The sequence below is a fragment of the Lathyrus oleraceus genome, chromosome 6 (genome assembly GCF_024323335.1).
Source record: "Lathyrus oleraceus cultivar Zhongwan6 chromosome 6, CAAS_Psat_ZW6_1.0, whole genome shotgun sequence".
NCBI classification, from domain to species: Eukaryota; Viridiplantae; Streptophyta; class Magnoliopsida; order Fabales; family Fabaceae; genus Lathyrus; species Lathyrus oleraceus.
The window spans coordinates 56,112,469-56,256,647 of record NC_066584.1 but is presented as its reverse complement, the minus strand read 5'-3'; the positions used below and the strand labels follow the sequence as shown (position 1 = coordinate 56,256,647).

General features: G+C 37.2%; 5 protein-coding genes, 1 long non-coding RNA gene, 1 other non-coding gene and 1 pseudogene across 12 annotated transcripts; 3 read left to right on the top strand and 5 right to left on the bottom strand.

Moving 5' to 3' along the window:
* Window positions 1-24,382: 24,382 nt before the first annotated feature.
* LOC127093987 (uncharacterized) lies at window positions 24,383-25,726 on the bottom strand. Its single transcript, XM_051032870.1, has 2 exons — window positions 24,852-25,726; window positions 24,383-24,719 (listed from the first exon to the last, which is right to left on the bottom strand). The coding sequence occupies exons 1-2, from the start codon at window positions 25,724-25,726 to the stop codon at window positions 24,383-24,385; spliced, it is 1,212 nt and encodes a 403-aa protein (XP_050888827.1).
* A 10,566-nt stretch (window positions 25,727-36,292) lies between these two features.
* LOC127093251 (extensin-2-like) lies at window positions 36,293-40,876 on the top strand (annotated as a pseudogene).
* Window positions 37,829-43,006, bottom strand: LOC127093255 (uncharacterized). Of its 6 annotated transcripts, none has more exons than XR_007792498.1 (4): window positions 42,914-43,006; window positions 42,260-42,448; window positions 41,056-41,127; window positions 37,829-37,973 (listed from the first exon to the last, which is right to left on the bottom strand). It is a non-coding gene; the product is annotated as an uncharacterized LOC127093255 (long non-coding RNA). The 6 variants fall into 6 exon arrangements; XR_007792497.1 differs by lacking the exon at window positions 42,914-43,006 and adding an exon at window positions 42,774-42,902; XR_007792499.1 differs by lacking the exon at window positions 42,914-43,006 and adding an exon at window positions 42,644-42,750.
* Window positions 43,007-69,594: 26,588 nt separating this feature from the next.
* On the top strand, window positions 69,595-70,122 carry LOC127091519 (CST complex subunit STN1). Its single transcript, XM_051030185.1, has one exon. The coding sequence runs from the start codon at window positions 69,595-69,597 to the stop codon at window positions 70,120-70,122; it is 528 nt and encodes a 175-aa protein (XP_050886142.1).
* Window positions 70,123-86,646: 16,524 nt separating this feature from the next.
* LOC127093297 (GTP-binding protein ERG) lies at window positions 86,647-91,735 on the bottom strand. Its single transcript, XM_051032207.1, has 8 exons — window positions 91,134-91,735; window positions 89,741-89,830; window positions 89,396-89,541; window positions 88,108-88,266; window positions 87,915-87,985; window positions 87,498-87,601; window positions 87,251-87,390; window positions 86,647-87,132 (listed from the first exon to the last, which is right to left on the bottom strand). The coding sequence occupies exons 1-8, from the start codon at window positions 91,608-91,610 to the stop codon at window positions 87,048-87,050; spliced, it is 1,272 nt and encodes a 423-aa protein (XP_050888164.1). The 5' UTR covers window positions 91,611-91,735; the 3' UTR covers window positions 86,647-87,047.
* Window positions 91,736-94,106: 2,371 nt separating this feature from the next.
* Window positions 94,107-99,967, bottom strand: LOC127093091 (imidazoleglycerol-phosphate dehydratase, chloroplastic). Its single transcript, NM_001426957.1, has 8 exons — window positions 99,613-99,967; window positions 99,402-99,526; window positions 98,946-99,050; window positions 98,709-98,801; window positions 98,530-98,604; window positions 94,961-95,023; window positions 94,650-94,759; window positions 94,107-94,535 (listed from the first exon to the last, which is right to left on the bottom strand). The coding sequence occupies exons 1-8, from the start codon at window positions 99,857-99,859 to the stop codon at window positions 94,508-94,510; spliced, it is 846 nt and encodes a 281-aa protein (NP_001413886.1). The 5' UTR covers window positions 99,860-99,967; the 3' UTR covers window positions 94,107-94,507.
* Window positions 99,968-100,971: 1,004 nt separating this feature from the next.
* On the bottom strand, window positions 100,972-101,394 carry LOC127093986 (uncharacterized). Its single transcript, XM_051032869.1, has one exon. It carries the CDS (start codon window positions 101,392-101,394, stop codon window positions 100,972-100,974), a length of 423 nt encoding a protein of 140 aa, XP_050888826.1.
* Window positions 101,395-124,159: 22,765 nt separating this feature from the next.
* On the top strand, window positions 124,160-124,266 carry LOC127098891 (small nucleolar RNA R71). The gene has a single exon (XR_007793575.1). It is a non-coding gene; the product is annotated as a small nucleolar RNA R71 (small nucleolar RNA).
* Window positions 124,267-144,179: the final 19,913 nt, after the last annotated feature.

Here is a 144,179-nt window from a genome sequence, read left to right as displayed (position 1 = left end):
TGAGTCCTTCGTTGTTTATTGTGATGCTTCTTTGATGGGTCTTGGTGGTGTTTTGATGCAGAATGGTAAAGTTGTAGCTTATGCTTCTAGACAGTTGAGGGTTCATGAGAGGAATTATCCTACGCATGATCTAGAACTTGCAGTTGTTGTATTTGTGCTGAAAATGTGGAGGCATTATCTGTATGGTTCCAGATTCGAAGTGTTCAGTGATCACAAGAGTCTGAAGTATCTGTTTGATCAGAAAGAGTTAAATATGAGGCAGAGAAGGTGGTTAGAATTACTGAAGGATTTTGACTTTGAATTGAGTTATCATCCCGGTAAGGCTAATGTAGTTGCAGATGCGCTGAGTAGAAAGTCTCTACATATGTCTATGATGATGGTTCGGGAGCTAGAGTTAATTGAACAGTTCCGTGATATGAGTTTGGGTTGTGAAGTTTCCGCTGATAGTGTAAAGTTGGGTATGCTGAAGTTGACTAGTGGAATTCTGGAAGATATTCGGAATAGTCAGCAAGTTGATGTCGCTCTAGTTGATCATAGTACTATGGTTAACCAGGGTAATGGTGGTAATTTTGAGATTGATGAGAATGGCATCCTGCGATTTAAAGGTAGAGTTTGTGTTCCTGAGGTGTCTGAATTGAGAAAGAGTATTCTTGAAGAGGGCCATAGGAGTGGATTGAGTATCCATCCAGGTGCAACTAAAATGTATCAAGATTTGAAGAAGTTGTTTTGGTGGGCTGGTATGAAAAGAGATGTTGCTAAGTTTGTGTATGCCTGTTTGACCTGTCAGAAGTCAAAGATCGAACATCAGAAACCGGCAGGTATGATGCAACCTTTGAAGATTCCTGAATGGAAGTGGGATAGCATTTCCATGGATTTTGTGACGGGATTGCCGAGGACGGTGAAAGGTAATGATTCTATTTGGGTGATTGTGGATCGATTGACTAAGTCGGCGCATTTCTTGCCGATGAAGATTAATCATTCTTTAGAGAAGTTGGCAGAGTTGTATATTGAGGAGATAGTGAGGCTGCACGGTATTCCATCCAGTATTGTGTCTGATAGAGATCCCAGATTTACTTCTAGATTTTGGGAAAGTTTGCAGAAAGCGTTGGGGACTAAGTTGAGGTGGAGTTCAGCTTATCATCCTCAGACTGATGGTCAGACTGAAAGAACTATCCAATCCTTAGAGGATTTATTGAGGGCTTGTGTGTTGGAGCAGGGTGGTTCTTGGGATAGTTATTTGCCGTTGGTGGAGTTTACTTATAATAATAGTTTTCATGCTAGTATCGGTATGGCTCCATATGAAGCATTGTATGGTAGGAGGTGTAGAACTCCATTGTGTTGGTATGAATCAGGTGAGAGTGTTGTACTCGGACCTGAGATTGTGCAGCAGACGACTGAAAAGGTTAAGATGATTCAGGAGAAAATGAAGATTTCTCAGAGTCGTCAGAAGAGTTATCATGACAAGAGGAGAAAAGCACTTGAGTTCCAAGAGGGAGATCATGTGTTCTTGAGAGTTACTCCGACGACAGGTGTGGGTAGAGCTTTAAAGTCTAAGAAGCTTACTCCGAGGTTTGTGGGTCCGTATCAGATTTTGAAGAGGGTTGGGGAAGTGGCGTATCGGATAGCTTTACCGCCGTCGCTTTCTAATCTGCATGATGTGTTTCATGTATCTCAGTTAAGGAAGTATATTGCGGATCCTTCACATGTGGTTCAGTTGGATGATATCCAGGTGAGGGATAATTTGACCGTTGAGGTGTTGCCAATTCGGATAGATGACCGAGAAGAGAAGACCCTGAGAGGTAAGAAGATTGCTCTAGTGCGAGTTGTTTGGGGAGGTCCAGCTGGTGAGAGCTTGACTTGGGAGCGTGAAGATCAGATGAAGGAGTCGTATCCGGCTCTATTTGCTTGAGGTATGTTTTCGAGGACGAAAACTTCTAAAGTGGGGGAGAGTTGTAACACCCCGATTAAAATAAGAGAATTATTTAATTGAGTTAATAGTATTTTATTAATTTAATTAAATAAAATTGAATTATTGGATTATTATTATTATTATTATTATAGATATTATTTATTTTAATAATAATTAAATAAATAATATAATTGGAATATGAAGAGTGGAAGGGTAAAAGTGGAATTGGGTAAAAGAGGCCAAAGGAGATAACTGAAGGTTTTCATTTTTCACGTATTTTGCCTCAGAGTCAGAAAAGGGAGAAGCGCTGAAGAGAAAGAGAAGGAAGAGGAAAAGGCCAAAGATTGCTCAGGGCTTCCTTCAATCCAAAGAGGTAAGGGGTCTGAACCTTATTAAACAATAATATGCTGAAAATGATGGAATATTGTATGAACGAAATTGGGATTTTAACCGAAGGAAATTCGTGGGAATTAGATGCAATAGTGTTAGAAATTGTGAGATAAAATAGGGTATGATTCGTGTTAGGTGATATGAGTGATTTTGTGTGAAATTGGGACTGTGAACGGTTGAATTGGACAGGTTCGTAGCAGAGAAAACCCATAGCAGATCTGGAAAACTGGATTCTGGTCATACGCGTATGGCACTAGGCAATACGCGTATGGGAGGGCTTAGGAAAGGGAGTTTTGGCGCTGGTACGCGCCATACGCGTGTGATACGCGTATCCCTGGATGTGGTACGCGTATGGGGTATGTCATACGCGTATGAGTGGAAGAGATGAGGTTTTGAACGTGAAATTGGTCTCTGTTGGTACGCGTATGGGTATGTGATACGCGTAACATACGCGTATGAGATGGGCATTACGCGTATGGATTTGGGCAATACGCGTATGGGTATAGGCCATACGCGTATGGGCAGACTTGTGGTTTTCCTGGGCTGTTGTTGTGCAGTTGTTAGTTGTTTCGGCTGAGCAAGGTGACTTAGCTGATGCATGACATACGAGGGATCGATTCCCGTTGTTTTGAGTAGTATAGATATTAGTAGAGTGTGCTAATACTGTGTTTGATTATGTGGCATGATGTGATATGCTCCTGTGATAAAAATGTATTAATGATGATGATGACATGACTATATGATGCTGTTGTTGCTATGTTGATTATGATGCATGTTTGATGTGCATGCATTCATGAAAGGCCGATGCCTAGTGATGAACGGACTGAGTTCCAATGATGTGGTTGACTCCGGGCTTGTTGAGAGGCTTAGTTCCTTGCGGGGAACTCGGATTCTATGGTGATGAATCTGGGAGTGGTGATCCTGTGTTGGTCACAAAATGGGTATACCGAGTCGTGTTGAGTCATGCATGGGTGTGTGCATTGCATTTGATGTGTTGTGTTGTTGATGTTCATGAGTTTATGGATTATGATGATTATGATGAATTGTGTTGGCATATGTGAAATATATTTATGTTTATATTTCTGTCGTTATACTATTATTTAATAATGTAATTCTCACCCCTTCTGCATGTGTTTATGTTCATCTATGATGAGCAATGTGCAGATAAAGTGGAGTAGCTATTGTTGAGGTTCGAAGAATAAGTGTAGAGTTATTCTACAGAGTCGAGTCAAATGCTCTGGTCATGTGACACCGGGGATTATGGGATTCGATAGCTAAATTATTATTATTTACGTTGTTTATGATGACTAATTTGTTGAGATAATGTTGAAACATTTTTATAATATTTATGTTGTTGTCCGCTGCGAAGTTTTAATAAAATAAATAATATGATTTATGTTGTGATGCGATAAGTGTTATGTTTTAAGAAATGTAAACTCTTCTACATGTTGTACTCTGATAATCTAATTAAATATGTCGTTTGGGGTAGAAGGGTGTTACACTCTTCATACCCGTACTACGAAGGCACGAGGAACTCTGATGTGTTGCATACCTCTATTATTTAGGTGGTTTATTTCTCACCTTCCTCAATCAGTGATGAAGAATGAACAAGGGTTCAGGTGGTCCTAGAGGATTATGTCACTTTCTCATTCAGATATTCGTTGGTGCTCTAGATCTATGGAGAATGTTACCATCATTGACCGTTGTGGGGAGTTCCCTAATGTGCCACTCCTTGGCATAAGAGGGGGCATTACCTACAACCCTTCTTTAGCTCTACGTCAGTTTGGTTACGCTCGGACTGATGGTCCTCATGACATGCTTATTCAGGGTATTGTGTTCGACTACAACAACGATCTTCAAGGTTACCGTCAAAGGTTCATACGAGCATGGGGTAAAGTGAACAAGGTTGACAGCAAGACTCTGGAACCCAAGTACACTATTCCTATGGAACCATATCTCAGATGGGTACGATCTCGTGCTTAGACTCTTATGATGCCATATCCTGCTATCCTGCCAGTTACCATGGAGCCTGTTGCTGAAGGAGATACTTCTTACATCATTCTTCATCCAGACATGCCCACTGACATGGAAGAGTTACAGAGGTCCTAGATCCAGTTGAAGGAGAAAAGAGATACTTTTGAGACTCATTACAAGGCAAGTCAGGAAAGAATCCTGGAGCTAACAAAACAACTTCACGAGGAGCGGAATCTCAACTCATACCTCAACACAAAGAGGAAACGTCCATGGGAGACTTAAAACCCCATTTTTTGTATTCATTTCATTTTTATTGTAAGCCCAAGGGGCAAACAAGTTTATTACTAATAAAAGCTTACTTTTTGGTGGTTTAAACAAATTTAAATCCTACGGTCCTTGAAAACATTGCATAAGCATCTACATACCATATTATTGCATCACAGGTTTCTTATGAACATGTATCTTATCTTCTCGCTGTTTATTTCAGCAGAAATGGCTCTTGAACAGACTGTCAAGATCACTTCCAAGGGTCCTATCAAAATTACTGCTGAAGGCCTGGTGAAGACTGTTGCTGAAGTTAGAGTGCCTCCCATGATTATTACCACTCCTGGCCCTATTTCTTATACTTCTGATAAAGCTATACCCTGGAATTACGGTTCTGATGTTTATATCCATGGTGTTAAGCAGGAACCTTTGACTGATACACCTGTTACTGATGATAACCTTGATGTTGATAATATTGCTGGATCTAGTAAGATCACCAGAAGTGGAAGAATTTTCTCTCCTCCAGCTACCTCAAAAAATACAGTTCTTCCAACTACTACCTCCACTTCTGAGCCAAGTACTGATGCTCGAGGCAAATGTCCTATGGTTGAACCTGTGCAAGCTGAAGCACCGACTGCTGAAAATCTCTCTAAACAGATGGAAGAAGTGCTGAAGATCATTCGTAAGAGTGATTATGATATTGTTGACCAGTTGGGGCATACTCCCTCCAAAATTTCCATGTTGTCTTTGTTGCTGTGTTCTGAGGCTCATACTAAAGCCTTGATCAAATTCTTAAGGACTGCTCATGCACCAAATGAAATTTCCGTGGATCAATTTGAAAATTGTGTTGCACATCTGACTTATGATAATGGGTTAGGTTTTTCTGATGCTGACTTGACTCCTGCCAAAAGAAACCATAACAGAGCTTTACATATCTCCATTGAATGTAGGGGCACTACCTTGTCTCATGTGTTGATAGACAATGGCTCTTCATTGAATGTACTTCCCAAAGAGGTTATGAACAAGCTCAGTCCTGAAGATGCTGTGTTAAGATCAAGTAATATAGTGGTGAGAGCCTTTGATGGTTCAAGAAGAGTGGTGCATGGAGAAATAGATCTCCCGATCAAAGTAGGCTCTCAAGTCTTCGATTCTACCTTCTATGTAATGGATATTCGTCCTGCGTACTCTTGTTTGCTTGGGCGCCCCTGGATCCACGGGGCAGGTGCTGTGACCTCCACTCTACATCAGAAGTTGAGATATCCAGTGAAGGGAAAGATCGTAACTGTTTATGGAGAGGAAGAATATATGGTCAGTCATGTGAATACATTTAAGTATGTTGAAGTGGAAGGTAAATATGTTGAGACTCCTTGCCAGACATTTGAAGTAGTTCCTTGGGTCGTTCCCGCTACTGAAGCTCCTCCTGTGGTTAAAAGAGTTTCTGTGGTTACCAGAGTACCTCCTACAATGGCTTCCCTCAAAGATGCTAGAGCTGTGGTTGAAGAAGGTGGTTGTACTATTTGGGGTCAGCTTCCCGACATTCCTTACAAGTCTGACAAGTTTGGTCTGGGTTTCACTGCAGAGTCCCAGAAGGCTGTTCGTCATGCTCGTGCTGTTCGTATCACCAATCCAGGGAACATGAAAGATCAAATCAATGTTGTGGGTGACTATAATGAAGACTACAATCTGGATAACTGGATTTTTCCTACTGTGGGTGATGGGCTCAACAATTGGAAGATTGAAGACGTTATTCCTATCTCCTTTAGTCAGGAGTAAATACTATTACTGTGTTATTATTTTTAAGTTTGTAATTAAACTTTTAAGCCTTGTGCCTTACCTGGGGCACAATGGTATGCTTGTTTCGGGATGTCATTTCATTTGCATACTTCATTCAATAAAAATCAATGGACGTTTCGTTTTCGTAAATATTGGGCTCTTTGTTTTTCTTTTATTTTATTTTCATCAGCTATGTGTTCTTACACACATCCACATCACTAAAATGCAGATCCTCATCCACTCTGGATCCTGTTGATAACAGTTCTACTATTGCCAATTATAATTTCGAGAATCCGATCTATCAAGCTGAAGATGGAAATGATGAAGATTGTGAAGTACCTGTAGAGCTTGCTAGGTTATTACAACAAGAAGAGAAAGTTACAGAGCCGCATGAGGAATCAATTGAGGTTGTAAATCTGGGTACTGAAGTAGACAAGAAAGAAGTCAAAATAGGAGCAGGCTTGGAAAACAGTGTCAAAGAAAGATTGAGTCGGATGTTACATGACTATGTAGAGGTTTTCGCTGGAAAAATCAAGAGATGATATGGAATGATGAATGTCAAGAAGCTTTTGACAAAATCAAGAAGTATCTCCAAGAACCTATAAATATGATGCCACCAGTTGAAGGAAGACCTCTAATCATGTATTTGACCGTGTTAGAAAATTCAATAGGGTGTGTGTTGGGGCAACATGACGAGTCTGGTCGAAAAGAGCATGCAATATACTACCTTAGCAAAAGGTACCGACTGTGAAACAAGATACTCCCAGCTCGAGAAAGCTTGCTATGCTTTGGCTTAGGCTGCTCGCCGACTAAGACAATATATGTTGAATCATACCACTTTATTGATTTCTAAGATGGATCTTATCAAATATACATCTGAGAAACCTGCTCTCTCCGGAAGAACAACAAGATGATTGTTGAACTCTGCACGCAGTTCAAAATAAAACACCATAACTCTTCTCCGTACCGGCCAAAGATGAATGGCACCGTGGAGGCTGCTAATAAGAATATTAAGAAGATCATACAAAAGATGACAGTAACATACAAAGACTGGCATGAGATGTTACCCTTTGCTCTTCATGGTTATCGCACTTCAGTGCGCACTTTGACAGGGGCAACTCCTTTCTCTTTGGTCTACGGAATGGAAGCCGTGTTACCAGTGGAAGCTCAGATTCCCTCTCTAAGAATCATGAAAGAGGCAGGTTTAGACGAGGATGAATGGATTCAGACTCGACTCGACCAGATAAATTTGATTGATGAGAAGAGGTTGGCAGCTGTTTGTCATGGTCAGATGTACCAGAAACGGATGATCAAAGCTTTCAATAAGAAGGTTAAGCCAAAGGTATATCAGGCTGGTGACTTGGTAATCAAGCGTATCATACTACCAAAGGGTGATCCTAGGGGCAAGTGGACTCCTACATATGAAGGACCATTTGTGGTCAAAAGAGTATTCTCAGGAGGTGCCATGATGCTTACTACTATGGATGGTGAAGACTTTCCACAGCCTGTAAACGCAGACATAGTTAAAAAATACTACGCATAAAAAGAGACCCGCTAGGTTGACTGGCCTAGGCTAAAATAAGGGCATCCCGGCAAACCAAAAGGGTTCGGGCAAAAATTTGGGATATATATAAAAAAAAATGTACACCCGGCAAGTCGAAAACCTGAAAAGGCGGCTTGGGCAAAAAAGGGTATCCCAGTGGATTGAAAACCTGAAAGGGCAATCCAGGCAAAAGTTAGGGATTAAAGCGTATGACTATGTCTCGTTTGGATCACTCATGTAACTTCAACTGATGGTGCTACCTAAATCAAGTTCAAACAGATAAAGATCAATCCAATCGTTTCTGTCTCAACAGCAGAAGACGAGATATTTGAAGATAATGGCAATAGTAGAATTGAAACTCAATAGGATCATTTTTCACATAGCTGTTTTCTTTGTTTTATAAAAAATTTACGACGAATTCCTCTTACTAGGATTTCTGTCTCCTTGTACAAACTTGCCTATGTATAGGTCACTTTGTGATATAAATAAAATTTCATATTTGAATCCAGATTTACTTTTACTCTATTTACATAAGCGAAAACGTCCATTGGTTGTGTTTGAATGTATGTATGCTTTTGAATACGATTGATGTCTACCAGAAATGCATAAAATGCAGTAATAGTATTTACTAAGGACGAACGAGGGTAGTAGTTCAACGAAGCTTCGCCGGTTCATCCCCACTACAAATCCCCAGTAGAGCAAATCTATCTTTATAAATACTTTGAATTACGTCTCCCCTTGAATTTATGTCCATCTCTTTTATCCTCAGTCGGGATACTCAGGAACTTATTCCTTCAATAGAAGTACGACGAACGAATACGGGAAGTGACAAATACTATACTATCAAACAAGACGGGAACGAGTTCCTCATACTCTTCAGCAACGAATCGGGATTTATTTTCCCTAGCCAGCAGTTGTTATACAAAGATATCCGGACGCTTCAGGCCGCATGATTCATACATACATCATTTACATTATACCATGGCATATCCATAAGTGCATAATACATTTACTTAGATGCACCATGCCATGCATGCATACATATTGCATAAACTAACCTTTTCCTTGCAGGATGGTTATATACAGATAAAATACTATCAACAATTCACAACAGATCAGAAACGATCTATACGAAGATCTAGTGCTGATACTTAATCATTACTCAAGGTGTCCTTGGATAGTAGGCAAACGGTCTATACGAAGATCTATTCCCTAGTCCAGGATATTTTCAGGAGATTTCATCCTGACACTCTTTTGTTCTTGGATATTAGGCAAACGGTCTATACGAAGATCTATTCCCTAATCCAGGATATTTCCAGAAGGGATAATCATCACGAAGATTTATTTCTACTGGTCTATTCAATAATTCAAAACAGTTCAGAGACGATCTATACGAAGGTCTAGTGCTGATACTTAATTCAGAAAGAAATCGCCACGAAGATTTGGTTCTGACACTTAAATTAAAAGTATGTTCTTAGATACGATTCAGAGACGGCCTATACTAAGACCTAGTACTGATATCCAGTATCAACATCAAGATATTATCACCTCCTGATATTATGGATGGCATCTATAAGCCCATCTCCAGTTCTTCCAAGTGGCATCTTCAAGCCCACATAAGCATATACAACCAGTCATCAGTGTTACTTTACGCACCGGCGAGTGCAAATTTTTGGGCTTTTGTGTTCAATCCCCTTCAACCTTCCAAGTCACGAATGGCACACAGGTCAATCTAACTCCTCAGGTTTCAGAAAATTGAACAGGGGCAGCTGTTGCACCCAAAAATTTGCCCTCTATTTTTAACTCTAACCAATTTTTTGTTTCACATTCATTTGCATCATCTTCATAGCATAACATTTTTTTCTGTCTTAATATTAGCCGGAATAATTTCTCGGAATTTACAAACAGACTGGTCAAATTAACTTTTTAACTGTGCCTAAAATTAGTCAACGAAAAAATGTCAAGTTTAAGTTTGCAAATGTCGGTAACATTAATCTGCGGTTCACGTGGTTTAATTTGACATGCTAAAAATATTTTTACGACTATTTTTGGTCATATGTTGATCAGTCTGAGCAGTTTAAACAGTCATAATTTTTATTTCAAAATCCGACCAAACGCGGTATTTTTCCGAGTCATTTATTTCGCGCTGATTATTTTGACGTGTTCATTTTATTTTTTCGAGCATTTTGGTGCCCGACTTTTATTTTTTTTGAGTCTATTTATTTTTATATTGGGTCTAGAATAAATAAATAGGTTAATTAGTTTTTATTTTAATTTTAACTATTTTAATTATTTAACTTTATTCAGTTTTTAATTTAATATTGGGTTTCAAAATAAACTTAGGCCCATTATCATTAACCTAATTTGTTCCTATATATATTTACTAGCATGACTGATAGAGAGAGGCCAAAAAGACAGAACAAACAAGAGAAACTGAGAGTGGCTGATCTATACTATCGTACACACAGTTTGGTAATAGTTTATATATGATATATACTTTATCTATTTTGTTGATATATTTGTTACTGTATTTCAAATACATGTTCATATATGTAACTAGTGTGTTAAATATATATATATATTTCTATTTTATGTTATAATTTGATTATGTTTTCGGATCGGATCGTGTCAATACGCCGTTTTCACATATACGTGTATGAGGCGTGACATTTGTGTTATCCGATCCAGTTGCGATGATCGCAATTTTGCGCTAGCAACGCCGTTGTTTTTTTAATTCATTTTTTTTATATACATATATTTAGATCTGCACATTTTTTTTCATAACTAACCACCCTGATTTTTCCTAAACCCGGACAATTTCGCCACAAACTCTAAATTTCAAACCTAAAACTTTAACCGTGTTGTTTCCTATAAACCATAAACTTTTTCTTAAACCTTAACAAACCTTATTATTATTTCCTATTTTCGCTCATATTTATGTTATTCATACACTGTAACTGCTTCGCCCTTGTAATATTTTAAGTTTTAACTTGTAATATTTTCAGTTTTACTTTTCGCCATCTTTATTATATAACTGCACCAAAGCGTTGTAATAATTAGGGTTTTATTTTCTGCCATTGATTTTCTGCCATTTTATTTTTCTGCCATTTATTTTTCTGCCATTTAAATTTCTGCCATTGATCCTATATTAACTGCGTGGTTTAGTAATGTAGGGCGTGAAAACCTACTAAATTAATTATTTAATATTTTTCTATAACCTTTATTATTTTTTGTAAATAAATAATAAATACTAACTATTTTAATAACTTTTTTTTATTACTTACTTATAATAATAAATCCTTATATATTTTGTAAATAAAATCTAATTGACCATTTTTCTAATTGAATAATAATAATAAACCTATTAATCTAATAATTTGATATTTTCTATAATCTTTATTTATTTTGTAAATAACTAACTTAATATTTTTCATATAACTCTTTTATTTTATAATTTATACATTAATATATTTTAAATTCTTTTATTATTACTAATTTATTTTAAACTCATATTTTTCTAATAACTTCTAAAAAAAATCTAACTTGTTTAACTTAAAATAATTTCTTTTAAAATTCTAACCTTTTTATTATCACTTTATTATTATTGTTATTTTATTATTGCTTTATTACCATTGTTTATTTATTATTTTATTATTATTTGCTTTTATCTATTCTATTTTTGCTTCATTATTTTCCTTATTTTAATTTTGTTTTATTTATAATATTAGGAACAAATGTATAGGTTGTAGATTTACTCTTTCTCGCCTGATTATTATGTATCTGTCCCATAGCCATGTAATAGTTTAGGAATTTATTTTTCTTGCTTTTATTTTTGTAAATATTTATTGCGTGGTTAGTAATTTAGGGAGTGCAAAAAACTAACTGTAAATAATTGAACTTAGAAAATTAAATTCAAGACAAATATCTGAAAAATAACACTCACACACGTAAGTCGATCTTTGATCGCCATCTGTGCTTCCTAGGGTATTCCTCTTGGTTGCATTCTTTAAATGGTCAAGTCCTTCGAAAATAGGGGTGTCTTAAGCAAAGTCCCTTCAAACAGAAAAATCATCAAGTCCCTATAAACTTAAAAGATCAAGTCCCTACGAGGTTGCCTACGATATAATGATCTTGTCCCTTCGGTAAATATGATGATAGTCCCTACGAGTTGCTAAAGACACCCCTTATGTTGCCTTCATTGACCATACGATGACCCTACGCCCGTCCCTTAAACACATCCAAGGTAATGACTACCTATTCCTTAATAATAGGGACAGTCTTACCATTGAAAGAATATACGAGAACACGAAAGACTTAATCTAGGGTAGGTATCTCATAGTTACTTGCTCACACTTTTCAAAATTACTTTTACACCTCACAATTTCTAAACTAGGCTTTGTATACACCCATACGAGGGTCATTACAAAGTACTTAAAGAATTTTTTCAAATCACACACTACACTCTTGCAAACAAACAAAGTGAGCTAAGTAACTAAGAGCCCATGGATAACCATGGATATAAAGGGTGCTAATACCTTCCCTTTGTATAACCTACCCCCCGAACTCAAAATCTTTTTAAGGTCTTTCCTGTTCTTTTATGTCCTTTCCTTTTGGATAAAATAAAAGTCGGTGGCGACTCTTGCTATCCGCAACATTTAACTAAGATGGGAGAGAAAATAAGTTTTAAGTTAGTGTGCTCGCCAAGGATTTGGGCCCTCGTGCCTACGTATCCCCATACGTGCAATAGGGAAGTCAGAGCTTCGTAGTTCGGATCAAAAATGGTGTATTTGTTTGGTTATTTTTATTGAACAGTATTGACGTTCGCGTGTTACTATTCACTTGCTTGTATACTCTGTCATGGGAGCGGAAAGTATTTGCTTATTTGCGGTAAAATGGATACGCTTGGTTCTCATTCTAGCAGTTAAACATTACTTGCTCGCACATGGAGGCTTAAGCTCCGTTCACGGTAGAACGGAAGTAACACGTTCTTATCGAAAGGTTTTGAGTAAAAAGCCCTAAGGCAAAAGATGATTTGATTTGTTGGGGTCGATTTTATGCATGGAGACAAGCATTAGACCCCTAGCTAGATACAATCAACGGTCCAATAACTCGGGAGTTGAGAGGACAAGTTATCCTAACCACTCTTTTTCGTCCAAAAGAGATTTGAATTATGAAAGGAATTTGGCAAGTTTAATCGTTGGAACTTAGAGGGAGACAAGTCTCTAACCCTTGACCAAGTACGGTCAACGATCAAAGTACTTGGGAATCGAGAGAACAATGAAGTCCTAACTATTCTTTTTCATCCTCATAGCACTTAGATCTAACTTGTTTGAATCATTAGGTGTTTTAAGGGTGAAAGTCAAGTGTCGGGTCCTCAGGCTAGGTACGGCCGACAACCCAATTACTCGAATGTTGTGTATAAACACGTACACCCCATTTACGTTCCAATTTGTTATGAAAATGGTTTTGAAAAAGGAACTTGACGTTGAATCAAGTGTTTGAATTTATTATGGAAATAGTGAGTGAAGAGTGGAGGAGAGAGATGGAATAAGGTTGATAAGAGAATGAAGAAGATGTGAATAAAGGATCATGAGGTGGATGGAGAATGCTTGACGTTGGATCAAGCATTCACGTTGCAATGGTGTGAGTTTTATTCAGAAAACAACTTGACGTTGAATCAAGTACCTTTTGTTTCTTTTGAAATGCTTTGTTTATCGTTTTGTATTCTATCTTGGTTATTAACATGTATAGTAAACTAGCTAGAAAACAATAAATCTAAGTTATTACATGACTAAGGGGAGGGTGAACATTTAACCCACAATGGGGGGATGGATCCACACAATACAGTGGAAAGGGAATGAAAGGAAAATACAAGTTATAAACTACTAAACTACAGACCATGCCTAAGGCATACAAGTGACATGGTACTTCAAACAATACAAAGTTATTGAATGAAAATGGAATGGTTAGGAGCATGGATAACTAAGAGTGAGCTTGTATCTCGAAGTCAACTTGTGGACACAAAACATTAAACGGGTTAACATGAATGAGAATGATGCAACAATATGTAAGAATGCTCAATGGTTAAAATTGATTCAAAAGGTAATGGATTAGTCAATGAAAAGTAATCAAGATCTATCCTATGATCATGGCAAATGAACTTGGACATACAATATATTCATCACCTAAAGTAAAATGGGATTTTCAATTTACAATACGATCATAAACCAACAAATCGATTAAATGAACAATTAAAGTGAATATTAATTCTACGAATTAAAATCTACCTAAACACGGGTTAGGATCACAATTAATCAAATGTAACATTCACAATCCAAAATCAAGAATTAAATCTAATGACTATGATCACACAAATTGAATTGAGTGGAAATTAACCTAAGTTCTAATCATAGAAAAATCACACGCTAACCATATTAATCGCAACATAAATCCACAAATGAAATAGCCAAAATCTAATGACTAAAGCCCAATCATGTCATGCTAAACTAATGTTGAATTAATTCTGAAAAAATCCTAAAACTAAATCTAATCTAAAAATGATTAAACCTAATTTCTAACTCTAATCTAGATCCTAATTTCCGATCAATCTAATTAGTCAAGAACTATGCTAATCTAATTACCAACAAAAATATGTTAATCCCTATTGCATAACAAGAAAAAAAAATCAAAATCTAACTAGCAAGAATTAAGTGAGATTAATATTAATTAAAATAAATTAAAGAGGATTAAGGATGTGTTAAGAATATAGGCTATGTGGTATGAACATTAGAAGTATGTAGCCTGAACTTAATTGGGCCTGAGGTGAAATAGATTGAGGGGTGTAAAACAAAAATGAAGCATGGGCCAAATATTTTTGGGCAAACAGAAGCCCAATCTTCAATCCAACATCGGGTTCCATCAAGAACAACCCATGTTCCAAGAACTACGAACACACCTTCTCTCCCTTACACCAAATACTAACGTATCGGCGCGACCAAAAAGCGGTTCCGTCACCACCATCACGGACATATCCTCCGAAAGCGAATCAGTACGAACAACGGGAATGCAACGCCAATTTGAATTGCCACCGGAATTTGGAGATAGAACACGCACACGGATGGACGAAAGCGAATGGAGAGAGCTTACCAGACGGCGTTTTTTGAAGGTTAATGAAGATGGTTATTGAATAAATTTGAAGATCGAGAACGTTTGATGGAGTGAAGTTGAAGAAGTGAAGGTGAAGGTTATGGAGTTGAAGAGTGGAGAGGGTGAAGGTTCTATTATGTGATAGAGAAGAGGATTCTTGATTCAGGTTTTATCAGTTGGGTGGAAGTTAGGGATTCAAGAGTCTATTGAAGGTTTTGTGAGGGATTGTTTTATATCATTAGCAGGGTGATTATGTTATGGAGTTATAAGTTTGTTATGTTGAAGTTGTTGGAAACTCGGTTAGGGGTTCGGTTATTTAGTTGGTTATTCGGTTGAAGGATGTGTTGGTGTAAGCCCTAGATGCCAATACTTTTGGTAATTGTATCGAATTATTTATTAATAATAAAGGCTTTTTCTTTATTATGTTTGTTTAATAAAGTCCCTAGAATAGCTAGTCCGTTTAATGTATCAAGTATGACTTAATCATGAGATCACATTAGACATAAGGACACTATTCTTAAAGTATCCGTAGTCAAGCTTTATTGTGAAGTGGGATAACATTAAAGCATGAAGACTATTATGTTTAGAGACTGATGATCACATCTCATGGATCATGGATAAAGAGTTATCAAGTCTTAAACATAGGTATGAATATTAAGAGTAATATTTATACTGGATTGACCCGCTATGAGAATACTATATAGAATGTTATGCAAAGTGTCATAAGTTATTCTCATGGTGATAATGGTGTATACCACCCTTCGACCTGAAACCACTATGGACTCTAGGTGTATAGTCGAGTGCCTTATTGTTGATCAAACGTTGTCCGTAATTGGATGACCATAAAGACAGTTGATGGGTACTCCACGAAGCATGCTAAGGGACATGAGTGACCTAGATGGAATTTGCCCATCCTGCGTAACAAGATAAATGTCTATGGGCCCAATATTGAACTGGACAAGGATGACACAGTCTATGCCTTGTGTTCAATATAGACATAAGGGCAAAAGGGTAATTATACACATAATTATTATCACAGAAGGATTTATCAGATCACATGACATTTTCGTGTCTTGGGTAGCAGTGATGTGTTGCTAGATACCGCTCATTGTTTATTATGTTAAATACGTGATTTAATATAATTGCCAATGCCGCGAAAACCTATAGGGTCGCACACAAAGGACGGATTGATGAGAGATAGAGTAATTAAGGAATACCTTAATGTACGGTGCCCTTAAGTGAATTATAGAACATCGTAAGGTACGGTGTACTTAAGTAGAATACGAAATATGGTAAGGTACCACACGCTTAAGTGATTTTGGCATATTATAAGATATGGGCCATATACACTTGAGTGGGCTTTTTAGCTTGTAGCCCACACAAGTGGTTCTATAAATAAAACCCTTGTGTAGAAGCATTGTCACACTTGCAATTTCGTTTCTCTCTCTCTCTCTCTCTCTCTCTCTCACTCAAAGCCTTCATTCGTAGCAGTTATCACTGAGATTGAAGGAATCCGTTCGTGTGGACTGAGTAGAGGCGTTGTCATCGTTCAACGTTCGTGATCGCCACAAGAGGTAACAATTCTATCACTGATCATGCCTATTCGTAAGGATCATTAAAGGAGAAATTTTAAATTCCGCTGCGTTTTGGATCGCCATTCTCCTTGAGGATGGTTGGTTAAGAAGCAGTTAGAATTCTTGAGGGGGACTCTTGAAGCAGTGGTTTTGAGAGGTTGTTATTGGTTGTGAAAGAAAATCTCCTGAAGGTTCTGTGAAAATCGAAATTATGCAGGGTGGTAGATTAAATGTGAATGGTAACTCCCCTTCTTCTACCAGCTTCCGCCCACGCAACACTCAAAAGCCTTTTCGGAATTCCATTTCTTGGATTGCTTGAAACAATTTGAGCAGCTTGTTCATTTGACATGAAATCCCGAAGTTCATCCGAAGCAAATATAAGAAACTTATCACTATCTCTTAAAGGCCTCAAACGCGTCTCAGGTTTTGCTGATAGCACACATCTACCAGGAAGTTTAGGCCCATTCGGACCTTTGGGAAACAAATAGCGAAAAGTAAAATCAGGCCTCTTCAAATATGCATTGCCAATAGTTCTAGTAACCGTAATGATGCCTTTAACACGCCACGCCCCATTCCTCATCATCACAATTTCGGATTCATGTGGATACTCTAACTTGAGTTCTTCTCTAATAACTTCATCACTACAATTGTGATCTCTTGAGCCTTTATTTTGTTTTAACTTGAAAATTGAACCCGGATCAAGGATTATGGATTATGTTAAATTGGATATTGTTATAAAAATGGGTTATTGGTTTATGGATTTGGATATGGATTGGTTGAATGGATAATGAAAATGAAAATAAATGGACATTGGATAGGAATATGGACAAGGGTTAAACCAAGTGGATATGGGTAATTGGATTTAAATGGATTTGCTAATAAAAATAAAGAAAATTTTAATAACAAAGGAAATGTCAAAATTAATTTGGTAGTAAAAAACAATATTATTTCTAATATAATCGGCTAAAAAGGAAATGATGAGATATTTTCCTCAAAATCAAACTAAATCTCCGAAGTCGATTTGAATCTCAAAAATCAAACCTTGAATTAAATCAAATTTAAACTTTTAAAATCCATTCAAAACTTCTAGAATTAATTCGAAATCGATGGAATGATTATGGATCACAAGATTAAAAAATTAGGAGATTGATAGTTGACTTTGGTCAACTGGTTGACCAAAAAGTCAACAGCTGATCAAAAATACGTATTTTCTCCTGGACAGACGAATATGGATCACAACATCCTGAACCAAACGACTTAAGCCAATGCCATGAATCAAAGAATACCAACCAAGCAACAAGTCATGAACACGTACCACTTGGGATAAATCTTAATCAGTGAATCAGGATCCTGAATTTTAAGCAAACAACTGAAACCTTTATAACGAACCAAACGAATCAGATACAACCTCCTCTAATTAGGGTTTCCACTATGCTTCTTGGAGAACACCCTTAAACCCATGATTTTATATTTTTTTTTCAAATACAAGTGGAATGTTATGATACAATGGATATGTAGATGGGATGAATGCTTATCAGGGGATGCAAATGCTTAGGGTTATTGACCTAGATGAACTTTGTGAAAGGTAGGGTGAATTTTGGGGTATGACAAGCTAGAATTTGAAAAAGGCATGTGTCTGGTTGTGCTTGGCCAGGTTTGAATGTTTGGCACAAAAATGTGTGCATCAACTTCATCTTCAACCTTTAGTTAATTTTGCAAGCTTCATGAACTCATATTTTTAGCAACACCCAAGCATGGAGTTAGCTTCACAACACATCATTGTACATGTCTCCTTGCATCAGAGACATTGATCGGATATGATCAGGGAGAATTTTCTCAAGAACACGAAGAATCTTAAGTGTTTAAGTAAAATTAAATGATGAATATGAAAGATAAACCAAAGGTAGGATAGGGATATTGATCAGTGGAACAAGGTGAAGAGTGTGGTAACTTATTTGCTCAAAGATTTAACTCGTAACTACCTTTCCAAAGTTGGAGCTTAGAAGGTCAACAATGGTAGATTTGGAAGTCTAGTTTCAAGGAGTTCCAAGCCAAAGCAATGCTCAAATCAGCTTCATAAGGTTCTGACGAGTGATTCTGGGTGAAAATTCGAAGTTAAAAGAGCTTGAATCGAAGAAATGGTTAACTGGTTTTTGAGGTATCGGGTTCAAATGGTTTCAGAGTTTATTTGGCTATCAAAGCTTACAAATGAAGGCAAAAGCTTCCTCTATTTATAGGAAAAGTGTTGTTGAGCTCACACATGTGAAATGCATATGAATTCGGGTGAATGGAGTTGGAATTTCGTTATTTGCAATCCGTGTGAGAGCAAGGGTGAAAAGTGTGACTTGGGCATGAAACTTGGTCGTTTTACACTCCACTCTACACTTTTTGCAAGTACAAATAAGTTTGCACACATATTGGTGGCCCCAAGTGAAGATTTGGATGATTCCAAGTTACAGGTCATTCGTGAAATACATAGTTAATGAGATTCCCTCGTGTGTTTTGTGATTTTATTCATGCCAAATGTTCATATCATTGCAATGAATTGAATGCAAAACGAACCAACTCAAAAGGAGGCTTGAGGTGAAAATGGCAAGTGATGAAAGTTGGTGTCGCGACATGCTTTATAGGCCAGACATTTGGTCAAGCAGTCTTGACACATTTTGGGCATCTTGGAGTCCCAAGTTCATGAGACCATGATTTTTTATTCCCTCGTGCATTTTGAGCCAAAGTTGGGTCAAATGATATTTGGCATAAGCTTAATAAGATGCAAAAGGAATGAGATCAAAATGATACTAAAGTTGAAAATGGCATGGCTGCCAAGTGGGGGCCATGACAAGGTTTTGACCTAGTTTGGAAACTTATCCCTTTCCGAAATTGAGGTCCTTAGGGGTTTAATTGATGATTGAGTCTTGAAGAAAAGTTGTAGAGGAACTCATTAAGAACATTTGGCTCAAAGAAGCTTGTCAATTGGTTGAAAATTTAAGAAGTTATGGGATTTGGACTAAAAATGGGTCATACTTGCAAATTAGGTCAACCAAACTTGTGTCAACTTGAAGTTTCTTTGCATCCTAAGCTAAAATGATGATAGAATGATCGAAGGCCAAACAAAAGAATAAAGAAAAGATCGAAGGCCATGATTGAGATATTGCTTCTTGGAGGAAGCAAATAGAAGAACTTCAGGTGAAGATTTCTGATGCAAAGAGAAGCAAAAATCAACTCTTAGAGTTTTATGATGCTCCAATGGCTAAAGAGATAGCAATTGGCATATGGAGTTTGTCGAACAGGCTCGACAACTTGAGTCTGACCTCAAACTCCTCCGATCAAAGTGGTATTCTTGCGAGAAACGCTTGGAGCTTCTTAAAGCCAAGTACCTTCAGATCAAAGTCAACCTTCTATTCTAGTTTTTTTCTCCTTTCCATTTTGTCTAATTTTGATGTAATGAGAAGTTTTCTTTGTAATGAATATTGGCCCTTTGGGCCTTCGAATTTAATATAACCATTTTGGCATTTTTTACCATGTTGGCTTTGCTTTATTTATATATAACTATTTGTCCCTTATTTTTATCTCTAGGAGAACTGGTCTATATTTTTTCAAATATTTCCCACTCACTCTTAGAATCCTTTTATCTTCATTAAGCTCCTCAATTTCATAGGCACCGTTAGGAAAAACTTGCAAAATTTGAAAAGGGCCTTCCCACTTTGGGGATCACTTTCCTAAGGCTTTATCCTTTCGATCCATTGGAAGGATCACTTTCCAGACCAAGTCTTCACGCGAAAAACTTTTGACTTTTGCCCTCTTGTTATAAGAGATTTCTATTCTCTTCTTTTGCCATTTTAATAATTCCAAGGCATTTAACCTTTCTTCATCTAAGTCAACCAATTCATCCAGCATCATGCTCCAATATGACTCTGTTGGAAGTTCATGGTGCCTTTGAATCCTTATAGATTGTAGGTTAATTTCTACTGGTAAAACAACATTGTGGCCAAAAGTTAGCCGAAAAGGGGTCGATTTAGTGGCCTCTTTAGGAGAGGTATGACATGCCCATAAAATATGATATAGAGTTTTGTGCCAATTTCTAGGCTTCTTTCCCCACATGCTCTTTAATCAAACCAATGATCACTTTATTGGCAACTTCGACTTGTCCATTAGCCTGAGCATAATAAGGCGTCGAAGTTAATAGTTTGAAACCCATTTCTTTGGTAAATTCTTGCATTTTACGACCAGTGAATACTGATCCTTGATCTTTTGTAACAATCTCTAGGATTCCAAATCTATAAATAATGTGCTTCTGGATAAACTCGGTCACATCCTCTTGATTCACATTTGGTAAGGGTATAACTTTAATCCATTTAGTAAAATAATCAACGCCCACCAATATATATCTTTGACTTGTAGATGATGGGGGTCGAATTTCCCCAATTAAATCTGAAGCCCAACCCCTGGATGGCCAAGGCTTGATGATAGAGTGTAACTCACTTGCAGGAATATGTTGTATGCCTGCATGTATTTGACATTCTTGGCACCCCTTTGCAAATTCAATGCAATCTTTCAACATAGTAGGCCAATACATCCCTTAGCGCAATAAAATCCATTTCATCTTATGACCAACTTGGTGTGCCCTACACGCTCTACTATGGACAGTCGAAAGGGCTAAGTACGCCTCTGACTCACTGAGGCACTTAAACAGAATTCCCTTAGGAGACTTTTTAAACAACTCTATACCCAAAAGGACATAACTCAATGCTCGATACTTGGTTTTTCGACCAATAGACACCGTTGGATTCTGCAGATACACCACTATTGGTTTCCTCCAATCTTCATCTGTCAAATTGTCTATTGCCAATATTTTAAAGTTCCCTTCGTCAACATATCCCAACTTTGTCTTTTCTAAGTCTAGAGGTGTTAATCTGGTTGCCACGACCTTTCCTTTGACTTTAATGACTTTTTGCAAATTTTCTTTTCAAATTTTATACCCGGATGCAATCTGAGCTAAATCGTTAGCCACTTGATTTTCTAGTCGAGGTATGTGTCGAACAGTAACCATTTCAAATCTTTTTAGCAGTCGATTGGCTATTATGAAGTACATAACTAAATTCTCCTTAATACATCTATATTACTTTGTGATCTTCTTTATGACTAACTCTGAGTCACCCATTATTTCGACTCGAGTTGCCCCAAATTCCAATAATATTTCAAGTCCTGCTATGAGGGCTTCATATTCAGCCTCATTGTTTGAGCAGATACCCTCTACTCTGTACTTGGATCTTGTTGGAATTTTATTAGGAGAAATAATTACAACCCCTATGCCTGTACCATCCTTGTGACTAGACCCATCAAAGTACAACTTCCAAGGTTCCAATTCGAGATAGTCCAGTGCATTTGCATCTATGGAGTGGTCGACTACAAAATCTGCTACCACTTATCCTTTCACAGCCCTTAATGGCATGCATGTTAAAGAAAATTCAGTTAATGCTAACGCCCATTTCCCAATTCGACTATGCAAAATTGGTTTGGATAACATATGTTTTATGACGTCGAAATGAGATGAAACATAAACATCAACAGGTTTTATATAGTGCTTCAATTTTGTACAAGAGAAATACAAGCATAAACACAAAATTCAACTATGTTATACCTAGTTTCTGCATCATTTAAGACTCTACTGAGGTAATAGATGACTCTTTCGACACTATGATCATCCTCTTAAGCCAACATTCTCCCTAAAGTCTTGTTAGATGTAAATATATACAATATCATACTTTTATTTCTACAAGGGGGTGTCAGGATTGGTGGATGACTCAAGTATGCTTTAATCTTATCAAATGCTTCTTGTTGAGCCTGCCCCCATTCGAACCCCTCCTTGTTGAGTCGAAGCAATGGTGAAAAAGCTTGTGTCTTCCCACTAAGGTTTGAGATGAATCTCCTCAGGAAATTAATCTCGCCTAGTAGTGACTGCAAACCTTTCTTTGTTGATGGTGCTTTCGCTTCCATTATGGCCTTGGTCTTATTCTGGTTTATTTCGATCCCCTTTTTGTGGACCACAAAGCCTAAGAAATCCTCAGCCTGCACACAAAAAGCGCATTTTAAAGGGTTCATTTTTAGGCCATGCTTTCTCATCCTCTCAAAAGATACAAAGAGGGTCTATGTGACTCTTCCCTGAAACAGACTTAATGACAATATCATATATATATATATTTACATAAAAGTCTCTATAAAATCATGGAAGATCGAATTCATCGCTCTTTGGTAGGTTGCCCCAGCATTTTTCAAACCAAAAGGCATCACCACCCATTCGTAGGTGCCTAAGGCTCCAGGGCATTGAAATGCTGTTTTCGGGACATCCTCTTTAGCAATAAATATTTGATTATACCCAGAATACCCGTCAAGCATTATTATCCTTTGATGCATTGAGGACGGGACAACTCCGACCCCATGTATTCACTCCCTTCCAAGCAACAAATTGTAGTTAGCCTTTGTTTCCACAATCATAAACATTGTGGATCTTGTGACTGTCCCTACTGTTAACTCGACTTGGATGACTCCCAAAGTGGAACCCATTTTACCTTCATAACTGGTAAGCACCATATTATGAGGTTTGGCATCAGTATAATACTTTCCAATTTTTCTCAGCATGCGGTGAGACATTAAATTCACAATCGCTCTGCAATCCACCAATATTTTATTAACGGGGACGTCTTCGACTTTTCCAATGATAAAGAGAGGTTTAAGGTGGCTCCTTATCGCCTCACTGGGCCTCTCAAAGAAGGAATTTTGCTCTTCAACACATCCGCTATTCATCATATAGTAACACACTGGCTTATGAGCAGCCATTTCTCTCTCTGTGATGTTGTCAATGTCTTTGACTTTAGTAATCTAATCGAATTCCCTTGGCATCACGGATACCACCCCGACTAGGATATCTAGGAAGGCTTCCGACCCTGAGTCAAAGTTGTTAGTCAGCATTTCATCTTCAGCGACCACTTGATTGTGTCTTTCTTTGGCCGTTTCAGCTGGATTATTGAGCTTTCTTTTGATGAAGCTTGAGTCTTCCCTTTTCTTCACAGTCACATTGGTACTTGACTCAGCTTGGTCTCTCTTACCAGCCTCTCTCTGGGCTTTTCTTCTTCTCTGTTCTCTCCTCCATTGAGATCTTGTCATAGGGTTTTTCCCTTATAGTTCTCAAACACATGGGAGGTTCTTTTGTCAGCCCGAAACTCCTTGCGGTAAGCCAATGACGAACCCCTTTCGACCTCGAAGTTCTGCCATTTTCCATGACCGCGTTTCCCGCCATCAGTTGGCTTGACCCACTTTTCATTTGACCATTCAACACTAGGTTTGAAGGAAATGGGTTTAATATCCGGCCCTGCTTGCTTGGCTTCACCAAGTCTCACCATTGGCCATCTTGGATCAGGATATCTCCTGGGGTCGAAAGCCCTTCTTGGCTTAACAGCCTGGTGATTTTGAACGGCTTTGCGACCATCTCGGTGATTCACTCTCCTAACCCATTCAAGATTTTGACCCGCCTTTTTGTTGAATACAACACTGCACCGAGGGCACAACATGACTTTCAACTTCTTTTTTTGACACCTTATGAGGAAGTCGGACAACGTTTCTTCCTCTTGAGGGAAGGCGATTTTGTTATACTCATCATGTCGACATTCATCGTCGACTTCCATAGAGGTCTTCTGGGATACTTCGACCATATTGACCTCCATGTGGATATCTTCAGTGATATCCAACCTTTGGAATTGTTTTTGAAGGCCCTCAGTGGCCTTGTCCATCTGCGCAAAACCATCATCAGGTTCTTTAGTGATCATCATTAGCTTTGAACATTTCAGCGTCCTCAGCATCGAAGGCATCAACATTTTTGTTGGTGATATCTCCCACAGCCTTTTGAGCGAAATCATTAAGAGGCTTCTGCTCGAAGTATTCAGAAACCTTCACCATAACAGGTCCATTGACGAAGTCCTCAATGACTTCAGTCATGTTGAAATCTTGAACGACTTTAATAAGGTTCACTTCTTCAGGTTCAGTGTAATGGGCCTTAGCTACTTGTAGAGGATCGTAGTCGATCTTCATCTGGCTCCGTGTTTTGTCTCTGAATTTGAGTCTTCCTTCCTGGATGGCTTTTTGCACAAGATCCCTGAAAAGAAAACATTGAGACGTTTTATGACCTAGAAAACCATGATATTTGCAAAATCCTATTTTCTATCTTTGCTCTAAAGGAGGTACTTTAGCACCCAGAGGTACTATCATTTGACCATCCTTGACTAACAAGTCGAAAAATTTGTCACATTTTGTAACGTCGAAAGTATAAGTTTTCTTGGGAAATTTGTCACTCTTTTCTGGTTTGACAGGATTTTTCCCATTCGAAGGTGCTAAAATTTTACACGCATATGGTGGTCGTTGCGTCAATTCAGCAAGGTCGATCTCATTATCGTCGAAGTCTGAAAGTCCATGACAGGAACCTTCATCATCATTTCTGAAATCGACATAGGCTACCCTTTTACCTTTATTTGTCATGGCCTTTTCTTCCTTCAAACATTCCAACTGTCGAACCCTATCAGCCAATTGGGCCATATCTCTCAGGTATTGAGTATCTAATTTCTTCCTAATCGAATAGTCGAGGCCCCCAACGGCCATTTCAACCAGTTCATGCTCTGGTATTTGTGTAAAACACCTATATTTGAGCAATCGAAACCTATTTAGATAGTCATCAATTGGCTCAGTGAACTTTCGCTTGATACTAGCCAATTCCTTCAAACTTATCTTCGTTTGTCCCATGTAAAACTGCTCATGGAACATTCTTTCCAGTTGGTTCCAAGTGTGGATCGAACTTTGGGGCAAGGTGGTGAACCATGTGAAAGCATTCTTTGTGATAAAACTTGGAATTTTTTTTATCCTAAGGCTCTCATTGTTTGACATATCTCCTGCCTCAATTAAATATCTAGCCACATGCTCGACGATAGATTCAGTGGTATCCCCATAAAACTTAGTGAATTTGGGGATTTTGGTTCTAGGGGGCGCTTCTGCCTGCAAGATATACTCTGACAGAGGTGACGTATAATTTGGCCTTCGAAGGCCGAAATTTACCCCATTTCGAACCATAATTCTCTCGACCATGGCTTCTAGATTATTATCTGCTGCCATATCGTCATGTCGAACTTATCGTATGATATCATCGGCATTTTGGTTTCTATTCACCATTAATACCATTGGTTCCCTGGGTATTTATGGTTCGATCCTAGGGGATATTTCTCCTCCCCCTTGGTTTTGTGGGATCTGGTTGATAGTGAGGTCTGCTTCAAAGGTGGCCTCCTGATTTTCTCTTACCCAATCCCTAAGAGGGTGTTGTTGGTGCTGCGGTATACCAAGGAATTCAGACATTTGCGCCACCTGCGTTGTCATCTGTTGATTCGAATGAGTCGTATTTTGAATCAGAGGATTCAATACGATGGTCAAGGTTTGGGTCAACATCTGAACCATTTCATGGTTACTTTCGTCCATCTGTTGCCTCCATGTTGCCGCTGAGTTATTTGTAAGAGTAGATAGTTGTGTCGGGTGCCTCAAACTTGAAGATTGGTTAGTTCGACCCATGTTAACTCCAAACCCTTGTACTAGAGAATTTATGTTAACCACTAGTTCCGAAAAAGTAGAACCAGCGTTGTGTAAATTGGCCATCACTGAAGTTGGCATTCCATACGACTGTTCTCGACTACCAAATGGTATTGAGAAACTAGGGGGTACCAACGGCCTGTTTGGAATATCTCTAATTGGTGGGGGAGTATGAGGAGGTCCCTTGGGCCCAATGTAGGTTAAAATTTGTTCAGTATGGGAGATCGAATGCGTAGGCGTCGAACTCACCATAGACGGAACTACTTCGGACACATGCATTGTGGCCGTGTTTGCCCCTATCGAAGAAGAAGAAGAGGGCGTTATGTTACTGGTTGATGGATTTTGAGAGTTTTGAGTATCTGGCGCATTCACATTTTCCATCCTCGTATGGGATTCTCTCCCTGGTCGTTGTTCGTTGTTTATGGCTACTTTACCACTTCTTAATAACATACAACGAATCCTCCCCCCCCCCCCCCAAAAAAAAACTTAACAACCAGAACTACACACAATTCGTAACGTTAGCATTGGTCCCATTGCGCGTGCCAATTTTTTTATCTTGAAAATTGGTAAACAACCGCTGATCTTCCAAATTTCTAAATTTGGTTACTTGCAGGATCGATCAGATTGATCCTAGGACATGTGCTAATTATTTTGAAAATGAGTTTTGGTAATAACAAACGCTCCGATAGTACGCGTAAAATTAGAGTTTAAAAACTAATAAAAAGGCTAATATGAATTAGAGAAATTATAAAGGACTTATGGCAATAACCAACTGACAAAAGTAAATGTTGAAAGCAAGGAAATCTTAAGACTGTAAATGACGAAGTAAAAGAAGAGTGTTTGGACTGAAGAAGTAAAGAAGTGTACTTCTAGAAGAAAAAAATAAAGAAAAATTTGTATTGCTTCAAAGTAACTAACAATAGTGTAGACAAACATACATTCTGTGATTTACGATTCTTCTTCACACGAATACTTTATAAATTTATAGATTTTTGTACACACTTTGACACACACTTTTCTAACACTAAGACCCTATATTTATACTGGATCGAGATAACCGTTTCTGATGATCCTTCAATCACGTCGAGACATGGCGCCTTGCATGGATGTAACTACCCATTATGCTCCACGTGTACTCTCAACGCTTTCAGATAAGGGCGAAGTTCCCTCCCTTATTTGAATTTTGAATCTTTAATCGAAAACTGTCTTCAACCGTTTTTAAGAGATATTTCTGAAGTCCCAACTGCATACTGACCCTTATCTAGTTGAATCTCCCCCATCTGGTCGAATATCACCTCCTCTTCGAAAAACAACTACACATATGATATCCTTTTGTGGTAATTCTTAATGGGCGTCGAAAATATGAGCTAACAACCACGTCTCTCTCTCTCTCTCTCTCTCTCTCTCTCTCTCTGTCAATCACCATGTCTTCCTCTTCCGGTGAAGAAACTGAGCATATTTCTGCCAAGGTCGACAACCCCATCAAGTCGCCTTTCTCTTCCAAAATACAGGAGTTTCACCCAACCCTTATTATAACTAATATTAAAAACAACATTCCCTTTGTTCTAGAAATGGAGAAAGATAAATGCACCATGTGGGCTAAATTGTTTGAAGTTCACGCTCGTGCTCACAAAGTGTTCCATCACATCATTCCGCAACCATGAAAAGAAACACCTGCCTCCACTTATGTTGATTTTGAAATATGGACAACCCTTAAATCCACAGTGCTTCAATGTGTTTATTCCACTATCTCTCTTGATCTCCTTACCACTATTTTGGAAAAGGGATCCACCATCTCGGTTGCTTGGCAACGTTTAGCTGATATTTTCTAGAATAATCAAAACTCACGTGTCTTTGCTCTTGAGCAGGACTTCTCATCCCCCCGTGTGGAGGATTTTCCTAATGTATCTGACTATTTCCAACGTCTCAAGTAGCTTTCTAATCAGTTGAAGAGCGTTGGAGCACCTATTAGTAATCATTGTTTAGTCTTTCAACTGGTGTCTGATCTTTATGAGCCGTATCACGGGGTTGCTACCATAGTCTGCCAAAGCAATCCACTGTCATCATTCTTTCAAACTCTCTCCATGCTCACCTTGGAGGAATCCGGTCTAGAAAAAATGCACAACACTAGTTTTCATACTACCTTGCATATTGCTGCTTAACGTAACTCTGATGACTACTTTCAACAGAACTCCAATTGTCGACAGAATAACTGTTATGGATTCGGCCGCAACCACAATAATTAAAATCTCAACGAATGGTGTGGACTGCATGGTCATTCACGCTCGGATTGGTCCCCCAACATCAGCTCCCTCTTAGCCCTCTCAGCCATGGCAGCAATATCCACCCTGGTCTCCTTGGGGATGGAACCCACATCCTTAGGGTGTAGATCCTTTCCCTTACCCTACATCTTAGTGGACTCGCCCCACCAGACCTTCGAAACAACCAGGCATCCTAGGTCAACGCCCTCAACCTCACACTGCCACAACTTCCCCAACTCCTGTTGATATTGTTGTTGTTATGCACACCATGTCCCTCAATACTCCAAACAACACGTGGTACATGGACACATGAACTTTGTCCCATACAACAATATTACAAGGTAATCTCTCGTTTTATTCTAATTTGAGTAATTTAAATCAGAAACCGATTCTTAGAAGTGGACAAGGTATTCCTATTCAAGGGTCTAGTCACATAACTTTACCTTAATCTCACAAACATAAACCCTTAAACCTTAACCATGTTTTACACACACAATAAATTATAAAAAAATGATTTATGTGCAACAACTCACTATAGACAATAATGTTTTTGTTTTCTTTGATCCAATTGGTTTTTCGATATTTGACTTTCAGACGAGGATTTCTCTCATGAGATGTAATAGCATTAACGATCTCTATCCAGTCACCTCTCTCTCCCCCTCTCTCTTTGCTGGTCTTGCTTCTAGTCTTTGGAACAGTCGTCCTTACCATCCTAGTCCTTCCATGTTGCAGTCTTTTCATAAAAATAAGTTCATTAGTAGTGAACATTTGATTACTAAGAAAAATTATAATTCTTGTGTGTTTGGCAAACATGTTAAGTTGCCTTTTAATTCATCCAAAAATGTTACTTTATTGCCTTTTGATATTTTACATAATGATTTATGTACATCACTGATTTTAGGCTCCTCTGGTCATCGGTTTTATGTTTTATTCATGGATGATTATTCTGTTTTTTATGAACATTTCCTCTAAGAAACAAGTCTTAAGTTTTTGGAAAGTTCTCATCACTTTCTAGTCAAATTCGCACACAACTTTCTCAAACTGTTAAAAGTTTTCAATGTGATAATTACAGTGAATATAATGATTTAGTATTTCATAAATATTGTGTTGATAATGGTATTACTTTTCGTTTCTCTTTCCCTTAAACTTCATCACAAAATGGTAGAGGAGAACGTAAAATATGCACTATTAACAACATGATTCACACTTTTCTCCCTCATTCATTTGTCCCTTCCTCGTTTTGGCACCACACACTTCAAGTGGCAACCAATATCCTTAATATCCTTCCCAAAAAAATTTCTCCAATTACTCCCCTATCCAACTTTGATACCATCGTGATCCCTCCTACACACACCTTAGAGTTTTTGGTTGTCTTTATTATCCATTATTTTCATCAACTAAACAAACTACAACCATGCTTGACCTCATGAGTCTTTTTAGGGTATCCCACTAATCACAAAGGTTACATATGTTTTGATTTATCGCACAGAAAGATCATCATTTCATGACATGTCATCTTTGACGAGACACGGTTTCCCTTTGCCTACCTCTCACCGCATATGATTGTTTCACTGATGACTTGCACCCATCTATTATCCATCAATGGACCAATCCCACCTTGCAACATCTTACCAATGACCATTCTATACATGACCATTAATCTATTTCACCCACCAGACCACATCATTCCTCTCATGCCAACTCCACCACCACGACATCCTCCTCCGCCTCCACGTCTACACCAGATACCTCCCCATCACCTACATCATTGGCCTAACCTGCATCACCAACTAGGACTATGGTCACCAGTAGCATGTGGGGTATCTACAAACTCATAAAACTCTTTAACCCTTATGTTACCATTGATGATCTGACCAACTCATCATTTCTAGGGGTGTACATGGGTGTTAACCAACAAAACCCAGTCAAACCCATCCAAAAAATCCAAAAAGTGGCTTGGGTCGGGTAATTGAGTGAATATGAGTTTAAAAACTAAAATACACATTAAAAAAATTGGGCTTCGAGTAAAACCCGACCCAAACCCAATAAACCCATTGATCCACTGATAAAATATTTATTATTATACTTTTAATGATTTTGATGAATATTATCTTAGTTGTTGCAATTTTAGTCTCTTAAGATTTACTACTTTCGTGAATCATGACTTTAACTAATTTTGAATGTTTCACTCTTTAATTATTTTGATACTAATACAATTTTATGTTATGCAACTTAATTTGTTGTTAGTATTTTCTGATGATTTTATTAGTTGATGATATAATTTATTATTTTATGATGCTAAAAGATTATAAAAATATATTATCTAACTTTTAAAAGAAAATATAAATGTTCAGTAATTTTTATGAAAAAATATGATGACTCATTATTTAATATTAATAAAAAAATAAAAATTATTTGGGCAACCCACAACCCAACTCCATCAAATCCGAAAATTAGTGAATTTGTCCAAATCGACCCATTGGTGTAACATGTGGTTATTTTACCTAACACAAATCGAAGTATCCTATATGGATTGGGTATTGGGCTTTTCCAAACCCAACCCAAACCGGCTCACGTACACCCCTAATCATTTCATTTCACACCAATTTCCAAAATAAAAGAGGTTTCTCATCATTTCATTTCTCACCAGTTTTCAAAATAAAAATATTTCTACTATTCTTTCTACTCTCTTTCATTATAAAAATATTTTTCATTAGAGTTGCCTTAGTGGCAAAAGGGTGAAAAATTCCTAAGAGTTGGATTGTATTCATGTTGTCTTAAAATTGGTTTTATTCATGAGTGTGATTCTCTCGAGTAATATTTTTGTAAAAATATTTGAAGTTGGCAAGCTAAAGCTAAAAAAAAAATCTTGGGTGAATGTTCTTGACTAAGCCTATGTAAGATCTCTAGTTATTGTTAGAATGTTTGTCGGTTGATCATATGTAAAAGGTCAAATTGTAGTTGAAGGTTGTTTATGTTGATCTTGTAAAAGCTCAAAATTGATTTAGTAGAAATTTCAAGGAAAAACTTTTTGGGAGTGGAGTAAGTCAAGTGACTTAAGTTGAACCAAGATAAAATCTCAAGTACAATTTTTCTATCCCTTATCTCCTTTACTTTCAAAATTTTATTTTTCTTTCCGCTACATGTCTTTATTTTTTCCATTATTTCGTTGTTATTCCTTTGTTTGTTTGTTATACTAACATAAAAAATTTCAAAGCTAAAACTTTTTATAAATTGTTTTTGAATTTTGAATATCACAATTCACCTCTATTGTGTTTGGAGTCACTTGATCAAGAAGTGGCATCAGAGTCTAACTCATATTATAAGACTAATCGTCTCAGAAGGTAGAATAATGATTTCGATAAAAATTAACAAGAGGCTTTTTATAAGTACACCTCCATCGTTTAATAGTGAAATATTTATCATATGAAAAGAAAGAATGAAATATTTTATTGAATCTATTGATATTGATTTGTGGGAGTATGTTTTAGAATGTCCATTTGTTCCTACTCATTTATTAACAATGAAGTAGTAAGCAAACCGAGCAATTTGTAGACCATAAAAGAAAAGAGAAAATTTTAACAAGGATTTAAAGCTAAATATTATATGATAAGTGCTTTAAGCACTAGAGAGTACAACTATGTTAATAATTATTGCACTTCCAAAGAAGTGTATGACACTTTTGAAATGATCTATGAAGGATCTATAGAGATCAAGAGAGAAAAGATGAACACAATTGTTCAAGAAGTTGAGACACCAAGTGATAATGAAGAAAAATTTCAAAGATAGTTCTCAAATATCAAAACTTTTGGAAATAATTTCAAAAATATTGTACCTAACCAATATCTAAGATTCAAGAACTGGTATTCAAAATCTAATTCACCATTTGACTTTGAAGATACAAAAGATGTTGATGATCTACAAGATAAATAAAATAAGAAGAAGATCATCAAAAATCTTAAAGAATTAATCAAATTTCTCAAAGAAGAAAGTTCAAATGCACCTGAAGAATCATCTAAAGAATATTTTAAAGAATTATCATATGAAAAATCTTTATCAAAATTCAAAGAATCCCTTAAAGACTTATCATCAGAAATATCATATGGAGAATTCGTAGCAACATATGAAAATTTGGTGGCTACATATAAAGAATTTCACCGTCTATATTATCCAAAGAATTCTCTATAGGATTAAAACCATCATTTGAAGGATCGTCTGAAATATCACCTAAAGATTCACATGAAGTATCTTCTAAAGAATTAACAAAGGAAACAAATGAAGAGAAATGCTTTGCAACATCAGTAAATCACTATCATATCTAAAAAAGTTGTACAAAACATATATTCAAAGTCTTCTGAAAGAAGTGTGATCTAATTTACAAAGATTTTTTCAAAAGTGGCTCCATGGATAAAGAAGTCTTTTGAAGGGACCTCTTTAAGGAATAAATGAATTCTAAGATTTTCTATCGTATCAAGTGATTCAAACAGATGCAAAATAAAGAGAATTAAGTTCAATTCTGAATGGAACAAAAAGGAAGAAAATTCTACTCAAGTTTATTTGTGGGGTAAGGTAATTCACTTAATAAAGAATAAACTTAGAAAACTCAGGTTATTCTTCTAACAAGCGCTAGAATATTTCACCTTCATTTTAATTTATTTTTATACTAATCATTTGATGAAAATGAAGTTTTTGAGCAAAATCAGGTTAGAATCTTAAAGGGTACGTACTGAAAGAAAATGTGCAACCCAAAGGCATTTCAAGCCCAAACAGTCCAAGGAAGCTAAAAATTCACATTTTAACTGATTAAACCTATTGTTTAATCAATTAAGGCATTATGAATTTCAAATCTTGTGCATCTTAATCGATAAATCAACAATTTTTTAATTGATTAAAACCTAAAAAATTGTCACTATCTCGAGTAAGCTATCAGAAATTGATTAGCATTTATGGCATATTCGATTAAAATATTTTTTGAATTAGTTAAGAAGACTCTATAAATAAATGTTTCCTCTTTCATCATTATTCATCCTTCTCGTAATCTTATTAACACATTCTTGTCTTCTTCGTGCTTCTTGAGTAGTCTCCCCATCGCCATAACTAAGAATGACACCAAAAAGAGTCTGTATTTTCAGTAGTTCATTTGCTTCAACCTATGTTTTTTTGATTATTTCTCATCACAAGAGCAAGAGATTAATTTCATCAAACACTTCGACGACTTTCAACTCATCCCCGTTCACTATGTGGATTAGAGTTACTTTGAGATGTTTGAGTTCTTCAAACTCCTTTGATCAAGCTAGGTTGAGAAACTTTATTTGCAACAAGCCTGGGAAATTGTTTCCAAATCAAGTAAAGATGTTATATGCTCATCTCCGCTACAAGGACGCGATAATCACTATTGAGGTATGTAAGACTAAAATTTCTCTTTTCTTTGAGAAGTTTATGCTCTTTGTGATTTACCCAGCTTCGGCTCCCTCGACATCTCTGAGACTCATAGTTCCATAGAAGATTTTGACTTTTTCTTTTTCTCTATCACTTCTTATTGACTCATTAGAAGGTCACAATTTCTCTCTTAGAGTAGGATTTGTGACTTTGAATGTTTGTCTCATTCATTATGTGATTACGAAAATTATATTGCATGCTTGATTTGATTTAAATTTGGAAGACTCGTTGAAAGTTGCACTAGAGTTGGGCAACACACCCTAATCCAGATGCACATCAAGGATGATAAGAGAGTTTTAGTGCACAATGGTCTCAAGGCAAGGAAGAAAGCTCCCCAACATTAACATTGGGCTCCCAACATGCATGAACTTTGAAGTTGGAGTACTTTGACTATGATATTCCTCAAGCTCCTTCTACTTAAGCTCTTTTCAACACCATCATTAACAACCAACATACTCACACCAGGACCATGAACTAAATAGCTGCCCAAGTTGACATCCTGAGACACAAGCAAGCTAACTCCGAAATAGCTTTTTCTCTTGGTCTTTTTAGTGATGATGATGAAGACACTCAGTAAATTTGGTTTGTTTTCTTCTTGTTGTTGTTATTTTTTTTCTTTGTTCCATGTTATGTTCATGTTTTCTCTATGTAATTATACTTGTTTAATATACAAAGGATGTCTCTTCATGGGTCCAATGAGGATGATATTTCAAATTGGTTTGTTGATGATATCATTAGGAAAGTTGGGTCGGCCACCCAATCTTCCTTTTGGAAGGATCCTTGGTTAGAGACCATACCCTTAAAAACTAAGTTCCCAGGTTTGCTATCTAATCTTGTTCAGTCTGATGGGTTGGTGAGAGGGATTTGTTTGGTGTTTAATGAGTTTTGGTTTGGGATCTTAGGTGACGAAAATCATTTTTTCTTAGAGTTCCCTATTTTTAAGGAACTTCTCTCTACTTCGAGACGTTACCCTTTTTCGGGATAGAGATAAATGGATTTGAAAAATATAAATAAAGTACTTTCTTAGTGACCTCTGTTTATCAAGTTCATAAGGTTAGCTTTATCTCTTCTATAATTTCCGTTTCGGTAGAGTCTAACACCCCCCTTATTTGGAAAAGTTGGACTCCTTATAAGATCTTGATCTTCTCTTGACAACTTTTATAAGATAGACTTCCGTCTAGAGAGAACTTGTCTAAAAAAGAGGTAATTTTTTTTATCCTAGTAGGATCTCTTGTCCCTTGTGTGGAGATTTGGTTGACTCGATGTTCCACCTTTTTGTTACTAATAAGATAGCATTATCTATGTGGTATAGTATCTTCCCGTGGTGGAGGTGGTGGTTAGTTATTCCTAATGATCCTAGGATTCTTTGAGTTTAGAAGTGGTTATCTTATGACTTGACACACTATAGTCTGATTCATTTGAAAAGTCCATAATGATATCATTGTTAAGGGAGTCACAAAAATATTGAAAGATATTGAGGATACGAGTTTTTTTGTTGCCTAGAAGTGATTTTTAGGTAAATCAAAAGTGAATTATTGCACCTTCTATATATGACTTCAAAACCCTATCTTTGCCTGCATTAATAGCGGTTGCACCTTCTATGGATGACTTCAGAACCCTATCTCTACCTGCATTTGTTAGATGGTGGATCTAGTGGTTTGATATCTATCATGTTTCTAGCGAAGTTGATTATCTAGTGGTTTGACATCTATCATGTTTCTAGCAAAGTTGATTTTTAATTGCTCGGGCATTTATCTGCAGAGTCCCTTAGTCCATCGTGTTAGTTGATTTGTTTTGTTGTTTATCATTCTTTAGTTGTATCTTATCGTTCTATGTGACTATCTTCTTTGTATTTTGATGACTTTTTATTATTAATATACTATTTTATCATTAAAAAAAATCAATAAAATTATATTTCATTTTAATATTTAAATATGAAAAAATGTAGACTAATATATTTAAATTACTGAAAATGTAAGTAGAAATATAATTTAATTCAAATGGAGAAATCCACTTTTAGAGTACAGATAATTTTGATCTGTAAAACTGATTGACTTTTCAACAAAATAAACTAGATTTGTTCGGAACATCATGGAGGAATCTTGATGATTTCTTTCAAAGTTTGTAATATGCAATTATGCATTCATCCGGGAAATGGCGATATCACATGTTGATCTTATAATTTAGAGAGTGAAAGAAAAAACCAAAAAAAGAATAAGTTATACAATGTGAACTAGAGTAGTGATGAACCCGTATCTAATCACAGCAATATATAATTATGGATATCATATTCTTAATGTTCAAAAAGCACATGAAATAATGCAAAGTCAAATGTATATACTTCACAATCAAAGGTTGCAACAACTACCACATGGATTATTAATGCAAAACACACAAGATTTATTTTACATTCCCTTAAAAATATTAGGAAAAAAATAAATAAGAAGAGAAAATTATATAAAAACCTTTAGTAGTTAGCATTTTGTCAAGATAAACAAAGCAGGGCTGCTAGGAGGAAATTACAGAAGAACAGAACATGTTGCCTTAACTTCTCTAATCATTTCATTTTGTCAACATGCTGAATGTATATTCTATTTCTAATTAATAGTTGGAGATTGAAATGGTGTCGGGTTCTAGCTATCAAAAATTAACCTAATGGAAAAGAAGTGGCCAACTGGAGGAATAATTTAAACCATTTGAACCAAAATGAAACCAATTGAATATTTGAATTGGTCCTTCATGATGGCTACACCTTAACGATTCAAACATGTTATAAATACTTGGTCTTTCATTCAGCTTTTCACAGTAATCACTAACACCGAAACATCTTCTTTCTTTCTATCTTTTCCTTTTCTTCTTCTAAGAATATTTGTGGGGATATCTAAAAACATAAGAATTGGAGTTAGCAAGTTTTTTCTTTCTACTCATGACTGCTATGGCCAGTAGCCCCAAAAGGGGTCATAACTGGCCTCCAATGGCAATGGCATTGGCCATTGTTTTGATTTCCACTACTGTAGTTTCTGCTGCTGCAGATAGTTATATTTACTCTTCACCTCCACCACCTTATGAGTACAAGTCACCTCCACCACCCTCACCTTCACCACCACCACCATATGTGTACAAGTCACCCCCTCCTCCACCATATGAACACAAGGCTCCATCTTATGTGTACAAATCCCCACCGCCTCCATCTCCTTCACCACCACCTCCTTATGTATACAAGTCACCACCTCCACCATCCCCATCACCACCACCTCCTTATGTATACAAGTCACCACCTCCACCATCCTCATCACCTCCTCCTCCATACATTTACAAGTCTCCACCACCACCACCATATGAACACAAGGCTCCATCATATGTGTACAAGTCACCACCTCCCCCATCTCCATCACCACCACCTCCTTATGTGTACAAGTCACCACCTCCACCACCATATGTGTACAAGTCACCACCTCCTCCATCTCCATCACCCCCACCACCATACTATTACAAGAGTCCTCCACCACCCTCTCCCTCGCCTCCACCTCCTTACTACTACAAATCTCCTCCACCACCCTCACCTTCACCTCCACCTCCTTACTACTACAAATCTCCTCCACCACCCTCACCTTCACCTCCCCCACCATACTATTACAAGTCTCCACCACCACCTTCTCCCTCACCACCACCTCCATATTACTACAAATCTCCACCACCACCCTCACCCTCCCCTCCCCCACCGTACTACTACAACTCTCCCCCACCACCATATATACACAAGGATCCACCATACTATTACAAGTCCCCGCCACCACCTTCACCATCTCCACCACCACCGTACTACTACAAATCTCCTCCCACTCCATCTCCTATTCCCCATACCCCATACTACTACAAATCTCCTCCCCCTCCATCTCCTATTCCCCATACCCCATACTACTACAAGTCTCCCCCACCACCCAAGGTCCTTCCACCACCATACTATTATAACTCTCCTCCTCCACCTGTTGTGTATCCTCACCCACATCCCTACCACCACTCATTGATTGTGAAGGTAATCGGTAAAGTCTACAGCTTCAGGTGTTATGACTGGGAGTATCCTGAAAAATCTCATGACAAGAAACATCTCAAAGGTACATTACATTACTAAGGATTAGACTTCTTTAGAGTAATGAGTTTAGAGTATATTCTTAACTAATTGTCTGTTAAATTATTTATTTATTTTTTAAATTTAATTTTAATTAATATAACATTGGCATAGTTTTAATCATTAATGTTTTTGAAGAAAATAAAATACTATCAGTTTTGTTTTAGGATATATATCCATAGATAATCAAATATAAAATGTAACTTAATTTCTATACATAATACAAAACATGAGTTCCTAAGAACCGGCCTCATAAAATTAATTTTGACAAGTATTGTTTAACATTCTGCTATTTTAATAATATTGTCCAATATAATAAGTGTCTTCAAATTTTACTTAAACTAATTTTGTTTTGGGGCAGGTGCTGTTGTTGAGGTGACATGCAAAGCTGGGAGCAAAATCATTAAGGCTTATGGTAAAACTAAGATCAACGGAAAGTACAGCATTACAGTTGAGGACTTTGACTATGTCAAATATGGTGCCACAGTGTGCAAGGCCGCCCTTTATGCTCCACCTAAAGGCTCCCCCTTTAACATACCTACTAAGCTAAACGAAGGAACTAAATTGTACTTGTATTCCAAAGACAAGTATGAGGTTGTGCTTAAGGCTAAGCCATTTGCTTATGCTTCAAAGAAACATTTTAAAGAATGTGAGAAGCCCAAGCCTTCACCAACTCCATACTACTACAAATCACCTCCACCTCCCACACCAGTTTACAAGCACAAATCGCCACCTCCACCGGTCCATTATTATTCACCTCCATATTACTACAAGTCACCTCCTCCTCCTGTGAAATCGCCACCAACTCCTTACTACTACAAATCACCTCCACCTCCCTCACCGATTTACAAGTACAACTCACCACCTCCACCGGTTTACAAGTACAAGTCGCCTCCTCCCCCGGTCCATTATCCCTCACCAGTTTACAAGTACAACTCACCACCTCCCCCAGTCCATTATTACACTCCTCCATATTCCTACAAATCACCTCCACCTCCCTCTCCGGTTTACAAATACAACTCACCACCTCCACCGGTCCATCATGATTCTCCCCCATACTACTACAAGTCACCTCCACCCCCCTCACCAGTTTACAAGTACAACTCTCCACCTCCACCAGTTTACAAGTATAAGTCGCCTCCTCCCCCGTCCACTATCCATCACCGGTTTACAAGTACAACTCACCACCTCCACCGTTTTATAAGTACAACTCACCACCTCCTCCAGTCCATTATTATTCTCCTCCATATTACTACAAGTCACCTCCACCTCCTTCTCCGATTTACAAATACAACTCACCACCTCCACCAGTCCATCATGATTCTCCCCCATATTACTACAAGTCACCTCCACCCCCCTCACCGGTTTACAAGTACAACTCACCACCTCCACCGGTTTATAAGTACAACTCACCACCTCCACCGGTTCATTATTATTCTCCTCCATATTACTACAAGTCACCTCCACCTCCATCTCCGGTTTACAAATACAACTCACCACCTCCACCGGTCCATCATGATTCTCCCCCATATTACTACAAGTCACCTCCACCCCCCTCACCGGTTTACAAGTACAACTCACCACCTCCACCAGTATACAAGTACAAGTCACCTCCACCCCCCTCACCGGTTTACAAGTATAACTCACCACCTCCACCAGTATACAAGTACAAGTCACCTCCTCCCCCAGTCCATTATCCCTCACCGGTTTATAAGTACAACTCACCACCACCTCCATATTATTACAAGTCCCCACCTCCACCATCCCCGTCCCCTCCTCCACCATACTATTATAAGTCCCCACCACCACCCTCGCCATCTCCACCGCCACCTTACTATTATAAGTCACCTCCTCCACCTAAGGAGATTTCAAACCCACCATACTACTATAAGTCACCACCCCCACCATCACCTTCCCCTCCTCCACCATACTATTATAAGTCCCCACCTCCACCATCACCATCCCCACCCCCTCCATACTATTACAAATCTCCTCCACCACCATCACCATCACCACCACCTCCCTACTATTACAAATCACCTCCACCACCATCACCATCTCCTCCCCCTCCATACTATTACAAATCTCCACCACCTCCATCACCATCTCCACCCCCTCCCTACTATTACAAATCACCTCCACCACCCTCACCATCGCCACCACCTCCTTACTATTACAAATCTCCCCCACCTCCATCTCCATCATCACCACCTCCTTATCACTATCAAAGTCCTCCTCCACCATCTCCCATTTCTCATCCTCCCTACTACTACAAATCCCCTCCACCACCGTCACCATCTCCTCCACCTCCTTACCACTATGTGAGTCCTCCCCCACCTGTAAAGTCATCTCCACCGGCAGCTTATGTCTATGCTTCACCACCACCGCCTATCTACAATTAGTCTCGGAACACCAAAGCACTAAACACAATAAATCATGTAAGTTTACCATTGTTTCAATCATAACATTTGCATCTTCACACACCCACACACGTAAATATACATGTTTAAATCTTATGTGAATTAGCCAATTTTTTCAGGTTCTAGTTTTCATGAAGGAATAAAGGCAAGCTCCATTCGGAGAAAAGTGAAACATCTAGCTTCCTATACAAATTATTTGAATAAAAGTATGAATATACCATCTTTGAGCTACGGTATTCGTGATCTAGATGAGAGTATATTTATTTGATGGCCATCTTGCACTTCCTAATCTTAATGTATTCAAGTGACTGACAAATCAAAAAAAGGAAGCTGAGATTAATTTTTTTGATCAATTTTATTGTTATTGATTATTTTTTATATTATACCTTGTTGTTTTCTGAAAAAATAAGTCTTATTAATGAAGAATTACATTCAATCTCTTTCCACCTAATTAGTTTTTGTTTCTTTTGTACAACTATCAATCATGTTAGCAAGACAAAGCACAGCACCGTATCACCATAATATTCATTATTATTCATTGCATACGAGATAGAAAATAAGAAAACTATATCTAACTATTAAATGGGGGAAAAAACTACAAGTGACAAAATGTACCTTAGAGTTTTGATATATGTGTTAGAATTAGAAACCCAAGCTTTTAATAGCTCTCTCCAAGATTCTCTGTTTCTACAAATGAAGTTTCTATATTAATCAATTATATATGAGAGACTTGTGTTGCAGACCAAGAATGCAACTGACTTAAAAAAAAGTTTTTCTAAAATGTGAAATAAACTATACACATGTAAGCATATCATAGAAGTGTAAAGGGTCATAAATATAGGCTTCGCCATTATTCGTGTGTATTAGTCCATAACATTTAGCTTAAATGAGGATACTATACTGGTTTCTTCCTATTGTATCATAGATTTAACTACTAATACTTATGTATTAGATCAGATGGCAATTTGTTTTTTTTCTCAATAAAATTGAAAAAATGGTGCAACTTAATCCTAGAATTATTTTATGTCATACAACAGCATAACGGTTTCAGCTTATTTTCATAAGCTCTCTAAAATAGTTTACAAAATCAGCTTATACATGAGCATTTATATGACAAGTGTTTATACTACAAGTGTTCTTAATTAAGTTGTATAATCAAATATGGGTATAATATTGCAAACATAAGATGCAAATAGTGTAAAATTGATGAAAGTTCACTCACAGGAGTTCATGAGGGAAGAGAAAAGATGTACTCCACTTGTCAATTACCTAATGACTAAGAAGATGGAAAATTAATTAGGCTATGTTTGGTATGTTTGGATTGATGGAGTAGAATAGAGTGGAGCGGAATGGAACATGATGAAATGGAACGAAGCACAGCGGAATGGAATCAGCGTTTCCATTCCATTGTATACACCTCAAATTGGAGAAATGAAAATCGAAGGACCGGATGGAATGAACTCCATCATGTTCCATTCCGCTTCATCCATTATTTACAAATTAAAACAATAGAATCCGATTATATACAACTTAATTTCATTCCATCACATTCCACAAATCCAAACATTCATTCAGAGGTAGTTAGCTATATTTGATTAAACAGAAACCATGAAAATCAACAATCAAAATTGAAAAATAAAATAATGAATGGGAGAAAAAAGATTCACACAAAAAATAGTTTCTCGAAACTCTTGTCTCCTTTCAATCCAGTACACTTCTACTTTCATCTTCAGTCAACTAAACAAAAAAAGTTTCTCGAAATTCAAATACCCAAAAAACCTAAAATGAAAAAATGGTTGAATCAAAGCGCAAATGGAACCTGGCACTGCGTTGGAGAAACACGTGAAAGATAGGGCGTTCAACTTGACGGTGACGTAGCGGAAGAATGTGTGGATTTCACCGGAGAATGAGCTGTGCGATGCGAGTTCTGCTGCAATTGGTTAACTCGGTTATGGCTTGCTCCATTTCAGAGCAGTGAGTTGCGATCAAAGCTTATTTTTGGGGACTTCTGCAATTTGCAAAAAAATGTTATGAACATCAAATTTTAGACACTTTTTTTAAAGAAAATATAATAATAAATTTAGATGTATTTCGTCAAAATATTTTGTGTATTAATTTTATAAATATAAATAAATATGCTTCTTTTTTTTTTCATGTGCGAAAAGGAAAAAAATGATTATATTCTAATGAAAGACACTTCAACCTATTAAGTCAATTCAAATATTCAAATGATAATTGTGCAAAGAGAGCTATTTTGTGAGATAGCCAGTTCGAATATATAACTTGAGAACAAAATTTTAGTTAAATAAGTTTAGTGTATATGTTAATCTCACTTTAAAAAAACAAGAAAATTGTTGTTAATACATCTTCATTACAAGATATCTCATTTGATTACCACCTAATTTCATAAGGATATATGCAAAAGAGTTTTTCTTTTAAGAATGCAGTGGATGGAGATTTCAAAATCACTAACCACATAGTTTCAAATTAACTCAAAAATGATATGCATCACGATGAAATCTTAGTGTTAGGAGGTTTGAAAAGCACATGATTTGCTTGAAGTTGACATACCAACGGATGGTAGTTCAAGTTAGCATAATTTGAAACTATGCATGTAAAATGCATGTAAAATATTTGACATGTCCATATCACCATAATAATTAAATTGAAATTGATCATTTAAGTTGCGCTCAAAATCACCATAACCTATTTGTCTCAAATTTGTTAATGTGCTACCATCAGCATCTAGAAACATGTATTATTGTCCATATCAACATCTAGCACACAAAAACACACACACACACACAGAGAGAGAGAGAGAGAGAGAGAGAGAGAGAGAGAGAGAGAGAGAGAGAGAGAGAGAGAGAGAGAGAGAGAGAGAGAGAGAGAGAGAGAGGAAGAGAGAGAGAGAGAGAGAGAGAGAGAGAGAGAGAGAGAGAGAGAGAGAGAGAGAGAGAGAGAGGAGAGAGAGAGAGAGAGAGAGAGAGGAGAGAAGAGAGAGAGAGAGAGAGAGAGAGAGAGAGAGAGAGAGAGGAGAGAGAGAGAGAGAGAGAGAGAGAGAGAGAGAGAGAGAGATTTCATATGTGATCCCTGCATGGGAGTTAGAAAACTTCACGAAAAGAATAACATCATATGCAAAAAAAATAAATGTGATTGAGGGGGTCCATTACGAGATAACATGACAGGTTTCCAATGACCTTTTTGATTTCCCTCATGATTGTCTGCGACGAGAATTCCATACAAATAACGAAGAGATATGGTGAAACAGGGTCACCTTTCCAGAATCTTCTAGTCATAATAAAATTTGATAGTCGTATCTCATTCCAAAGAATAGACATAGAGGAGCTAGTTACACAGTGCATGATCAACTTTATAGTTATGGGAGGAAACTTGTTTCGCTTCAAAAAAAAAATCCAAGAAATCGTAATTAACTTTATTATAGGACTTTCAAGATCTATTTTGAACACTATGTCATCTTTTTTATTTTTAGATTTACGCATAGAATGAATTACTTCTTGAAGGATAATGACATTGTTATTTGTTCCTTTACCAGGAAAGAAACTACTTTGGAAGGGCCCAACTGTCTGATTTAGATAAGGACATAGTCAATTGACCATAATCTTCGTAATAAGCTTGTAAATAGTGTTACACAAGCTAATGGTCCTGAACTCCTTAAAATTTTGGGGGACTTCTACCTTAGGAATTAATGTGATAAGAGTCTCAGAAAGATAGGAGTGAAAGCTACATTTCACAAAAGAATCTGATATAAGTTGGACAACATCATATTTAACTATATGCCAAAACTATTTAAAGAAAATACCCTGGAATCCATCAGGATCAGGCGCCTTCAAAGGGTGCATTTGATTCAACGGCACAATGCATAAGTAACTTATTGCCTCGTCACAGGTGAGTCAAAGAGTGTTGGGCTTCTTCAATAAGGATCAGAGTCATAGTTTAGTCACCCATACTAGCGGGGAGTATATGAGATGTGGGAAGAAAAAGATCTTTAAATAAAGTTAATGCTTCTTCTCTGAGAATAGTGTCATCATTGCACCAAACATTATTGTAAAGATGAAGGTCATGGACTTTATTTCTCTTCTGTCTGATTATCGTCTTGGTATGAAAAAATTTGGTGTTACGATCTCCCAATTTAATATAATCATCTCTAGTCTTTTGATACCAATGAATCTTCCCTTGCGCAAAGATATCATCATACTCCTATTAAAGCTCTTGTTGAAGATAAACTAGTATTGTTGAATCTATCATCTCCAAATAGCATTGGATATCATTGAGTCTCTTCTCAATGTTGGACTTCTGTTTGTTGATATTGCCAAAAGTTTCCTTATTAAAAAGGATAGAATTGTGTTGCACATTTCTGATACAAGTTGCAATGCCATATGAGTATTTCCTTCAAACAGGCTGGACTATATTTGAGTATTCCAGGTGAGTGATACAAGATGCCTCAAACCTAAAAGGACGCATCATGTGGTCTTGGAGGGGGGGCTACACCTAAGGAGAATGGGTTTGTGATCATAATGAAATTTACACAACAACTCAACATATGCATCAAAGAAGTCCATGCTCCAAGTAACGCCAATCATGGCCCTATCCAACTTGCAATAGACCATTCGATTACCAGTACAAGGCCTATTCCATGTGGATTTCCCACCAATCATGTCTACTTCAACTAAATTACATTTATCAATGACATTCAACAAAGCAACTTCCCTATAATGATTAAAATTACCTCCTTTTTGTTCACTCAGATGAATGATATAGTTAAAGTTTCCAATCAACATCCAGGATCATCAACAGGGTTCCTCATGTCAATGAGGTGGAGCCACGAGTCAAGACGAGAAGTGTACACAGTGAAGGAGAAGAGTGATCCAAAACACATCGGAATTTAAAAAAATTCTCCTTTAGTGATCCTTACGAATGGGCATGATCAGTGATAGAATCGTTACCTCTTGAGGCGATTCAAACCTTTGATGCAAATCTACGGAGCGATCACGAACGTTGAACGATGACAACGCCTCTACTCAGTCCACACGAACAGATTTCCTTCAATCTCAGTGCTAGCTGCTACGAATGAAGGTTTTGAGTGTGTGTGTGTGTGTGTGTGTGTGTGTGTGTGTGTGTGCGTGTGTGTGTGTGTGTGTGAGAGAGAGAGAGAGAAACGAAATTGAAACTACACAAATGCTTCTGCACAAGGGTTCTATTTATAGAACCACTTGTGTGGGTTGCAAGCTAAAAAAAGCCCACTTAAGTGTATGTGGCCCATATCTTATAATATGCCAAAATCACTTAAGCGTGTGGTACCTTACCATATTTCGTATTCTACTTAAGTACATCGTACCTTACGATGTTCTACAATTCACTTAAGTGCACCGTACCTTACGGTGTTCCTTAGTTACTCTATCTCTCATCAATCCGTCCTTTTGTGTGTGACCCTGTAGGTTTTTGCGGCATTGGCAATTATATTAAATCATGTATTTAACATAATAAACAGTGAGCGATATCTAGCAACACATCACTGCTACCTAAGACACGAAAATGTCATGTGATCTGACAAATCCTTTTGTGATAATACTTATGTGTATAATTACTCGTTTGCCCTTATGTCTATATTGAACACAATGCATAGACCGTGTCATCCTTGTCCAGTTCAATATTGGTCCCATAGACATTTATCCTGTTACGCAGAATGGGCAAATTCCATCTAGGTCACTCATGTCCCTTAGCATGCTTCGTGGAGTACCCATCAACTGTCTTTATGGTCATCCAGTTACGGACAATGTTTGATCAGCAATAAGGCATTCGACTCTACATCTAGGGTCACTAGTGGTTTCAGGTCGAAGGGTGGTATACACCATTATCACCATGAGAATAACTTATGACACTTTGCATAATATTATATATAGTATTCTCATAGCGGGTCAATCCAGTATAAATATTACTCTTAATATTCATACCTATGTTTAAGACTTGTAACTCCTTATCCATGATCCATGAGATGTGATCATCAGTCTATATACATAATAGTCTTAATGCTTTAATGTTATCCCACTTCACAATAAAGCTCGACTATGGATACTTTAAGAATAATGTCCTTATGTTTAATGTGATCTCATGATTAAGTCACACTTGATACATTAAATGGACTAGCTATTCTAGGAACTTTATTAAACAAACATAATAAAGAAAAAGCCTTTTATTATTAATAAATAATTTGATACAAGTACCAAAAGTATTGGCGTCTAGGGCTTACACCAATAATCTCCCACTAGCACCATAGCCAATCAGGCATACCCCTAATGCCCATAGATCTAGTATGGCCATCATGCTTCTGCTGCGCAAGATGAAGGAGAATTGCGGTCCAAAACGCAGCGGAAATTAAAATTTCTCCTTTAGAGATCCTTACGAATGGTCATGATCAGTGATAGAATATTTACCTCTTGTGACGGTTGAAACCTTTGGTGCAGATCTCTTGTGACGATCAAAACCTTTGATGCAAATCCACGAAGCGATCACGAACGTTGAACGATGACAACGTCTCTACTCAGTCCACACGAACGGGTTCCTTCAATCTCAGTGCTAGCTGGTACGAGTGAAGGCTTTGAGTGAGAGAGAGAGAGTGTGATAGAAAACGAAAATAATGCAACCGCAAATTTTTGCTTCTGCACAAGGGTTCTATTTATAGAACCACTTGTGTGGGCTTCAAGCTAAAAGCCCACTTAAGTGTATTTTGGCCCATATCTTATAATATGCCCAAAATCACTTAAGCTCATGGTACCTTACCATATTTCGTATTCTATTCAAGTACATCGTACCTTACGATGCTCTATAACTCACTTAAGGGCACCGTACCTTACGGTATTCCTTAGTTACTCTATCTCTCATCAATCCGTCCTTTGTGTGTGACCCTGTAGGTTTTCGTGACGTTGGCAATTATATTAAATCACACATTTAACATAATAAACAGTGAGCGGTATCTAGCAACACATCACTGCTACCCAAGACACGAAAATGTCATGTGATCTGACAATTCCTTCTGTGATAATACTTATGTGTATAATTACCCTTTTGCCCTTATGTCTATATTGAACACAAGGCATAGACCGTGTCATCCTTGTCCAATTCAATATTGGGCCCATAGACATTTATCCTGTTATGCAGGATGGGCAAATTCCATCTAGGTCACTCATGTCCCTCAGCATGCTTTGTGGAGTACCCATCAACTGTCTTTATGGTTATCCAGTTACGGACAACGTTGGATCAGCAATAAAGCACTCGACTCTACATCTAGGGTCCATAGTGGTTTCAGGTCGAAGAGTGGAATACACTATTATCACCATGAGAATAACTTATGACACCTTGCATAACTTTCTATATAGTATTCTCATAGCGGGTCAATCCGGTATAAATATTACTCCTAATATCCATACCTATGTTTAAGACTTGATAACTCTTTATCCATGATCCATGAGATGTGATCATCAGTCTACAAACATAATAGTCTTAATGCTTTAATGTTATCCCACTTCACACTAAAGCTCGACTACGGATACTTTAGGAATAGTGTCCTTGTGTTTAATGTGTTCTCATGATTAAGTCACACTTAATACATTAAACGGACTATCTATTCCAGGGACTTTATTAATCAACCATAATAAAGAGAATGCCTTTTATTATTCGATACAAGTACCAAAATGTATTGGCCTCTAGGGCTTACACCAACACAAGAGGCTTTGTCAGTGGGTCAGCAATATTGTCAAGTGTAGGTACCCTTCATATTTTCACATCTCCTCTATCTATTATCTCTCGAATGAGGTGATAACGCCTAAGTATGTGTTTGGAATATTGGTGAGATCTATGCTCCTTAGCTTGTGCGATAGCACCATTGTTATCACAATAGAGACCAATGGGATCCACAATGCTAGGAACTATGCCAAGTTCACTAATGAACTTTTTGATCCAAACAACTTCCTTTGCTGCAATTGAGGCAGCAATATACTCGGCCTCGGTTGTAGAATCAGCAACTGTATCTTGCTTTGAACTTTTCCAGCTCACAGCGCCACCGTTTAAGCAAAACACATAACCAGATTGCGATTTAATGTCATCCTTATCTGTCTGGAAGCTAGGATCGGTGTATCCAATTACAACAAGCTCTTCCTGACCTCCATATATCAAGAATGAGTCCTTAGTCCTTCTTAAATACTTAAGGATATTCTTGACAGCTACCCAATGAGCATCACCGGGATCAGATTGGTACCTACTCGTTGCACTTAAAGCATACGAGACATCTGGTCGAGTACATAACATAACATACATGATAGATCCTATTGCAAAATGCATATGGAATCTTATTCATGTGATCCCTTTCTTCCTTAGTTTAAGGGGATTGTGTATTTGATAGACACAGGCCATGTTGCATAGGTATGAATCCTTTCTTGGAATCATGCATATTAAAGCGTCTCAGCACTTTGTCTATGTATGTACTCTAACTTAGGCCAAGCAGTTTTTGTGATCTATCTCTATAGATTCGTATTCCTAATATATAGGCTGCTTCACCTAGGTCCTTCATAGAAAAGCATTTCCCCAACCAAGACTTTACTTGTTGCAGGGTAAGGACATCGTTTCCAATGAGTAATATGTCATATACATATAATACCAGGAAAACAATCATGCTCCCACTAACCTTCTTGTAGACACAAGGCTCATCTTCGTTCTTGATGAATCCATATTGTTCTACTGTTTCATCAAAACAAAGATTCCAGCTTCTGGAAGCTTGCTTCAATCCATAGATTGATCTTTGTAACTTACATATCTTTTGGGATTCTTCTAGCATGTCAAATCCTTCAGGCTGTGTCATGTACACATCCTCAAGAAGATTCCCATTAAGGAAAGCAGTTTTGACATCCATCTGCCATATTTCATAATCATGATATGCAGCGATAACAAGTAAAATCCGAATAGATTTAAGCATTGCAACTGGTGAAAAGGTTTCATCATAGTCAACCCCATGAATTTGTTTATATCCTTCTGCAACCAGTCTTGCCTTATAGGTATGTACCTTACCATCCATGTCAGTCTTCTTTTTGAAGACCCACTTGCATCCTATAGGGTTAACTCCTACAGGAGGTTCTACCAAGGTCCAAACTTGGTTTGTGTACATGGAATCCATTTCAGATTTCATGGCTTCTAGCCACTTCTCAGACTCGGGACCAGTTATGGCCTCTTGGTAGGTCACATGCTCATCTTGATCCATGAGTAATACATCACCTTGATCAGTTATGAGATATCCATATCTCTCAGGTAGGTGACGTATCCTGCTTGACCTACGCTGGTCTTGTTCTACTTGAGCAGGTTGCTCTTCCACAACTACTTGTGTTTCCTACTCTAATTCCTCCATAGGTGTATCAATGCTTTGTGATTCTTGAATTTCTTCAAGCTCTACTTTCCTCCCACTGATTCCTTTGGAAATAAAATCCTTTTCTAGGAAAACTTTAGTTCGAGTGACAAACACTTTGCCCTCAGAAGGATTGTAGAAGTAATACCCTCTTGTTTCTTTAGGATACCCCACAAATAAGCATTTGTCAGATTTAGGCTCAAGCTAGGTTGAAATTTTTCGTTTCACATAAACTTCGCAAACCCAAATCTTCATGTAAGACATATGTGGTTTCTTACCACTCCATATCTCATATGGTATCTTCTCAACATTTTTGGATGGAACACGGTTAAGTGTGTAAGTTGATGTCAATAGTGCATGTCCCCAAAAGGAGTTTGGAAGATCGGTGTGACTCATCATGGATTGGACCATGTCTAACAGGGTTCGATTTCTTCTCTCAGATACACCGTTCCATTGGGGTGTTCCAGGAGGAGTACGTTGGGATAGGATCCCACACTCTTTCAGATGGTCATCAAACTCTGGGCTTAAATACTCACCACCTCGATCTGATCGAAGAGTTTTAATATTCTTACCTAGTTGGTTTTGTACTTCATTCTTGAATTCCTTGAACTTTTCAAAGGACTCTGATTTGTGTTTCATTAAATACATACAACCATATCTACTTATATCATCAGTAAATGTGATGAAGTACTGAAAACCTCCTTTGGCTGGTATGCTCAATGGTCCACATACATCAGTATGTATGAGGGCCAAAAGATCATTAGCTCTTTCACCTTTTCCTGTGAATGGAGACTTTGCCATCTTTCCAATTAAACAAGATTTGCATGTCTCATATGATTCATAATCAAAAGAGTCCAAGAGTCCATCTTTATGGAGTTTGGAAATGCGTTTCTCATTTATGTGGCCTAATCGACAATGCCAAAGGTAAGTTGGATTTAACTCATTAGGTTTCATCCTTTTAGTATTAATGTTATAAATAGGCATTTCAAGATCAAGGACATATAGTCCATTGTTCATTTATGCAGTAGCATAGAATATATCATTCAAATAAATTGAGCAACAATTGTTCTTTATTATAAATAAAAAACCAAACTTGTCCAAACAAGAAACGGAAATAATATTCCTGTTAATTGCAGGTACATAATAACAGTTCTCTAACTGAATTATTAAATCACTAGGTAAAGTCAATACATAAGTTCCTACGGCTAAAGCAGCAACCTTTGCTCCATTGCCAACTCGTAGGTTAACTTCACCTTTTGCCAAATCTCTACTCCTTTTTAGCCCCTGCACATTGGTACAAATGTGAGAACCGCATCCAGTATCTAATACCCATGATGCAGAAGTAGATAAATTAATTTTTCAATAACAAAAATACCTGAAGTTGAAGTCTCTACTCCATTCTTCTTATCTTCTAAGTACTTTGGGCAGTTTCTCTTCCAGTGTCCGGCCTTACCGCAATGGAAGCAGGTGCCTTCCTTTGCTATGCCTCCACTAGGCTTCAAAGCAACAACGGTGGGTTTGGGTTTGGCAACTTCCTTGTCTTTCCCTTTATCACCCTTTTTGGTGGGTCTTTTGTTCTGTCTCTTTCCATTTCCGATCATCAAAATGGACTTCCCTTTTGACTTCAGATTCTGCTCAGCAGTTCTTAACATGGCTAGCAGTTCAGGAAGAGATTTGTCCATGTCATTCATATTGAAATTAAGGACAAATTGACTGAATCTATCTAGAAACGATTGCAAGATCAAATCAGTCGCAAGTTCCTTTCCGAGGGGAAAACTCAACCTCTCAAGGTTTTCCATATACCCAATCATCTTGAGCACATGGGGACCTACAGGGGCTCGCTCAGCTAACTTGCCTTGAAAAGGGGCTTTTGAAACTTCAAACCTTTCATGCCTTGCTTGCTCTTGATAGAGCATCTTCAGGTGTTCGATCATATCGAACGTTGCCATATTCTCATGTTGCTTTTGCAACTCTGAGTTCATGGTAGCTAGCATGAGGCAAGCAATTTCATTGGCATCATCGACATGCTTCTTATAAGCATCTCTTTTTGCCTTAGGTGCAGAACTAGGAGGTTCCTCTTTAGGAATAGGTTTCTCCAAGACATACAGCTTTCTATCATGTTTGAGGATAATCCTCAGATTTCGGTGTCAATCCAGAAAATTTGTCCCAGATAATTTTTCCCTGTCAAGGATTGATCGCAAAATATTGTTAGAGGTGTTTGTTGTCATGGTAATCTACATGAAAACATAAGTATCAATAACATATTTAATTAGGCCTTTAATTAAATATGCTCCCACTATTTTACTCAAAACAAATGACTCTCACCATTTGATTCGGAAAATCCCGTTGGAAGATTTTCTAGTGGGTCGAGATCCACATTTCACTTTGTTTTAAGTTCGCGTAGGCGGATTATACAAAACTAGGTTATTTAGGTAGGAACTCCTTCCGATTGTATCTAATACAACTCTCAAATGTTTTAGTTGGGTGAATAACTCCTTATTCCAATCCATCACATGGATCATTTCCGACTCTTGCTTCTAAACACATATAATCTTATTATAATTTGTTTAGTTAAGTTTGACCCATTGTTTTAGAAATTGGATATTACAATTATCCCACCGCACCTTACTAATATAAAACATGCACCTCGCATAGGCGAAACCTACATTATTCGATACTAGTCTTGATGAGTGCTAAAACTTGGAAAACATAAACTTAATATTTAATTTGAGGGAATTTGCAATTATTCTGATCTCACCGGCTTATTTATCATATAAATCGTCTCTCACATGCATCAACATACATTCACATGCATCAACATACATAATGAAACAGTTATGGCCCCTAGCGCAATTGTTCTCCCAAGTCAATGAGAGAACCTAAGCTAACCTAATAACGATCTAAGCTTCTCCAAGCAAGACCTTCAAGGTTGTCCCCCTTTGATATTGAATTCTTCTCTTTCTTCATAATATTACATTACATAAAAGAAACTCGTTTTACATACGAGGGAGTGAGATGAGAAAAGAAGTTACATTAAGAGATTAAAAGAGAGGCACGACACGCAGGTCGTATTTTAAAATCCCAAAACAAAATAAAGGAAAACTAAGGCCATAACCGATCACCACAAGACAATAATAATAAACACATTATTATTATTAATTTAAATTATGTTAATTAATTAAAACGAAATTAAATTTCGACGACCGATCACACTACGCAGAGTTAGCCAGGGGTTCCGCTGCCCGATCATTAACCCTAATGCGCCAATTTTAATGAACAATTCATTTGAAATCGACGTCGTTTTTCACACCAACACTTGACACTTTAAAGCACAACTCTTGCGCAGTCACAACCCTAATCGCATAACTCTTTGACAGCACAACCCTTGTGCCGTCATTAACCGTAATGCACCAATTTCAGACCGTCAAACACACCTCGATTGTTAATTCAGTATGATTGATCAACACGTCATTGCTTCACCATACTAATGTCGGATCAAGAAGAAAATGACCATTGATCGCTCAAAGGAAAACAACCATTAAGTGTATGAATGAACGAAACAGAAACAGTATATCATATATAACGTATTTTGCATTAGGATTACTTATATCATATATATAACTTGATCGATCTCAATTGCGTAACCTATGGACGATCGATGTATCGCTGCTTCACCATACTAACGTCGGATTCCGAAGCATAGTCAACATCAATCATCCAAATCGTACACACATGATGCCAAATTTAATTACTCGTTTATTCTTTGATTCATTCTGTCTTTTAATCGTATTAATACAGAAAATACAGAAAATAAACAGCTATCAGATACATGGTTTTGTAAGTGGCTCTGGTACAACTGAAGGAGAAGAGCAATCCAAAATGCAGAGGAATTTAAAAAATTTCTCATTTAGTGATCCTTACTGTCGCAACCTGAAAAATACAGTGTGCGAAAAAACAACCGGCAAAAGAAATGACAGAAGAGTCGTCACCGTGTGTTATTTATCCCAAAGGAGGGAAAGGAAACGCTCGAAGTAAACCTGAAAAGAGGAAAGGAAAAGACAAAGTCTCGCAACCAAATCTTGGATTCGGTAGTCAGTTATGCGAAGGGAAGGTATTAGCACCCCTACGCATCCGTAGTACTCTACGGGATCCACTTTTGTAGTTCTTGTCTAAAGGGTGTGAGTTTATCTTGTGCTGTTTACTAAAAAAGAGGGTTAAATGAAAATGACTCGCGCGGATGTCGCATCCACTGCATATGTATCTCATCTGAATATGAGAATCAGAGTCTTCGTAGCTCGGCTGACCTATGGGTTGGGGGGATGTGTGCTCGCTAATACATCACGTCTTATGCCTACGTATCTCATCTGGAATGAGAATTAGAGTAAGTCGTAGTTCGGCTAACTACAGGGTTAAGGATTATGTTTTAGGGGCGGACGACGTTACTACGCAATCTACCGGATGCTCGACCTTTGGAGACTTACTCACCTGTAGTAGAAGGAGTAAACGTGTGTTTAGGAGAAGAAAAATCAATGAAGGGTTAGGGTTTGGGATGCTCATGCAAAAAGGCAGTCATTGACGAAGGAACCGCGCTACCTGCGGGGATACGAACACATACAAAACAAACATGTATAAAGTAAATGTGCCAACAAGGCAATCATAATAAATCTCCCAAATGGTATCCCACAAGCAAAGTGGAATATCCAGCGAGCTATCCCTGCAAAAGTCATGTGAGCCTTCACAAAAACTCAACAAAAGGGTTAGTGAAACAAGATAAGGATTAGGAGAAAACATGCTATGACAAACGTAAGTCAGATTAGAGCAAAACAATATGGTTTTTCATGGATAACAGTATGGTTTCAGAAACCTCAAACCCTGTGGCATACATTTAAGAAATTAAACGATTAAGCATTCAAGGTATTATTTATACATTCATACATAATTATGAACCTGTGGGCAAAGACCTAATGAATATCATCCATCATACCTCAAACATTCAGAGTATTCAACCTCAAAGCACAAAGGTAATGGGAATAAGGGAAAACCTGATTAGAGAGATCGGTTAAAATCAAATGGCACGGCTGGATTTGAAAACCAATGTTAGGGTTTGCTTGAGCTGAAAGTGTGTGAGTCAGAATGAACCTTTCAGAATTTCCTGGAGGTTGCTCTGAACTCTGTTAGCTCTTCTCTCACTATCTTTTTCCCCAGGGTTCTTCTCTCACTATCTTTTTCCCAGGCAGGGTAATAGGAATAGAATGGCCTTTTGTTTCACTGAAACTCTGAATTTATAACCTGATTTTTGTGGACCTGTGGGCTCAAATGAGAGAGTTCCAAGTCCAAGATTTTTTTTTCAAAACACGTGGGCTTCGCCTAGCGAGCATGACAGCTCATGAACAAACCTTTGCTCCTTCAAGATTAACGTTTTGACTGACGAATAGACTTCTGTTGGAAGTAACTCAAGTCTTTCCCTTGTGTTGACTGATCATCTAAATAGAGCCCACAAAGTGTCTTGGATGATGTTCAAGCTTCTTGGATCCGATTCCGATTGCCATGATGAAATGCAAATGCTAAATAACCTAAAAATGAATGCATGCATGAGGTGTAAAGCGTATGCTTCTAGGAAAAATGAAGGGTAAATTTGGGGGTATTACAACTGCCCCTATTCAATCAACTGGAGACCTGGAAAGAAGATAGCAGCGACTTTCGTGCTTTCGAGGTATCAAGGGATTGAATACAATAAAAGCCCGAAAATTTGCACTGAAGTGAAGTGAAGTAACAATGCCTGTCAGAATCGGCAAAGAGGTGGTCTTGAAAGAAGAATCCGTCTGGTACGGTGAGAGTCAGTCTGAATACCGAAAAAGAATGTTAACCTGGATACCAAAATAAATGGTAACACAGAAATAACCATGGCCTGAATGCCGCTCATCAGTCTGAATACCGGAAATGACTTCGATCTGAACATCGGGAGATATGAGATTATTAATATCGGTCTGAACACCGAGAGGCTGGCCTGAATACCACAAGTTGCGTCGACCTAAACGTCGGAAACTTCTTCGATCTGAACATCGGAAAATTGGCCTGAATGCCACAAGTTTCATCGACCTGAACGTCGGAAACTTCTTCGATCTGAACGTCGGAAAATTGGCCTGAATGCCACAAGTTGCATTGACCTGAATGTCAGAAACTTCTTCGATCTGAATGTTGGAAAACTGGCCTGAACGCCATAAGTTGCATCGACCTGAACGTCGGAAACTTCTTCGATCTGAACATCGGAAAACTGGCCTGAACGCCACAAGTTGCATCGACCTGAACGTCGGAAACTTCTTCGATCTGAACATCGGAAAACTGGCCTGAACGCCACAAGTTGCATCGACCTGAACGTCAGAAACTTCTTCGATCTGAACATCGGAAAACTGGCCTGAACGCCACTTCGGTCTGAATACCGGAAACTTCATGCCTGTCAGCATCGGCAGAAATAGGGAACGATAATAGAGGCGGCGCATGGGCCAATGACACTTGCAGGGGATAACAAAGGTAAGTCATGAACAATCTTCAGTCTGAGTACTGGAAACAACTTCTGGCTTATCACTTGGGATACCAAGAATGTTTTATACTTACATGCGTATGTTTGAATTTTTCATTGCCGTAATGCTCCATGAAAATGGAAATGCTACGCGATTTGAGAGGATGCAATGCAATATGATTCTACATGCAGGGATGCGAAATGCTGGGTAGAATGCCAAGCTGAGGCAAGGGGATCTGCTGGGGAAATGATCACCATCTTCTGGACCCTGGCAAGGCTGCTGGAGATGCACAACACAAAGAATCCTGTGGGGAAATGACCCACCACACGGTGTTTAGCAATGACGAAATACCGAGATTCTGACTGGGGAGAGAACGACACTGAAAACCTGCTGTTGGGGAAAGCGATAGTGGTTCTGGCAACCACGATCTGCGAGAGATGACTCAGCAGGGGAAGCAAACACAGATACGGTACCGAGGTTCTTCTTCAAGGAAAGAAACCATGGATCTGGCATTGGGATTATCGATTTGGCCTCGAACTCTGAGGAGCAGCCGCTTCTGCTGGGAAGATACAGTCTGGCACTGTCAACTCTGCTGGGGGTATATAGTCTGACAAAGTCAACTCTACTGGGGAGTGTATAATCTGAAACCACCGCTTGGAGGGGAGGTACAGTGGTGAGAACCTGCTGGGGATTGAAGAATCCAACGCTCTGATCAGCTCTGCAGGGATAAGATACCGAATTCGTCTGTTGGGGAAAAACATATGTGATCATCTGCAGGGGATTTTAAGGAAATGCCCCGAGGGTACCTGTTATGAATAGACGATCCAAAGCACTTAAAATTTACAGCAATTTTAAATGTTTATTAAGCATGTACCTGTAAAGCTCTTATGTGTCATGATGCAATGTTTATCAAAAATTCGGACGTCATTTTTGCAAACAAAACAGAAAAATAAAAATGAAAACAGAGATATACTGAGTAACATGATTTTATTGATTGAACGGCCTCTGAATAGGCATTTACATCAGGAAGCAATCCCGGGAAAGAGGTAATCGCACAACAGATAAAAACAGACATTAATCTAATGGCAATGTGAAATGGATTTCTATTGGGTTCCCATTCTGCTATGACTTGCTCGTCTTCAAGATCCTCCAGATGATCAGCTTTCTGAAAGAGTGATTGAACTGTTTCTTATCCTTCAAAAGTTTCCAGTCATTGACACGAGATGAGATTCAGAACTACTCAGAATGCAGTCATTCGCTTAATCCCTAACTTTTGCCTGGATTGCCCTTTTCGGGTTTTCAATCCACCGGGATACCCATTTTTGCCTAAGTTGCCTTTTCAGGTTTTCAACTTACCGGGTGTACAATCTTTTCACTTTTAATCCCTAATTTTTGCCCGAACCTTTTTCATTTTCTTGGTTCGCCGGGATGCCCATTTTTGCCTGGACTACTCTTTTTATTGTCCAGCGGGTCTATTTCATGCGAAGTATTTTTTAACTGCGTCTGAGTTCACCGGGGAAGTGAAGTTTTCACCATCCATCGTTGCAAGCATTAAGGCCTCACCATCAAAAACCTTGGTGACAATATACGGTCCATCATAGTTAGGAGTCCACTTGCCCCTGTGATCTGTCTGAGGAGGAAGGATCCTTTTCAACACCAAATCTCCGACCTGGAAGCATCGAGGATGCACTTTCTGATCAAAGGCTCTCTTCATCCGACTTTGATACAACTGCCCATGACAAATGGCTGCCATTCGCTTCTCTTCGATAAGACTCAACTCATTGAACCTTGTCCGAATCCATTCAGCTTCGTCTAACTTGACATCCAACAGGACTCTTAGAGAAGGAATCTCCACTTCAACAGGTAGGACTGCTTCCATACCATACACAAGGGAGTAAGGGGTTGCCCCGGTCGATGTACGTACTGAAGTACGGTACCCATGCAAGGCGAAGGGTAACATCTCATGCCAATCTCTGTACGTAACAACCATCTTCTGCATAATCTTCTTTATGTTCTTATTTGCCGCCTCAACCGCACCGTTCATCTTAGGGCGGTAAGGGGAAGAATAGTGATGCTGAATGTTGAAGTTCTGGCACAACTCCTTCATCGTTTTTTTGTTGAGATTAGAACCATTATCAGTAATGATTCTTTCGGGAATCCCATAGCGACAAATGATTTCTTTCTTGATGAATCGGGCAACCACATGTCTGGTGACATTCGCGAACGATGCTGCTTCGACCCACTTGGTGAAATAGTCGATGGCAACAAGGATGAAGCGGTGCCAATTGGAGGCAGTCGGCTCAATCTTTCCAATCATATCAATGCCCCACATAGCAAAAGGCCACGGCGAAGACATCACATTCAAAGGATTTGGCGGCACATGTACCTTATCAGCATAAATCTGGCATTTATGGCACTTCCGAGCATATTTGAAACAATCAGATTCCATGGTCATCCAGTAATATCCCGCTCTCAACAATTTCTTAGCCATTGCATGTCCGCCGACATGAGTACCAAAGGAGCCTTCATGAACTTCTTGCATTAACATGTCTGCTTCGTGTCTATCCAAGCATCTAAGCAGAACCATGTCGAAGTTCCTCTTATACAGCACATCGTTTTTGTTCAAGAAGAAACTGCCTGTCAATCTTCTCAAAGTCTTTCTATCATTGTTGGATGCCCCTGCAGGGTACTCTTGATTCTTCAGAAAGCACTTGATGACGTGATACCAGGGCTTGTCATCAACTACCAGTTCAGCAGCAAACACATACGCGGCCCTTTCAAGGCGCATCACGTCGATCTTGGAAGCATGGTTCCAACGGATCACCGTGATCATGGAGGATAGAGTAGCAAGAGCATCTGCCATCTGGTTCTCATCACGAGGTATATGGTACAGCTTTACTGTTGTGAAGAAAGTCAACAGTCTTCTCGTGTAATCTATGTAGGGGACCAGAGTAGGCTGGAGAGTGTTCTAATCACCATTCACTTGATTGATTACCAGAGCTGAATCTCCGAAGATGTCCAAAGTCTTAATTCTCAAATCAATGGCTTGCTTAATACCCAAGATACAGGCTTCATACTCAGCTTCGTTATTGGTGCACTCGAAAGTCAGACGAGCGGTGAAAGGCATGTGGACACCTTTCGGAGTTGTAATGACAGCACCAATTCCACTTCCTCTGGCGTTGACGGCCCCATCAAACATTAAAGTCCACTTTTCGTCTGGATCAGGTCCCTCTTCAACAACTGGCTCTTCACAGTCTTTCATCTTGAGGTACATGATGTCTTCATCTGGAAAATCAAACTTCATCGGCTCATAATCTTCAACCGGCTGTTGAGCAAGATAGTCTGACAGAATACTCCCCTTGATGGCTTTCTGGGAAGTATATTGGATGTCGTACTCTGTCAGTACCATTTGCCAACGAGCAACTCTTTCGGTGAGAGCTGGCTTCTCAAATATATACTTGACTAGATCCATTTTGGAGATCAGTAAGGTTGTGTGAGACAGCATGTATTGTCTCAATCGCTTCGCAGCCCATGCAAGTGCACAACATGTTTTTTCAAGCATTAAGTATCTCGACTCGCAAACTGTGAATTTCTTACTCAGGTAGTAGATGGCATGCTCTTTCCTACTTGTCTCGTCGTGTTGACCGAGAACACAACCCATGGAATTGTCTAGTACTGTCAAATACATAATCAACGGTCTCCCTGGGACCGGAGGCACAAGGATAGGAGGATTCTGCAAATACTCTTTTATGTTCTCGAACGCCCTTTGACAATCATCATTCCACCTGATAGCCTGATATTTTCTCAACAATTTGAATATTGGCTCACACGTGGCTGTTAGGTGAGAGATGAACCTTGCAATATAGTTCAACCTCTCTAAGAAACCACGGACTTGTTTCTCTGTTCTTGGCTCAGGCATTTCCTGTATCGCTTTCACTTTGGCCGGATCCACCTCAATCCCTTTTCTGCTAACAACAAAACCCAGTAGTTTTCCAGATCTCACCCCAAAAGTACACTTGTTCGGATTAAGCCTCAGCTTGAATTTCCTCAAACGCTCAAACAATTTCTGCAAATTCACCAAATGTTCTTCTTCTGTCATAGATTTGGCAATCATATCATCAACATAAACCTCGATTTCATGATGAATCATATCATGGAACAAAGTCACCATCGCTCGCTGATATGTTGCTCCGACATTTTTCAGACCAAACGACATCACCTTGTAGCAGAAGGTGCCCCATGGGGTTATGAATGTTGTCTTCTCCATGTCTTCTGGTGCCATCTTAATTTGATTATAGCCAGAAAAGCCATCCATGAAGGAGAATACCGAGAACTGAGCCGTGTTATCCACCAAAACGTCAATGTGAGGTAAGGGGAAATCATCTTTAGGACTAGCCTTGTTCAGATCCCGGTAGTCAACACACATCCGTACCTTTCCATCCTTCTTAGGTACCGGAACGATATTTGCAACCCATGGCGGATAATTTTTGACTGCTAGAAACCCTGCATCCAATTGTTTTTGCACTTCTTCCTTTATCTTGACAGCCATCTCTGGTCTTGTTCTTCTGAGCTTCTGCTTGACCGGAGGACAACCTTCTTTGAGCGGCAAGCGATGTACCACGATGTCTGTGTCAAGCCCTGGCATGTCCTGATAAGACCAAGCGAAGATGTCAACATACTCTTACAGCAATTCAATCAACCCCTTCTTCACATTGTCTTTTAAAGCAGCCCCTATCTTGATTTCTCTCTTGGCGTCCTCGATGTCGAGATGAATCACTTCAACAGACTCTTGATGCGACTAAATGACCCTTTCCTCTTGTTTTAATAACCTGGTAAGTTCTTCAGGGAGTTCACAATCTTCAACATCCTCTTCTTCAGCTTGAAAGATTGGATTTTCAAAGTCGAAGCGAGCCATAACAGAACCGTTATCAATAGGATCCGGTGACGTGCATCTGCATGAGTGATGGTATGTGCTTATGAGTGTGAACAAGGAATGAAAACTAAACAAAACATTTCCAAATACATTTTTTGATTTTGAAAACTATAAAAAATAGAAAGACAGGGAACGAAATATTTGAATGCAAAAAGACGTCCTTTATTTATGATAAAAAATGCAAGTGTCACATAGATGAGCCCTACAATGAGTCATTACGCCCTGGCAGAACGTAAGACTTGGATATGCATGAATAAACAAAGAAAATTACTCTTCCAGACAAGTGGCTTGGACAATCTCCTCAGAAGACCAATTGTTGAGAACTTCACCCGGGATCCTCGGACGCACCCAGTTATCGATGTCGCAATCACTATCCCTATCTTCATTGTTGACCGCAGAGACTAATTTGACTTCTCCTTCAACCATGTTAACGTTGGCTCCACCATGCTGGGGCATGGGATTGTTGACGACATTAGGAGCTGGTGCAAAGTTAACGGCCTTTGAATCAATGAGGTCCTGAACTACGTCCTTAAAAGCTTTGCAGTTCTCAATATTGTGGCCAGGTGCCCCAGAGTGGAAGCTACACCTAGCGTTGGCGTCATAACCCACCGGAAGCCTACCAACGGGAGGAGCCATAGTGCGCAACTGCACAAGTTGTAGTTGTTGAAGACTAGAAAGCAACTGAGCGTACGACATTGGAAGAGTGTCGAAACGCCGGTCCATCGTCCTTGGCCTTGGTTGATAGGCGGGTCTGTTACCCGGTTGTTGTGGTTGGTACTGAGCTGGTTGATGATGTGGTTGTTGTTGTAGTGGTGCTGCAGCTGGAATGGTCACAGCCGCAACATACGGTTGCTGATGATAGTTCTGAAAGTTATTCCTCCGGTTATCCCTGTTCTGATAAGAAGATATGGCACTTGCATCCCCTTCTCTCCTCTTCTGTCCCTGAATGAACGACTTCTTCACCCCTGATGAGGATCCATCTCCATTATGGGTCTCGTATGTCCTCAGGTAATTCTCCACCCTCTCTCCGGTAGAGACTACATCAGCAAGGCATTGCAACCCACCAGGCGCTCCAAATAAGGTCCTGGCAGAGTGTTCATGAACATGTTAGCCATTTCCTTCTCCAACATAGGAGGTTGAACACAGGAAGCTGTTTCTCTCTAGCGTTGAGCGTATTCTCTGAAGCACTCATTGCTTTTAAGAGACATATTTTGAAGTTGAGTTCTGTCCGGAGCCATGTCTGCATTATACTGATACTGCTTCACGAAAGCCTCAGCCAAATCCCTCCAGCAACAGATGTGAGCTCTATCCAGCCTCATATACCATTCCAGGGATGCCCCAACTAGGCTGTCCTGGAAAAAGTACATAAGCAACTTTTCGTCATCGGAGTATGGAACCATTTTACGGAAATAGGCTTGCACATGGGTCTTCGGGCAAGAGTTGCCATTGTATTTGTCAAATATCGGGGCCTTGAATTTCGGTGGCACTCTCACACCTGGGACCAACCCCAAGTCAGCAACATCTACTCCCAGAGGATTTTGTCCTTCCACTGCCTTCAACCTCTCTTCCAATCTTCTAAACATGGGGTCCACACCATGACCCATACCAAAGTCTTCCTGCAGTAGGGGGAACTGATCGCCTGATCATCATGAACAGGCTGTTGACCGGAGGTGACATGTAGGATTGGGATAGGCCCCGGCCCATTGGGTCCATTAGCCTCTCCAGCTGGAGGATCAGTCACCGTCTCTGGTTGAGCAGGGGGATTCCTCTATATCATCTGCCTGAGCTCTTGCTGTCCCTGAGCCACCCCCTGAACCACATCCATGAATTGATTCATGCAGATTTTCATCTCGGCGAACTCTGCCTGTAGGCTTTCCATTACTCTCTGTTGGTTTCTGCGGGTACCGTACCGGTGAATGCCTGGGTCAGCTATCCTGTCGATGGAACACCAAACAAACTGAGAACACTGTGGTTGTACCTGTTATGCAAGACATGCTAATGAATATGTAAATGCAATGACATGTTTATCAATTCCAAAGGTATTCTACCCCCTTGATTCCAGTCTCTCAATAGATAAACGATGTAAAAAAAAGACTAAGCCGTTGATGAGAACCAAGAAAATTCCGACTAGAATCAAGTAGAAGATATAAACCCCACAGAAATGGATAAACATGTGTGAATGATTATGAATGCAAAATGATGTGATGCAAAATGATGTGAATGCAGTGCAGTGGCATGGGAATCAGGATCGCCGTATCTGCTTGAACATCTGTCAGGTTGCACTGTCTGGAGAGAAATTAAGAGCACACCAAACAAAGGTCATGGGATGGATCATGTTATCCTTAATATCAACCACCCATTTTGGTGGATTATGGTTTACACCTTATCAACACCCAAGTTTCATTGATATTAAGGATACCTGATCGGATCAACCATGAATCAAGGGTTTGTTGCAAGTCACGAGCATGGAGTTTAGGTTAAGAACCACCCAAAAGGAGTGTACTAAGGTTTAAACCTGCCAAACATGTTCTACAAAAGGTTCCCATAGTCATAATCCCATCTTTCGGATATTATCGGAGGAACGACTACTCGTATTCCAAAAGTATTCTCAAGAGAGACTCTTATGAGTGTAGTATCGCGTAACAATCGTATCAAATCTTACACTTGAACGACTTTCGCACTACGTCCTACGAATAGGCCAAGATGGGTTTGGTAAACTAAGGTCCTCGGCTTCTAAGATCTATATTGGAAAAAGTAATGTCTAACCACAACCTACTTGTGTGACATTATTGATCTCAACATGACCTCCACCAAGTGAATGGGCTTGCAAGTCAACTTGCTAAGGAATAACTCCACACAAGTCGACAAGACTATGCCATTCTCCTATCCTAAGTGCACTCGAGTTCGGGTATAAAACTCATCTCACAAAGATCACCAAGCAGCCATAGCCAGCCAACAGATACAGCAATGATATGTACACAATGCAATAAGGTAAAGCAGGTAAATAAATAACTGTACAAAAGCATGAACACCCAATAAACAAACAAACTACAAAAGCTAGGAGGGACTCGCTTAGGGAAACCGGGTCCCCAGCAGAGTCGCCAGTTGTCGCAACCTGAAAAATACAGTGTGCGAAAAAACAACTGGTAAAAGAAATGACAGAAGAGTCGCCACCGTGCGTTATTTATCCCAAAGGAGGGAAAGGAAACGCTCGAAGTAAACCTGAAAAGAGGAAAGGAAAAGACAAGGTCTCGCAACCAAATCTTGGGTTCGGGAGTCGGTTATGCGAAGGGAAGGTATTAACACCCCTACGCATCCGTAGTACTCTACGGGATCCACTTTTGTAGTTCTTGTCTAAAGGGTGTGAGTTTATCTTGTGTTGTTTACTAAAAAAGGGGGTTAAATGAAAATGACTCGCGTAGATGTCGCATCCACTGCATACGTATCTCATCTGAATATGAGAATCAGAGTCTTTGTAGCTCGGCTGACCTATGGGTTGGGGGGATGTGTGCTCGCTAAGACATCGCGTCTTATGCCTACGTATCTCATCTGGAATGAGAATCAGAGCAAGCCGTAGTTCGGCTAACTACAGGGTTAAGGATTATGTTTTGGGGCGGACGACGTTACTACGCAATCTACCGGATGCTCGGCCTTTGGAGACTTACTCACCTATAGTAGAAGGAGTAAACGTGTGTTTAGGAGAAGAAAAATCAATGAAGGGTTAGGGTTTGGGATGCTCATGCAAAAAGGCAGTCCTTGACGAAGGAACCGCGCTACCTGCGGGGATACGAACACATACAAAACAAACATGTATAAAGTAAATGTGCCAACAAGGCAATCAGAATAAATCTCCCAAATGGTATCCCACAAGCAAAGTGGAATATCTAGCGAGCTATCCCTGCAAAAGTCATGTGAGCCTTCACAAAAACTCAACAAAAGGGTTAGTGAAACAAGATAAGGATTAGGAGAAAACATGCTATGACAAACGTAAGTCAGATTAGAGCAAAACAGTATGGTTTTTCATGGATAACAGTATGGTTTCAGAAACTTCAAACCCTGTGGCATACACTTCAGAAATTAAACGATTAAGCATTCAAGGCATTATTTATACATTCATACATAATTATGAACCCGTGGGCAAAGACCTAATGAAATTCATCCATCATACCTCAAACATTCCGAGTATTCAACCTCAAAGCACAAAGGTAATGGGAATAAGAGCAAACCTGATTGGAGAGATCGGTTGAAATCAAATGGCGCGGCTGGATTTGCAAACCAATGTTAGGGGTTGCTTGAGCTGAAAGTGTGTGAGTCAGAATGAACCTTTCAGAGTTGCCTGGAGGTTGCTCTGAACTCTGTTAGCTCTTCTCTCACTATCTTTTTCCCCAGGGTTCTTCTCTCACTATCTTTTTCCCAGACAGGGTAATAGGAATAGAATGGCCTTTTGTTTCACTGAAACTCTGAATTTATAACTTGATTTTTGTGGACCTGTGGGCTCAAATGAGAGAGGTCCAAGTACAAGATTTTTATTTTTTTTTCAAAACATGTGGGCTTCGCCTAGCGAGCATGACAGCTCATGAACAAACCTTTGCTCCTTTAAGATTAACGTTTTGACTGACGAATAGACCCCTGTTGGAAGTAACTCAAGTCTTTCCCTTGTGTTGACTGATCATCTAAATAGAGCCCACAAAGTGTCCTGAATGATGTTCAAGCTTCTTGGATCCGATTCCGATTGCCATGATGAAATGCAAATGCTAAATGACCTAAAAATAAATGCATGCATGAGGTGTAAAGCGTATGCTTCCATGAAAAATGAAGGGTAAATTTTGGGGTATTACACTTACGAATGGGCATGATCAGTGATAGAATCGTTACCTCTTGTGGTGATTAAAACCTTTGATGCAGATCTACGGAGCGATCACGAACGTTGAACGATAACAACACCTCTACTCAGTCCACACGAACGGATTCCTTCAATCTCAGTGCTAGCTGCTACGAATGAAGGCTTTGAGTGAGAGAAAGAGAGAAACGAAATTGCAACTACATAAATGTTTCTGCACAAGGGTTCTATTTATAGAACCACTTGTGTGGGCTGCAAGCTAAAAAAACCCACTTAAGTGTATGTGGCCCATATCTTATAATATGCCAAAATCAGTTAAGCGCGTGGTACCTTACCATATTTCGTATTCTACTTAATTACACTGTACCTTACGATGTTCTACAATTCACATAAGTGCACCGTACCTTACGGTGTTCCTTAGTTACTTTATCTCTCATCAATCCGTCCTTTTGTGTGTGACCCTGTAGGTTTTCGCGGCATTGGCAATTATATTAAATCATGTATTTAACATAATAAATAGTGAGCGGTATCTAGCAACACATCACTGCTACCCAAGACACGAAAATGTCATGTGATCTGACAAATCCTTTTGTGGTAATACTTATATGTACAATTACCCGTTTGCCCTTATGTCTATATTGAACACAAGGCATAGACCGTGTCATCCTTGTCCACTTCAATATTGGGCCCATAGACATTTATCTTATTAAGCAGGATGGGCAAATTCCATCTAGGTCACTCATGTCCCTTAGCATGCTTCGTGGAGTACCCATCAACTGTCTTTATGGTCATCCAGTTACGAACAACGTTTGATCAGCAATAAGGCACTCGACTCTACATCTAGGGTCCATAGTGGTTTCAGGTCGAAGGGTGGTATACATCCTTATCACCATGAGAATAACTTATGACACTTTGCATAACATTATATATAGTATTCTCATAGCGGGTCAATCCAGTATAAATATTACTCTTAATATTCATACCTATGTTTAAGACTTGATAACTCCTTATCCATGATCCATGAGATGTGATCATCAGTCTATATACATAATAGTCTTAATGCTTTAATGTTATCCCACTTCACAATAAAGCTCGACTACAGATACTTTAAGAATAGTGTCCTTATGTTTAATGTGATCTCATGATTAAGTCACACTTGATACATTAAACAGGCTAGCTATTCTAGGGACTTTATTAAACAAACATAATAAAGAAAAAGCCTTTTATTATTAATAAATAATTCGATACAAGTACCAAAAGTATTGGCCTCTAGGGCTTACACCAACAACTTAACATATGCATCAAAGAAGTCCATGCTCCAAGTAACGTCAATCATGGCCCTATCCAACTTGCAATAGACCATTCGATTACCAATACAAGGCCTATTCCATGTGGATTTCCCACCAATCATGTCTACTTCAACTAAATTATATTTATAAATGACATTCAATAAAGCAACTTCCCTATAATGATTAAAATTACCTCCTTTTTATTCACTCAGATGAATGATGTAGTTAAAGTCTCCAATCAACATCCAGGACCATCAACAGGGTTCCTCATGTCAATGAGGTGGAGCCACGAGTCAAGACGAGAAGTGTACACAGTACTAGCATAAATTCCAGTTACATACCATGAGGCAGTTCCTAGTGATAGTTTGATAGTAATTATATCCATAAAGACATCATGCACAACAGTTACAAAGTTGCTATCATTCTGCTTTAACACACAAATTCCCCCAGATTTACCACGTGCATTTGCGTAATGTACATTCACATATCCAATTATATCTTAGAAGGATTTGGTCTTATGACAACCAATGTGTGTTTCCATAACTATTAAAAAATTTGGAGAGTGTTTTCTAATCACATACATCATGTGTCTTTTTAGCCTTATTATTAGAGGCTCCTTATATATTCTAGGAGAGCACGGTGACTTTCTTGAAACTTAACATAACTAGTCTAGTGGATGGAGTTGACAAAGCAAGTCCTGAACACGTCACAATTTACGTAGTCGACTCCCATTCAATGGGGTTTTTATGAACAACTTCCTCTTATTGAGTAGCACCGTCATCCATAACGCATTGGTTATTTACATCTGCCTGACTTGATGTCGATTCAGAATTTGGAATATTATATCGTGTGATGGTCTTCAAACCCAAATTTACTATGGGAACGATGAAGGTGTATTTAGCAGTGTTAGGCATACCCTTTTGTGTTGGTAAAAAGTTAAAAGTTGGTCGAGTTTTGTGCAAAGGTCCGCTAATAGCAAGATGCGATCCCAAAATGGTAGACATGGCCTTGGAGCATGGGTCCCCTCTTCATGTCGTTTGACGTGCGTTTGGGGTGGGGACACTCTTATCAAATCATTGTTTCTTGGAAACTGCGTCAAGTTGATTGGGTCCAACAGATTTGCTATCAGAACTTATTCCTTTTAAGGAAACAACAATCCCCTTGATTTTAGAACTCTCCAAATCTCTAGGCACAATGTAGGATAAAGATTTCTCTTAACCATAAATGACTCTTTTGTTGCATTTTTTCGTTTGCACCATCGGCCAATCACCATGAACTGCATTTGTTTCTCCATATTCTTTTGCTACAATCTCACTGATATCATCGCTCACTTCCTGATGTCGTTTTGTTAGCCTTTGCTCATGGGCAACACCATTTTCTAGCAGACCTCTTAGTTGCGCCACTATTGGAAATGTCGGCTATGTCAGGTTAATTGATGTATTCTTGCAATCACGGATGTGGTGTCCATAACAACCACAACTTCAACAAATAATGTGAAGACCCTCATACTGCACGTTGTACATGTGGCCATTAACATTGACCTTTTTGACAACATGCAAGGTCAGATCAATCTCCATGTAGATTCTCGCAAACCTTCCCCTCTCTACATTCAGGGTGTTAATATTTACCTTAATAGAAGTACCCAAAACATATGTCAAACCAAGAAGGACACTTTAATCATAATACAATAAGTTAAGTCCTAGAAATTGAATTCAAACGAGAGTCTTCTCCACCTTTTTGAGAGGAGGTAGAAAGTCTAGAGTCCATCGAACCACTTCCAAATAATGGTCAAACAACATCCACGAACCTTTTAACATAATTTTCTCCATATTTGCGAGCAGTTCACAATTGACCATAAATAAATCATTGTCAATATCCACGATCTCAAAACCTCCCGAAAGCACAATCTAATATGACATTTTATGAGACGAATGAAATAAAAAATAAGTTAATAATATAAAGTTTAATTATTTAATAAAATTAATGATTAAACTAAATATGAATCTAAAATGACATATACAAACATTTAAATCAATATTAAAAAATAATTACGATAATAACTACTAGACTATAACCCATAATCACTATCACGGTCACAGAACAAACACAACCCAAAACCAGTTGAACAGATAAAAAAACAGAGCTATTTCAGAAACCCCAAAATGCAGCAAAACAACAATAAGAACAACAAAAACCCATCAATCTCACTACACAACACTCACGTTAAGCTACTAGCCTTCGACCTCCTAACCCTAACCCCACCATCCTCCCCAGACCAACCCTTCACCCGCAAATCAATCCCCATCACACGCCTCGAAGCCCTAGGAACCATCACCCTCCGCGATCAGAAACCCTCTAAATTCCTTTGTTTCGCTGTGGACGATGGAACCGGTTGTATCCCCTGTATCCTCTGGCTTAACCATTTGACTTCCCCTCACATGGCTCGCCGTCGGAGTCCGCAGGATCTTTGCCTTCTGGCCGACGCCGACGCGAGATCTGCGGAAGTAGTGAAGGTTGGGGCTGTTGCTAGGGTTAGGGGGAGAGTTATGGCGTTTAAGGGGAGTGTTCAGATTACTGTGACAGATGTTGTTGGTGAAAGGGATCCTAATGTGGAGATTTTGCATTGGGTTGATTGTGTTAAGTCGGCTCGTAACTGTTATAATCTTATTACTTTTTCTTCTTCTTCTTAAGATTCTCTACCACCTTAAACAACGTTGTTGTTGAAAGGAATCGTTGTTAGGCTTTTAGTTTGTGTTTTAAGAAAAAAGTTACATTACGAATGGTGTTATGTTGACTTGTTGTAAGAGGGAACAAAATGTTTGTGAGTATGAACAAAGATTTTGGAGATATAAGTCACACGATAATTCACTCTCCATGTAAAAATTATTGTTATTCATTTTTAAGGGGGCAAATACGTTTTTATGATAAAAAAAATATTTTCTTTCTAATTTATTCATATTTATTTACATGTTGGTTTAATTGATAAGATATAAATTTATTTTTTAAGGGGGTGAGAAAATGTTTAGAAGTTATTTGAAATACAATTATGAAAGCTCTTGATTTTAAATTAGGGATGGAAACTCATCTTTTTTATTTTTAAATTGGTTTGGGGTTAAAAATATTAGTCAAATATATTCTTTAAGTGGATATCCACGATTTAAAAACGCTCATGAATGATGTTTACTTGAATGAAAATTATAATTTTAATTCATTATCCACGACTTGAAAATGATGGTGAATGATATTTATTGAGAATTAGAACTTTAATTTATTATATATAATATTTATTTTATTCTTTGTGATTGTCTTTAAGCATTTCACATTTGTTTGAATTCTCTAGTACTTGATCAATTAACATGGAAGGGCAATTTAAATGGTATATATACTGTTATGGATGATTATAACTACCTCAACATATTTGAATTTGTTCAAAATACAACATGCAATAACTCTTGGAAGTTAGTGTGACATATTCCTGCTCTTGTGAAGGTAAAATTCTTTTTTTGGACGATTAAATAAGTCATTTTCTACGAGATCAATATTTTATCATCGTGGTATACTCTCGACGAATCTCTGTCCTAAATGCAATCAAGAGGCTGAGACGACTCTACACTGCCTGAGAGACTATAAATTTACTACTCATTTTTGAAAATCTATTGGCTTCTTGGACCCTCACTATTCTTCTAAGGGGAAGTTTATATGATTGGATTAGACATGGGATCGATGATGACTCTATCTTTTTTTGTTGGGGAGTCTGGGAGAGTCGTGAGCACCAATGTGACCTATGTTATAAGACCATAAGAGAGAGAGAGAGAGAGAGAGAGAGAGAGAGAGACCACATCTCAACTCATGACCTTAAGGTGGTAGGTGAGTGGATCATCTCTCTTATAAATCAACATTTCAGTCATTCATAGACGATGCAAGACTTTAACCACTCACACTTGCACTAACATTCTCCCCCACAAGTGTGAGTCTCTCACATCCTATAACAGGATTCACCACCGGATCTAGCTTCCTCTCCCCCACCAAGTCGAACCACGACTCTGATACCATTGTTGGGGAATCCGGGAGAGTTAGATAGTTTCAGTGTCTAGGGTTTTGGTTGATTGATTTGAAATGTTAATGGTGCTTGGATTCATGACTTTGCAGGTAATATTAGTTATTCCAACATCCTTCATACTAAATTGATGGCATTATATCATGGATCACAGATGATCTAAGAACTTGACATAAAAAATCTAATGTGTTATTCTGACTCCAACTCTATTATCTAACTTATCTCAGAATCTGTTAATGTATGACATTACTATGTCGCATTTCTTCATAATATCTCAGAGTCTGTCAAAAATTGAATGTTTATACTAATTATCTAATAAAATATAAAACTGATAATGATGTTATAAACTTATCTTTTTGCATAATCTCATATTGGATAATATATAATGATTATGCAAACTAGAGGACATTTTATAATTTATGTACGTGATTGTTCATTACACATTCTATATGTTTTTCTATTAGATATTATAAAAATTTGAAATTACTCTTTTCAAAAGGGTATCTACTAAGAGCCTCGTATTTTTTTAAATGATTTTGTTTAAAATATAATCATTAGACTTATTCTTTTAATTTTTATTGAGTGAAAGTAAAGAAAAAGTAAAGCATAAATATATTCGAAAGATAGCTTTTCAATCAGGCCGGCTTTAAGGAAAGACAAAGAAATAGGGTCGAGACCTCATTTTTATTATAAAAATTAAATTTATATTTAAAATTATATTAAAAAATTTAAAAATGGAAAATTATCTTGTAATGATCACTAGTTGAGTTGTAGTAACTAGCAAGGTCTTAATAAAATGTTTATTAAAGAGTACTGTGTTTGATCCATAATGTGTCATTTTTTATTATTTAAATTGTATTTTTTAATGAGAATTTTTTATGGCATTTTAGATGTTTTTAATGCATCATGTGAATTTTTACAAATGTTCATGATTTCGAAGATACATCTTCGAACGTATCCTAACACACACTCAACAAAGGTCATTCTGAGTTATGCATTTTTTATTTACTTTATTCTGGAGATGCATCTCCAGAATGTTTCCGTAGTTACATCTCCAGAGACACACCAGTAATAGAATCAACATAAAAGTAATTTTTCAAAATGAAATTGACACCCATAACATAAAATAAGCATTACAATTATTAGATTTAATTATTAGATTTAATTCATATTTAAGTTTGTTAGATATTAGATTTAAATATTAGATTTGATTCATATTTAAGTTTGTTAGATATTAGATTTAAATATTAGATTTGATTCATATTTAAGTTTGTTAGAGGCTTATAAATAGGGTGTCAATCATTGTAACTTTTAATCATGTTTTGTAGCCGTCATTCTTAATAGAATATTCATCTTTTATTCTACCTTTGCACCAACAATTGGTATCTAGAGCTCCGGTTCGGATTCATTGGGAAACACGGGAAACACGAGTGAACGTGAGGTCTTGTGTGTTTGGTTTTGATTCTTAGATTCGTGTTGAATCTTGAACAAAATCTGATCAGAATTTTAATTCTGTGGGTTGGGAAACACTGTGTGAGAAATCTGAGTGTACTGTGCAAGGTAGAAAGATGAACGGAAACGGCAACATGAACACCAAACTTCCAGTATTTGACGGTAAAAACTGGAATCGTTGGATGATCCAAATGCGTGTACTGTTCGGTGCTCAAGATGTTCTAGATCTTGTCACTGATGGTTATGTTCCGGTAGCAGCAGATGCGACGGATGAACAGAAAAACGCGCAGAAGAAAGTAAGGAAGAAGGATCAGAAAGCATTGTTCTTCATTCATCAATGTGTTGATGTAAATGTGTTTGAGAAGATTGCAGATTCAACGACAGCAAAGGCTACGTGGGACACACTGGTTAGATGTTATGGTGGTGACGCATCAGTGAAGAAGGTGAAGCTTCAGTCCTTGAGAAAGCAATATGAGAATCTCAACATGAAGAATAATGAGAAAGTTTCTGAATACATCTCCAGAGTGATTCTGATCACTAATGAGATGAAAGCGTGTGGAGAAACTCTTTCTGAAGAAACAATCATGGAGAAGGTATTGAGATCCCTTACCTGTCAATTTGATTACATTGTGGTAGCAATAGAACATTCCAAAGATCTGAGCACCATGAGAATTGAAGAGCTGCAGAGCAGTCTAGAAGCGCAAGAGTTGCGTTTGACTGAGAGAACTTCTGAAAGGGAAGTAGAGCAGCAGGCTCTGAAAGCAACTTCTGATAGGAGGTATCAGAAGCAGTCAGAAGCCAGGAGAAGATCTGATGGTGGTCAGAAGTCAGAAAGCTCAACCTCTGATAGACAAAAGAATGCTCAGAAGGGAAAAGAGAAGTATGACAAGAAGAAGATCCAATGTTACTGTTGTAAGAAGTTTGGTCACTTTGCTAGAGACTGTTGGTCAAACAAGGAGAGAAAATCAGAAGAAGCAAATATAGCCAGAAGTTCTGATGACGAATCTGTGCTATTGATGGCCTTTGAATCTGATGATATGGATCTGATAGACTGGTGGTATATGGACACTGGCTGTTCAAATCATCTTACTGGAAACAAGAAATGGCTGGTTGACTTTGACTCTGAAAAGAGGACAAAGATCAGATGTGCTGATGACAAATATCTTAATGCAGAAGGTATGGGAAATGTCAGAGTGATTCTGAACAATGGGAAAACAGCATTGATTCAGAACGTGTGGTATGTACCTGGCATCAGAAGCAATCTGATGAGTGTGGGACAATTAATTGAGAAAGGTTTTTCAGTTACCATGAAAGACAATCTTCTAAAGTTGTATGACTGCAATCAGAAGTTGATTATGGAGTCAGAACAGGGAAGGAATAGAACATTCAAGGTGAATGTCAGAACTGCAGACTCAGAATGTCTTAGTGCAACAAGTGCTGAGAAGGAGAGTGAGCTGTGGCACAGAAGATTTGGTCATTTGAATTTCAGAAGCTTAAAACATCTGAATTCAAAGAAGTTGGTACATGGAATTCCTGCAATTAAGAAGCCTGAAAAGTCATGCAAAGTTTGCATGGAAGGAAAACAACCACGATTGCCATTTGCGTCAGAAACTGCTCCAAGAGCAAAACATGCCTTGGGAGTTGTACATTCTGATGTGTGTGGTCCATTTCCAGTAGCATCGATGGGAGGGAATAAATACTTTGTGTTATTTGTTGATGAATTCACAAGAATGACATGGGTATCCCTTATTAAGTTCAAACACGAGGTGTTTGATGAATTCAAGAAGTTCAGAATGAAGGCTGAGAATCAGAGTGGTCAAAAGCTGAAGATTCTTAGAACTGACGGTGGAGGTGAGTATAACTCCAAAGAGTTCCAGAAGTTCTGTGAGGAGAATGGAATTGAGCATGAGGTTACTGCTCCTTATACCCCTCAACACAATGGTCTTGCTGAAAGAAGAAACCGAACTTTGCTTGATATGGTGAGAAGCATGCTAAAGGAGAAGAAGCTTCCTCAGAAGCTCTGGGGAGAAGCTGTTGCCACCGCAACGTATGTACTCAACCGATGTCCTACGAAGAAGTTGAAGGAAATAGTTCCAATACAGAAGTGGACTGGAGATAAGCAAAGTGTTAGTCATCTGAAGGTGTTTGGTTCTGTTTGCTATAAACATGTTCCAGAAGCCAGAAGACAGAAGCTGGATGATAGAAGCAAAGTGATGATTCTGATAGGGTACCACAGTACAGGTGCATACAAGCTCTATTGTCCAGAAACCAATAAAATTGAATTCAGCAGAGATGTGATTGTGAAGGAATCAGAAGTTTGGAATTGGGATAAGTCTCAATCTGACTCTGATGTTAGAACCTCTGAAGAAAGGTCAGAGTTCAGAATTTCTGAGGCTGGAGTAAACTCTGATATTGATTCTGATTCTGATAGTGATTCTGACTCTGGAGAAGACTCAGAAGATGAAGGTGACTTTGATGATCCAGACTCTGATGACCCAGACTCTGATGGTAATCCAGATTCTGGTGGCAATTCAGACTCTGGAAATATGCCAGACCCTGAAGATGGTCAAAGCTCTGGAGGAAGTCAACCATCTGAAGCTAGAAACTCTGAAGCTCAAGACTCTGAACAAGTTCAGAGACCACAAAGAATCAGAAACATCCCCAGAAGATATGCAGAATTTGACATGCTGAAAGACACTGAAGTAGACTCTGAAGGAGAAGTTATTCAGTGTGCCATGTTAGTAGACTCTGAACCCATAAGTACAGAAGAGGCTCTTAAGCAGAAGCTCTGGCTGAAGGCCATGAAAGAAGAACTTGATGCTATAGAGAGAAACAAGACTGGAAGTTCTGAACAAGAGATAGCCAAGTTCAAGAAAGTTCTGATGAATGAATTCGAAATGACTGATCTAGGCAAAATGACATACTTTCTAGGGATGGAGTTCAGATACTCTGAGAAAGGTATTATTTTGCATCAGCTCAAGTATGAATTAGAACTTCTGAAGAGATTTGATCTGAAGAATTGTAAGATTACTGTTACTGCATGCCAAGCTGTGTGGATTCTGAATCTATTGCAGGATCTGAAGATTAAAGTAAACAAACCTCTGAAGCTGATGATTGACAACAAGTCTGCAAACAATCTTGCCAGAAACCCAGTGTTGCATGGGAGAAGCAAGCACATTGAGACCAAGTATCATTTTCTGAGACATCAAGTTCAGAGGGGAGTGTTAGAAGTTGTACACTGCAGCACTCAGAAGCAGTTGGCAGATGTTCTGACGAAAGCTATCAAGACTGATCAATTTCTCAGATTAAGGGATGGAATTGGTGTTACAAGTTTTGATGGAATATGAATTAAGGGATGGTATTAGATTTAATTATTAGATTTAATTCATATTTAAGTTTGTTAGATATTAGATTTAAATATTAGATTTGATTCATATTTAAGTTTGTTAGATATTAGATTTAAATATTAGATTTGATTCATATTTAAGTTTGTTAGAGGCTTATAAATAGGGTGTCAATCATTGTAACTTTTAATCATGTTTTGTAGCCGTCATTCTTAATAGAATATTCATCTTTTATTCTACCTTTGCACCAACAACAATGATGATTTCAACATAAACTACAATATTACATTTCAATATCCCGGTGGACGTTTGCACATCTTCAGAATATCTTCGACCGATTTTTGTAGCGTCGGTTCCAACTCGAGCGGAACTTTTGTTTCGAAACGGAAATATATATTTCACATATCTCTAACATCCGCTTGCGTCTTGAGCTCAAATTTGATGAACGGTACCCGAGCTTCACAATCCTTCGTTTGTCTTCGTAAGGTAAGAGATAGTGGATTTCGTCTTTGATATCTTCGAGGGAGGTAAAATCGGTGAGCTTAAACCTTCGCCCAGATGTAGTGCCCGAGAAGGAGACATTTGTGACATACTAATGAATGTTTATTGGTAACATTTGAGATATTTTCAGTTTGTGTAAAATATAACATAATAGCACCTAAATTTATATAAGGCAAAGAACAATATGGATTACTCATTAACTAGCATATTGATTCCAGAGAAATATCTCTGGAACCGCACCTTATTATCTTGTTCTGGATATGCATCTCTGAAACTTGTCATGAACCAGTTTCAAAACAAAACCTATTTTTTCATTGACAAAAACACAAATGTTGTCATATTGATTACTCATTAACTAGCATATTGATTCCAGAGAAATATCTCTGGAACCGCACCTTGTTATCTTGTTCCGGATATGCATCTCTGAAACTTGTCCTGAACCAGTTTCAAAACAAAACCTATTTTTTCATTGACAAAAACACAAATGTTGTCATGGGGAAGATAAAAAAATGCATAAAGATAAAATATGAACAAAAAGTAAACATATAACACGTCATTTATATTGAGACACAATTACATACAATTCTTTGTCCGGTTAAACAAGAAATTAAAATGAATTGAAACATATGTCATCAGCTAAATCTATAGGTGGTACTGCTCATAATTCCGGAGATGCATCTTCAGAATATCTACTGAACTGTTAAATAATTAAGGTATTTTTTAAAATATTCCGGAGATGCATCTCCGGAATAAAAACTATCCAATATATAGGGCACCTCTCAGAATGACCTTACTTGTGCAATAGATGTGTTCGGAGATGCATCTCCGAAAATAAAGGATATTTGTAGAAATTCACGTGGTGCAGTAGAAAGATCTAGGGTGCTTTAAAAAAAATTAATTTTAATTTTTTTATAAGAATACTACCTCGAAACTACATTCAAAAATTATCTTTTGTAATTCATGTAAACTCTAAAGAGTGAAATTAATTAAATAATAAAGATTAATGGATGTTCTTTCCTATAGGAGCAACGGTTTTATGAAAAATTAATTTTGGGTAATGAGATTCCGCATAGTTCAACTTATGTGACTTATTAAAAAAACTAACAATTTGTAAATTCAATTAGTGTGAAATTTCAAATAAATAAAAAAATTCTATTGCATATTTAATGGTGCTCTCAATTTCGGTGAAAAATCAATAATGTCTCTAAAATTTGGAAATACACTTTTGGATGCACCAAAATGCACATACCTCAATGAAATCTCAGAAACAGTCAAAACGAAGTTGAACAAATTCAAAAATTTAGTTTCGTAGTTGTTACAAAATCATATCTCCAAAATATTCTATGTTTCCTCAAATAAATAAATAAAAATTAGAAATAGGAACAACATAAACTAACATTAATAATTGTTATGACATACATAAAATATATAATATTACATAGACAACTGTTAACGTAAATCTAACATTACATTTCTGGTTGAGGATATTTCAAGATCTTTAGAACATCTTCAGTCGATCTTGCAATCGTCACATCCACCTAGATCAAACTTTTTGTTCGTAACAGTGAAATGTACTCCACATAACAGTTAAGTTTTCATTTGTTTTCAGTCCAAACTTGTTGAATTGTATCTTTTCATCGTTATAAATCGAGGGTGAATGATAGAGCTTCAAAACTCTTCAATTGTCTGGGTATCGCAATCGTTTCTCTAGTGTGAAATTCATATTGACAAGACAAGTAATCTTTGTGAACCTAAATTTAAGATGGGGACTCTCGCAGTTGAAGTAGACAAATGCGAGTTGTGAATATTGAGACATTCTTTGGTGGTTTGCTAACAGTGTGATGGGCGCTCATATTTATACAAGTTTTAGATCAATATGGATCATGAAAACCCAATCATGTCTTACACGATATTTCGGAGATGTATTTCCAAATTAACCCTATTTCGTTTAGTAAATCATGTAAAAAAGGGTTTTCTACGAAAATGCAGTTCAAAATTGTCCCCTGTTAGTATTTTTTTTTAATAAAATGGGATGAGTCAGAAAGTACAATTTTGCATTAACCCCTCACAACTACTGTTCATGCATAATTTATTATGGAGACCATGTTTTAAATTGAAACAGAGAAATTTAGAAAAATAGAACAACCTATATATATATATATATATATATATATATATATATATATATATATATATATATATATATATATATATATATATATATATATATAATGTATCAAGTTTACATCGTTGAAAATATCAATCCAACATTACATACAAAAAACAATTCATCACCTAAATATATTATTAGATACAAATTAAAATGCATCAAAAAATGTGTCACCACCTAAATTTATATGTATGGATGATTTCGCCTTTGAATTTTGCTTATATGATTATCTTTCAATCTTGATCAACATGGTGAATTCTTCCATCCTATTCAAAAGGTTGTCCGACCAAGTTTCAGGTTCTTTTATGGAATGAGTTGTCCACTCTGGTCATATCTGTGGAATATGACATCTCAGTTTCAAATACACTTAAGCAAAATATAGTGATTTTGAAAGTCACCTAATATATATAATGCGTCGGGTCATATTTTGAGGTGGGTCACTCCGAAATGGAAAAAAAAATCGAGAAGCCATATCTTGTCAGATCATACACACATTATCTCGTTATGATGATTTTGTACCATTTGGTTTACGGAGTCCAAATCTCTTAATAATCACCTTTACTATTTCCCAACCAATTCTTCAATGTACCATGAGAAGATTTAACTATATCAGTTTTTGTATTTCCGAAGTTTTTAACCAGATCGTTCCAAGCACAAACAATCTTCTCCTTCATCTGGTCTAGGATTGTACTTTCAACATATTTCTAGAAATCCAAATATTTCGAACACACCCTTCTGAAATGTATTACAGAATCGTCATATAACTCTTACGTTGAAGAATTTATTATAATATTACAGGAATCCATTATGTTTTCCAATATCACACTATATTTGACCATTTACCCATGTTCACCCTTGATTTATTTGGTCCCTACCACAATCTCAAATCTACTTCTCACATTTTATGTTATGTGATACCTACAAAATAATCCATATGATATAGAAAACACATTTGCAACCGAATTCATCAGTGTTGTATCACGATTGGTGACAATGACCTTTGGCATGTTTTCTTGGTCCTTCAACATAGTCTGAAACACTTCAAAAGCCCAAGTAACACTATTCTGTTTTTCACTTTCCAAAAATGCAAACCCAGCTGAAAAAATCATTTATGTAGAAGTAACACTAACAATTTCTAAAAGTGGAAGCCTGTACTTGTTGATCTTATATGTTGAATCAATAATGACCATGACGGAATATGTGTTGAACAACTTGATAGAGTCAGGATGAGTCCAAAATATATCTCGAACAATTTCTCCACCCCCGCACACTTTGTTCCTGGATGCATAATGATTATCATAAAAAAAAGCTTCAACAATTGTTTCATTTCAGTTCTTGGACCTCTTATCGCCTTTTTGTTTCAATCACGAACATTGTATATTTTTTTGATATTTGAGACATTCTGAGGTCTTTTCCATTTTAGAGTTGCAAGTATGTTTTTGAGCTACACCATGTTCACTGTCATGCCAGAAACAAGATCTTTCTCTTCAGGATTAAGATAATATGCAATGGGATGATCAACTAACTTATAACCCAAGTCATGATTATGTATACCATAAACCACATTAAATGTCCATGTATTATTCTTCATAAAGTACTCTTGCAACTTAAAAGAACACTCACGTTTCCTCGAACCAACGACATCCCATTTCAACTTCCAGATAGGTTTTATGTACTTGTCACTTCTTTCACATCTCATTGTCACAAATTCCTATCTTCTATCAGAACCATAATCTGATCTCTCGATTACAAAGTCAAACCCCAATTTAGGAGCCTACTTTCGGATCCGTTGGAGCATATGCTCTCAAATAAACAAAATCCTATTTATTTGTAAATTATTTATCAACATCTACCTCAGTATCAACCGGTTTAACATTCATACACACAATAGGTTTTAGGACAGTGTCAGGGTGCACCATATCTAAGGGAAACCATAACAGAACAAAATTTAAAAAATCACAAAATTCAACATTACAATAATCTGAAAATACACTTATGTATTACAGTCAACAATAATTCAGACTTACACTTTCGAACGCAACATTCATTTTTTCAAAGCAAAAACCAGATTCTAGCAAGTAATGAGGAAGTAAATACATGTACATTACGTTAAACTTCAAAGCTTCTTTTGCTCCTTTTGATGTGAACAAATAAAGGAAAGTTATTTTGAAGTAGAAAACTTAATTTAGTATGGAAAAAGGTTAAAAATTATGGTATGATCATGAGTGAAGAATACGTCAAGGTACAAGGTGGTGCTTTATTCAATTTCCCGCTTGAAAAATCCGGAACTGGACTTTCGAATTATTCATTGAGTTGTGAAATAAATGTAGATAGGTCTCTCACTTACGTGTTTTGGTGTTTTTATGTTTGATTAATCCTTTGCTCCCCTATTTTTTTTATTTAATCAAATAATTTCTTTAGTAACTATCATTTGAATACTTGTTAAAACATAGATGAAAATAATCAAGACGTGTGGGCACCTAAACTATTTGGTGTTAAGATATAATGCAAGTTAGTTAGTTAGTTACTTGGTTACCAAGTTAGTAAGTTAGTAAGTTTGTTATGTAAGTTACTTAGAGTATAAGTAACTTTGTATATAAATACATGTATGGTGTAATTCAGTTTAACAACTTTTAATATAATTACTTTTCATTCTCTCTAAATATCTCTTTCATTCCTTCCCCGCCCGAGTGTATTAGCACTAACAAATTGGTATCTAGAGCTTTTGGTTCGTCCTTCTTGATCGGAAATTCAAGAACTGCACATCGATGGTCGTGTTTCCAAGGATTGTGAATTGTATTCGCTGCAAAGATGAATGTAGCAATGATATTCCCAATTCTTAATGGAAAAAATTGGATTCGATGGAAAAAACAGATGCAGTCATTGTTTGGTGTTTATGAAACCCTAGAAGTGGTTACTAATGGTGTTCCTAGGCTTGCTAACACCGTAAACAATTCTCAGAGAATCACTCACAAGGAAGCCAAGAAGAAAGATTATAAGGTTGCGTTTTGTATTCAATCTACAATAGATATGACAATTTTTGACCGTATTTCCCATGTTGAATCGGCGAAGGAGGCATGGGATATTCTTGTCAAGTATTATGAAGGTGGTGAGAAGGTTAAAGTTGCAAAGTTGCAGACACTGCGAGGGCTGTATGAGTTATTGCAAATGAGAGAAGATGAAAAGATTTCAGGCTATATCTCGAGTGCATAATCGTGTTCATCTCATGAAAGGTTGTGGTGAAGTCCTAACTAATAAGTTGATAGTTGAGAAGGTAATGTGTACATTGACCTCTCACTTTGATCATGTTATCGTAGCCAGTCCAGAATCCAACAATATTGAAACTAGAAGATTTGGTTGGTTCGTTGGAGGCACATGAGTTAAGGATTATCGAAAGGAAATTCGATACAAGCACTATAGGCCCAGACATGGAAGAATCATGGTGGTTTCAACAAGTTTTAGGAAAAAAGAGACAAGAATCAGAGTAAGAAGTCTTTGGTGAACTCTCAAAAGCATAAGGTTGATGATAAGGCTTCTGAATCCTCGAAAAGAGAAGAAGGAACCTCATATTAGAAAGACAAATGGAAAAAGAAAAGTGTGCAGTGTTATAACTTTGAAAAATGGGGTCACTTGGCCAAGAATTGCTAGTACAAGAAAGAAAATGGAGCGACAAAACGCAAGGATGATAAAGGAGCAAACCTTGCAAGTTAATACTTAGATGATTATGAAGGTATGGTGTTTATGGATGCAGTAGCAAATGAGCACGTCGACTCCAAGACCTGGTTCCTCGACACAGGTTGCTCGAATCACATGACGGGTCGAAGAGTGTGGTTATAAAATTTCAAAGAATCGAAGAAGAGAAAGGTAAGGCTTGGAGATAATAACTTGTTGCAAGAAGAAGGTACTGGTAACGTAGTCATTCAAAGGAGTAATGGAGCAAAAGCTATTATCAAATATGTACTTTATGAAGCTAGCATGAAGTGCAATTTACTAAGTGTTAGACAACTGGTCGAAAAAGGTTTCTCAGTGGTTATGAAAGATGGAATCTTAGAATTGTTCAACTCCTAGAATAACTTGATCTTAAAATCTCATATATCGAAGAATATGACACTTTAAACCATGATCAGTTCGACTGAGGTACAATGTCTAATAACAGTTGTCGACCACAAGCATAGTTGGTTATGGAATTTGAGGTTTAGCCATTTTAATTTTATATCACTCAATCAATTTATTACTCAAGATATGGTAACTGGTATATCAAGTCTTGTGATGCCCGACAAACTCTGTGAAGGTTGCTTAGTAGGGAAGCAATCCCGAAAGTCTTTCGTTTTCGACTATGCCAAGGATATCCTCCTGCATACTAGAAGTAGTACATTCAGATGTATGTGGCCCATTAAGGATCATACCATTGGTTGAAACAAGTATTTTGTCTCATTTATCAATTAGTATAGTCAAAAAAATTTGATCTACGTGATTAGGCACACAAACAAAGTATTTTCAATCTTTAAGAGATTCAAAATGCTTGTCAAAAACCAAAGTGAAAAGAAAATCAAGGTTCTGCGAATAGATGGTAGTGGAAAATACACATCTAAGATATTTGAAGAGTTTTGTGCAGAACATGGTATTTATCACGAGGTAACTGATCCTTACACGCCTCAACATAATGGAATAGCAAAAAGAAGAAATAAGACCATATTGGATATGGAGAGATGCATGATGAAGCAGAAGAATCTGCCAAAATCCTTATGGGATGAAGCAGTTACTATTGTTGTTTATATTCTGAATAGGTTCCCTACCAAGAAACTGAAGAACAAGGTTCTTGATGAAGTATGGAGTGGAAAACGACCATTAGTGAGTTATCTAAAGGTGTTTGGCTCTATTTTCTACAAGCATGTTCCTGATGCTAGGAGAATGAAGCTTGATGATAAGAATGAACCTATGATTCTGGTAGGATATCATAATATTGGAGCATACAAGCTATTCAATCCAATCAATGTTAAGATCGTTATGAGTCGAGACATCGTTATTGCTGAGAACTCTGCCTGGGATTGGGATTCGAGTGATGCAACTAACAAGCCATTTATGAGTTATGGCCTTGACGAAGAAAGTAAGGAGCACAAAGAATTTCCAACTAATGATGTTTCAGTCATAGTCGAAGTCGAAGCATACAATAGAGAGGGTATGGCTAGCACAAGCCAAAGACCTCAAAGAACCAAAGTTCTCCCAGTAAGGTTGCAAGACTGTAAAATGGTTGGTGATGATGAAGTCACACCAGATGGAGATTTGGTTCATTTTTCTTTACTTGCAGAAGATGAACCAATCAACTATAGTAAGGCCTTAAAGGATAAATAATTGAAGGAAGCTATGGTCAAAGAGTTACAAGCGATTGAAAGAAATATTACATAGGAACTAGTCTAATTGCCAACACACACAAAAGATATTGAAGTAAAGTGGGTGTTCAAGATGAAGCATAATCCTGATGCGTTAATTGTAAGACATAAGGCAAGATTAGTAGCTCGAGGATTTCTTCAGAGAGCGAGACTCGGGTACTCTGAAGTATATGCACTAGTAGTAAGATTGAAGAATGTCGGATTGGTGGTAGCATTGGCATGTAAGCAAGGTTGGTCGACATTTCACTTAGATGTGAAATCAACATTTTTGAATGGTCTCCTAGATGAAGTCGTGTATGTCACACAACCACTTGGATTTATGATACGGGCGGAAGCAAGGAAAGTGTATAAGTTGCACAAAGCTCTTTATGGTCTCAAACTATCACCTATGGCATATAAGAAGAAGACCGACTCATACTTAGTCGAATTGGGATTCATCAAATGTAGGTCTCAGTATGATGTCTATGTACAAGTCATGGCACAAGATATAACCATAATTTACTTATATGTCAATGACTTGCTAGTAACTGGAAATAGCATGGAGAACATGTTGAAGTTCAAGGAGGTGATGAAGATGGAATTCGAAATGTCGGATCTAGGAAACTTGTCGTATTTCCTAGGCATGGAATTTCAAATTACCAAATAAGGTATGGTGTTGTATCAAAGAATGTATGTCAAAGAAATACTCAAGAGATTCATGATGGATGATTTGAATCCCACATTCTCACATATCAAACCTAATATGAAATTAGAGAAGCACGGAGAGAAGGACAAGGTTGATGCCACTTGTTCAAACAAATTGTAGGATCTTTGAGGTATGTGTACAACAACAAACCTGGTATATGTTTCTCAATCGGATTGGTAAACAAATACATGGATGAACTAAAGGTGTCACACATGAAGGATGCAAGAAGAACCCTGAGATACCTAAAAGGATCAATAAATTGCGGAATCATGGTTTCACGAGATTCTAAAAGCAGAGAAGCTATGATTAATTGTTATTTAGATGTTGATTGGTATGGAGATAAGGAAGATCGAAGAAGCACAACTGGTTATTTTTTTCAAGTATTTGGTGTCTCAATCTCATGGTGCTCGAGAAAGCAACTTGTGGTGGTATTATCATCGTGTGAAGCTGAGGATATAGCAGGATCATATGTTGCTTGTCAAGCAATTTGGATCATATATGTGCTGGATAAGATAGAGGTCAAATTAAAGAAACTTTTGGTGTTGCAGATCGACAACAAGTCAACCATTAATCTTGCAAAGAATCCAATTCATTATGGAAGGAGTAAACACGTTGAAGCTAAATTTCACTTCCTAAGGGAGAAGGTAAATCAAGGTGAACTTGAAGTGAGACATTGTTCGAGTGAAACACAGTTGACCAACAATTTTACCAAAGAATTGAAGATTGACAGTGTCCTAAATTTGAGAAAGAAATTAGGAATAATTCAGATCGATGATGATTAATTTGTGTTTGACAACTTGAATTATAAGGGAGTACGTTGAGATATAATTCAAGTTAGTTAATTAGTTACTTGGTTTCCAAGTTGGTCATTTATTAAGTTTGTTATGTAAGTTAGTTAGAGTACAAATTTATTAAATTTGTTATGTAAGTTCCATAGAATACAAGTAACTTTGTATATAGATTGATAGAGTAATTTAATTTAACAACTTTTAATGCAATTACTTTTCATTCTCTCTAAATCTCTCTTTCATTCCTTATCCATCCAAGTGCATTAGCAGTAACATTTGGTGACTGCAATGTAAGAGTTAAAAGTTAGAATTACAAGGATGATTTCGAACTTGCAAATTGTTAACCACTTCGATTTCTCTCTTAAAATGTGTCTCATAAACAACATTTCCTAATTGAAGCTTATACACATTGTTTCTTTGCTATCTAATAGTTTCCATTTTCATGTTCTTCTATTCCTATTTCTTATATATCTTGAGTATTATAAGTTTTTGTTTTGTTGACTTCGTTTTATTAATGTAAGCCTAGTGAAATTAGACGTAGTTGATATTTCTTCAACAATTTTTTTATTAAAAAGTAAACTGAAATAATCATACAATGGCATTTGTATTATATTACTTTTACACAATTAAATTAATTTACATCATAGTTTTCAATTGATTTTAAAAATATCATTATCAATCACAAATAGCTTCTTTCATAATCAAGTATCCCAACATCGATTATCATCGGATAATAACATATGATACAAGTAGCAAACAAAGGACAAGGGACTAGATCACCAAAATTTTATCATCAGATTTGCTATACAGAAAATAACATTGTACAATAACAAAACTCTTATCTCACCAAGTCATATAAATAATCATAATCATACAGCGGAGTGCCCTTTTGTATAAAACGTCTATAAATCAATAAATTTGAGTAAACGAAAAATACTGAAATTTCCTTCAATTATCATACACAATCATATACTTAAACAAATTTGAGTCCTTAAACTTCGGCAATCAAATTACTAAAAGGCATGACAGTTTGCCCGTGTGAGATCACCAAAGAACTCAACCTGTTTCTCTTCATAGCAATTATTTTCTCTATAATCACCCTGATCTCAAAGCTTTAAAAAGTCAGTGTAATCCACACACACCCCTTTGGCATTTTACATACAGCTTAACATGGTGTGGCGAAGAAGGTATATTCTGAACTGAATGCCAAATATATTTGCCTCGTTGACTATTTGAGCCTAACCTGAAGAATTAGATGCACTTGCTTTTTGAAAATTGTCCTTAGCTCTTCGTTGGCTTCTATTCCTATTCTCCTGTTAAACAAACATGAACAAACAAACGTTTACTGCTACAATAATGTCATATCATAAGCAAGTGAAATTGGGATAACAATAAAAAAAATTGCAACAGAAAAGCTGAAGAAAAAGGTACCCAATTTTTGAGCCATTCTTCCCTATGAGAATCTTGCGTTGGCTTAATTTGTTAGTAACAAAGTGTTGCTCAATCCTAATAGAACCATCTCGCAACTCTTTCCAATCAACCAACCTATGTTCAATATCATATGGAATTTCCTGAATTAAGAAAAGCATTAGCCAATAATACTATTATCTAATCCTACAACACACTCTATCACAAATTCCAATTATAAATTAGAAGAACAAGTGAATTCAAGAACTACCTGATGTACATGGTCCAACAACCTTTCACGCACAACCTCTAATGATATCATTTTCATAACTTCCTCGGTCATGGTAAACGGATCCTCTTCCCAGGGTCGTTCTACTGCCTATTGAATAAGAAATGGTTTAAATTCCAACGTTAAGTCTTGGAGTGTATAATCCGATATATCAGAAGAAATCTATAAAAAAATGTAATTGTAAAAGTATAGTAAATGCACATGCATAACAAAACAACTGCGATTTTATAAATTAATATTTAGTCTAACACTACAAGATGAGACAGTGTGGCAAAATTATTAAGTCTAACACTACAAGATACAGTATTGCCACACGCGGAAAAGAATATTGTTATTACCTTAAAGTTGTCAATACTATAATTTGTGTATAACTAATAGATAGATGAAGTAGAAAGATACATGCCTGCTCCATCAAGAACTGAGTCAAATCTTTTACTCCAGCCCCCTTCATTCCCGATATCATGAAATGCCTAAATAATAAAATAAGCATTAGAAGCAAGTTTAAGAATCAGAGTCAATCTACAAAAATGTTAAAATCACACTGCAAGCCAATGTCTCCCATAATCTTCATCGAAAAGGAAAAAGATCTTACCTTTCGAATCCAGGAAGATCTTTGAATTCTTCAGCAACCTTCAATAAGTCTTTCTTTTTCTCTACTAAATCAATCTTATTCATACACAAAACTCGCTTTTGATTTGGAATGGACCGCTCTCCCATGCGCTTAATTAGTTTTACAACTCTTGAATCAGGCCTATATTGATGGAATGTTTAAAAAAATGAATGAAATCACTTATAAGGAAAAAGAACAAAGAAACTATGACATAAAAAGAATGTACTCTAATGAGCAAAGAATGTGAAGCCGTAAATATGATCACAAACAACAGATTGTATTCGCACCACCACTAATTCAAGAAAGCAACAATCTGTAAAAGCCTTCCATGGTTCAGACAATCGAAAGAGCGTTGCACACTGCTCGAGTCATTATATAGATCATAGATGACTTTATAAGTTTGAGTAAGAAGCACGGACAAAGACACATACAATGGACATGACAATGGCATGCAGACACCGCTAATGTCTAAAATATAAGTTTAAGTCATTAAATGCGAGCACCAGAATGAAAATGGAGAGTCAAGATTACTACCAAGACTGGATGAAGACAAATACCATAACAAACAAATTAGGAGAGTGGAAATGAGAAACCGGAAAACGGAACTGGGAGAGAAAGATGAAAACTGAAGAAGATGGTGTCTGTATGCGTGAAGACGTGCATATGGAGGAGCCTTTTCAAATGCCTATTTTTTACAATAATAAAAAATGTAGCCGTGTCTGTTCGCAATGTAGTCGTGTCCAAGGAAAGTTGGGGATGTGTCAAAGCGAAGAGAGAAAAATTGGGGATACTTGTCTGGGGTTTTTGACAGACTAACACGAGCCGTACAGGAACCAAACGAGTGTCGGTGTCCGGCATATGTCGAACATGTGGACACACCTAAACCTACGAGTGTTTGTGCTTCATACTGCTTGTGTACAAATGACCCATCATCACACTAATGATTATATAGGAAGGAGCCAAAAGAGTTCCTCTGTTTAAATTCAAAGAGTTGCCAAAAATCGCAATGCCCAACTATAAGTTAGGATGCATTTATACCAGATCTCTTGATAAAAATATTTATGATAAAGGAACAGTAACCATTTGAAGTGGTTACTCAAGCCAAATTATGCAACAAAGCAGACACTTTTACTGGCTTTTTACCAGATCAGGGTAAACAATTTTAACAGTACCTTCGTATTTGGAATTTTTGGAAAAAGGTTTAAAATATTAAGAAATAGGTTGAAACACAAGTGTCAGGGTATTCTTCAAATTTACAAAAAGCCTTTACCTGGTAAGATGTCTATGAACATCAAACATGACTATGAGCACTTCATAGAGATTGACTGAACTCCAAGCACTTTCCACACGAGCCTTGACATCCCTATAAGGGAATCCACCACAATTTAGCATGAGCCCTGGTGTATCAAAAAAACACTGCATATAGAAAATGATGAGTGCAAATATGTAACCACATAAAATGTATCATCAAATTAAAACCCTATCATAAAACAACATGATGAAACAACAAAATCATGGCTAAAATAGTGAGTCTCCAGAGGTCTTAGTGAATATAGTCCCCAAATTAAACAGAGCTGAGCTGACAAAAGGAAAGATAATCAGCCAAGTTACTCACAATTTGGGTGTCTCCTTTTGTCAACACTCCCACAACTTCATGAGTCGTTGTGTTTGTCTTGCGTGAAACAGCCGCCACCTTTGTTCCAACCTAGGGTGATAAATATAAAAAACATAAATCATATTTGGAAATCATTTGACAAGATTTAATACAATGAAGAATGATATGAACCAAATGGTGATCAAAATTTAAACTAATATAAATGGAAATGCTCCTCACAAGTTACAAACAGAGACCAAGAAGCAGCAGAAACAGAAAATAACAGAAATAGAACATGATAAAAGTGAATGGAGCAAGCTCCTTACAAGATGGAAAATAAAATCAAATAATCGATAGCTCCCTTTCAGAGCAAGAACCAGCTTCACTGCATAGTCAAAACCACTCAACAGAATTCCCATATGCCCTTCAGGTCCCCCTCACTTTCTTATAACCACCTCATCACATTTCCTCTTAATGGGTCTATGAATATTAATGGGCTTATCAAAGAATGCTTGAAGAAAAATTGTGAATGAATTCAGCTATGCATCAACTAACTGTGGCTAAAATCAGAGTATTCAGCTATGCATCAACTAACTGATGCAGAAAACTTTGGATTCTCATCAAAAGTCTTCTCTCTTCCACAGTCCCCTGCCCTTGAATCACCTTAGCTACCACATCTGAATTCACATTTATTTTGACTGCAAGATATCCTTTGGAAGAAACTAGAGTTAAACTTTCCAACACCCCCCATAATTCAGCAATGAAGGCATTGCAAGATCCTAACTTCTTAGAGAAATCACAAATACATCGCCCATCATTATCCTTAAAATTTAACTATTTTTAAAAATACTATTCCTAAAATACCTCTTAGGTTTTTGTTTTGCAATGACTCTTCTAATCTCATGAAAAAAGTTCTCATAAAAGGAACATTTGAGACCTAAACTCCTTAATAAGTGTGAAGTTAAATATTTTTGCTTAAAATCGGGGAGGTATTTCATTTGAAAACTCTTACAATCAATCTAAAAGCCAGCAACAACTGAGCCTTATCCCACTAAGTAGGGTCGGCTACATGGATCAACTTCTACCATAATGTTCTATCCAGAACCATGCTTCTCTCCAAATCGATAATGTCTAGTCTTTCTTAATAATTTCTCTTATAGTTTTTCTAGGTCTTTCTCTACCTCTAGTCTCTCCTATGATCTACTATCCTTGCTACAAAATCTATCGTCTTCTCTGCCCAAACCACCTCAGTCTATTTCCCACCATCTTTTCTAATATAGGTGCTTACACTTGAGATTAAAAACCTATGTTTAGCACAATCAAACATTCAATTAGTGAGCTAGTGTTTCATAGGTTAAAATCCAAAACTAAACAGCACAACATGAAAGGAGAAAATAACTAAAATATAACATACCATATAATTAGTGAGTGCAGATTTGCCAGCATTAGGAGCACCAATGATCCCAACAGACAAAGACTTCTGATCCTCATCCTTCACCACACCCAAACTCTCATCTTCTTCCTCTTCCTCTTCATCCTCTTTCTCATTATTCAGTGCAGCCTCTAACAAAGCCTTAGCAAGAATCCTTCTTCTTCTCTCATCCTCTTCCTCCTTAAACTTAACTTTCCCCTTTGTCTCGTCGCCGAACACCAATTTATCGGCCCGGTTTCTGAATTTCTTGTCCCACGTGTGCTTGGGCTTGTGGTCGTCGGGGATTAGGGTTTCGTAGTGGGAACTGTCGAAGGTTGAGTCTGATTGTTCGGAAAGATGAGAATCGGATTCAGGAGGGAGTGGTTCTGCGGAGAAGAAAACGCGGAAGATTGAAGTGGGGTTGGGTTTGGGAGATGAAGTGGAGAGAGTGGTTGCTGTTAGGATTCTTAAGGCTTTCATTGTTTGTTTGGATTCTATGCTGTGGAAGATGAGGAAGAAACCATGGAAGCTTTTTTCGTTGTTGGGGTTTAAGGGGTTAAGGGTTTGCAACGGCTGCGTTTTGTTTTCTTACAATGATGAAGAATTATAAATAATAAATATCTTATTTCATTTTTTTACAAGTTCATCTGAATTCTAATCCATATAAACTGTTTGTGTAATCCATACCAAAAAAAATCATTGTCAATTTTTAGATTGTAAAATTTAAATTATGTGGAAAAAAATTCTCAACATTGGTTGGCATTATAGAATTCATATTATTTATAAAAAAAAAACCTTAAAATAGGTTTAGGTTATAGAATCCAGATTATTTTGAAAATCCCTCCATATAGGTTCGGATTTAAGACTTAAGATTATGTTGAGATTATAGAATTCTAACTATATCAAACACTCCTCAATCGCGGTACGAATTATAGTAACTAGAATTTCATGTTATATTATCTAGATTCACATATTTGATACTAACACAAATAATAACCTAAAAGACATCTAAAAATAATGATTGAAGCAAAAATATCCAAAATCATATATAATATTAAATGTCAAATTAAGTGCATTGTAATATTGTATATAAAATACAAGTACTTCCTATTTGTTTACTGGTGTGAGAATCAAGTAAGGATGTGATATCCTTACTTGCCAACTCATGTATCTTGAATAGGTTCTCACCCATGAAAGATATGGGTGGCTCGGTCCTCAAGAGACAAAATATAGTTCAAGTACTTAGCCTACATATGTTTAATATTGGATGAATTTGTCATATCTTACATGGACTTGAATCGATGCGCTAAAAAAGATATCTAAGATATCTGACCTTGCATAATCCATATCTGATCCGACTAGAAAAGAAATAGATGTTATCCAACAAATGTGTAACTTGGTGATAGGTGTAATTCTCGAACACCATATTATGTAGTAGTATGCGATCTATGTGTTATACATATGCCTCTGTAGTTTTATGTCATGTCAGTTTGTCGAAATGAAGATGTTGGCATAAGGCTCGATCTCCTCGTACTCTCGGTCAAACTTTTGTCCACCAATATCGACAAAATGGTGATACATTCATGCATGCAACAATGTATAATAATCACTAGGCAATATTATATACTAACTAATTATGAACTATTAATTAAATAACATAATTAGATGAAAATGTTATCTGAAGTAATGTCATATATTCTCTTGGTTGCCTCGTCTTTCTTTTTGTTGCAATATTCATCTCCTTATATAAGAAAACCAATATTGATGTCTCATAGGCTTAGTCATTCAAGATGTCGAGATCTCTAAAAAAAACTAAGACACATATCTTGTGGGTGTATGTAACACTCTTGTGGAAATGGTCAAGCCACCAAAAATAATAGATATGTCTTTATTGTAAAATGTATGTGCATGTGAGTTTTCATATCATCGCTCATCTTCTCTATGACACTTACAACTAACACATTCATTACAAATTGCTCATAAATATACCTCTAGTTCGACAACCTCCACTTAAGAAAACTCCACCTCGACCTCTTGAACCTCATGTTAAGGTGTGACTCGAATGGTCCAGTTATATCGTTGTGTATCTTACACGCACACCCATGTCTATTATAGATAGTAGTGAAGTCTCTTTTTCCTCTGATACAAGTCCTTAATATATTATTTATGCCCATTAATAAACAAAACAAAATAATTTGTCAATTTGGTAAGAAAATAACATAAACCTAATTTCAAGGCACTGTCGTGGTTCAGATTATAAAATTCAAAAGCATATCTATGATGCATTCGATTTCTATAATTTAGAATCAAGCCTGAAGTATATTTGAAGTTTACAATTCAGACAATATCGAACACCTAGAAAAAAAAGAAAAAAGCACAATGTATAAAATAAGTAATCAAGAAAATGACTACTAACTTCTTTTGAATAGAAAAATAAGGGTATATTTAAATAAGAGATAAAGGAGGATTTCATTGATTAAAGCAGACTTTAAATTCTAGAATTTGAAAACTACAAAATACTTAGGATTTGTTTGAATGAGTTTTAATTTATAATTATTAAAAGTTATTTTAGAAATCAATTTTAAAATCAATTTTGAAAAAAAAAGTGTGGTAATCATATTTAAAAGCTATTTTAAAATTATATAATATTACAAATTTGTTATTAATAAAAAATATATCATTTTTTTTCTCTTCTCAAATTTCAAAACAAAAAACCAAAACATCTAAAACCTTAGTTTTTTAGTTTTTAAAACGGTTAAATAGAGAATATTTTTTTAAAACAATTTTATAAAATTGAGTTGTCAAACAAATTTTATTATTTTCAAATTATAAAAACTACAGTTTTATAAAACCAAATCAAACATGCTCTTAGAATACTTTTTTTTGTCATTTCCAAAGATTTGCGAAGTATTTTTTAGAAAAACACTTGAATTCGAATTCACATAATTATATGCACTTGAGTCCAAGTGAAACCAATTTTTATAAGTGTTTTCTATTATAAAATTCAAACTACTAATATTTTATGTAATTTCAGTATAACGACTTATATCAGTTTTTAACATATTTAAACGTAATATTACAAAATATAATTTAAATAAATAGCTTGTTAGTTTATAACTATTGATATGACTTTCAAAAATACATTTTCAAAAAAAAAAAATGCTTGCTGCGCAAGGCTCACACCATGGTAGGGTTTGGAGAGGGTCAGACATACAAATCCCTGTACCATGAGCATTGTGTGTCGGCGGACTAGCGCATGCCAATGGTGGTAACTTCTTTTACAAATACTTGAACCCAGCACCTCCGATTATTATCGCGGGACATGTAAGCAGTGTGATGGAAGAGAGTGGAGCAAATACGCATGCTGGCTGGAGATATTAAGAGCGTGACAGCACCCCTTTGGAACTGCACATACCAACCGATGATCATTACGCGATTAAGGAACATGAAAATCCATCAAATGTTGTATGAGCCAATAGTCAATAAAATCATATTCTCGTAATTTCAAAGGTAACATACCTTGGCACAGATCCACGGCGACGTGGGTCATATTCTGTTGCTTGTCGAAGAGCCCTTGCAAACGCTTTGAAAGTTGCTTCAATAATATGATGAGAGTTTCTTCCAGCAAGCTGTGTACTCAAATGAATGCATGCACATATGTTGTGTTAATAGGTTTTTTAAATAGTAAGAAAACATATAAATTGAAGATGGAATCTGCATCAACAACATAACAAAATTAGTAACAATCAATTTGTTTCTTTCACAAAGATGCATGAATATATTAACACTGACTGTTAGTTATACATGATCTAGATTGTAGGATTTAATACCTGGCGAATGTGAAGTGTCATACCAGAAGTATTCACTATAGACTGGAAAAAATGCTCCACCAACTGCATATCACAATAAACAGATGAAGATGAAGATTATCCTCACTTATAAACACAACACAAGCCATTTCTAAACAATGTGAGACTAAATCCACACCATCAAATCCAACCAATGAAAGTGTTGGAAGCTACAATTAAAACAAGTCAAATGCCGCAATTAAGGCGACTAGGAGTAGACCACAATTAAAGTGGAAATTCCAACACATCCCCTCACGCTTGGGCCTTAATGAGCCCGAAGCGTGGATGATACGGAAAGTCCAACAATAGATAGGATAGGCTTTAATACCATATCAGAATTTGGGTTTGGCCTAACACATTCCAACAAAATCGGCTTGTAAGGTTAGGATTGCCCCCGCTTGTAATCACAACATAGGCATATCTCTAAGCAATGTGAGACTAAATTCACCCCTTCAAATCCAATACAATAAAGATGTTGGATGCTACAATTAAGACAAGTCAAATGCTACAATTAAGACGGAAATTCCAAAGAGAACAAACTCATACAGGAATTATGTAGAGAGATGCCTAGTCTCTCTGCTAAGAACATTTCTATCCCAAAGTAGAATAAGTTCATGTTTGAATAACTTAATTTAATTTAAGTGTTTTTCATATGTGTTTATACATAAATTATTTCTAGAACAAAATATGAAATAAAGTCAAAGTATTTTTATATGAGTAAGGCTAACTTGTGCCTCAAGGGCACATGTTAAAAAATCCATAAAAGGAAAATTTGTATTGAAAAAATCAATAAAATTATTAATTGTAAGTTTCTAATAAATTCAATACACAATTTCCAAGAATTTATTTTTATATTTATCTCTTAACTTGTGCTCCAAGGGGGACACAAGTTAACATTACCCTTTTTATATAAGCTAAAAGTTGTTTTCATAAGCTATCTGAGTTTACGAAAATAAGCTGTGAACAACTTACAAACATGTTATAAGTCATTTTCATAAACTTTCTCAAACAGTCTTATAAGTGTTTATACCAACAATGTTTTACTGATCATCGAACCGATAAAGGTACTGGGTCACTGATCGAACGCATGACTAAGCCGGATAAAACTAGATAACTTGGTTGATGAATAAATATATCTCTATAACAAAACTATAGAGTTATTAAACCTAATGACTCGTTTATAAAACAAATCATAACACCTAAAAAAAATTAAAAATATTATAATTTCACAAGTTATTTAAATTCTAAACATAGTCATTACACATAACAAAATAGTACAAAATACAAATAAGTTTTGAATAAAATCTAATTGCAACATAAACCGAATAACAAAATAACCACCGTGTCTAATAAATTTAATACCAAAGAAAGAAAGTGATTTGAATGTTGGCTCTCCTTCTTCATCAAAAGCATTCGCATAAAAATCGGCCGCAACATCTTCCCTATCACTAATATCGTGTGTTTAGCAATTGACATGTTGTAATAAATTAAAATAACAAAATTATAATCTCAATAACTAACGTACCAATATCATTTGAAATAAGTTGGATTGCCATACTAGCAAAATCACTATTTAATGCTTTCACCTCCTCAATAGTTAAGAATTGTGACGAATTCTCCAACCTCCCATCAGAATGGTCACCAGTGTTTTAAACTTCAGAGTTATAATAGTATTTCTTCTTATTTCTATAAATCATTAGAAATAAAATTCTATTATATACTAAACAAACCAAAATTAATGTTTTCTAAAAAAAACATACACTATAAATTATTAGATGCACCATAAGTCAAATTTGAGCATATTAAAATAATATAATAATTGTAATACATATTTTGTAGCCTTAAGTTGTAACGAATAAAGTCGAGATCATTAAATTTTTAATGCTCCAACCTATTTCTTTTTGTTGAATGAATGTGCTCAAACACACTCCAATTTCGTTCGCAACAAGATGCACTATAAGTTTGACTCAAAATCCAAACAACCTATTTCTTTCTATACATCCTTCACCTATTCATATTTTGAGCTAAACTTGTAGTGTCTCTGATTGCGAATAAAATTTGAGTGTGTTTGAACACATTTATTAAAAAAAAAAAAAAAGGTCGGAGCATCCAAAACTTAATAATCTTGTCATTGTTCGTTACAACTTAAGGTTACAAAAAAGATATTACAATTATTATGTTCTTTTAGTATGTTCAAGTTTGATTTATAGTACATATAATTAATAGTGCATCTAATTATCTAATGATTTAATAGTGTCTGAGTTTATTTTATCAAATATTTATCTTGGTTTGTTTGGCATATAATACAATTCTCTTTCTAATGATTTATAGAAATAAGAAGAAACAAAATTACGACTCTATCAATTTTGAAACATTCGGTGACCATTCTGATTGAGTGCGGAAGGATTCAACATCATCATTCGGTGACCATTCTGATTGAGTGCGGAAGGATTCAACATCATTCTTAACAATTGAGGTGGAAGCACTAGGCAGCGATCTTGCTAGTATGACGATCCAATCTATTTCAAATGATATTGGTATGTTGGTAGTTATTGTGATTACAATTTTGTTATTTTAATTTATTACTCTATGTCAACCGCTAAACTCTCTAAATTGATGTTATTGTAGATCAATTAAATTTGAATGAGGTTGAGGATGATGCATAACTAATTTCTAGAGAAGACATGAACCAAATTAATCCTATCTTTGATGAAAAAGATGTTAGAGTTGATTTTGATGCGGATGCTTTTGATGAAGGAAAGCCCAACATTGAAACAACTTTTTCTCCTTAAAATTAAATTTATTAGAGACTGCAAATATTTTGTTATTCAATTTATGTTGCAATTAGATTATATTGCAACTATACTTTGTTCAAAACTTATTTGAATTTGTATTGTACTATTTTGCTGGGTGTAATGACTATATTTAGAATTTGAATTTAAAGAATGAATTTATAAAACAATGATATTTTCAAATTTTTAAATTTTTTAGGTGTCATAATTTTAGAGATCGAGTCATCCGGTTTGACCGGTTCAATAACTATATGGTTTTGTTATAAGACATGTTTATTCAAGTGAGTTATCCAGTTTTATCTAGTTTAGTCATGCGGTTTAACCAGTAACTCGGTGGTTTGACTAATGAACCAATAACCTAGTACCTCACCAGTTCGATGACCGATCAGATATTTAATACATTGGTCCAAACTGACTTTAAAAAGCATGATCACAAGCAAAAAGATAATTGTCTACCGGTTCCATTCAAATGAAACAAAATCAAGCAAAAATTGCACATACATTCAAACTCTAGGCAAAAAGATGATTGTGTACCGGATCCATCCAAATGAAACAAAATCAAGCAGAAATTGCATCAATGGTGTGGAAGAAGTAATAAAACCAACTCTAGGCCTCATCATAATAAGTTAAGCTTTTAGGAGCAATAGGTCCTTGACAACATCTAAAGTGAAAACCTTTGAAGTTAAATAGGTAAAACTTAAAATCTGTAGGGATAAAATTCTAAACTAAATGAAGCAATCAAACAGAAAAGCACACTACCTGCGTGTCATATGTCCCAACCCTCTGAGTGGGAATGTCCAAATTATAACTCAGATGTGGTCGACCCGACAAATCCTGAAAAGAGAAAGAGTGAATATGCAGTAGCGATGTGAAGATAACAAATTATTAGGAAGGCTTTGAGTACAATATGTGATTTACACAAACTACGAGTAACAAACCAGTGAGACGTGTATCAATGCTTCATCAAGAGGAGCAGAGAAGTCACCGAACCGGTTAATACCCTTCCTATCACCAAGGGCCTGCAGCAAAGCCTGCAGATGTAGTAATAGAAACTTCTTAGTTGAATCAGATGATACATCAAGACTCATGTAGCATCTTGAAATGAAGAAAAGGGAACAAGTTTGAGTTCCAAGTAAAGAAAATAAACAGTTCATTCATATAGTTGTTTTCAGTACCGTTCCAATAGCAAGAGCCACGTCTTCATTTGTGTGATGATCATCGATGTGTACATCCCCCGTAGCCTTCACGTGTACATCAAATAGCCCATGTGAAGCAAGTTGCTGAACAAACAATCACAATCAAGTTCAGTTTTCTTCATTGAACAAACTCTATAGTCTATAGCATCGACAGTTCTTAGTTTGCATCAAGAAAGCAAAAAGTAAACTTCTAACTGTGAATTGTGATCAGATTATGACTCAGATCTATCCGAAGAAGCAATTCACAGCAACAAAAGATAGTTATTAATTCTACTCCTACATCCATCTACCTAGCCTTTTATGCCTCATTTCGCATGCTAACACCAAGGGCCTGTTTGGTTTGAGAAAAGACATTTCTTTATCTAGCATAGGATTTATCAAAAAATGTCTGCAACAAAAAGGTACAAGAAATAATTTGACAGCAAAATTACTGACATCTAGCATATGATCAAGGAAGGGAATTCCAGTACTAGAATCAGCCACACCAGAACCATCCAAGTTAATTTTGACAGATACATTAGTCTCCTTAGTGACCCTTTTCACCTCTCCAACTCTAGTCTCTAAAAAAAACACAAACAAGCATTATCAGCCATAAAAAAACCACACGTAAGAAGCTATATTATAAACTAGTGAACATGAAATCGACCTGGGTGAAAAGGCAAAGAAGTTGAGGTTGAACCGTTGTTGTGTTCCACAAAAGCAGCAGAGGAAAGAGATGTTGTGGGAGGATTCATAGGGGTAGTGAGAGTGAGGTGATTTGGTGAAAAGAATGAAGCTTTGAAAGGTGCGAATTTTGTTGGGAAAAGGGTTGTGTGGAAAGTGGTGATCTTAGGTTTGAAGAGGAAAGAGGAAGGGTAGTTTGGAAGGGAATGAGATGCTGCATACAACTCCATTCGGTAGAGGAGGAAAAGGCGTTTTGGGTTGTGATGACTTTGTGATTGTGAGTTTGGTGAAATGAATAAACAAACCAAACAAGGCACAACAAAAGAAGTGATTGTGTATTTGTTGTGAAAAGGTTACACACACAAAATTTAAGAAGGAAAAGAGATTTTAAGTATTACATGTTTGATTCAAAATTGATAGGGAAAGAATTTAATAGAGAGAAAATAAAACTTATATTATATTATATTTATATATTACATTAAATAAAATAACATTTTTGTATTAAAAGATGAAATATATAGATCTATATTTTCTACCCTTCAAATCTCTCTACTTTTGGAGAGTAGTTTAACTTTGTTTTTTAATAAAATGTGAAAAAAGAAAAAAATATTATCTAAAAAATATAGCTTCATTAGCATCAGCTAGTAAAAAAAATCATGTTCTATACACATAATCATTCATGAAATTCAATATAGAAACATCATAGTATAACATAAACATCAATTTCATGGATTAAAACATAAACACATGTTAGGGTTTCTCAAAAATCAAAATCCACAAATCCTAAGTTCATGATATCTAACCCACATACATTACATACATTATGTTTACCCATAACCACTTGAAATCTCACCCTTACCTTAGTATAGATGAAATCTCTAGGTTCTTCTTCTTCTAGTTTCCTCTTCTCCTCTTTCTCTTCTCTTCTCTTATATTCTCTCTTCTTCTCTTGTTTTACAAAACTAACTCTAATATCTAAAACTCTTACTATCTTTTTAACTCATAATGGACGTAACCCACTTATCCACTCATTCTAATTAATTAGGCCCATTACTAGACAATTGATATTTCTACTCATAAAACTCAATTATTCAAATAACACAGATATTCAAATAATTCAAATAATCACCTGAACGCATATTTAATTAATTATCACATCAAATAATGATTAATTAAAATAAACACCTAATAAATAAATACATAAATTAAATCGGGGTGTTACAACTCTCCCCCACTTGAAATATTTTCGTCCTCGGAAATTACCTCAAGCAAACAACCCGAGATATGAATCCCTCATCTGACTCTCAAGCTCCCACGTCACATTTCCACCAGTCGGTCCTCCTCAAACGACTTTCACCAAAGCGATCTCTTTACCACGAAGTTGTTTCACCTCTCTATCTTCTATCTGCATAGGTAATGTCTCCACGGTCAAATTATCGATAACCTCAACATCATCTAATTGGATAACATGTGAAGGATCCGCAATGTATCTCCTCAATTGAGACACGTGAAACACATCATGGAGATTAGCAAGTGACAGCGGCAACGTAATCCAATAAGCCATGTCACCTACTTTCTCGGAAATCTGATACGGACCAATAAAACACGGCGTCAACTTACACGACTTCAATGTTCTACCAACACCCGTTACCAGAGTAACTCTTAAAAACACATGATCATCTACCTCAAACTCAAGCGCTTTCCTTCTCTTGTCAAGGTAACTCTTCTGACGACTCTGAGAAACCTCCATCTTCTCTCTGATCATTTTAATCTTATCAGTAGTCTGTTGAACTATCTCAGGTCCAACCACAACACTCTCTCTAGATTCGTACCAACACAAAGGCGTCCTACACCTTCTACCATACAAAGCTTCAAACGGAGCCATACCAATACTCGAATGAAAACTATTGTTGTAGGTAAACTCAATCAAAGGCAAATAACTATCCCAAACACCTCCCTATTCCAAAACACGAGCTCTCAAAAGATCCTCAAGCGACTGAATCGTCCTCTCAGTCTGACCATCTGTCTGCGGATGATAAGCAGAACTCAAACACAACTTTGTACCCAAAGCATATTGCAAACCTTCCCAAAATCTAGAAGTAAACCTCGCATCCCTATCTGACTGTTGGCTCATATTTTCGACGCCCATTAAGAATTACCAAAAATGGAAATTATATGCACAGCTGTTTTCGACCAGGAAGTAGTATTCGACCAGCTGGAGGTGAGTCGACTTGGCTAGGTGAATAAAGGTCAAGCATACAGCTGAGACTCCAAAGGGGTTCTTCAGAGAAACGGTTGAAAACGGTTTTCGATCAAAGATTCAAAATTCAAATAAGGGAGGGAACTTTGCCTTCGTCAGAAACCGTGAGAGCACACGTGGAGCATAGCGGATGAATGCGTGCATGCAAGGCGTCATGTGTCTCGACGTGATTGAAGAACCATCAAAGCGGTTATCTCGATCCAGTATAAATATAGGGTGTTAGTGTTAGAAAATTGTGTGTCAAATTGTGTACAAAAATCTGTAAATTTACTAAGTATTCGTGTGAAGAAGAATCGTAAAGCACATAATGTACGTTGTCTACACCATTGTTAGTTATTTCAAAGCAATATAAATTGTCTGTACTTTTTCCAGAAATATAATTCCTTACTTCTTCATTTCAAACACCCTCCTTTTACTTTGTCATTTATAGTTTTAAGATTTCCTTGTTTTTTCCCTACTTTCAACACTTACTTTACAGTTTTAAGATTCCTGCACTTTCGACATTTACTTTATCATTTATAAATCCTTTATGATTTCTTTCGTTCACCTTACCCTTTTCTATTAGTTTTCAAACTCTAATTTGATGTTGATTATTGAGTATTCGTTACTACCACATTTCATTTCAAAAACAATTAGCATATGTCCTAGGATCAATCTGATTGATCCTGCAAGTAACCAAATTTAGAAATTTGGAAGATCAACGGTTGTTTACCGATTTTCAAGGTAAACAAATTGGCACGCCCAGTGGGACTAGTGCTAACGTTACGTATTATATGTAGTTCTGGTTGTTAAGTTTTTTTGAGGAAAAGATTCGTTATATGTTATTAAGAAGTGGTAGATTAGCCATAAACGACGAAAAACGAACAAGGAGAGAATCCCATACGAGGATGGCGAATGTGAATCTGCCAGAGACCCAAAACTCTCAAAATCCATCAACTAGTAACATAATGCCCCTTTCTTCCTCGATAGAGGCAAACACAGCCACATCGCATGTGTCCGAAATAGTTCCGTCCATGGTGAGTTCGATGCCTACGCATTCGATCTCGCATACTGAACCAATTTTAACCTACATTGGGCCTAGGGAACCTCCTCATACTCCCTCACCAATTAGAGATATTTCAAATAGGTCGTTGGTACCCCCTGGTTTCTCAATACCATTTGGTAGTCGAGAACAGCCGTATGGAATGCCAACTTCAGTGATGGCCAATTTACAGAACGTTGGTTCTACTTTTTCGGAACCGGTGGTCAACATAAATTCTCCAGTGCAAGGGTTTGGGACTAACATGGGTCAAACCAACCAATCTTTAGGTTTGAGACACACGACACAGCTACCTATTCTTACTAATAACTTTGCGGCAACATAGAGACAACAGATGGACGAAAGCAATCATGAAATGGTTCAAATGTTGACTCAGACTTTGACCACTATGTTGAATCCTCTGATTCAAAATATGACTCAGTCGAATCAACAGATGACATCACAGGTGGCTCAAATGTCTGAGTTTACTGGTATACCTCAGCACCAACGACCTCCTCTTAGGTATTGGATAAGAGAGAATCAAGAGGCTACATTTGAGGAAGACCTCACCGTTAACCAGATCCCACAAAACCAAGGGGGAGTAGCAGTACCCCCTAGGATCGAACCACAAGTACCCAGGGAACCAAGGATATTAATGGTGAATAGAAACCAAAATGCTGATGATATCATACATCAAGTTCGACATGACGATGTGGCAGCAAATAATAACCTAGCAGCTATAGTCGAAAGAATCATGGTTCGGAACGGGGTAAATTTTGGCCTTAGAAGGCCAAATTTTACGTCGCCTTTAGCAGAGTATATCTTACAAGCAGAAGCACCCCTCAGGACCAAAATCCCCAAATTCACCAAGTTTGCTAGGGATACTACTGAGTCTACTGTTGAGCACGTGGCGAGATATTTAATCGAGGATGGAGATATGTCAAATAACGAGAGCCTTAGGATAAAAAAAAATTCAAGTTCTCTCACAAAGAATTCTTTCACATGGTTCACAACCTTGCCCTAAAATTCGATCCACACTTGGAACCAACTGGAAAGAATGTTCCATGAACAGTTTTACATGGGGAAAATGAAGATAAGTTTAAAGGAGTTGGCTAGTGTCAGACGAAAGTTCACTGAGCCAATTGATGACTATCTAAATAGATTTCGACTACTCAAATCTAGGAGTTTTACGCAAATACCAGAGCATGAACTGGTCGAAATGGCCGTTGGGGGCCTTGACTATTCGATTAGAAAGAAATTAGATACTCGGTACCTAAGGGATATGGCCCAATCGCTGACAAAGTTCGACAGTTAGAACGTTTAAAGGAAGAAAAGGCTAGGGCGAACAAAGGTAAAAGGGTAGCCTATGTCGATTTCAGGAATGATGACAAAGGTTTATGTCATGAAATTTCAGACTTCGACGACAATGAGATCGACCTTGCTGAATTGACTCAAGGGCCACCATATGCGTGCAAAGTTTTAGCCCCTTCGAACGGGAAAAATCCTGTTGAATCTGAAAAGAGTGACAAATTTCCTAAGAAAACTTATACGTTCAATGTTACAAAATGTGACGAAATTTTTGACTTACTAGTCAAAGATGGTCAGATGATAATACCTCTGGGTGCTAAAGTACCCCCCTTTAGAGCAAAGAAAGAAAAGAGGGTTTTGCAAATACCATGGTTTTTTGGGTCATAAAACGTCTCAATGTTTTCTTTTCAGGGATCTTATGCAAAATGCCATCCAGGAAGGAAAACTCAAGTTCGGAGATAAAACACGGAGCCAAATGAAGATCGACTCCGATCCTCTGCAGGTAGCTAAGGCCCATTGTACTGAGCCAAAGGAAGTGAACCTTATTGAAGTCGTTGATGATTTCAACATGACTGAAGTCACTGAAGACTTCGTCAACGGACCTGTTATGGCCAGGGTTCATGAGTACTTCGAGCAAGCGCCTCTTGATGATTTCGCTCAAAAGGTTGCAGGAGATGTCAACAAGAAAAATGTTGAAGCCTCCGATGCCGAGAACGCTAAAATTTCAAAGTTAATGATGATTACTAAAGAAACCGCTGATAATTTTGTTCAGATGGATAAGGTCACTAAGGGCCTTCAAAAACAATTCCAAAGGCTGGATATTACTGAGGATATCCACATGGAGGTCAATATAGTGGAGTTATCTTAAGAAACCTCTATGGAGGTCGATGATGAATGTCGACAGGAGGAGTATAACAAGGTCTCCTTCCCTCAAGAGGAAGAAACATTGTCGGACTTCCTCCGAAGGTGTCAGAAAAAGAAGTCGTAAGTTATGTTATGCCCTAGGTGCAGTGTTGTCTTCGACAAGAAAGCAGCTCAGAATCTAGAAGGGGTTAGGAGAGTAAATCACCAAGATAGTCATAAAGCCATCCAAAATCATCAAATGGGTAAGCCAGGAAGGGCTTTCGATCCCAGGAGGTATCCTGATCCAAGATGCCCAGTGGTGAAGCTGAGTGAAACCAAGCAAGCAGGGCGAAATTTCAAAACCATTTCCTTTAAGCCTAGTGTCGAGGGGTCAAATGGAAAATGGGTCAAGCAAATTGATGGCAGGAAAGGCTGTCATGGAAAGTGGCAGAACTTCGAGGTTGAAAGGGGTTCGTCACTGACTTACCGCAAGGAATTTCGGACCGACAAAAGGACCTCACATGTGTCCAAGAACTATAAGGGAAAAAACCCTATGACGAGATCTTAGTGGAGAAGAGAACAAAGAAGACGAAAAGCCCAAAGAGAAGTTGGTGAAAGGGATCAGGCTGAGTTGAGTACCAATGTGATTATGAAGAAAAGGGAGGACCCAAACTTCACCAAAAGAGATCCCAATATCTCAGTTAAGACGGCCAGTGAAAAATACAATCAGGTGGCCGCCGAAGATTAATTATTGACTGAAAACTTCGACTCTGGTTCAAAAGCTTCCTTAGACATCTTAGTCGAGGTGGTATCCGTAATGCCCAAGGAATTCGATTGGATTACTGAAGTCAAAGACAATGACAGTATCACAGAGAGGGAGATGGTCACTCACAAGCCAATATGTTACTATGTAATGAACAACGGTTGTGTTGAAGAGCAAAATTCCTTTTTCGAAAGGCCTGGTGAAGCCATGAAGAGCCACCTAAAACCCTTCTTCATCGCTAAAAAAGTCGAAGACATCCCCGTTAATAAAATATTGGTGGATTATGGAGCGACTGTGAACTTGATGCCTCACCGCATGCTGAGGAAAATTGGCAAATATGTTACTGATGTCAAACCTCATAATATGGTGCTAACTAACTATGAAGGTAAAGTAGGTTCCACCATGGGGGCTATCCAAGTCGAAATAACTGTGGGGACAGTCACTAGGTCCACAATGTTCATGATTGTGGAAATAAAGGCTAACTACAATTTGTTGCTTGGAAGAGAATGGATCCATGGGGTCGGAGTTGTCCCATCTTCAATGCACCAGAGGATAATAATTTGGCGCCCAAATGGCATCGTCGAAAACATAGAGGCGGATCAGGGGTACTTTAAAACCCCTATTAATCATATCGACAAGCGCCAGTTTGACAAGCACTTAGCCACTATAGCCCCCTGTGATTCGGCTGAGTTTGTGTTTACCCCCGACGACAACGCTTATTGTTCCTTGTCATTACACCCTCACTATGGTTTTCGGTGGGACAGAGAGATAGTAGGCGAAGACAACTTCGGATATTTGGGAGTATTTGGAATCGACCCTACAGGATGGGGAAGTGAATTCAGTAATGATGACTGAGTTTACAATGCTAAAGAGGATTTCAGCTTACATAGCCGAGAGCAAACAACAATTGGCCTTATAGGCCGAAGTCAAAAATATGGTTGTCGAAGCCAGTGAAGTTTCTCAATCAATAAGTCCCGAGAAGGACTTTGACCCAATGCCACCTGATAAAGGTCAGAATGAAGAGCAAGACCAGAGGCTCGATGCGATTTATGACGATGAGCCTTTGGGTTTCGAGAAGGATCCGCTAGCAACAAACATTAAAATGCTGGCTCAGGATCCCCTTGAAGAAGTAGACTTGGGAGAGGGGGCAATAAAAAATCCAACTTACATCAGTGCCAACATTAATCCTCAACTCAAGATCGAAGTGGTCCAATTGCTGAGAGAGTTTAAAGATTGTTTCGCATGGGACTATGATGAAATGCCTGGTTTAAGCAGGGAACTGGTCGAATTGAAACTGCCGATCAAGCCTGGAAAGAAGCCTGTGAAGCAGAACCCAAGACGATTTGCTCCAGCAATACTGTCAAAGATCAAGGAGGAAGTCGAAAGGCTTCTCCATTGTAATTTCATTCACATGGCCAGGTATGTCGAATGGTTAGCTAACATTGTGCCAGTTGTAAAGAAGAATGGTACTTTAAGGGTTTGCATATATTTTAGAGATTTAAATACTGCGACCCCAAAGGATGAATATTCAATGCTAGTGACGGAAATGTTAGTCGATTCTACTGCAGGCTATGAATATTTAAGCATGCTTGACGGGTATTCTAGGTATAATCAAATATTTATTGCTGAAGAGGATGTTCCGAAAAAAGCATTTCATTGCCCCAGAGCCTTAGGCACCTACGAATGGGTAGTGATGCCTTTTGGTTTGAAAAATGCTGGGGCAACCTACCAAAGAGCGATGAATTTGATCTTCCATGATTTCATAGAAACTTTTATGCAAATCTATATATACAATATTGTTATTAAGTCTATTTCAGGGAAGAGTCACGTAGACCATCTTCGAATATCTTTCGAGAGGATGAGAAAACATGGTCTAAAAATTAATCCTTTAAAATGCGCTTTTTGTGTGCAGGCTGGGGATTTCTTAGGTTTTATGGTTCGCAAAAAGGGGATTGAAATAAACCAGAATAAGACTAAGGTCATCATGGAAGCCAAAGCACCATCGACGAAGAAAGGTTTGCAGTCACTACTGGGCAAGATCAATTTCCTAAGGAGATTCATCTCAAACCTTAGTGGGAAGACGCAAGCATTCTCGCCTTTGCTTCGACTCAACAAGGAAGTGTTCGAATGGGGGCAGGCTCAACAAGAAGCATTCGATAAGATTAAAGCATACTTGAGCCATCTACCAATCTTAACACCACCTTGCAAAAATAAAAGTATGAGATTGTATATATTTGCATCTGACAAAATCTTAGGAAGCATGTTAGCCCAAGAGGATGATAATGGTGTCGAAATAGCCATTTACTACCTCAGTAGAGTTTTAAATGATACAGAACCTAGGTATAACATGATCGAAAAATTATGTTTATGCTTATATTTCTCGTGTACAAAATTGAAACATTATATCAAATTTGCTGACGTTTATGTTTCATCTCATTGTGACGTTATTAAACATATGTTATCCAAACCAATTTTGCATAGTCGAATTGCGAAATGGGCACTAGCCTTGACTTAATTTTCTTTAACATACATGCCACTAAGAGCTGTTAAAGGGCAAGTGGTAGCATACTTTATAGTCGACCACTCCATTGACACAAACGCATTGAACTATGTCGAATTGGGACCATGGAAGTTGTACTTCGATGGGTCTAGTCATAAAGATGGTACGGGCATCAGGGTCAAAATTATTTCTCCTAATAAAATTCCAACAAAATTCCAGTACAAAGTAGAAGGTACATGCTCAAACAATGAGGCTGAATACGAAGCCCTCATAACAGGACTTGAAATGTTGTTGGAACTGGGGGCAACTCGAGTCGAAATAATGGGAGACTCGGAGTTGGTCATAAAACAGATCACAAAGGAATATAGATGTGTCAAGGAGAATTTGTTCATGTATTTCATAATCACCAGTCGACTGTTAAAAAGGTTCGAAATGGTTTATATTCGACGCATACCCCGACTAGAAAACCAAGTGGCTAACGATTTAGCTAAGATTGCATCCGGGTACAAAATTTCAAAGGAAAAGTTGCACAAAGTCATTGAAGTCAGGGGAAAGGTCGTGGAAACTAGATTAATGCCCCTAGATTCAGAAAAAGACGAAGCTAGGATATGCTGGTGAAGGGAATTTTGAAATATTGGCAATAGACAATTTGACGGATGAAGACTGGAGGAAGCCAATAGTGGTGTATCTGCAGAATCCAACAACGTCTATTGATCGAAAAACCAGGTATCGAGCATTGAGTTACGTTCTTTTGGGTACAGAGTTGTTTAAGAAATCTCCTGAGGGAATTTTGCTTAAGTGCCTCAGTGAGTCAGAGGCGTACTTTGCCCTTTCGACTGTGCATAGTGGAGCGTGTGGGGCACACCAAGTCGATCATAAGATGAAATGACTCTTATTTCACCAAGGGATGTATTAGCCTACCATGTTGAAAGACTGTATTGAATTCGCAAAAGGTTTCCAAGAATGTCAGATGCATGCAAGCATACAACATGTCCCTGCGAGTGAATTACATTCTATCATCAAGCCTTGGCCATTTAGGGGTTGGTCTTTAGATTTGATTGGGGAAATTCGACCTCCATCATCTAAAAGTCAAAGATATATATTGGTGGGAGTTGATTATTTTACAAAGTGGATTGAAGTTATACCCTTACCGAATGTGAACCAAGAGGATATGATCGAATTTATCCAAAAGCATATTATTTATAGATTTGGAATCCCAAAGATGATTACAACGGATCAAGGATCAGTATTTACTGGTCAGAAAATGCAAGAATTTGCCAAAGAAATGGGCTTCAAATTATTAACGTCAACGCCCTATTATGCTCAGGCCAATGGACAAGTCGAAGCTGTCAATAAAGTGATCATTGGTTTGATTAAAAAGCATGTAGGGAAGAAGCATAGGAATTGGCACAAAACTCTAGACCAGATTTTATGGGCATGTCGTACCTCCCCCAAAGAGTCTATTAAGTTGACCCCCTTTCGTCTAACTTTTGGCCATGATGATGTTCTACCAGTAGAAATTCACCTGCAATCCATAAGGATTCAAAGGCACCACAAACTTCCAACAGAGTCATACTGGAGCATGATGTTGGATGAATTGGTTGACTTAGATGAGGAAAGGTTAAATGCCTTAGAATTGCTAAAACGACAAAAGAAAAGAATAGAAATCTCTTATAATAAGAAAGTAAAAGTCAAAAGTTTTGCACCCAAAGACTTGGTCTGGAAAGTGATCCTTCCAATGGATCGAAAAGATAGAGCCTTGGGGAAGTGGTCCCGAAAGTGGGAAGGCCCTTTCCAGATTTTACAGATATTCTCTAATGGTGCATATGAGACCGAAGAGCTTAGTGAAGATAAAAGGATTCTAAGAGTAAACGGGAAATATTTGAAGAAATATAAACCGATAATCCAATAGGTAAAAATAAGAGACTAATAATCATATAAATAAAACAAAGCCAATATGGTAAGAATGCCAAAATGGTTATATTGAAGTCATAGGCCCAAAGGACCAATATTCGTTACAAATAAAATTTCATTACATTACCAAATAGATAAAGAAGCACTAAAAAAGGAGGTTGACCTTAATTTGAAGATACTTGGCCTTAAGGAGCTCTAGTCATTTTTCGCACAAAGATCTCTTCGATCGCAGGAGTTTAACGTCAGACTCAAGTTGTCGAGCCTTTTCGACAAATTCCATGCCAAATGATAGCTCTTTAGCCATTAAAGCTTCGTCAAACTCCAAGAGTTGATTTTTTCTTTTTTCGGCATCAAAGATCTTCGCCTGAAGTTCTTCTATTTGTTTCCTCTAGGAAGCAATGTCACGGTTGTGAGCTTCGACCTTTTCCTTGTTCTTCTGTTTGGTATGTTCTAATCCCATTACCCTATTGGTAGATTCGGTGGCAGCATCCCAGGCAGCTGCCTCAGAACCAAACTTCTTCTCTATTTCCCCTGTGAGCTGAGGTAGCAACTTATGATCTGCAACAACTTGGTCGATCATAGTTCCTATATCCAAAATAACGTTTGCCACTTCAGGATAAGCTTCTAGGAGGTCGACTTGGCTGAGAAGAGCCTTTAGAGTCAAAGGGGCAGAGGGATCAGCCAGCAGCAACAGAAACAAGTCACCTTTGAAGACTTTGTATTTGATCTTAGAAAGAACCTCGCCTGCAGGAGTGCTCGAAGGTTGATCTTCAGACACTGAAGTGCTAAGGCTTTTGTCAGAAGAACTTTCCCTACAGTTTAGCATAGCTTTCAAATACTCAAGGGGCTGGCTTCGTTTCAGGATAGCCAACTTTTCTGCAGAAAGACCTTTGATACTACTCGATGAAACTCCGGCTGTTGGAACGTCACCCATAATAAGAGTAACAGGAGTTTGAGTTTGAGCTTGCTATTCGCCTGTATTAGCCTCTCCCCCTTCAAAGCCTTCGACATCATCAGGGTTGGTGATGGGGTTGCCTTCATTCGCTTCCTCCATAATCATATCTTTGACATCCCCACCTTCTCCCCGGGGATCATTCGCTTCTTCATCTGTATGTAAATAATCCCTAGGGGGTTTCCTCATCTTCAACTAACTCATCCTTAACCATGGGGTCTGGATTACCTCCGGCCCCACCTTCTTCGCTCGAATCAGTTTTGTGACCAGAGTCGCTGGTTTGAGAATGTTGCGTAGCAGTCTTTGGTGGTGAAGCGTCGAGGTCACCAGATGGAGGTTGGTTAATCTCACTTATAGACCCCTTTTTAGATGATGGTCGATAAGTAGGTTCGCTAGCACTATTTAAAACATCGTGCGCAGAGATAGGTGCGGAAGAGGTTATCTTTTTGGTTCGAGCGACAATGCTTACACCACCCTAAAATTAATACGATCGAAAATTATAAATGGGTAAAGGAGGTAAACAAGTTAAGTAAGGTAAAGATAAGTTTGTTATACCTTATCACCTTCAACCCCAGGGTTGGAGTTATTGCTCTCACTTTGGGCCATCGTTATCTTCGCCATCTCCTCAGGAGTAGGCTCTTGGATAACAAGTGCAGTAGGCCTTTTCCTTGGAAGTTTGACTGGAGGTTGGTCCGAAGCATCAGTGGCCTTTGGCTGTAGCTTCCTCTTCCTAGAAGTTAGGTCGAGAACCGACGACAAATCATCTTCGTCATATTCTACAATGATGGGGATGTCAGCAGGCTTTTGGATTTTTAAGGGACTCACTAGAGGTTTTCGAGCAGCCTGAGTCAAGAAGGGGAATATTAGTTTCATTAGTATACAACAAAGACAAAAGAAACAAGAAAAAATGGGTACCTTTACAGGTTTGCTGCCTCCTTCGGTCTTCGACTCGATTGGTCTTTTGCTGGTGGGTTTCTTAGGTGGAATCTTGATAGCTAAATAAGAACAACATAAAACAATTAGTGTTAGCTAAGAGTAAATGGATTTCAAAGGGAATGTACTTCGAGGAAAATATCTTGTGTCACACCTTCATATATGTCTGATTCAATTCGGACATCTTCGATCCCTATATGAAGATGCCCTTTGAAAATGCCTAAAGTATGCTTAGTCGCGACCACCCGTTGAGCTTTTTTCTGAGATTGCTATCAAAGTATTTTAGTAGAATCTCTAAAAATAAACCAATCTGGAAATGGAGGGGCAAGGGCCATTCCGAAGTCAGCATTAGGCAGTAGAGGAAACTTTGGGGAAAACAATTCAAGAGTCATTTCATAGCGTTTCTCATGAGGAACGTATGAGGGAATCTTTAAGTTTTCTATTTTCTTTGAAAATTTCTCTTTAAGCGTAGCAGCTGCTTCGCGGATGGTTCGACTAAGATCATCAGGCCGATAGGTAGTTTCAAAATAGCTTTAAAAAGCTTGAATTTCTCTTATAAGTGTATAAGTACCTTTCCTGGTCTTTTCCTGCACAAGAAGAAAAGCTTTGTCAAATGGTTGAATAAAGGAGGTGACATCACATAATTCTTCGACGTAGTACTTAGCCCACCACTTCCCAAACTCTCAACTGCAGAGGAAGCTAGGCTCGAAGTTGAATGGAGTAAGTTGGGTTCTTCCAGTATATCTGGCTATTTGTTTGAGAGCAGTGGTTTCGGTATGGACTGCATTATGGAGAAGGAGATTACCTTTCTTATCATACAGGCACTTTGGGAGGACCTGAATGATCGCGACTTTATGAGTCTATTGGGGTATTAACTGCAAGTGCACAGTCTAATCGCGTAGTAATAAAAGATATCGATCCCACAGGGACTTAATGAATCGATATACCATTTTTCTAGGGTTACTTCGTAAAGCTAAGGCGGATGATCCTTTGATGATTAGGGGGGAAAGTAAAACTAAAATAAGATCTAGATTAAATATCAAATAACGCGGATATCGGTATGTAGTTCGTCGTAATTAGGGAATCAAATCTTCGTTGGTTTCTTAGTTTTAAAATAAATCTTTTCAGCAGACACTATTGATTAAAAGTCTTTTCTCAAACTCTCGCTCTGTTGAATCAAACTATGACTTTATATTAACGTACGCTCTCACTATTTAGTTAAGTCCAAAACCACTTTTTGAAAACAATAGAATCTGTAAAAACTCTTTTTAAGAAAATGCTAACCATTTAAACACCCTTGTCTCAAACTCTCGCTCTATTGACTTAGATTATATGATTAACTTAAATGGTTAACTCTCGTCCTCACATTTAACCTTTAAAAATACTTTTTGAAAATGATTAGAATTTAATTAACTCTAAAAATTGCTTTCGCCCTGATTTAAAGTTAGTGTCCAATTTACACTGTCCAGTTAAAAGCTCAAACCATCGTTCTATTGATTTTAACTTCTTTATGCTTTTTACTCTCGTACAAAGACTTTGGTATTAACTCTGTAAATTGGGACCATAAAAAGAGTGATTATATTTTTAAATAAATTTAAACCAACTTAGTTTTGATTCCTTCATTCCGCTTACTTTACATACCGATATCTAAGTTTATTTAGCCGGACATGCTAAACAAGCCTAAACAATAATTATACTTAAATACAACCATATCAGATAGACAGTATAGATAAACAGTAGTACAGAGCATATATAAATTAAAACAATAAATTGATGAACCTGTAAAATTAATAGAAATCTTGATTGTTCCTAGCTTCGATGCTTGAACACTCCACCACAAGCCGGTTGGATTTGTTCTTCACAATCTTCGATCAGACAGCAAAATAAAGGCGAAGGAATAAAATACTATGATCTAACGTAAGGTTAGATCCAGTAAAAGTTACACAATAGTTTCCGGTGTAGAAACTATTGTGAGAAAATTAATTGAATGCTTTGAAAATTGACTGGAAACGAAAAGGAAATAAAAATTGCTAGGAAATAGAATGCTGGAAAAATAAAAAGCAGTAAAAATAATGCACGGTGCCGAAAACTGGAAAAAATTGAGAGAGCTCCAGGGTTCCATAATTGGTCTTATTTATATCCATCCATCAAGTGACCGTTTCTTCCAAAGTCCTTCAGTAGATTTTGTCACGCATCAACTGGAGAAGCGAAGAAAAAGGTGAACGTGCTTCTGTTACGCGTCAAAGCCAAAAATATAGGAATGGGGTGTGACGCCCGTCACACCATGTGTTACGCTCGTAACACTTAGCAGGGGGGCGTGACGCTCGTCACACCTTGTGTGGCGATCGTCACAACATCACAGCGCCTCTCCTTGTAGTTGTGGGCTGGGCTTTAGTGAATTGCTTTTTATCCTCTTTTTGCACCTCCTTTTCTTTCTTTTTCACGTATGCTTCAAATAATGTTACCTGAAATAAATAGAAGGAAAATACCAAGTAATATCAAATGATATGAAATAAATCAAAACAAATAATAATATAATTTAATTAAATCGAGTCCATAAATGTGATATTATTTCATGTTATCAAACTCCCCCATACTTAGACTTTTGTTTGTCCTCAAGCAAGATTCAATGTAGAAATCGGTTTAAAATACTAGCCAGATGAAATTTCCAAACACACATCGATTCGTAGTAGGTCGCAAGTAAATCTGTTTAAAAAAATAACTTAAGCTTAATCTTAACATCAACAACTACCGTTACAACCTCAGATAACCCCACCTTATGCAAACCAGTTCGAGTCATGTTATTATAGCTAGCCTAGTTCTTTTACTCTTGTTTCACCCGTTTTCATTCTAGCGAAATCACATTAAGCCCTTTATCTTTTCGCGCACATAGTGGAGTAACCGGTTAGTGATTCTGATTCCCCTTTTTAGCTGGAAGTTCTGGTATATAAGTTGGATAACTTCGTTATTTAGTCCATTGCAAATTGCGGGGGATCAGACCGTAATCCGCCCTACCAAGTTCAGCACCAGATACCTGCTGAACCAACTCATAATTGATCTTTCATATTGTGCTTTTGTAGGGTCCGCAACCTTTGGATTAAAGGATCTGGTAAGGATCACCTAACTTAATTAGTGCATTTCCTTATATATATATTTTTTATGTTGTTTTGGGAATCATTCACTTATATTCATCGGCTCTCCACGTAGTTTGCTATTAAGATGGTGCCGACTTCTCGTATAAACTACTCGAGGTTACTATAAGACTAAAAGTACAAGGAATTGATATAATAGGTACTTATCCCGATCTAACATGTTGAGGTTTTTTTTAGAGCGTTGAGGTGGTAATAATTTTGTCTTGATTTCACTCAAGTTTTATAAAATGAGCAACCTTTATACTTATCGAGTGTGTTAAGTGTTAATTTTTTTTATGGCTCAAGAAAATTTAGGGGAATAGATAATGAAAAATTTTCATACTAGGGACTCAACTTAAAATAAATATATTTTATTTTTGTTTTTTTTTGTTTTTTTTTGTTTTTTATTTATAAAAGGGAAATTAATGATATAAAAGAAAGGGAAATAACAATGAAAGGGAAATAGCATACTTGAAAAAGGAATATTGAAAGAGAAGTAATCATAACTGAAACAAAGTTTTTCCCCCCCACACTTAAATGAAACATTGTCCCCAATGTTTTAAAGAAAAGCGAAAAGAAAGGAAAATTAAATAAATATGCTCAATTTTGCCTGCGTCCTCTTGTTCTCGGACCCGGTGAGCGTTGACGTACTTCCAAGTCATCAAACTTGTTGAGCAAGTCAGTGAACCGCTGGTCGGTTATTGCATTCCTCGCTTTCTATTGATGTTACATCTGGCGCATCAGTTACATCACTTCAAGATTTTGCGCCTACACAGCATCAATAGCATCCATGATGTCATCATTAGTTGCTGGCCTTCTTCTTTGACGACGTCGGGAGGATGGACCAGTTGCATTATCGGAAGGGTTAAGCGGGGCTGACTGTTGTTCAGGACCGTGATCACCTTGCTCCATTTCCTCAAACTCGTCCCGGGGCGGGTTTGCTTGTGTAGGCTCGGTAGGTTCGGGAGCATTCAGATCGTAGATGAATCAGTCGGGGTTTGTGACATCTGTGAGGGTAATGTTGGGCAAAACAACGCTTGGGACTTCTTGGTTATTCACCATAAGATAATACCTTCCGCCTACCCTATTTTTGATTAAGCGGCTGGAGCGACAATAGCTTATATCCATAGATAGGGGTGGTAGAGATTGTAAATTTGAAGTCGGTCCCCTAGATTCAGACCAAGTGCTATGGAGGTTATCAATCCTCCAATCACAAAAGGTTGGCGGCCTCTAGCACAAAGGGTACGAATATGGTGAAGTAAGAAAGAAGCGGCGTTTACCTTTGTATCCATTTCAAAGACGCAGTGGAGGAAGAATAATTCCTTCGCGTTGACTTTGCTGTTGTTGGGTCGACCAAAAATGGTGTTTTGCAGGATGCGGATAAAATACCGGATGGTTGGGTTATGTATGTGTGAAGCAAGTAGTACATCCCAGTTGTTTGTTTCCACACCGGATATTTTTCTAAAGAGGTCGAAGGCGTTTATGTGCCACTGTGAGTTCGGAGGGATTCTTGGGTGGACTTGGCCTCCTACAGGGAAGTGTAGCATGGCACTCAACTGATCTTGGGATAGTGAATACTCGGTGTTGAACATGCGGAAATTTGCGGTACTGGTTAAGTACTCGTCTTCACCGGTTGGAGTGGTGTATGAATAGGAACTTAAAAATTCTAAGGTGAGTGATGGGTAGGTAGGTTGATTGTGTGTGCAAAGAAAGGTTAAATCAGCAAGCTGAAGCATCCATTGCACACCTTGAAGTAAGCCTAATTCTTGTAAACAATTTAAATCAGGATACCTGGTGGAGACGACACCTCGTTGTTGAAACCGATCGAACTGCTCCCGTTGATAATTATCATCTTCAGATCGGAAGATAATATTTCCGAACTGTTGGTTTTCTGCCATATTGATAGGTGGGTTGAAAGAAGGAAAGAGGATGCAAATGCATTTGTATAGAGTGGTTTGTTGGAATGATGTGGTTTAGGGAGAAATGGAGTGTAGGTATTTATAGGAAAAGTTTTTGGAAGTTGGAAGAGGAGTGGGTGAGAGAAAAATAAATATGGAGGAATGTGAGTGGGATGGAGTAAAGAGGTGAATGAATGGGGAAAATAAAAAGGTGGGGGTAACGGTCGTGTCCCCAACGATCACCAACGTTCACCTATTCTGAAGCTGTCACGCTCGTGACGGAAGGTGTTACGGGTGTCACATGCACTTGCGTGACGACCGTGATGGATTGTGTGACGCTCGTCACACCAGTCAGCTTGCAACGGTCACTTACGTGGGTGCTTCATAATTTGTTATTATTATTTTATTGTTTTTATTTTGTTATTGTTTATGTTTATTATATTTTGCTATTGTTATATTTTTTGTACTGCCATGCATGCTACTCTACTACACACTATAGTGTATAAATATTTTTTCTCTAATAGGCTATGTAAGCAGCATACAGTAAATATCATTATTGATAATTGTAGATATTGCATACATCAAAATAAAATAAAATATAATCAATAATGCAATAGCTTCATAAAATAAACATAATGTAACATTTGAAGATAAAAGAAAACATGGAAAAACAAATACTAAGATTAAAACAATGTTAAACGAAACTATAGATTCCCTAAAACTAAAATTAATTAACTAAAAACTTCTAGCCACTTGCAGGATCTCTGGCCGGAGGGGCAAAGAAATTGACACGGTGTAGCAGCTCATGAAATTGATTTGTCATACTACTCATGTATCCCAGAAATTCATGTCCCATATTAGTTAACTCTTTTCTGATGGCATCTTGTTCTGACATCAAGGCTTGAATGACGGTGTTGTAATCAGTTCCGGGCATATGATGTCTAAGATCAGGTATTGCCGATTCTGCGGTCGGGATAAGATGAGGTGGAAAGGCAACATCATGGTAACCTGTAGGTGTCTGTGGATCAGACTCAGCATAAGGAATCTGGTCGTCACAAATCTCATAGTCTTGGATGGATTCAATAGATCTAACAGGGGAAGGTATTCCATTCAGGTTGTAGAGCCAATTGTTTCGGTTATGGACACTAGTCATCGGACTAGGCATGGTGAATAGGTAGAAAGCTTGGTTATTAATTATTAGTTCAAACTCTTCAGGTCCAAGGTTTCCTATAAACATAGTGTTGAAGAGGAAAGGTATATTCATAGGATCAATGCCACAGAAAGGGTTCAAATCAAGCATGGGTTGGCGCAATCTAATAGCATTAGCGATCATGGTTATCAGTCCTCCTATTAGGATCGGTGCACGGTCAGCTTGAATAAGGCGGTCGAAGCTCGCCAACATATAGGTGACACCATTCACTGGACGGTTCTGAGAAGCACAAAATATTATGAAGAGTTCATCACGTGATACTGTGGTGATGTTTGATTTCTTCCCAAAAAGAGTGTGTGCTAGGATCTTGTGGAAATAACGAAAAGCTGGGTTATGTATGTTTCCAGAAAGAAACTCATGTTCCTCAGGGTCGTCATTACCCGTCAAGCTTCCCCAAAAATGTTCAAGCTCTCTATATTCAAAAAGGTCTTCTTGGCTCATGGTGAATGTATCAAAAGAGGTAGGGAACCCTAAAAGGTTAGTAAAGTCTTGAATGTTAAATTGATACTCCATATTGAACATCCTGAACTGAATGAAACCTTGGCTTATTCCTTTTCCATGGTTTGGTAGATAGATCAGGGAGCTAAGGAATTCTAGAGTTAGCCTCCGGTAAGTAACAAATTGTCTTCGAATAGGTGTGGTTTCCCACCCTATTTGACTCAGCAGATACATGACACTCTCTCTTAGTCCAAGGGCAGTCATTGCCCAATCATCAGCATAGAAACTTGGGTGCATCTCTCTCTCTGCTAGTTCTTCAAATTTTTGTCTCTGAGCATTCCCTCTGAATTTGATACCCATACGCTCAATTTGTCCCATCAGGTTAGTGTTAACTAAAGAAAAGAAAAACAAGAATTTAGTCAGGATTTGGCCAAATGCCGAAAGAAGAAAAGAAGAAAAATTTAATTAAAATAAAGAATACGGAGAATGAAAACTAAATAAAATTAAAAAGAGAATAATCAAAGAAGAAATAAAAATAAAAAAATTTGTGGGTTGTCTCCCATGAAGCGCTTTGTTTAATGTCGCAAGCTCGACATAAAACTAGTAAATGTTAATCTATCGATTTAGGAGACAATACGTCTAATTTCAGGACTTGCGAGTCTTCATTGTTTTCATCATAGTGATAATGTTTCAGACGCTGCCCGTTTACGATAAATGTTTCCATAGATTTTCCCTTAATTTCCACAGCTCCACTAGGGAAAACATTAGTGACTTGGAAAGGGCATGACCATCTAGAGCGTAGTTTTCCTGGGAATAACTTAAGTCTAGAGTTGAATAAAAGGACTACATCGCCTTGTTTGAAGGTTTTTCTTGATATATGTTTATCATGCCATTTTTTCGTTCTTTCCTTGTAGATTCTGGCATTTTCGTAGGCGTCTTGTCTAAGTTCCTCTAATTCATTTATGTCAAGAATTCGCTTTTCACCGGCGGCTTTATAGTTTAAATTTAAATTTTTAATAGCCCAATAGGCCTTATGTTCTAACTCTACCGGGAGGTGGCAAGATTTACCATAAATAAGCCTAAATGGGGTTGTTCCTATGGGAGTTTTGTAAGCGGTTCGATATGCCCATAAAGCTTCGGGTAATTTTGATGACCAGTCTTTCCTTGAGGTGGCGACTGTTTTTTTCAATATCTGTTTAATTTCTCTGTTAGACACTTCCACTTGTCCACTGGTTTGAGGATGGTAAGGTGTCGCCACTCGATGTTTTACGCCATACTTAAACAATAATTTTTCGAGTATCCTAGATATGAAATACGATCCACCATCACTGACTACTATACTTGGGACACCAAATCTTGGAAAGATTATATTCTTAAAGAGTCTAGTTACTACTCGTGTGTCGTTTGTTGGAGAAGTTATAGCTTCAATCCATTTTGATACGTAGTCAACCGCTACGAGTATGTACTTGTTACCGAAAGAAGGTGGAAAAGGTCCCATGAAATCTATTCCCCATACATCGAAAATCTCTACTTCCAAAATGCCCTTTTGTGGCATCTCGTCACGTCTAGATATGTTTCCTGTGCGTTGACATGTATCACATTTCTTGACAGCAGCATGCACATCCTTCCATATGTTGGCCAATAAAGACCGGCTTATAGGATTTTATAGCAGGTCTTGAATGTACTTGCGTGTCCAGCATAAGGAGCAGAATGACAATGTTGGATTATACTTTCTATATCTTCTTCAGGTATACACCGACAGAAAATACCATCGGGGCCTCTTTTGAAAAGTAAAGGGTCGTCCCAATAATAATGTTTCATTTCATGGAAGAATCGTTTCTTTTGATGGTAGGATAAATCAAGTGGAACTATTCCGGCGGATAAATAATTGACAAAGTCGGCGTACCATGGTGTAACGCATACAACCAAGGTGGTCTCTACCTGTTTATCAGCTCTATTTTCTTCCAAATTAACTATAAGTTTATCATACGAGAAGTCATCATTGATTGATGTTCTTTCCGGTTCCAGATTTTCAAGTCTAGAAAGGTGATCTGCTACTACGTTTTCAGTTCCTTTTTTATCTTTGATTTCCAAATCAAATTCTTGTAACAACAAGATCCACCTTAGGAGTCTAGGTTTAGCATCCTTTTTTGTTAAGAGGTACTTAATGGCAGCGTGGTCAGTGTAAACGATTATTTTAGCTCCGACCAAGTAGGAACAAAATTTATCTAGTGCAAATACTACTGCTAAAAGTTCTTTCTCGATCGTGGCGTAATTCATTTGCGCTTCATCTAGAGTTATACTCGCATAATATATGACGTGAAGTTTTTTATCCTTTCGTTGTCCTAAAACAGCGCCTACAGCGTAGTCACTTGCGTCACACATTATTTCGAATGGTTCATTCCAATCTGGGGTCTGCATTATGGGCGCGGAGATCAATGCTTGTTTAAGCGTTTGAAATGCTTCTAAGCATTTGTTGTCGAAGATGAATTCAGCATCTTTCATTAATAGTCCGGTTAAAGGTTTAGTTATTTTAGAGAAATCTTTAATGAATCGTCGGTAAAAACCGACATGTTCTAAGAAGCTTCGTACTTCTCTCACAGTTTTCGGAGGTTGAAGGTTTTCGATTACTTCTATTTTGGCTTTGTCTACTTCAATTCCTCTATTTGATATGATGTGTCCTAAAACAATTCCTTCTTGTACCATAAAGTGACATTTTTCCCAATTAAGTACTAGGTTTACTTTTACACATCGTTCTAGAACTCTTTCTAGGTTTTCAAGACATTCTTCTAAACTTTGCCCGCATACGGAAAAGTCATCCATAAAGACTTCCATGATGTTTTCGAGAAAATCGGCGAATATTGCCATCATGCACCTTTGGAAGGTTGCAGGAGCATTGCACAAGCCAAACGACATTCGTCGATAAGCGAAGGTACCGAAAGGACATGTGAACGTTGTCTTTTCTTGGTCATCAGGATGAATTGGTATTTGAAAGAAGCCTGAGTAACCGTCCAGATAGCAGAAATGAGAATGCTTTGCTAATCGTTCTAACATCTGGTCTATGAATGGTAAAGGAGAATGATCTTTTCGGGTTGCTTTGTTTAGTTTCCTATAGTCAATGCATATTCTCCATCCCGATTCGATTCGTTTGGTTATAGTTTCTCCTTTCTCATTTTCGATAACTGTTATACCTCCTTTCTTTGGTACTACGTGTACAGGACTAACCCATTTGCTATCGGATATAGGATATATGATACCTGCCTCTAATAACTTTGTTACCTCCTTCTTCACTACCTCACTCAGGATCGGGTTTAATCTCCTCTGATGTTCCCTAGAAGTTTTACAGTCTTCTTCTAGCATGATGCGATGCATACAAATAGAAGGACTTATCCCTTTAAGATCGGTGATGTTGTATCCTAGTGCGGTTGGATATTTTCTTAAGATACGTAGGAGTTTTTTGGTTTCGAGTTTTCCTAGGCCTGCATTAACTATCACTGGTCGTTCAAGTTCTGAGTCTAGGAATTCATATCTCAGATTTTTGGGAAGTGTTTTTAGGTCGAGGGTTGGTTTCTTAAGGCATTGCGTAGTATCCGGTGTTATTGCTAAACATTGGTTTAGTCTGTCTTCTGCGCGATAGTCAGACAATTTATCATTTTCTAACTCTGTTTCTTTTATGCACTCGTCGATGATATCCATGAAGTAACATGTGTCATCTATTGCAGGTGCTTTCAAAAATTTGGAAAGAATGAACTCAATTTTCTCTTCTCCTGCTTCGAAAGTGAGTCGTCCTCGTTTTACGTCTATGATAGCACCGGCGATTGCTAAGAAGGGTCTTCCCAGTATAATGGGGGTAACTTCATCTTCTCTTATGTCCATAATTATAAAGTCGGTGGGAATGTAGAATTGACCTATGCGCACGGGAACGTTTTCAAGAATTCCTACGGGATATCTAACGGAACGATCTGCTAATTGCACAGAAATTTTAGTTGGTCTTAATTCTCCCATTTCCAGTTTCTTGCATATGGACAAGGGCATAACACTGATACCGGCTCCTAAATCGCATAGAGCTTTGTCTATGACAAATTTTCCTATGTGACAGGGTATAGAGAAACTACCAGGATCTTTAAGTTTAGGAGGCATATTCTGGATTATAGCGCTACATTCAGCAGTGAGTGTAACGGTTTCGCTATCCTCAAGTTTCCTTTTATTAGAAAGAATTTCTTTTAAGAACTTAGCATATGAGGGCATCTGTGTAATAGCTTCTGTAAAAGGAATGGTGACGTTTAGTTGTTTCAGTAGGTCAACAAATTTTTTAAATTGGCCCGCGTCTTTGGTTTTAATTAGCCTCTGAGGATAAGGGATATGTGGTTTATAAGGCGGTGGAGGTACATAAGGTTCCTTCTTTTCTACGGTTTCCTTATTACTCTCTTCCTTTTCCTTAGGTTTATTTTCTTCCTCAGTTGACTTTTTAGAGTTTTGGTTTTCAATTCTTGGATCAGATGGTCCTTCTACCTCTGTTCCACTTCTCAATATAATTGCATGAGCGTGGCTTTTCGGGTTAGGTTGGGGTTGTCCAGGAAATGTACCAGTTGGGGCAGCAGTAGGCGCTTGTTGTTGAGCTACTTGTGAGATTTGTGTTTCCAGCATTTTGTTATGGGTAGCCAGGGCATCTACTTTACTTGCTAGTTGTTTAATTTGTCCGTTAGTGTGTACATTCTGGTTTAAGAAATCTTTATTGGTTTGCTATTGAGAAGCTATGAAGTTCTCCATCATGATTTCCAAGTTGGATTTCCTAGGAACATTATTGTTAGGCGTAGATGGGGTCGACTTTTGATATCCATGAGGTATAGCTGGGGCTTGACTAGGAGCCTGTCCTGGTGCGTATAAAGCATTATTACTCTTATATGAAAAATTAGGATGGTTCTTCCAGTTTGAGTTATAGGTATGCGAGTAAGGATTTCCTTGAGCATAGTTCACTTGCTCTGCTTGAATTCCTGTTAGGAGTTGACAATCTGTAGGAGTGTGACCTTGGATTCCACAGACTTCGCAATTTTGAGTTACGTCAACCACGGCGGCTGGAGGTGATACATTTAAACTTTCAATTTTCTGAGCAAGAGCATCCACTTTTGCATTAACATGATCAAGGCTACTTATCTCGTACATGCCAGTTTTCGTTTGAGGTTTTTCTACCATTGTTCTGTCGCTTCCCCACTGATAGTGGTTTTGGGCCATGCTTTCGATAAGTTGATAAGCGTCAGCGTAAGGTTTATCCATAAGCGCACCACCTGCGGCGGCGTCTATCGTTAATCTTGTGTTGTATAAGAGACCATTATAGAAGGTATGAATTACTAACCAGTCCTCTAAACCATGGTGTGGACAAAGTCTCATCATGTCTTTGTATCTTTCCCAGGCTTCGAAAAGAGACTCGTTATCTTTCTGTTTAAATCCATTTATCTGGGCTCTCAACATAGCTGTTTTGCTTGGAGGAAAATATCGGGCAAGAAAGACTTTCTTCAACTCATTCCATGTGGTGACTGAGTTGGAAGGAAGAGACTGAAGCCATCTTCTAGCTTTATCCCTTAACGAGAAAGGAAAGAGACGAAGTCGAATTTCCTCTGAAGTGACACCATTAGCTTTAACAGTATCAGCGTATTGGACAAATACGGATAAATGAAGGTTTGGATCTTCGGTAGGATTTCCAGAGAATTGATTCTGTTGCACTGCTTGTAACAGCGAAGGTTTAAGTTCGAAGTTATTTGCTTCGATTGCGGGTGGAGCAATACTCGAATGCGGCTCATCTTGCGATGGAGCGGCGTAATCTCGAAGGGCACGAGCTGGTTCTGCCATCTCGGGTATCGGCGAACGAAGAAGATTTTTGAGATCAAGAATTTCGATTGGAGGAAGATTGTTTGCTGCACGATACTCTCGAATTCGTTGTAAGACTCGGAGATATCGTTCAACGTCGTTGATTCGTAAGTAGTACGGTTCGCCTTGTGAGCGAGTATGTGGCATACAAATCAACGAAAAACAAGGGAGAAAAAAAAGTAAAAATTGCCTTAGTCTCTACAGCGTAACAGAAGAGTTACGATATCGACTAAATAAAAGTCCCCGGCAACGGCGCCAAAAACTTGATCGCGACTTTATGAGTCTATTGGGGTATTAACTGCAAGTGCACAGTCTAATCGCGTAGTAATAAAAGATATCGATCCCACAGGGACTTAATGAATCGATATACCGTTTTTCTAGGGTTACTTCGTAAAGCTAAGGCGGATGATCCTTTGATGATTAGGGGGGAAAGTAGAACTAAAATAAGGTCTAGATTAAATATCAAATAACGCGGATATCGGTATGTAGTTCGTCGTAATTAGGGAATCAAATCTTCGTTGGTTTCTTAGTTTTAAAATAAATCTTTTCAGCAGACACTATTGATTAAAAGTCTTTTCTCAAACTCTCGCTCTGTTGAATCAAACTATGACTTTATATTAACGTACGCTCTCACTATTTAGTTAAGTCCAAAACCTCTCTTTGAAAACAATAGAATCTGTAGAAACTCTTTTTAAGAAAATGCTAACCATTTAAACACCCTTGTCTCAAACTCTCACTCTATTGACTTAGATTATATGATTAACTTAAATGCTTAACTCTCGTCCTCACATTTAACCTTTAAAAATACTTTTTGAAAATGATTAGAATTTAATTAACTCTAAAAATTGCTTTCGCCCTGATTTAAAGTTAGTGTCCAATTTACATTGTTCAGTTAAAAGCTCAAACCGTCGTTCTATTGATTTTAACTTCTTTATGCTTTTTACTCTCGTACAAAGACTTTGGTATTAACTCTGTAAATTGGGACCATAAAAAGAGTGATTATATTTTTAAATAAATTTAAACCAACTTAGTTTTGATTCCTTCATTCCGCTTACTTTACATACCGATATCTAAGTTTATTTAGCCGGACATGCTAAACAAGCCTAAACAATAATTATACTTAAATACAACCATATTAGATAGACAGTATAGATAAACAGTAGTACAGAGCATATATAAATTAAAACAATAAATTGATGAACCTATAAAATTAATAAAAATCTTGATTGTTCCTAGCTTCGATGCTTGAACACTCCACCATAAGCCGGTTGGATTTGTTCTTCACAATCTTCGATCAGACAGTAAAATAAAGGCGAAGGAATAAAATACTATGATCTAACGTAAGGTTAGATCCAGTAAAAGTTACATAATAGTTTCCGGTGTAGAAACTATTGTGAGAAAATTAATTGAATGCTTTGAAAATTGACTGGAAAAGAAAAGGAAATAAAAATTGCTAGGAAACAGAATGCTGGAAAATTAAAAAGCAGTAAAAATAATGCACGGTGCCGAAAACTGGAAAAAATTGAGAGAGCTCCAGGGTTCCATAATTGGTCATATTTATATCCATCCATCAAGTGACCGTTTCTTCCAAAGTCCTTCAGTAGGTTTTGTCACGCGTCAACTGGACAAGCGAAGAAAAAGGTGAACGTGCTTCTGTTACGCGTCAAAGCCAAAAATATAGGAATGGGGTGTGACGCCCGTCACACCATGTGTTACGCTCGTAACACTTAGCAGGGGGGCGTGACGCTCGTCACACCTTGTGTGGCGATCGTCACAGCATCACAGCGCCTCTCCTTGTAGTTGTGGGCTGGGCTTTAGTGGATTACTTTTTATCCTCTTTTTGCACCTCCTTTTCTTTCTTTTTCACGTATGCTTCAAATAATGTTACCTGAAATAAATAGAAGGAAAATACCAAGTAATATCGAATGATATGAAATAAATCGAAACAAATAATAATATAATTTAATTAAATCGAGTCCATAAATGTGATATTATTTCATGTTATCACTGAACTAACCCAAATTGTCGAGCAATGAGGTTGGGTTGATAGGTTATTAAAGTAACCTGAACCTTCAAAGGGTTGAATCGAAGGGTTAGAATCCTGGGAGTAAAAAAGGCTTCCCAAATCAGCAAGGATTTTGTCTCCTGTTTCTTAGATGGAGAGGGGAATGTCCTAGTAAACCACTTGGGGCCAACTTTCCTGAAGGCGAATGGGGCCATGCTCGAAGTGAGGACATGACGCTTAGCAAACATCATGATATAACTCATGAAAGTCGGTTGGATAGCTTGTCATTCATCCATGGGGGTCAGCTAAGCTAATCTAGGGCCTTCGACCCTTCTGTTCTGGATTCCCTCAACATCCTCGTCAACGAGGCCTTTGTTCGGGAGGCTAGCCTCGAAAGTAGCATTGAGCCAAAGTTGTAGTAACCAAAAAGGTCCAGACAGAAGAAGGTTCCATTAATCCCCCAAATTCTTCAGTTGAGCCATTCCGTCGCTCAAAGATTCATAAAGGCTTGCCAGGATCATCTCACTTAGGCAGATATTATGCCCCGCGTGCAGTTGGTTTGCCAGAGTAAGATATTTTTTGGTAACTTGTAGGGATTTCGAACAAAAAATGGAATGTGACAACCATAAATCCAAAAAAGCTATGTGCTCCACGTCGGAGACAACATCAATATATTTATCATGGTAATGTGCAATACATGTTGAGTACGCTGCTCTGGTGGTCGAAAAGGCGATGGTATCCATAGAATCGATGTCAAGATCATAAGGGTGTCCAGTGGGCTTCAACCCTGTGATGGCGGCCATGTCGAAGAGGGTTGGTGCGACCATACCGCAAGGAAGGTGGAAGGTATAATGTGTACTGTCCCAGAAGTACAACGGGGAAATCAACAAGGGAGTGTTGTAATCTAGGTTCAGTTTCGACAACATAATTAGGTCATATATTCCTATGTCTTTCCAAGCTTGGGTTTTCTGTTTCTCTACTTTGGTTAACCAGTTTAGGTGATCAGTAGGATCTTTAAAGGTGGGAGTAGTACGGAAGACTCTAAAACCATTATTCATAAACCTCAGATCTATGGTATCCCCAGCCTGAGGGCTTTCAGTGGAGGTAGTTTCAGTTCTAGGGTTTCTAGCCTGCCCTATGGGTTTGCATTTGTGGTAAGAAGGGAAAAATTCTCTAAGCTTACTAGCATCAACATCTAAGTCAGCTAAGGGCCCGGATAGTGCATAAGTTTTTTCAGAAACAGAAACAAGAATAATTACTTGAGAAGCGTAAATTATGCGTTGTTCTTCTGTCTGAGGCTCTGGTATGTATTGTCGGTTGCCAACCGCGAGTGGAGCAGAGAGCGTAGCGAATGGAGGAAGTTCAGATATCTTTTTTGGAGCTTTGGTCATGTTGGCGGTGGTTTTGACAGAGACCCCTGTTCCCTTGAGAGCTTTGCTGGAGGTTGTCATTGTTAGGGTTTGAAGGAAATTTGGGTTTAGTTAAAGAATATTTGAAGAAAGGAGAGCTAGAGTGCTTTGAAATTCAGAAAGCATAAGAAAAATGTGAAATGAATAAGTAAATGAGTTTTATAGGCATGCTTGGAGGAGAGAGCGTTTCAAATCAGTATTAATGTTGGACTAGTTAGTGGAACACGTGTCTCCCTTGGGTAGTGTAATGGAAATGACAATTAATGATGTAGCCCATGATTTCCTAGAAGCTAGGAAACATGATGAGTAAAAAAGATTCGGTTGTCGGCTGAAAAGACGTGGGTAGGAAAAAGACAATGATGATTCTCACGTCACCAGACAAGTTAAAGAAACTGAAAAGTTCTACTAACATTGAGGCGTGTGGCATAATGTCAGATCAAGGCGTCGAAGAAGGGTCTCAAAAAATGTCTTTTTCCCACACATGTCAAAAATAACATTTTTGGGGGGCAATTTGTTGGCTCATATTTTCGACGCCCATTAAGAATTACCAAAATTGGAAATTATATGCACAACTATTTTCGAACAAGAAGTAGTATTCGACCAGCTGGAGGTGAGTCGGCTTGGCTAGGTGAATAAAGGTCAAGCATACAACTGAGACTCCAGAGGGATTCTTCAGAGAAACCGTTGAAAACGGTTTTCGATCAAAGATTCAAAATTCAAATAAGGGAGGGAACGTTGCCTTCGTCAGAAACCGTGAGAGCACACGTGGAGCATAGCGGATGAATGCGCGCATGCAAGGCGCCATGTGTCTCGACGTGATTGAAGAACCATCAAAGTGGTTATCTCGATCCAGTATAAATATAGGGTCTTAGTGTTAGAAAAGTGTGTGTCAAATTGTGTATAAAAATCTGTAAATTTACTAAGTATTCGTGTGAAGAAGAATCGTAAAGCACAGAATGTACGTTGTCTACACCATTGTTAGTTATTTCAAAGCAATATAAATTTGTCTTTACTTTTTCCATAAATATACTTCCTTACTTCTTCATTTCAAACATCCTCCTTTTACTTTGTCATTTACAGTTTTAAGATTTCCTTATTTTTTCCCTACTTTCAACACTTACTTTACAATTTTAAGATTCCTGCACTTTCGACATTTACTTTATCATTTATAAATCCTTTATGATTTCTTTCATTCACCTTACCCTTTTCTATTAGTTTTCAAAGTCTGATTTGATGCTTATTATTGAGTATTCATTACTACCACATTTCATTTCAAAAACAATTAGCACATGTCCTAGGATCAATCTGGTCGATCCTGCAAGTAACCAAATTTGGAAATTTGGAAGATCAGCGGTTGTTTACCGATTTTCAAGGTAAACACTGACATAATGCTAGACGGAATACCATGCAAACTGACAATTTTCTCAATATACAACATTACAAGCCTCTCCATCGGATAATCCATTCTAATCGGAATAAAGTAAGCAAATTTCGTCAACCTGTCCACAATAACCCAAATAGCTTCACAATTACTCGGAGTCCTAGGTAAACTAGAAACAAAATCCATAGAAATACTATCCCATTTCCATTCAGGAATAGATAACGGTTGTAACAAACCAGATGGCTTCTGATGCTCAATCTTCGATTTCTGACAAATCAAACACGAATACACAAATTCCACAATCTCTTTCTTCATACCAGGCCACCAAAATAATTTCCTCAAATCTTGATACATCTTAGTAGCACCAGGATGACTACTCAAACCACTACAATGTCCTTCATCAAGAATCCTCTTTTTCAAATCTAAAACATCGGGAACACAAACTCTATCATGACACCTCATGATACCATTCTCATCAATCCGAAAATCACCACCTTTACCTTGATTGATCAACGTCAATCGATCTACCAAAACCAAATCAGATTTATGACCTTCTCGAATCTCATCCAAAATTCCACTAGTAAGCCTCAACATACCAAGCTTCACTCCAAAAGAAGTCTCTTCACAAACCAAACTCATATCTCGAAATTGTTCAATCAAATCCAATTCTCGCACCATCAACATCGACATATGCAAAGATTTCCTACTCAAAGCATCGACTACAACATTCTCTTTGCCAGGATGGTAATTCAAACCAAAATCATAATCCTTAAAGAATTCCAACCATCTCCTTTGCCTCATATTCAACTCTTTCTGATTGAACAAATACTTCAAACTCTTGTGATCACTAAACACATAGAATCTCAACCCAAACAAATAATGTCTCCAAATCTTCAAAACAAACACAACAACAGCTAATTCCAAATCATGAGTCGGATAATTCCTTGCATGCACTTTGAGTTGCCTTGAAGCATAAGCTACAACTTGTTGATTCTGCATTAACACGCCTCCTAAACCCATCAAAGAAGCATCACAATACACAACAAATGGTTCTGATGGATTCGACAAAATCAAAACAGGAGCAGTAGTCAATCTCCTATTCAGCTCTTGAAAACTAGTTTCACACTTTGCAATCCAAATGAAAGCTTGACCTTTCCTAGTCAACTGCGTTAACGGAAAAGATAACTTACAAAAGCCTTCAATAAACTTTCGATAATAACTTGCCAAACAAAGAAAACTACGAATCTCAGACACAGATTTCGGTGCTTCCCATTGAGATATAACCTCAACCTTAGAAGGATCAACCGAAATACCACCACTGGAGATCACATGGCCAAGGACAGTCACTTCTTTCAACCAAAACTCGCACTTTGAAAGTTTAGCAAACAATTGCTTCTCTTTCAATAGAAATAAAACAATCCTTAAATGCTTAGCATGATCCTCTTCACTCTTCGAATAAATCAAAATATCATCTATAAACACAACAACAAACTTATCGAGATATTTATGAAAAATACGATTCATGTACTCCATAAATACACCAGGTGCATTTGTCACACCGAAAGGCATCATCGAATACTCATAGTGTCCATACCTTGTTCTAAAAGCAGTCTTCTGAATATCTTCAGCTTTCACATGGATCTGATGATACCTAGACCTCATATCAATCTTGCTAAACACACAAGCACCAACCAACTGATCCGTCAAATAATCAATCCTCGGAAGCGGATACTTATTCTTGATAGTAACCTTATTCAATTGTTTGTAATCCACACACAACCTCATAGTACCTTCTTTCTTCTTAACTAACAAGACATATGCACCCCACAGTGACACACTCGGACAAATAAACCTCTTATCAAGCAAATCCTCGAGTTGGCTCTTCAACTCTTTCAACTTAGATGGTGACATCCGATACGGAGCCATCGATACCGGACTAGTACCAGGAATCAAATCAATAGTGAATTCAACTTCACGTTCAGGCGGCAAACCGCTAACCTCATCAGGAAACACTTCAGGAAAATCACGAACAACTGGAAATTCACCCATTGTTCCATTTTCACTAAGCTTCAAACTTTCCACCAACATAAACACTTCAGTACCATCTCACACATATTCATTCACTTATTGAGTAGACAAGAATAAATCACCTTCCTTCTCTGGCTCAAGAAAAAGAGTAGCTTTCGCAAAACAATTGATATAGACATGGTTGGCCCTCAACCAGTCCATTCCCAAAATAACATCAAGTTGACTCAATGGAAGACACACTAAATCAACTTCAAAATCTTTATCACAAATATTCAACAGACATTTCAAACAAACAGATGAAGTAGTCACTGAATCCATAGCCGGAGTATCAATAACCATGCTTCCACGCATAACAGATAATTCAAGATTCAATCTCTTAGCACAATCCAAAGAAATAAAAGAATGTGTCACACCGGTACCAATAATAGCAATCAAAGGCATATTATTAATAAAGCACGTACCTCGAATCAATCTCTCCTCAGCAGAAGTATCAGCACCGGACAATGCAAATACTTTCCCTTTGGCTTGCTCCTTCTTCGACTTGTTGCACTTGGTACTAATGTGCCCTTGCTCACCACAGTTATAGCAAGTCACATTCGAACCAACTCTGTAATCAAAAGATTTGTGACCTTGCTTGCCACACTTGAAACAAGTCACATCGCCCTTAGGACACTCGGGAGCACGATGTCCCTCAACACCACATCTAAAACACTTGACAGGAGTGTGAGATTCTCCCTCACTCGGATTCTTGCCATCACCAACTTTCTTCTTACCATCATACGGCTTCCCTCAGAATTGCCCTTTTCCTTTCTTCTCATGCAAGGACTTATAATGAGCAGCACTCTCACGACTATCCTCATCATAGATCCTACTATTGTTAACCAACTCAGAAAATCTTGTAATATGTTTGTAACCCATTACCTTCTTGATATCAAGTCTCAAGCTATTCACAAACTCAAGACACTTGGATCTCTCAGCATTAGCAGTATTGTAATAGGGATAAAATTTGATCAACTCCTCAAACTTTGTAGCATATTAAGCTACAGTACCATTGCCTTGCTTCAACTCAAGAAATTCAATTTCCTTCTTTCCATGAACATCTTCTGGAAAATACTTCTCCAGAAAAGATCACAGAAAAGTGCCCAAGTCACTTCAATGTCATCCTCATCAAATCTCTTAACAGTGTTGCGCCACAATCCTTAGCTTCTTTCTGAATAAAAAAACATATAAATGGATTTTATTTAGTCATTTAATTTACTATTTACTAAAAATACTAAAAAAAGTATAATTTTGGTATTTGAATTATTGTTAGGGATTCATTCTAGAATAATTAAGCATATTGAAATTAGGGATTAGTTTTTAAATGAGTTAATATAAATAATATAAAAAAATTAGGGATAAGGGATATAACCATTGGGTTTATATAATTACCCTTTAAATTTATTTTCTTAAATAAAGTAATAATTATATTTTTGCAAATAATTAATTGGGATAATTTTAGGGATAAGGTTAGGGGATAAAACTTTAGGATTTTAAGGGATAAAAATTTATGGGATAATTTAGGGATAACTTTGGGACAATAAATAGGGATACATTTTTAGGGTTTTATGGATAAAAAATTAGGGATAAGGGATATAAATTTGGGATAAATTTTGGGACAATAAATAGGGATAATTTTTTAGGATTTTATGAATAGAAAATTAGGGATAAGGGATATAACACTTAGGTCTTTATAATTACCCTTTTAATTTTTTTTCTCTTAAATAAACTAATAATTATATTTTTTGCAAACAATTAATTTGGATAATATTAGGATAATATGAGATAATTTTATGGGATAAAACCTTAGGCTTTTAAGTGATAAAAATTTATTGGATAACTACAGGATGATTTAGGGATAACTTAGGGATAATTTTTGGGACAATAAGTAGGGAAAATTTTTTAGGATTTTAAGGATAAATTTTTTTATAACAATTTCAAGGGATAAAAATAAGGACAAACATCAAGATAAGGGATATGGTCTTTGCGATTATATAATTAAACTTTTAGTATGTTGGTTAAAATAAATAAATAAATAAATAAATAAATATATATATATATATATATATATATATATATATATATATATATATATATATATATATATATATATATATATATATATATATATATATATATATATATCATATAAATATATAATATTTATTTTCATAAATAAATAAAAAAAATTTAGTAATCAGTAATGAGAATAATCATGGGATAAATAATTAGGGATAAGGGATATAATACATGGGTTTATATAATTATCTTTTAATTTATTTTCTTAAATAAACTTATAATTATATTTTTGCAAATAGTGAATTGGGATAAATTCAATCTAAACACACCTCAAACTATAAGTCCTCTGCCTTAGTGCATTGAGGCATTTTTCAAAATCAATTACTTATCCGTCCCCGATGCGTGAGAACTTTCAAGGGATAAAAATAACCAACCAACCAACATTTTAAGACGAACTACGGGACTCTAATTCTTCAATAAATTTGAGGGTACGTAGGCATAGAATTGTAAGACTCTAACGAGTATAATAATCAAAAAAATTTATTAGGGATTCCTTTATTAAAATAATAAAATATTTTTGTAAATAAATAAATAATTAAACAATTAATAAATATTAAAGCAAACGTTTCTTAGAAACACACTAACCCTAAAACTAAAGGAGGATCCCATTGAGTACAATAGGGGTGAGGGGTGCCTAACACCTTACCATTACTTAATTGACTCCCGAACCTAGTCTCTCACCCTTAGTCATTAGGTTTTATCATTATTTTTCTATTCCTTAGGAATGAATAATAGATGGTGGCGACTCTGTCATTTTTCCAGCCGCGACAGCTGGCGACTCTGCTGGGGAGTTCTTATACTTTCCCTAAAGAGAGTTCGTCCTAACATTTGGTTTTAGGGCTGTGTGTTCTTTATTTGCTTGTTTATTTTTTATATTTTTACTCTTTTTATTTTTTATATTTTTTATTGTATATTTCAATATTATATTATTATTCATATGTCATATGGATGAGATTGTTAAATGTGTTAAGCCAAAACCCAGGCTTGAGGAAAAAGTAATAAGCTTAAGTAAGGAGTCGTCCTGTCTCGCCCACCAGGGTTCTCTTGCCGTAGGGTCTTTGATGACGATTCCGCCTAGAATAGATCAATTCAAAATGTATGTCATGAGAAGGCCAACACTTCTTAATGATAGAACTTTGAGTTCGGTCCATGACTCTGGGAACCTCTTCTAGAACCCTCTTAACTTAGGGTGACCTTATGTTATCAACCTGCAAAGGTCGTTGCTAAGGTCCCGCCTAGACGAGACTTATCCCGATGGATTACCATAGGAAAGTTTGTTCTTTCTCATGGTAAAACAAGGGTATAATCTATGACTCTAGGGATATCATCCTACAAAAACTTTATATCCTACAAGTGAGGGGATTGGGTAGTCTAAACCTAGATCTGACATATAATAAGGAACCTACCCTTAACTAGGTCATGCTTGCATATTACCTTACATATCCTGAAATCTGTTTGGGTTTCCCATGTCGATCATTATCCCTATCCATAAGGAGCCTTCTTAAACAAGGCGTCCTTATATTTGGCATCATCCATAAACTCGTGTGGGTTCTCGTATTTGTCACTATCATAATGTGACACTTGCATTGCATCTAAAAAAAACTTTTAGCATACCTTCCAAAAAATATTTTTGCATACATACACATACATTTGCATATCCTTTATGCTTTCACCCTTATCCAACTATCATCTAGCCAACAGACTTCCTGATACTCACGGACGAACTCGAAGGACGTCTCGAGAAACTATAGAGGGACTCAATAAGGGCAAGCACCACTGAAGAGAGAAGGTAACCCTTTTCCATGCCATCCATGCCTTACCTAGAGCCTCAAATACGACCCTGGATGATGACCTCCGTAACAAGGTCTGCAATAATATCTACTTAAGCAGCAACCTTATGTGCTTCATCAATCACAACAACTGAAGCTTGGAAGGAAACTGGATCCTACACCAATATCTCATGACTTACTCAGAAGTTCCATAGTAAAGCTACAATACCTTGGTCCTTATCCTCGTCCATATCCTCCCAATTATGAAGAGAATGCATGGTGTGAATACAAAGTCCAAGACTGGATCGACGACAACCCGTTAACACTTCCAAAAAAGGAGTCCCATTGTTAAACATTCACCCCTTATCTTTGTAAGTGGGAGAACTTCAAGAGGTGTCGCCTAAATCCGGTTGGATCAACAATGAAGCTCGTCCCTAGGATCAATAAACTTTATCATTTCTAGTTGTAATCTCTTTTTTGCTAATGGTTGTTTGTATTTAAAATTTGTACTCTTTGAAAAGTAATTTTAATAAAATGAGCATGCACGTTTTTTGAATTGATCCATTCGTTTTCACTCTTTCTTATTCCATAAAAAAATCAAGGCTTTTCCATTCCACTTTTTAACCATTAACAAACTTAAGGGATAATTATGTAATAAAATAGCTGAATTTGCTGACGTGTGCTTTTCATAGTAAGACCTAACTGACGATGTAAGACATTTTTTCACTCCCCAAACACTGGAGAAAATAAGGAGATAATCCGTAGTCAACCCTCTCAAGCTAGAAGTCGGTGTTTCTTTTTATATTCATAAAAAACCTTAATCTTAACCAAGGGCATGGTAGATTTCAATTAGTTCAATGATGCATTCTAATTTCAAGAGAATCAGTCTATCTAAGCAAGAGGTTTAAGCACGTCTTCTTCCTCGCGTACATCACCAAAGATCAAGGAGGCAATGAAGATAAAGTTCACAACATATTCTTCCTCACATCATTCGACATCGAGGAAGCAATGAAGATAAAGTTCACAAAAGTCAACATGACAGTCGCAACCGTTCTAAGCCAAAAGCAAAAACTCAAGATTTGTTTCAAAAAAATAAATAAATAAAAAGCCCGCTAAGTAAAAAAAACCCTGAAAATTTGATTTAGGCAAAGGTTATGGCATCATGTTTCAAAAAGAGCCCGCTAAGTCAAAAACTAAAAAAGGATTTGACTTAGGCAAAAGTTAGGGCATCCCGATGGACCATAAATTCAAAAAAAAAATGGTCCATGCAAAAATAGGAATCAAAAACAAAAAAAGAAAAGAAAAAAGGAAAAATGGAAACAAGCTTGTAAACGAAAGTAGGTGACTGTCACCTCAAAGATCTCCTCAAGTGCTTAGACCATCATATCTCTTTCATCACCATGACTGTCAAAGTTCTCTTGCTGGTTGAACGCATTTTTTTAGCTAATTTGATTTAGGAATGGAGAACATAAAGAAGAATGGGTTGGGAATAAAATTAAAATTTGAGCCTTATATCCTTTTTTTGTTAAACCGTGAACCAGGCAACGTTATAACCTTCAAAAGCCATAATTGAAGCTAGGTTCACTATGAAAGCATACTCGGCAAAATCATTGTTAAACTGACTCTAAATGTTTGTTATTAACCATCTTGTTCTATCACATCTTCCTTTGTGCCAACCTCATGGCCATATATCATATGTATACACCATATCCGTTTTCCATAACAATGTTCAATTTCAAAAACTTGCATGAGCATGATGTTATAATTACTTTTCAAAAAGAACATTTTTCTCATAAATCAATACTTAGAACCAAGGAAATATCAACAATGGTCTGGTCAGGGGCACACCACTTTGAGACATTCCTGACTAGAGGCAAGTCACCTAAGGATCCTTCCAAATATGGGGAAAATCCTTATGATCCTAGGGGCACATCATCTGAAGATCCTATTGATTAGAGACGAAACATTTCAATATTTGACACACCTATGTCAAATAACATTCATAACCCTCATAATCAGAGGCATACCTTTCAAGACTCTCATACTGGGGCATATCAACTCTAGGGCATAGTGAGGCCAATTACTCCAAAAAGTGATCTAATCCGGGTACTTTTCAAGGATTCAAATACTGGGGCAATTCATATAAAGTTCAGATCGCAACATTGTGGGATCTAAGTTCCTTCTCAGGACACTCCTCCAGACACTAATAATCAGGGACATACTTTTCAAGATTCATATACTGGGGAAGTCCATATCAAAGTCATATTACAACATATGGGATCCAAGTTCCTTTTCAGGAAATACCCTGCAAGGCTCTAACAATCTGGGGCAGACCACTGCAAAGCTCGATCAAAAGAAGTCGCTTCAAAAAAATGGTTCATCTGGGGCATATCATTCCAAGGATCAGTTATCCAAGGGAGAATCTCTCTGGTGCTCATAAAATGGCAGGCCGTCTCAAGTTCATGGTATGGACAAGCTATATCAAAACTCATATTGAGGAGAATCTCTTCAAATACCCAATAGACTAGAGCAACTTTGGGATACTGCAGGGACAATCCCTCTTAAGACTTTCAAGAAGCATACAAGCTCTACCATACATCAACAATCATCAAGTTTGAAATGAGTATCGGGAAGCCATGCTAGCTCAACCCTACCACCTTTTGACAAACAACCTTGTTACACAAGCAACCTTTCTAAGTCTTAACCATTCCATTTCTCACCATAGGGCCCCCGATTAAAAGCATTCAAATCAACACATAAATCATGGTCATGCATTAATCATGTCGCTACGCTCTAGCATCTAATCATGCATATCAACTCATTCATCTAGCCTATTCCCAATCCTACTTAGCACCTCACAAGAATTCCAACCTCCCTTGGCATTTACCCAAAAAGCCCAATCTTGTTTGGCACCCAACATTCTCAAAAAAGCCCAAACCCTTCCTCATTAACAATTCCATAACCCATCCTTCAAAAGCCATTTTCCGAAGGTCCCGCTTAACTCTTCATTGAAAGAAAATAAGCCCTATTCTCCAAATTATTATATCAACCATGGATGAATCATCCACAACATCACATTCATGCATCACATCATGCATATCATATCCATGAATATGGAGTATTACATCATAGAAACACTAAACATGCATACATGACATAGCATAACATGCATATATAAGATAGATGCATAACACATGATGAGACTCAGGATTCATCATGAGAGTTTGGATCCTTCCCTAGCTAAGTCTGCAATAGATCTCAGTCCAAGCTTCTCCCTAGCTCTTTTCTCGCTGTACACCCCAATGAGTCGGTCTTAAGGGTAATTCCCCAGCAAGTATCCTTGGAACTCATTCTCCAAGCAAAAAATACTTAGCAACACTGTCCCCGGTATGCCCTAATGGTATACAATTCCTTCACCAGATCCTTGCAAGGATTTCTTATGTCTTTCCTCGGCACTTGCATTCCTCAGGGAACCTTGTCTGAAAGCCTATTCCCTAGTAGACAGTCGTCTTACGTGACACTAGTCTTCCCTAATGATATTGGTTTCTTTTATCAATCTCCTTTTTTACTCATGTCTTATTAGAGAACTCCCCAATAGAAGTTATATTACCATTGTCACTTTGGTTCTTACACCACTGTTCACTTAGGTTCTTACACCGTTGTCATTTAGTCACTTCGATTCTTACACCATCGTCATACCTCCACTTCGGTTCTTACACCGTTTGTTTTTTCACTTTGGTTCTTACACCATTTTTCATCTTGTTTTATGGTTCTTATATCGATGACGATTGAATTCTTAATCCCCAGCTATACAGGTACAATTCCCAAGTAGGAATGCTTATTGGGATTCCCCAATAAGTAACCATCTCCACAAAGCCTTTTCAATAAAGGACTTTCCCAGCAAACTCACTCACCTTGAGTCGTCATAGGAATCTATCCAGTAGTCGATCATCCTGAATGATCGTTATCAACTATTTAGCGGGTCTTCACCTCTCACATCTCCAGGTTATTAACCTAACCCACACAAGGGATGAATTCAATCAAATACACTAGAGTTTTATCAAAGGGTTACATCGGGTTTTTTTAAGGGGTTCCACCAAGGTTTTCATCAAAGAGTTTTTACCATGATTTCCATTAGGGGTTTCATCAGAAGTATAAAGGATTTTCATCAAGGGGTTCTGTCAAGGGATTTTTACCAAAAGGGTTCAATCAAGGGTTTTCATCAGAGTATTATCTACCAAGGATTCACCAGGATTTTACCAAGAAGTTTCAACAAAGTGTTAATATCAAGGGGTTTCATCATGAATTTATCAAAGGGTTTCACCAGAATTTTCTATCAAAGGGTTCCGTCAGAATTGTATCAAGGGATTTTATCAAAAGGATTTTTTCAAGGGATTTTATCAAAAGGGTTTATCAAGAATGTCATCAAAAGATTCCATCAAGGGGTTCTTCCAGAATTTTACCAAGGGGTTTCATCCAGAGTGATCGGGGTATCAATAAAGTACTACCCGATTTCCATGAAATGATCGGATGATCGTGGTAATCGTATGCAAGTTTCACCGAGAATGTTAAAATTTACCAAAACGGGTTTCATAAGGAGGTTTCATCAAAGGTTCCATTAAGGGTTTCGTTATGGATTTCATCAGAGGGGTTTCATCAAGGTTTTATCAATGGGTTCCACCAGGGTTTTACCAAGGATTTTATCAGGGGTTTCATTAAAGGATTCTATCAAGTGGCCTTATCAGGAGTTTCATCAAGGGGTTCCATTAAGGGGTTTCACCATATTTCTATCAAGGGGTTCATCAAGGGATTTCATCAAAAGAGTTTTATAAAGGGTTTCATATAAGGATTCCATCTGAATTTTCATCAAAGGGGTTATATCAAAGGGTTTTCATCAAAACATTATTTGCAGGGTTTCACCAAGGGTTCACTAGGGTTTCACTAAAAAGGTTCAACAAAGGTTATTATCAAGGGGTTATATTAGAATATTATTAAACAGGTTTCACCAGATTTTCATCAAGGGGTTCTACCATAATTTTATCGAAGTGGGTTTCATCCAGAGTAATCAAGGTATCACTAAAGTCCAACCTGATTGCAGCAACATGATCGGATGATCATAGGAATCATGTGCAAGTTTCACCCTAAGAGGTTGGAATTGATCAAAAGGGATTAATCCAAGGGTTTCATCAGGGATTTGTAAAAGGATTTCATTAGGATCTCATCGTCAGGAGTCCCACAAAAAGTTGTATCAGTGGATTCACCAGGAATTTCGCCAAGGATTTTATTAGGAGTTTTATCATGGGGTCTACCAAGGTTTTATCAAATAACGACTGGAGGATCGTCAGAGTCCTACCCAATTTCAGTAACATGATCGGATGATCATAGGAATTGTATGCAAATTTCACCCGGATGGGCTGAAACTAATCACCAAGGTATTATTGGGGTTCCATCAAAGGTTGGTATGGATGTTAATAGAGCATCAATGATTGTTCAATCCTTACGCATTACCAGAATCCACTGACTACGTGGTCAAAATTAGGGTTCCTCTTTATATTTAACCATCTCCTCCCTGAGAAGATGAAGACTTGTCATCATTATCTCAAGTTGAAGCTGATTAAATAGGGGCAGCTGTCGTACCCCAAATTTTGACCATTCCTTTTTTCCTTTTTTCAGCTAACTCATAGTTTAGATTATTGATATGTCTAGAGTCCTATACAAGTTATTTGTTAAAGCCCAATGGCCTAAAAAGTCAAAGGAGGATCATTTTGACTCGTTAGGAGTTTTGATCTCATCATACTTTAGTTGCTATTTTTTAGCTTTCTAGGGTATAATTTTAATTTTTGTTTCAAATATAGTTTCCATTAATTAACTAATTAGGATAACATATAATCCTTACTTTAGAAAAAAAATTCGGACTAACTAGAAAAATATTTGGAGTAAGTTTATTATTATTAGTTAAAATTTGATTATGATTCCATTAAGTATTTAAATTATATTATTTTTAGTGGAAGTCCATTTTAAATAATTGGAGAAGCCTATTTGGTTGAGAACATTTTCCACTTGTTAAATCTTTTTACCTTTTTTCACAAAAATTGTTTTTTTATCCTTTTAAATTAATTTTCATTTTTTCTTTAATAGTTATTTTAAAAATATTTATTATTTTATTTGTTTCCCTTTTATTTTATAAAAAATAATATAAATGTTTTTTTTCATTATTTTTGTTTTTTTATTATAATTTAGATTATTTATTAACACAATTTCTTATTAATAATTTAGAATAATTATTTTATTAATAATTTACAATTCTTGTAAATAATACACAAACCAACCCAATCATACTAAATGTTACTATTCCTCTATCCACAATTTACAAATCATATCCTAAAAAGTTGTTGTTCTTCATACCGAAGAACAACAACAACTAAACCATAAACCTTCAACATTCATCCAAGAAAAAGGGGAAGAAGGAACCTTGCATCGAAAGAGAAGGGAGAAAAGTACAAAGGAAAGGGAAAGAAAGGGAGTAGGAAGTAACTTAAATTGGTCACGACACTCTAGGTTAGTAACCCTGACTACTTTTATAACTCTGAATATTGTGGTTGCACTGTCTGATTTTTTTATTATTTCGGCTGCATATCTGTTTTATTTTTATTTTGATTTTTGCATCATCTATGATTGTGCTTATTTGTCTGTTTCAACGATTTTGTTTTAAAAAGTTTAGTTGTGATTTAACAAAAATCGAAGAAATATAAAAGATTCAGAAAATTTAATTAATAAAAAAGAAAAATACGTTCTTCTTGATACTCCATATTCTCACAAATTTCATCCTCTATTAACCTTACAATCAAACATTGAATCTGCCAATAACTATAGAAATCGTGGAAACAAGAAATAACAACAAGAAACCCCAAATACCATTGTTTCATTGTAAATTTACAACTCAATAACACCTTATAGTAATCATATAACACAAGCTTAAAACAAAAATTCTTAAAGCAACAAATGTTAATGGCAAACTGAATAAAAAAACATATAAATGGATTTTATTTAGTCATTTAATTTAATATATACTAAAAATACTAAAAAAAGTATAAGTTGGGTATTTGAATTATTGTTAGGGATTAGTTCTAGAATAATTAAGCATATTGAAATTAGAGATTAGTTTTTAAATGAGTTAATATAAATAATATAAAAAAATTAGGGATAAGGGATATAACCATTGAGTTTATATAATTACCCTTTTAATTTATTTTCTTAAATAAAATAATAATTATATTTTGCAAATAATAAATTGGGATAATTTTAGGGATAATATGGGATAAGGTAATGGGATAAAACTCTAGGATTTTAAGGGATAAAAATTTATGGGATAACTATGAGATAATTTAGAGATAACTTTGGGATAAATTTTGGGACAATAAATAGGGATACATTTTTAGGGTTTTATGGATAAAAAATTAGGGATAAGGGATATAACTTTGGGATGAATTTTGGGACAATAAATAGGGATAAATTTTTAGGATTTTATGAATAAAAACTTAGGAATAAGGGATATAACACTTGGGTCTTTATAATTATCTTTTTAATTTTTTTTCTCTTAAATAAAATAATAATTATACTTTTGCAAATAATTAATTTGGATAATTTTAGGATAATATGAGATAATTTTATGGGATAAAACCTTAGGCTTTTAAGCGATACAAATTTATGGGATAACTACATGATAATTTATGGATAACTTAGGGATAACTTTTGGGATAATAAGTAGGGATACATTTTTAGGGTTTTAGGGATAAATTTTTTTATAACAATTTCAAGGGATAAAAACAAGGACAAACATCAGGATAAGGGATATGATCTTTGAGATTATATAATTAAACTTTTAGTATGTTGATTAAAATAACTATATATATAATATCATTATGGGTTTACTATCTTAAATCAAAATAGTTAGATTTTTTTTCAATCAATCAAAAGGATATATCATATAATATATAATATTTATTTTCATAAATAAATAATTTTTTTTAGTAATCAGTAATAGGAATAATCATGGGATAAATAATTAGAGATAAGGGGTATAATACTTGGGTTTATATAATTATCTTTTAATTTATTTTCTTAAATAAATTTATAATTATATTTTTGCAAATAGTCAATTGGGATAAAATCAATATAAATTCACCTCAAACTATAAGTCCTCTGCCTTAGTGCATTGAGGCATTTTTCAAAATCAATTACTTCTCCGTCCCCGATGCGTGAGAATTTTCAAGGGATAAAAACAACCAACCAACCAACATTTTTAAGACGAACTACGGGGCTCTGATCCTTTAATAAATTTGAGGGTACGTAGGCATAGAGTTGTAAGACTCTAGCGAGTATAATAATCAAAAACATTTATTAGGGATTCCCTTATTAAAATAATAAAACATTTTTGTAAATAAATAAATAATTAAACAATTAATAAATATTAAAGCAAACGTTCCTTAGAAACACACTAACCCTAGAACTAAAGGAGGATCTCATTGAGTACAATGGAGGTAAGGGGTGCCTAACACCTTCCCCTTACTTAACTGACTCCCGAACCTAGTCTCTCACTCTTAGTCATTAGGTTTTATCATTATTTCCCTATTCCTTAGGAATGAACAAAGGATATTATAATGGAGGTAAGGGGTGCCTAACACATTCCCCTTACTTAACATAGATTATTAAGCCACTTGGACATGTAGCTCTTGTGATTGCATTATGGTTTGAAATGTACATAGAAACATTGTAAATTGAAGCAAATACTTGGATATTATAATGTT

Coding starts and splice junctions, on each gene's coding strand:
- LOC127093091 (NM_001426957.1), bottom strand. CDS start 99,859: ATGGAGTTGTATGCAGCATCTCATTCCCTTCCAAACTACCCTTCCTCT. Junction 99,527..99,612: donor TTCTTTGCCTTTTCACCCAG/GTCGATTTCATG, acceptor TGTTTTTTTTAG/AGACTAGAGTTGGAGAGGTG. Junction 98,605..98,708: donor CATTGATACACGTCTCACTG/GTTTGTTACTCG, acceptor TTCTCTTTTCAG/GATTTGTCGGGTCGACCACA.
- LOC127091519 (XM_051030185.1), top strand. CDS start 69,595: ATGCAGCAAAACAACAATAAGAACAACAAAAACCCATCAATCTCACTA.
- LOC127093986 (XM_051032869.1), bottom strand. CDS start 101,394: ATGATCAGAGAGAAGATGGAGGTTTCTCAGAGTCGTCAGAAGAGTTAC.
- LOC127093987 (XM_051032870.1), bottom strand. CDS start 25,726: ATGGCAGCAGATAATAATCTAGAAGCCATGGTCGAGAGAATTATGGTT. Junction 24,720..24,851: donor TGTGACAAATTTTTCGACTT/GTTAGTCAAGGA, acceptor TTTTCTTTTCAG/GGATCTTGTGCAAAAAGCCA.
- LOC127093297 (XM_051032207.1), bottom strand. CDS start 91,610: ATGAAAGCCTTAAGAATCCTAACAGCAACCACTCTCTCCACTTCATCT. Junction 87,391..87,497: donor TGTTGGACCATGTACATCAG/GTAGTTCTTGAA, acceptor TTCTTAATTCAG/GAAATTCCATATGATATTGA. Junction 87,133..87,250: donor AAGAATGGCTCAAAAATTGG/GTACCTTTTTCT, acceptor TTTGTTTAACAG/GAGAATAGGAATAGAAGCCA.